The sequence below is a fragment of the Oncorhynchus gorbuscha genome, linkage group LG03 (genome assembly GCF_021184085.1).
Source record: "Oncorhynchus gorbuscha isolate QuinsamMale2020 ecotype Even-year linkage group LG03, OgorEven_v1.0, whole genome shotgun sequence".
Taxonomy (NCBI): domain Eukaryota; kingdom Metazoa; phylum Chordata; class Actinopteri; order Salmoniformes; family Salmonidae; genus Oncorhynchus; species Oncorhynchus gorbuscha.
Window position 1 is genome coordinate 84,513,749 of NC_060175.1, and position 144,179 is coordinate 84,657,927.

At 42.3% G+C, this 144,179-nt stretch overlaps 6 protein-coding genes across 10 annotated transcripts; 3 read left to right on the forward strand and 3 right to left on the reverse strand.

The window, feature by feature from the left end:
- Window positions 1–41,749: 41,749 nt before the first annotated feature.
- Window positions 41,750–43,062, forward strand: smim1 (small integral membrane protein 1). The gene is made up of 3 exons (XM_046344156.1): window positions 41,750–41,801; window positions 42,144–42,290; window positions 42,609–43,062. The coding sequence occupies exons 2-3, from the start codon at window positions 42,193–42,195 to the stop codon at window positions 42,730–42,732; spliced, it is 222 nt and encodes a 73-aa protein (XP_046200112.1). The 5' UTR covers window positions 41,750–41,801; window positions 42,144–42,192; the 3' UTR covers window positions 42,733–43,062.
- Window positions 43,063–45,425: 2,363 nt separating this feature from the next.
- lrrc47 (leucine rich repeat containing 47) lies at window positions 45,426–58,070 on the reverse strand. The gene is made up of 7 exons (XM_046344154.1): window positions 57,367–58,070; window positions 56,607–57,083; window positions 55,652–55,768; window positions 54,573–54,688; window positions 48,184–48,286; window positions 47,364–47,453; window positions 45,426–46,157 (listed from the first exon to the last, which is right to left on the reverse strand). Exons 1-7 carry the CDS (start codon window positions 57,928–57,930, stop codon window positions 45,936–45,938), a joined length of 1,689 nt encoding a protein of 562 aa, XP_046200110.1. The 5' UTR covers window positions 57,931–58,070; the 3' UTR covers window positions 45,426–45,935.
- Window positions 58,057–98,654, forward strand: cep104 (centrosomal protein 104). Of its 3 annotated transcripts, none has more exons than XM_046344151.1 (22): window positions 58,057–58,316; window positions 58,914–59,033; window positions 59,487–59,660; window positions 60,071–60,209; window positions 60,337–60,399; window positions 61,778–61,854; window positions 64,100–64,268; window positions 65,545–65,700; window positions 67,510–67,746; window positions 68,655–68,867; window positions 69,003–69,170; window positions 73,011–73,184; window positions 75,058–75,234; window positions 78,600–78,800; window positions 79,250–79,351; window positions 79,655–79,733; window positions 79,955–80,030; window positions 80,298–80,406; window positions 80,592–80,730; window positions 83,422–83,489; window positions 94,502–94,589; window positions 96,868–98,654. In XM_046344151.1, exons 2-22 carry the CDS (start codon window positions 58,921–58,923, stop codon window positions 97,011–97,013), a joined length of 2,868 nt encoding a protein of 955 aa, XP_046200107.1. In that variant the 5' UTR covers window positions 58,057–58,316; window positions 58,914–58,920; the 3' UTR covers window positions 97,014–98,654. The 3 variants fall into 3 exon arrangements, 2 of the variants coding, with proteins under 2 accessions (XP_046200107.1, XP_046200108.1); XM_046344152.1 differs by having other exon boundaries at window positions 80,316–80,406; XR_006838203.1 differs by lacking the exon at window positions 83,422–83,489 and having other exon boundaries at window positions 96,868–97,005.
- Window positions 98,416–101,336, reverse strand: b3gnt7l (UDP-GlcNAc:betaGal beta-1,3-N-acetylglucosaminyltransferase 7, like). The gene has a single exon (XM_046344155.1). It carries the CDS (start codon window positions 100,587–100,589, stop codon window positions 99,345–99,347), a length of 1,245 nt encoding a protein of 414 aa, XP_046200111.1. The 5' UTR covers window positions 100,590–101,336; the 3' UTR covers window positions 98,416–99,344.
- Window positions 101,337–101,883: 547 nt separating this feature from the next.
- Window positions 101,884–104,511, forward strand: LOC124022409 (UPF0688 protein C1orf174 homolog). The gene is made up of 4 exons (XM_046337346.1): window positions 101,884–102,214; window positions 102,528–102,620; window positions 102,721–103,086; window positions 103,201–104,511. The coding sequence occupies exons 1-4, from the start codon at window positions 102,200–102,202 to the stop codon at window positions 103,333–103,335; spliced, it is 609 nt and encodes a 202-aa protein (XP_046193302.1). The 5' UTR covers window positions 101,884–102,199; the 3' UTR covers window positions 103,336–104,511.
- Window positions 104,512–106,205: 1,694 nt separating this feature from the next.
- On the reverse strand, window positions 106,206–113,530 carry LOC124022420 (DNA fragmentation factor subunit beta-like). 3 transcript variants are annotated; one of them, XM_046337362.1, is made up of 7 exons: window positions 113,364–113,530; window positions 113,112–113,220; window positions 111,948–112,133; window positions 111,713–111,792; window positions 107,865–108,053; window positions 107,559–107,659; window positions 106,206–107,403 (listed from the first exon to the last, which is right to left on the reverse strand). In XM_046337362.1, exons 1-7 carry the CDS (start codon window positions 113,523–113,525, stop codon window positions 107,193–107,195), a joined length of 1,038 nt encoding a protein of 345 aa, XP_046193318.1. In that variant the 5' UTR covers window positions 113,526–113,530; the 3' UTR covers window positions 106,206–107,192. The 3 variants fall into 3 exon arrangements, with proteins under 3 accessions (XP_046193318.1, XP_046193311.1, XP_046193314.1); XM_046337355.1 differs by having other exon boundaries at window positions 113,094–113,220; window positions 113,364–113,527; XM_046337358.1 differs by having other exon boundaries at window positions 107,865–108,038; window positions 113,094–113,220; window positions 113,364–113,525.
- Between the last annotated feature and the right edge of the window lie 30,649 nt (window positions 113,531–144,179).

Sequence of the window (144,179 nt, forward strand, 5' to 3'; positions counted from 1 at the left end):
TAAGTTCCACGGCATATACATCACGGACAAACTGAATTGGTCCACCCACACAGACAACGTTGTGAAGAAGGTGCAGCAGCGCCTCTTCAACCTCAGGAGGCTGAAGAAATTTTGCTTGTCACCAAAAGCACTCACAAACTTCTACAGATGCACAATCGAGAGCATCCTGTCGGGCTGTATCACCGCCTGGTACGGCAACTGCTCCGCCCAAAACCGTAAGGCTCTCCAGAGGGTAGTGAGGTCTGCACAACGCATCACCGGGGGCAAACTACCTGCCCTCCAGGACACCTACACCACCTACACCACCCGATATCACCTACACCACCCGATATCACAGGAAGGCCAAAAAGATCATCAAGGACAACAACCACCCGAGCCACTGCCTGTTCACCCCGCCATCATCCAGAAGGCGAGGTCAGTACAGGTGCATCACAGCAGGGACTAACATTGAGTGGCTGCTGCCAACATACTGACTCAACTCCAGCCACTTTAATAATGGAAATTGATGGAATTGATGTAAAAAATGTATCACTAGCCACTTTAAACAATGCCACTTAAATTAATGTTTACATACCCTACATTACTCATCTCATATGTATATATTGTACTCTATATCATCTACTGCATCTTTATTTAATTCATGTATCGCTAGCCACTAAACTATGCCACTTTGTTTACATACCCTACATTACTCATCTCATCTGTAAATACTGATACCATCTACTGCATCTTGCCTATGCCGTTCTGTACCATCACTCATTCATATATCTTTATGTACATATTCTTCAAGAGGGCCACCATTGTTCCTGTTCCCAAGAAAGCTAAGGTAACTGAGCTAAACGACTACCGCCCCGTAGCACTCACTTCCGTCATCATGAAGTGCTTTGAGAGACTAGTCAAGGACCATATCACCTCCACCCTACCTGACACCCTAGACCCACTCCAATTTGCTTACCGCCCAAATAGGTCCACAGACGATGCAATCTCAACCACACTGCACACTGCCCTAACCCACCTGGACAAGAGGAATACCTATGTGAGAATGCTGTTCATCGACTACAGCTCGGCATTCAACACCATAGTACCCTTCAAGCTCGTCATCAAGCTCAAGACCCTGGGTCTCGACCCCGCCCTGTGCAACTGGGTACTGGACTTCCTGACGGGCCGCCCCCAGGTGGTGAGGGTAGGCAACAACATCTCCTCCCCGCTGATCCTCAACACGGGGGCCCCACAAGGGTGCGTTCTGAGCCCTCTCCTGTACTCCCTGTTCACCCACGACTGCGTGGCCAAGCACGCCTCCAACTCAATCATCAAGTTTGCGGACGACACAACAGTGGTAGGCTTGATTACCAACAACGACGAGACGGCCTACAGGGAGGAGGTGAGGGCCCTCGGAGTGTGGTGTCAGGAAAATAACCTCACACTCAACGTCAACAAAACTAAGGAGATGATTGTGGACTTCAGGAAACAGCAGAGGGAACACCGCCCTATCCACATCGATGGAACAGTAGTGGAGAGGGTAGCTAGTTTTAAGTTCCTCGGCATACACATCACAGACAAACTGAATTGGTCCACTCACACTGACAGCGTCGTGAAGAAGGCGCAGCAGCGCCTATTCAACCTCAGGAGGCTGAAGAAATTCGGCTTGTCACCAAAAGCACTCACAAACTTCTACAGATGCACAATCGAGAGCATCCTGGCGGGCTGTATCACCGCCTGGTACGGCAACTGCTCCGCCCTCAACCGTAAGGCTCTCCAGAGGGTAGTGAGGACTGCACAACGCATCACCGGGGGCAAACTACCTGCCCTCCAGGACACCTACACCATCCGTTGTTACAGGAAGGCCATAAAGATCATCAAGGACATCAACCACCCGAACCACTGCCTGTTCACCCCGCTATCATCCAGAAGGCGAGGTCAGTACAGGTGCATCAAAGCTGGGACCGAGAGACTGAAAAACAGCTTCTATCTCAAGGCCATCAGACTGTTAAACAGCCACCACTAACACTGAGTGGCTGCTGCCAACACACTGTCATTGACACTGACCCAACTCCAGCCATTTTAATAATGGGAATTGATGGGAAATGATGTAAATATATCACTAGCCACTTTAAACAATGCTACCTTATATAATGTTACTTACCCTACATTATTCATCTCATATGCATATGTATATACTGTACTCTACATCATCGACTGCATCCTTATGTAACACATGTATCACTAGCCACTTTAACTATGCCACTTTGTTTACTTTGTCTACACACATCTCATATGTATATACTGTACTCGATACCATCTACTGTATGCTGCTCTGTACCATCACTCATTCATATATCCTTATGTACATGTTCCTTATCCCCTTACACTGTGTATAAGACAGTAGTTTTGGAATTGTTAGTTAGATTACTTGTTGGTTATCACTGCATTGTCGGAACTAGAAGCACAAGCATTTCGCTACACTCGCATTAACATCTGCTAACCATGTGTATGTACAAATAAAAATTTGATTTGATTTGATTTGATTTGATTTGATTTATCCCTTTACAGTCGTGTGTATAAGGTAGTAGTTTGGGAATTGTTAGGTTAGATTACTCGTTGGTTGTTACTGCATTGTCAGAACTAGAACCACAAGCATTTCGCTACACTCGCATTAACGTCTGCTAACCATGTGTATGTGCCAAATATTATTTTTTAAATTTGATTTGATTTGATTCTTTGCATTCTCTAAACCAGCTTCATGAGGTAGTCACTTGGAATCCATTTCAATGAACAGGTGTGCATTTTTTAAAGTTAATTTTTGGAATTTCGTTCCTTCTTGATGCGTTTGAGACAGTCAGTTGTGGTATGACAAGGTATGGGTGGTATACAGAAGATAGCTCTATTTGGTAAAAGACCAAGTCCATAGTATGGAAAGAACAGCTCAAAAAAGCAAAGAGAAACGACAGTCCATCATCACTTTAAGACATGAAAGTCAGTCAATCCGGAAAATTTCAAGAACTTTGAAAGTTTCTTCAAGTGCAGTCAAAAAAAACATCAAGCGCTATGATGAAACTGGCTCTCATGATAACCGCCAAATGAAAGGAAGAGCCATAGTTACATCTGCTGCAGAGGATACGTTCATTAGAGTTAACTGCACCTCAGATTGCTGCCCAAATAAATGCTTCACAGAGTTCAAGTAACAGACACATCTCAACATCAACTGTTAAGAGGAGACTGCATCAATCCGGCCTTCGTGGTCGAATTGCTGCAAAGAAACCACTACTAAAGGACACCAATAAGAATAAGAGACTTTCTTGGGCCAAGAAACACGAGCATTGTACATTAGACCGCTGGAAATCTGTCCTTTGTCTGATGAGTCCCAATTTTAGATTTTTGGTTGCAACTGCCGTGTCTTTGTGAGACTCAGAGTAGGTGAATGGATGATCTCCGCATGTGTGGTTCCCATCATGAAGCATGGAGGAGGAGGTGTGGAGAGCTTTGCTGGTGATACTGTCTGTGATTTATTTAGAATTCAAGGCACACTTAACCAGCATGGCTAACACAGCATTCTGCAGCGATGTGCCATCCCATCTGGTTTGCCCTTGGCAGGACTATCATTTGTTTTTCAACAGGACAATGGCCCAACACACCTCCAGGCTGTGTGGGGGCTATTTGACCAAGAAGGAGAGTGATGGAGTGTTGCATCAGATGACCTGTCCTCCACAATCCCAATTGAGATGGTGTGGGATGAGTTGGACTGCAGAGTGAAGGAAAAGCAGGCAACAAGTGCTCAGCATATTTAGGAAATCCTTCAAGACTGTTGGAAAAGCATTCCACATGAAGCTGGTTGAGAGAATGCCAAGAGTGTGCAGAGCTGTCATCAAAGCCAAGGGTGGCTACTTTGAAGAATCTCAGATATGAAATATATTTGGACTTGTTTAACACTTATTTGGTTACTACATTTCATACTACATTTCACATTTCACATTTCATGTGTTATTTCATAGTTTTGATGTCTTCACTACTATTCTACAATGTAGAAAATGGTAAAAATAAATAAAGGAAAACCCTTGAATGAGTAGGTGTGTCCAAACTTTTGACTGGTAGTGTATATACAGTAGATACTGTATATATACCCAACCATTCAACGTTTGGGGTCACTTAGAAATGTCCTTGTTTTCCATGTTTCCTGAAACACCTCCCACAAATTTGATTGGCTTGATAGGCACTTCTTACGTACCATACGGTCAAGCTGCTCCCACAATAGCTCCAGTGACTGAGCTGGCCACTACATTATAGACAGAATACCAGCTGACTGCTTCTTCCCTAAATAGTTCTTGCATAGTTTGGAGCTGTGCTTTGGGTCATTGTCGTAGGAGGGAATTGGCTCCAATTAAACGCCGTCCACAGGGTTTGCCATAGTGTTGCAAAATGAAGAGATAGCCTTCCTTCGTCATGATCAGCCGTTTCCAGCTACAATAGTAATTTACAATATTAACAATGTCTACACTGTATTTCTGATAAATGTGATATTATTTTAATGGACAATTGTTTTTGCTTGTCTTTCAAAAACAAGGACATTTCTAAGTGACCCCAAACTTTTGAACGGTATTGTATATGAGTATGAATATTACTAACAACAGATTAGACAAATCTGTGGAATAAGTTTAGAGGGTGTAACACTTTTTTGTTTTTCTTACAAAGCTACATATAGTAATCAATATTTTATAAATCCGGTAATTTGACAAATAATTGTTATTTTTCCTGTGTAAAGAAATGAAAAGTCATCTGATGTAGCCTATCACATAGGCCTACTCTACGCACTACACCCAGCCATGAAAGAAAGAAATGAAAAGTCATCTGATATAGCCTATCACATAGGCCTACTCTACGCACTACACCCAGCCATGCATTGAACTGTCTTTTTTGCAAACAGTGATTGAGTTTTATTGCTAGCCTAAATTATGACTATCCAATATACTCATCACATTAGGAATATTATTTTTTACCCCCCTTTATTCCCCAATTGTTAGTAGTTACTATCTTGTCTCATCGCTCCAACTCCTGTACGGGAAAGCCATGCGTCCTCTGAAACACAACCAAGCTGCACTGCTTCTTAACACAGCACGCATCCAACCCGGAAACCAACCTCACCAATGTGCACCTGGCAACCTGGTTAGCATGCACTGCACCTAACCCACCACAGGAGTTGCTAGTGACGGATGAGACAAGGATGTCCCTTCTGGCCAAACTCTCCCTAACCCAGACGGCTGTGCGTCGCCCCATGGACCTCCCGGTCACGGCCAGCTGCGACAGAGCCTGGGCTTTGACTACTGCACCACCCGGGAGGCCATATAGTAGGCTATCATACAAGTATGAAAATGCGAGGATGCTTCTACTTATGTCAGTGCATTCATGACAACCAAACCATTCTGAAACTTCTAGTCGATTAAAAAAGTAGCAAATTGGACAAAAAAAATTGGGAACCAAATCCAACTCTCCTTCATTGATTTTGAGAGAATCAAACAGTGTTTTTTGAAAGATTGAAATACCTTTGGTGTATGAATTATGGCAGAAATGGTAAATATTGAAGCTCTCTCGAGTGGACTAATAAAGTACAGTATATCTCTTTATCTCTCTGATAATATCTGGTAATTGCAGCAGATGCACAGCAAAACATACTGTATCATCAGAGCTAATGAGCTTAGTAGTGGTTTGTTTTTACTTTAGGGGAGGAAGTTGTCACGCCCTGATCTGTTTCACCTGTTCCTGTTTCACCTGTTCCTGTCTCCACCCCCTCCAGGTGTCGCTTATTTTCCCCAGTGCATTTATCCCTGTGTTTCCTGTCTCTCTGTGCCAGTTTGTCTTGTATGTTTTCCAAGTTAACCAGCGTGTTTTTCCCCGTACTCCTTTTGCTATTCTCCTTTTTCTAGTCCTCCTGGTTTTGACTCTTGCCTGTTTCTGGACTCTGTACCCGTCTGCCTGAACTCTGCCTGCCTTGACCACAAGCCTGTCTGCCACTCTGTACCTCCTGGACTCTGATCTGGTTTTGACCTTCTTGCCTCTCCACGACCATTCTCTTGCCTACTCCTTTTGGATTATTAAACATTGTAAGACTCCAACCATCTGCCTCCTGTGTCTGCATCCGAGTCTCGCCTTGTGCCTTGATCGAAGTGATACATTATCCTTGGAGACGTAGGAGACTGCTTATTACACTACACTAACACATTATCATCACATCTATATTCAAACAAGGAGCAGAGTGGAACACTTAGAATGTAAATATAAAATATCCAAAGGTATGAACAAGAGGAAAATCACAGGAAGCCTAATAATGGTTAGAAAAGATCAATACATGTAACACACACTAGAATGGCATTTAGTCAATGCCTAACAATATGAGGTGGATTATGTTAAATGCCATAGGAACACGTCGGTGATTGAATTCTCTGTATATTCCTCATGTTTCTTTGATAGCTAATTAGAGGATTGTACTTGTTAGGGGTCGGTAGCTGAATACATTTTGAAAAACCAAGGTGTATTTAAAATGTTAAAGCTATTGTTAGGCTACAAATAGGTAAATAAGACTCCTTGGTTTTTACATCTAGAGAAACATCTAGACTGTTTAAACACTAAAATGTCCCTGGTTAAATCCAGGCAGGTTTTTATTTTAGACATAGCCGATTTCATAATTCCTCAGAAGTGTGAGAATGTAAGTGAATTTCAGAAGGGTAACATCGAGGCAGTGAAGCCTTATAGAATCATTGAAACAATGGGTGGCACTTAAAGACAATGCATCATAATACGCTTTTTAATGCCTTCAATTTAGTTGTAGCAAAGTGGAAGCCAGAAAACACATGATAGATCTGTACTCACATTTTAAACACAACCTTATGGTATTAAGATTTGGGACTAGATTGGGACTGTTTTTTGGTATATAACCTTCTTGCATAGAGATTCACCTCCATTCTTGTGTGAGATAACATACAGAAAAGACTGGCCAGTTGTGAGACATATAGTATAGGGGGCTCTATTTTTTTATTTTTTATTATTTATTTTACCCTATTGTACCAGGTAAGTTGACTGAGAACACATTCTCATGTACAGCAACGACCTGGGGAATAGTTACAAGGGAGAGGAGGAGGGATGAATGAGCCAATTGTAAATTGGGGATGATGCCTTTCTAGAAGTGGGATATATTCATTCCCAAGTGATGTCCCTGATGTTTCTATTCTCATTCAAATGTGTTCCACAGAACGATGGTCTGGAAAAGGGTGTGTTAGCGTTTGTATTTGTCAAACTAACAAACACATGTTTTTCATGTCATCTTTTCAGAGAGAAAGAGGGGAAGACAAAATATGTCAGAGAGAAAGGATGCCTGAGAAGAGAAAGAATAAAGACTAGAGTGAGGATCCCAGGAGTATGATAATGCAGGAGAATCCGTTTCCCTCTTGGTGGTGGAGGACGAGTCGTATGTCCAATGGAGCGTCACAATGCATGTTGAGGCTCCCACTGTTTGTAGATGACTGGCTCACTCCAGTGCCTTCTGCAAACTCAGATCAGACCCCCACAGTGAACAGTGTTTTAAGGCTGTGGGTCCTGGTGTGATGCAGTTATTAACCCACACCCTCCGAAACACAAAATCCTCCTGTCACACTGTGCTATAGCCACAATCATTCCCTCCCACCAAAACAATCACACCTCTCCACGTATCACTCAGCTACTGTTGTTTGCATACAGCCTAAAGAATAGCTGTATCATTCTGTTCAATCTGCATTATTCCCCGTTCCACAGAATGCCATTGACAGCATCAGTGGCACAGTGCTAACAAAATGAAGAGAACAAAACAGAAACAGCATAGGCCTAGAGCCCTTAGCCCAGTACCTCAGGGTCTTGCATTAGACCACAACGTCCTCCAGAACCTCTTCAGATTCAGACATAACCCTACATGAGCACATCCACCTGCATTCCCATAGCAGAGATGTAGTGTTTTCCCATATGGTGCAAGTGTGTGGGGGATACATCCACATAGTGGTACAGGCAACCTGTCATTGAAAATGTCCTTTCTTTTGATGAGCCGTCATTTACAATGCATCAGAGACAAGACGATGATGGCAATTTCATTCAGCTTCACCATTCATGCAAGGAGAAACCCCATTCTAATTAACATCCCCACTGACCCGATAATAAACATGTATTTATTTATACCCATCTTCTGCACACGGCAAGGTTTTTTGACATTGTCCTTTCATAGCTTCTGATTTACATTTCTCCTTTTGCAACATTCCACACTCAGTAATGTATTCATCAAATTCATGCATAATTGATTTTGAATTTGCCACTATCTAAGTATTAAAGTATCAAAACAAATGCTCTCGTAAATGACAAGTGTACGTCTCCCTTATTAGAGATGAATGGCTTTTTTTTAACCTTTTCTTTTTTGGTGCGGGATGGAAAGTACAATACAACATTGGCACGCTGACAATTGTTCATTTCCAGTGACAAGACTCTGTGAACTATACGCTTGATTATTTAACATTTAGGAAGGCGCTAGTTCAGCCGAGTGTCAGACAACAAACTGTCTCAACACTCAGCGGCAATCCAATTTAAAAAGGCCAATTCCGTAGCTGTATTGTGCTCTCTTCCATTCTAAAGTGAGCACATGATTATGTAAATAAATTATGATTTATAATAGAAGACAAAGTGTCCCTTTAAAGGAAAAATAACTGACAAGAAAGAAAATAGGTGTTACCAGGATGTTGCTGCAAACACATTTGTAAAAAATCCATTGCTCTATTTTACTTAACAATTTGAGTCAGAAAAATCTCAAGAGGATATCTAGGATCTCTGGACTTCCACAGGTGTTTACTATAGAGCTAGTGGCTGTCATGTTCTCTGTTTTGATTAGTAAGCAATTGCGGTCACAATCTCCAATGATCTAAACCCATATGTTAAATGTGGACTTATGCAAATCGTCCCAGGAAAGCTGTTAGGGTATGGAAATCCTTAAAGGACTATTTTCAGAGTTTTCCTTACAGGAGAGTAATCCAAAAGTTTTAGAGAATAATGGTAATCTCAGTGATACAGAGAAGAGAGTGAGACCAGCATCTTAATGAGACCGAATGCTCTAGAAAACAAACTGGGAGTGGTAATCAGATGGTAATTTCTGTTCTAAAATAATGTACTGTATACAATACTCCATATCACAGACAAAGGAGATGATTGTGGACTACAGGAAAAGGAGGAACGAGCACGCCCCAATTCTCATCGACGGGAATGTAGTGAAGCAGGTTGAGAGCTTCAAGTTCCTTGGTATCCACATCACCAACAAACTAACATGGTCCAAGCACACCAAGACAGTCGTGAAGAGGGCACAACAAAACCTATTCCCCATCAGGAGACTGAAAAGATTTGTCATGGGTCCTCAGATCCCCAAAAGATTCTACAGCTGCACCATCGAGGGCATCCTGACTGGTTGCATCACTGCCTGGTATGGCAACTGCTCGGCCTCTGACCACAAGGCACTACAGAGGGTAGTGCATACGGCCCAGTACATCACTGGGGCCAACCTTCCTGTCATCCAGGACCTCTATACCAGGCGGTGTCAGAGGAAGGCCCTAAAAATTGTCAAAGACTCTAGCCACCTTAGTCCTTGACTGTTCTCTCGGATACCGCATGGCAAGAGGATTCTAAACAGCTTCCACCCCCATAAGATTACTGAATATATAATAAATGGCTACCCAGACTATTTGTGTTGCCCCCCACCCCCGTCTTTTACGCTGCTGCTACTCTCTGTTTATTATCTATGCATAGTCACTTTAATAACTCTACCTACCTGTGCATATTACCTAAATTACCTTGACTAACCGGTGCCCCCGCACTCTGTACTGGTACCCCCTGTATATAGCCTCGCTATTGTTATTTTATTGCTGCTCTTTAATTATTTGTTACTTTTATTATTTTTATTATTTTTTGTATTTTTATTAAAACTGCATTGTTGGTTAAGGGTTTTGTAAGTAAGCATTTCACTGAAAGGTCTACACCTGTTGTATTCGGCGCATGTAACAAATACAATTTGATTTGCATGAGTATGTTCTGTTGTCTTTGATGACATCCTACCACCATATCCACTATAAGTGACCATACCATACCAATATTAAATGTGACCTTGAAAAATTAACTGTAAAAACAATTAGACTTATTTTTAAAAACATTTTACCATAGTGATAGCACCAACAAAATAACACACCAGTTGAGTCTTTTCAGTTTTAGACTGGTTGGGGGATGGAAGTGAAGGTGAAAGTCAAACTGGCTAGTATTCTGCGCAGGGATGGAATTATCCCGACGAAAACTCCGAGTCAAATTAAAGCAGCCATGTGTCATAACCCGGCAATTAATAACCCTTCTTCCTGTGAGGATCTAATGGAGCAGAAGATTTATTAAGCATTATGAGCTTAACATTTCCTTGCTGGGGCACAGCTATTTGTCAATCACCAAAGCACTCTTTTGCTCTTGCCAACTTTTGCCACTTGTTTTTTTCCCATGAATGTCACATTAACTTCATTAGGGTTTTGGGTGTACTTGTGTGATCAAGCCGTCCATTCTGGCCTGTGTCCGCTGCTGTGTGACCACTCTGTTTGTCTTCTTGTTTGAAAAGTTGTGCCAGGGGAGAGGATCTGAAGCGAAAATGGTGTTTGAATAGGATATTGGACAGGTTGTAGTCATGATTATATTGTAAATCTATTTTACCTTGAGTTGGAATTACTTGGAAATTAGTGCTCATTGTGGAGTTTTTACCTAGTGTAAAGCTGAAGTGAGCTAGAGTATATTATGTGTTGGATGGGGAGAGGTTACAATTCCATTCAAGGTTAAACAGAACCTGAATAGAATGATAGAAAGAATATGGCCGCAGATTCTCAACAATATATACGAAGAAGTGCTGAATAGAGAAAGAAATTGCATTAAAAAACAATATATATATATATAAGATTTACCTCAGCAGATACATTTTCATGGAACTTTATCTTTCTAATGAGTTGGAATGAACTTGGCAGATATGTGTGGTAATGTATATTTACAGATTGTGAAGAGAGACAGAAACAGATAGGGGGAAAACATCATTTTTCTTCTTTACCGTTACATTGCCTTCTATTTTCCATTAATATGGACGTCTCTGGTGTCAGCAAACAATGTGGAGCAGGGAAATTCATGCAAATATCCCAACAAAGCAGTGCCATGCTTTTCCCTGCATCAGCGTGATGCATTTAATCTTGCGCACAAACTGCCTTCGTGGACCACAGGACCCATTTTCATTTCCCACACAAAAGCAGCAGGTGCTCTGCAGTTGTTTGGCAAGATTACATGGTGCAAGGATCTCGTTTAAACGTTTTATTTATTGTTTTGAGCTGGATGGATGATGAAGAAAGAGGGACAGCAAAAAAGAGATAGGAAATCAGGATAAAAAACATTTGTTTGAGAACAAGTGTCTTAAAATTCAATGTTCAAGACTACATATGTTCCTTTGAAATAAGATGACTGGGGTCTCATAAGTCTTCAATAAGTGTGTCGTACTGGTAGTCTAATTATTTCTTATGAAAATAAATGGCTTGAAAAAATATTTTATATAATTTTAATATAATTTTTTATATATTTTTTATATATATATATATATATAAGACATGTACACAACTAATGTCAGGAGTCATGACAACTGATGCGAGGTTAATTTGGCAGTGAGGGTCATGCTAGTCGTTATAACAGATGACATAACGATGTCACTTGCTAAAATGTAAAGTGACCCCTTTTATCCTTCACAATGCCCTAGTGAATTCTTAATTACTTCAAGCTAAGCAACTAGCAAGCTAGTTAATTTTAGTATGCAGACTCTGAAAGTCAATTGAAAGTCAAATGTGAAAATAATATTTAGACAACCAGACCATGTCATGGTCAAGTTGCCTATAAGAAATAACATCAATAATTAATAACATCAATAATGATTTTTCCATTAGGGGAGATTGGGGTAAATTGAGCCAGAGGAGTAATTTGAACCCTTGTTTCTAGAAAACCATACACCAAATGAATCAGTTGGCCAAATATTTAGGAATGGGTCGTCATTTCTATGGAGTCTGTAAAGGAAGAAACCACATGGAAAAAGTGGAAACAAGTTAGGGCCAAAAAACGGATTTTCACCAAGTCAAATTCATTTAATGTGTTAGAGGTTTCATGATACTTGTATTTGAACCAAAGTAGATCATTTTAAGAATATTATACATCAGTCGGGGTCTCTATTAGCTGCAATATGAGGTCCTAAACCTCGCATGAAAGTACATATTTGTAGCTGTTTGGGCTAATATAGTCAAAATATTTGCCTTGGGGTAACTTGAGCCATGGCCATGGGGTAGGTTGAGCCAATGTTTGAGCCAATGAGCAAATTGAAGTGTTTTCTTCCCAGGCGTAATGCAAGGTATTATTGCTGGGATATGAGGTAACAGCAGGGGCTGGCCTATGTTAAAAGTGTTTTACAAAGTACAAAGTGTTTGTTAAGTGTTATAAGCCTGTGTTAAAATATATAAAAAATTATTGAAAGACAAAACAACGATTGTGATTGTGTTGAATTGTGTTTGAGAAATAAAGATAGACATGGTTTTAAAAAGGTAGTGATAATATTTAAATCAGTACAGACATTTGTAGGTGGCTTAACTGTCCCGTGGCTGTCCCGTGGCTCAACTTACCCCATACCCTGGGTAAGTTGTGCCAAGAGACCACTTATTTTGGACAAGCTACATTTGCAAGACTGTAATGTTTACATGAATTCAGATTATTTCCCGGGATACACAACATCCTGAAATATAAGAATACTGTATTTCCTTTGACGGAATTATGCTGAATGTAAAAAATGGCTCATCCTACCCCACTCTCCCCTACTAATTCTTGTCACAAAATTTACTTTTGAGGAAGAGTATGCTGAAACGGATCATAATTAGAGAAAAGCTCAAAATGTCAGTTTGGCTAGCTGAAAGTTATCTCCCCACCATGTTACGCAACCTTAGTTGTTAATTCCTGCTGACACAAATGACAATTTTATGCTATGCTATCACTACTTCCAATTAATTGCTTATGTTAGTAATGAGGATAAAATAACTGAGCAATTAAGCAATTGTGTTTCAAATGTAATTTTCCAAAATAGTGGCTTTTTTACCCACTGAACCATGTCAAAAAAACATATTTTGCCCTTTTCCCTCATCTTAACCTCTCAGACAACATCACATTTGGGACAGTAGGCTACCTGTCCCTTCCTTACCAAAACAAAAGGCTTCTCACCATTCAACTGTTTTTGCCCTCCACACACCCACTCCCTCTCCCTTTCCACTAATCTCTCTGTCTTGCCTATAGATGCTCCCTTGGACTTGCCTTCCCCTTCTCCTCTGATAGAAATATATGCCTGAGCAGAGCTCAGTGCCATGTCCGCGTCTTCTTCCATTAACCATCTCCCTTGACACACGAGGATTAGTGGACCTGTCGCTCCGCCCCCTGCACTGCTATGATATCGATCGGCTTCCTGCCGTGTCATCGCTTCTCTTCCAATTAATTATCATTACATTGAGCCACTTTACTTGACTGTTCTTCTTTCATTTTCTAGCCCCGGCAATGTTAATGATCAATCAAAAAACATATATTGACCAACTCAACAGAATTTGGTAATCAAGACGCTTATTGATCCAATGCATTATTTCATACTTTTTGTGACTGCTGTATGGAATTCAAGATTGCTTACTGGAGTATACAATCAAAGACAAGATCTACAATGCAGTTTTGCAAAAGAGAGAAAAAACTATATACTGTACAACCCTTGTCTTTTATTATCTGTTGACAATGAAAGCTATTTAAAACATTTTATAAACATATGTCAAGTAAAGTCTGTTCTATGAGTGAGTTTTTCACTATGTGAATGTGAATCTGATAAAATCTGGAATTGGTACTTGTTTTCTATTACTCATACCTCTACCTGCAGGGGATGGAGAGAGATGAATATCCTGCTGTTATTCCTCCTTCACAAGGACCCGGGGCCCGCTCAACTAAACAAATACAACAAAGCTCAACTCATTAGAGACTGTATCAAAAAGCTAATGGACCATTTACTTTGTTTATATTCACATTAGGGATTTTCTTTTTGCTTGATTTTCCTTGCTGGGTTTGTGGCTGTATGTTCGTGTGTGTGTGTGGGGGGGCACACACGTCTTTGTGCGTGTGTTTGTGTGTGTGTGTGTGTGGGGGGAAGGGGGGGGCACACACGTCTTTGTGCGTGTGTTTGTGTGTGTGTGGCACAGTTTGTTCTAAATTGGGCTATCCCACCATCCCTTGTCACTGTAAAGCTATGAATGTACTCTTCTCAATCTCCTTCTTCCTACTGTACAGCTTATTGTGGGTCCACACTGAGAGATGGGTCTCTCCATGTTGAGGGCTCCTTTGAGGAGGCTAATCCGGTTAGCTTGGCGAAGCCTTTTGTTCCCAAACCCCGATGAGTGCACTCTTCACTCCACCGATCAGATTAGCTGATTTAGGAATGTAATTGACGTTGGTGAGCCAAACTGTGTCAGATATGTACTTTGTGTCCAGGAAAAGGCGTTATTGTCATTTAACATGTTATTATTCTCGCCTTCGCCTTGGACCCCCAGTTGACATGTGAGATGTTTCCTGCTCCATCTAACTCACTGCTTTGCTGAATACAGAAGAAAGTTAAAGAGATAGTTCACCCAAATTACATAATGGGGTATTGGTTTCCTTACCCTGGAAGCAGTCTATGGACAAGGTTAGACATGACAGCAATCCATGCATTGGTTTAGTTTCCCAGGCACTGTTTCCAAATGATAAAGTTTTTGCATTTGTGGAACAAATCCCATCCAAGTCCTAGTACCAATATTAGCATTTTTCACACATCGTGTACAAATCCTCCAAAAGTATCTCAAATTGATTGTGAAGATCAACAAAGTCACTTATAGAGGATTTGAACATAATGCGCAAAAAAATGCTAGTATCGTTACCGGATCGTTCATGAATTGCGGTAGGATTGCTGTCATACATTGTCCATAGACTGCTTACAAGCGTTTTGCTACACCCGCAATAACATCTGCTATGTGACCAATACAATTCGATTTGGATAAGGAAACCAATGTATCATTTTATAATTTTGGTGAACTATCCCTTTAAGCTTTTAGATTGAAGGGAAGGGAAATGATGAAAAGGTGCCATAATATACAGTACATCAAATAGGTTTTGTTTCATCAGCTCTCCTCAAATGTAAAAGTACTGATACTGAGTGAAAGGCACCTCTTAGATCCTACACATAATCAACACTTTATAGAGCAACAGTAGTCTCAAGGTCTAATGATTAAAAAATGAGGAGCGTAAAGTGAACGTCTTTTCTAATCTGAAATAATGACTTTTTAATGTAGTAGGATTCTACTGTGTGTGTGTGTGTGTGTGTGTGTGTGTGTGTGTGTGTGTGTGTGTGTGTGTGTGTGTGTGTGTGTGTGTGTGTGTGTGTGTGTGTGTGTGTGTGTGTGTGTGTGTGTGTGTGTGTGTGTGTGTGTGTGTGTGTGTGTGTGTGTGTGTGTGTCCTAGGTTGCATCAAATCCCTGTCAAAGGCACAGAGCTTTACCTGTGACTTCAAGAGAAGATGAAAGGAATTTGATAGACTAGCGGTCGGTGTCTTTCATCACACAACTTTCCTAATCTCTTTATGTTAATTTCTAAACCTGCTGGAATGAGAGTACATAAAGCATCAGCGCCAGTGCTTCTAGGTTTGTTTTATAGGTAAATTAAAGTGTAAATAAATAATATTAATGAGCGAGCATCACCGGTTTAAGCCTGAAAGCTCTTCAGATTGTGACACAACCATAGGCCTCTCTGTTCTCACTTGTCAACCCACAGGCGTAATCCAGCCCCTCCACCTAAGAGCTTAGTTTTAGGTGTGATTCTGCCTCAGAATGATTTCGTCTAGGTTTGACTTAGCATACATCAGCCTCATTTAACACTACTCTTTTCGCTCTCTTTTTCACCCTTTCATCTTTTTCTGTAGACCCTGTTTTTGACACATTTTCCTTTACACGTCGTTATTTAAGCGTGGTACAGTAGGATGTAGTTTGGTTTGACATATGCTTGGCTTTTTGAACTGTTTGACTTGAGGCATAAAAGATTTTGTAATGGATCCCTATAACGCAATGTCCTTTGCCACTCACGTAAAGCAATTGTTCCGGTTAAGAGCTATCTAAGCTCATGGCTCTGGGTTTGAAATCCACCCAGGTGGTGTAACTCTCAGCTCAAGTTAGTGAATCAATTACATGTAAGGTTATCACCATGCAAACACTCAAAGGCCATTTCATATTGTCTTCAAATACCATAACAACCATTTTTTTTGCTCATCCTCTGAAAGAGATGATGGAGGCAGAGGATCTTGCCAAATGCTTTTATTGTCTTCCTCAGAGTGCTAGGAGCGAACGAGTGTTGGGGACACAGTATTGATTTATAAACTCAATGTTCCTTCAGACATAGAAAAGCTCAGAGTTTAAAAGCCCAAAAGTTTGTACATTTGGGTGTTTTATTATTATGGTATGTCACTACTGTATTGAGCATTTTGGGACAAATAAGGTAATGGACTATATTGGAATAATCTGTCAACACAACATCCCAAATGTTATAGTGTAGACAATTTAGCATTACTGATTGGAATTTAATTACATTTCTATGATTAGCCTACACTAGAGGAATTCATGGGACCAGGGGGAACCAATATACCCGGGACCCGACCCAGGTCCGAGCTGACTACACTCTAGCCTACACCAACCTTTTTACCAACCTTTTTACCAACCTATCTTCTTCTTATTTAAAAATAATAATAAACAAATCATATAACGCACATTTATGAGACTTAGTTGGAATGACTTCAATACATTAACATGATTGCCCCTAGTCATTTCAGTGTTCAGGGGAAGTTATTCAGAAAAGGTCTGAATCAAAGCAAGGAACACCACTGAGAAAATATGTTTCATGGAACAATGTCACAGCCATGTGGACATGAATAGTATTGACGAAAACCACATCTCCTTCAGAATAGGCCCATGGGAGCTTCTCCAGGCGAAAAATGAATTAATGAGGAAAAAGACAGGCATAGACATCCTCCCAACTTTATGACAAATGCAGCCTAATTACTTGAGCGTCAAAAAGAGCGCACTTGACTGTAGCGGCCCATCTCACCTAAAGTAAGGAAAAAAAGAAACATCCCTTTTTCAGGACCCTGTCTTTCAAAGATAATTCGTAAAAATCCAAATAACTTCACAGATATTCACTGTAAAGGATTTAAACACTGTTCCCGTGCTTGTTCAATGAACCATAAACAATTCATGAACATGCACCTGTGCAACGGTCGTTAAGACACTAACAGCTTACAGACGGTTTGGTTATTAAGGTCACAGTTCTGAAAACATAGGACACTAAAGAGGCCTTTCTACTGACTCTGAAAAACACCAAAAGAAAGATGCCCAGGATCCCTGCTCATCTGCGTGAACGTACCTTAGGCATGTTGCAAGGAGGCATGAGGACTGCAGATGTGGCCAGGGCAATAAATTGCAATGTCTGTACTGTGAGACGCCTAAGACAGAGCTACAGGGAGACAGGGCAGAGGGCTGATCGTCCTCGCAGTGGCATACCATGTGTAACAACACCTGCACAGGATCGGTACATCCGAACATCACACAGGCGGGACAGGTACAGGATGGCAACAACAACTGCCTGAGTTACACCAGGAATACACAATCCCTCCATCAGTGCTCAGACTGTCCGCAATAGGCTGAGAGAGGCTGGACTGAGGGCTTGTAGGCCTGTTGCAAGCCAGGTCCTCACCAGACATCACTGGCAACAACATCGCCTATGGGCACAAACCCACCGTCGCTAGATCAGACAGGACTGTCAAAAAGTGCTCTTCACTGACAAGTTCTGATTTTGTCTCACCAGGGGTGATGGTCGGATTCGCTTTTATCGTTGAAGGAATGAGCATTACACCGAGGCCTGTACTCTAGAGCGGGATCGATTTGGAGGTGGAGGGTCAGTCATGGTCTGGGGCGGTGTGTCACAACATCATCGGAATGAGCTTGTTGTCATTGCAGGCAATCTCAAACCTGTGTGTTACAGGGAAGACATCCTCCTCCCTCATGTGGTACCCTTCCTGCAGGCTCATCCTGACATGACCCTCCAGCATGACAATGCCACCAGCCATACTGCTTGTTCTCTGCATGATTTCCTGCAAGACAGGAATGTCAGTGCTCTGCCATGCCAGCGAAGAGCCCGTATCTCAATCCCATTGAGCACGTCTGGGATCTATTGGATCGGAGGGTGAGGGCTAGGGCCATTCCCCCCAGAAATGTCCGGAAACCTTGGTGCCTTGGTGGAAGAGTGGTGAAACATCTCACAGCAAGAACGGGCAAATCTGGTGCAGTCCATGAGGAGCAGATGCACTGCAGTACTTAATGCAGCTGGTGGCCACACCAGATACTGACTGTTACTTTTGATTTTGACCCCCCATTTGTTCAGGGACACATTATTCCAATTCTGTTACTCACATGTCTGTGAAACTTGTTCATTTTATGTCTCAGCTGTTGAATCTTGTTATGTTCATACAAATATATTTGCTGAAAATAAACGCAGTTGACAGTGAGAGGACATTTATTTTTTTGCTGAGATTAGATTTAAACTCTCTCAATGCTAAAAACACTCGGCCATTCACTACTAAAATGTAGACTTTTACAACCCACACTGAGAACATGTTGTTGAGTGTTTTTCAGTGTTTGTTGGCGGCTTGGCGTTACCCACTGGGTACAAACTGGTTCAATCAATACGGTTTCAATGTAATTTGAAACTGTACAGTGAGTGACATGGAATATACTTCGAAAATACATTGGATTTGAAAAAAGTACATTTGGTAAAATTTCAACCACAGGATTACAGTGGCTTGTGAAAGTATTCACACCCTTGACATTTTTCCTATTATGTTGCCTTACCATCTGGAATTAAAATACATTTTGGGGGGGTTTGTATAATTTCATTTACAGAACATGCCTACCACTTTGAAGAAGGAAAATATTTTTTATTGTGAAATAAACTAGAAATAACACAAAAAAATTGAAAACTTGAGCGTGCATAACTATTCATCCCCTTAAAGTCAAGACTTTGTAGAGACACCTTTTGCAGCAATTACAGCTGCAAGTCTCTTGGGGTATCTCTCTATAAGCTTGGCACATCTAGCTACTGGTATTTTTGCCCATTCTTCAAGGCAAAACTGCTCCAGCTCCTTCAAGTTGGATGGGTTCTGCTGAGTGTTGCTTTAGAAGTATAATTAGGGTCACTGTCCTGTCTCAAATCTCTGGAAGACTGAAACAGGTTTCCCTCAAGAATTTCCCTGAATTTAGCATCATCCATCATTCCTTGAATTCTGACCAGTTTCCCAGTCCCTGCCGATGAAAAACATCCTCACAAAATGATGCTGCCACCACCATGCTTCACTTTGGGGATGGTGTTCTCAGGGTGGTGAGAGGTGTTTTGTTTGCGCCAGACATATCGTTTTCCTTGATGGCCAAAAAGCTTCATTTTAGTCTCATCTGACCAGAGTACCTTCTTCCATATGTTTGGGGAGTCTCCCAATTGCCTTTTGGTGAACACCAAATGTGTTTGCTTATTTTTTTCTTTAAGCAATGGCATTTTTGTCTGGACACTCTTGTGTAAAGCCTAGCTCTGTGGAGTGTACGGCTTAAAGTGGTCCTATGGACAGATACTCCAATCTCCGCTGTGGAGCTTTGCAGCTCCTTCAGGGCTATCTTTGGTCTCTTTGTTGCCTCTCTGATTAATGCCCTCCTTGCCTGATCCATGATTTTTGGTGGACGCCCTCTCTTGGCAGGTTTGTTGTGGTGCCGTATTCTTTCCATTCTTTCCATTTTTTAATTATTGATTTAATGGTGCTATATATGTGTGCACCTCTTTTCCGTTTTTAATTGTTTAGAATTTTATTAAACATGTTATTTTTTTCATTTCACTGCACCAATTTGGACTATTTTGTGTTTTAAATTACAGGTTGTAATGCAACAAAATAGGAAAAACACCACGGGGGGTGAATACTTTTGCAAGGCACTGTATGTCATCGTGGTAACCAAATTTGAACATAAAAAAACTGTGTATAAAATATAATGAATTTGTACCTTTAAAACAATGTCAGTCTTCAATGTTATTTCAACTATCATAAAAAAAACAATAGACTGGGTAGCACCTCGTACTGGAGAATCCACAGCTATACTTTGGTCTCCCATGCTGGGTTTTAACCAAGTCTAGCCATGTTTAGCTATGATATTTGTCGCAGACTATTAAAACAATACAACCTTATTCTAAAATGGATTAAATTAAACAAATTCCTCATCAATCTACGCACTATACCCCACAATGACAAAGAGAAACCCGTTTTTTAGAAATGTTTGCAAATTAGTAGTAAAACTAAAACAGAAATACCTTATTTATATAACTATTCAGACCGTTGCTATGAGACTCAAAATTCAGCTCAGATGCATCCTATTTCCATTGTTCATCCTTGAGATGTTTCTACAACTTCATTGGAGTCCACCAGTGGAAAATGTAATTGATTGGACATGATTTGGAAAGGCACACGCTTGTATATATAAGGTTCCACAGTTGAGAGTGCATGTCGGAGCAAAAACCAAGCCATGAGGTCGAAGGAAATGTCTGCAGCATTGAAGGTCCCCAAGAACACAGGGCCTCCATTTTTCTCAAATGGAAGAAGTTTGGAACCACCAAGGCACTTCCTGGATGTAACAAAGACGCAGGGAGTCAAGCAGCAGGTGCAGATGGTGAGTTTAATAATAACGGACATGGAGAGTTACAAAACAAGTGTTGCATCTGGACATAAAAACAGAACCAATACTGAGTGATGCTAGGGAGTGCTAGATAAAGGGGGAGAAATTAGGGTAGTAGTCCAGGTGTGCCTCATGATGGTGTGTAGGTGTGCATAATGAGAGTTCCCAGGTGTGTGCAATGATTGGGTTCCAGGACTGGTGGTTAGTAAACCGGCAAAGTTCTCTGGTCTGATGAAACTAAGAGTCTCTTTGGCCAAGCTTCATGTCTGGAGGAAATCTGGCACCATCCCTAAGACGAAGCCTGGTGGTGGCAGCTAATATGAAGCCTGGTGGTGGCAGCATCATGCTGTGGGGCTGTTTTCAGCGGCAGGGACTGGGAGACTAGTCAGGATTGAGGGAAAGATTAACGGAGCAAAGTACAGAGAGATCCTTGATGAAAACCTACTCCAGAGAGCTTTTAACAGGACAACAACCCTAAGCACACAGCCAAAATAACGCAGGAGTGGCTTAGGGACAAGTCTCTGAATGTCCTTGAGTGGCGCAGCCAGAGCCCAGGCTTGATTCCGATCAAACATTTCTGGAGAGACCTGAAAATAGCTGTGCAGCGACTCTCCTCATCCAACCTGACAGAGCTTGAGAGGATCTCCCGAGAATTGGAGAAACTCCCTAAATACAGGTGTACCAAGCTTGTAGCGTCATACCCAAGACGACTCGAGGCTGTAATCACTGCCAAAGGTGCTTCAACAAAGTACTGAGTAAAGGGTGTGAATATTTATGTAAATGTAATCTCATTTTTTACATTTGCAAAAATGTCTAAAAACCTGATTTTGCTTTGTCATTATGGGGTATTGTCTGTAGATTGATGAGAGAAAAAAATATTTAATCCATTTCAGAAAGGCTGTAATGTAACAAAATGTGTAAAAAGTCAAGGGGTCTGAATACTTCCTAATGGACTGTACATTGGGGTGGCAGGTAGCCTCGTGTGGTTAGAGCGTTGTGCCAGTATCGAAAGTTTGCTAGATCAAATCCCCGAGCTGACAAGGTAAAAATCTGTCATTCTGTCCCTGAACAAGGCAGTGTTTCTAGGCTGTTATTGTAAATAAAAATTTGTTCTTAACTGACTTGCCTAGTTAAATAAAGGTTTTAAAAAATCATTGAAGTATTATTTGCAATTGTCACTATGACATTATACAATGGGTGGGTATAATCCTGAATGCTGATTGGTTAAAGCCGGTGTCTATTCCACGTTACCACTGGCTAAATCTATGACCTTAAACTGCCTATTTACTCTGTTCCATCTGACTGAGCAATCCACTGTCTCATCAGCCCAGCCAGGCAATTTGTTCACCATTATCTCACATTTCTTTTAGACTACCATTTAGTTTTAAACAACAGAGATTTGTATCAACCTTGCTGTTTCTCTATCTGACATTTGCAACATTGTTTCAATATTCAAATTCAATCTCCAGCTGTCCCATAGTAATTAACGTGTCGGGATGAGGCAGACAGACAGGCAGTCAAAATCATGAATCAGCATAATTTCTATGGATATATACAAAGAATAGAAATAGAAAACGAAGAGCAGCTAGTTTTCTGTCTTTGCAGATTCAGTTTGAAGTGATTATGTAGGTTGTGTTGTTGCCTAGCTCTTCTGAACAACAGTGTCCTGACGAGGGAACATATTTTCAATGCCATTAGCTCATTGTTATGTATGTATCCAAATAAATGTCACTAGGAAAGTTTAAACAAATGCAGCTATTTTGCTGTTATTCTGCCTGCACTGTTTGACGTGATTGTAAATTAGCCGTAGTTGGCTAGCTAGCAAGCAAGGGTTAAGAACGTTGCCAGCTAGCATGGAAATTGAACATTTAGAACAACATAGAACAGAAAGACTAGGACTGGGTCGTGTCTCTGGCAACTGAAAGGATAGAACGAACGACCAGCCAGCTTGGGTAACGACCCTAGATTTGTGTTGGGACTATATCTTGTGGAAGGATAAAAATAGTATGAATAAATTAATCAAAATAACATTGTTAATGAAAATATGTCAACCATTATTTGAAAATATTGGCCACCCGTTGTTTAAATTGATAATGGTTGGTAACACCGGCGCGTGCAATAAGGAAGTAAAGTGGAATTCGAACCCATCACCTCCATTGTTTGGCTGTGGCCATAGCAACGTTCTAAAATGAGGTGAACAGATAGTGGAGGGAAACTCTACTCAACTCCTCTAGGCCTACTTTGACACACATGCAAAACAGACTAGACTAAATTAGGTTTGTACTAGGGATACAAAATGGTTTGAACCAAACAATTCCAGTCCCGTTAAGTATTTCTGTAGCCTAATAAGTGAGGAGCAGTTAATTTGAACATCCTGACATGTGCATCATTGAACCAACAGCTGGAGGCAAATGATGGAACACCTGTTGCTAAGCAACCACCAGTCCGTTCTTCAGAGAGGGCCACATATTTGGCCACATATCTTGTTGAGAAACTAGACCCCAGCTTTGAAGCCAACTCACCCCTCGCTCACATTAATCTTTTTGAATGTAAGGTGTATAAATAACATAAATATTTTGTTTAACCAGTCCAGCGAGTTTAGCTAGTAACCTAGATCCATAGATAGCTATATCCAGCTTTGTTATGGATGTCGGAGATGTATACAGTCCTGGAATTGATTGGGCCTCATTCCAGTCTCAAGACTGCGCTCCTCTCCTCGCCCCTACCTGGGCTCGAACCAGCCACTCTCGAAGCATCGTTACCCATCGCACCACAAAAGCCACAGCCCTTGCAGAGCAAGGGAAACAACTGCTTCAAGGTCTCAGAGCGAGTGACGTCACTGATTGAAACGCTATTAGCGCGCACCCCGCTAACGATTTCACACTGGTTACACTAACTCCCCTTTTGAACTCCTCCTTTTCCACAGCAACCAGTGATCCGGGTCACAGCACCAATGTAACAGTATAGCTTCGGTCCCTCTCCTAATCCCAACCTGGGCTCGAACCAGGGACCCGCTGCACACATCAACAACTGACACCAACGAAGCATCATTACCCATCGCTCCACAAAAGCCACAGCCCTTGCAGAGCAAGGGAAACAACTACTTCAAGGTCTCAGAGCGACTGACGTCACCGATTGAAACGCTATTAGCACGCACCCCGCTAACTAGCTAGCCATTTCACACCAGTTACACCAACAAGTTTCAATCAGCCTAAGCACCGGACAGAGATCAGAGGAGGTGAGTTAGTTGCCTACGACCTTGCGAGAGCATGCACCACAAACAGATCACTAGTGATAGGTCTGCTTTTTTGAACAGATCTTTTTGGTGAACGTCCGGAACCGAATCGCATCGGTGAAAGAGCCGTTCATTTTTCTCCCTGATTTGCATAGCCTACTGCAACTACATTTTTGTTGTTACTAAAAGATACGCTTTTCTACAGATAAGTTACAACATAATCATTTTAAGAGGGTCCTCACTGTAGAATCAATAAATAGTCCTAGAGGGGAAAGCACGTCAGTCTGGTCCATGCTGATATTTTCAGTGCAGGCCATCTAATAATTTGGCCAGGTAAAAAAAGATTTGATTTCACATTTCACGATCTGTTGTAATGGTAGGCTACATTTAGGGCTTTATGTTGTAGATTAGAATTTATTTTATGGTTCTAGGTCGATTTTAAGGCATTTTGAACGAACAACTATTTGAGAGCCAAGTAAGACGGCTCTTTTAAGTGAATGAAGCAAAATGAGCCGGCTCACCGGAAAGAATCGGAGTGCCCATCACTACAGACATCTGAAATTCAAACTTGTGTTGCTGGAGCTTGCTTTTTGCATAATGTGCATTGAGCAATGTGTTGGTTTTCATTGTGATTGTCCAGTTTCACATTCCTAACGTATCTGATATGATTGATTAAGTACAGTGACTTACAATGGCAGAAGCCAAAGGGTTATCATCCTGGACTCACTTGGATGCTCTAGCTGGCCTGTGTCTTGCAGTTGTCATTCGTGTAAGTGGCTTATGCAATGTCATCATAATCACCATCATTTAGAAATGTGCCAGAGGTGACCAGTATCTACCCTTTACTGTTATTCTCCACTGTATAACATGTTCTTACTAACTTTTTCAGCGAAGAGAGAGTTAGCCTTCCCCAAGTACCACTTCAACATTCTCATCATACTCCTCTACTGTAAGAAAATGAATGTCTATTTTGGACTGGGAAAGGATTATGCACTCAGGGTAGGTTTTACATCTTCAGCTAGGGTAGGAATATGGTATTGAAACTACCTGACAGTAGTGAAACTACCTGACAGAGATTTACTACAGTGCATTTTCCTCATCCATGGTAAATGACAGGTGTACAACAAGGACTTTGAGGAGACAGAGACCATGGAGAGCTGCAGTCTGGTCACTCACCTGCTCTTCAACCCGGTCAAGAATGAGCTCATCACATGTGGTGACTGTGTCAGGGTAAACCCATCAGCTCTCTCTGTGTTCAGATAGGGTTGAGTACAGAGACTCGGCCAGAATCACTGAATTATTGCACCAGGGGCTGCATTCATAACCACAGATAACGGGAATACCATTTTTACCACCTGTATTTTTCACTCTAGTTTTGGAGTTACCAGCAAATGGAGACAAATATGTTCAATCAACATGTATCAATGGCAAATTATGGCCTCGTTCTCAGGTGAAAGGAAATATGTTGAGTTGTATTATTATCTCATGTAAATGGAATGCCATATTCTAAACCTCTTACTGTATTACCTCTATAAGATGAATTAAAGGATTTGGTTATGAGGACCAATGTTAGTGTAACCTAAGGAGTCCCCTCCCATCCCTTTTTTACATTTCTGTAAAAACTTTTTTACACCTTTTCCGTGACATCCAATTGGTAGTTACAGTCTGTCGCTGCAACTCCCAAATGGACTCGGGAGAGGCGAAGGTCGAGAGGCATGCGTCCTCCGAAACATGACCCTGCCAAGCCGCACTGCTTCTTGACACACTGCTCGCTTAACCCGGATGCCAGCCGCACCAATGTGTCAGAGGAAACTCAGTACAACTGGCGACAGTGTCAGCATGCATGCGCCTGGCCCGCCAAGGAGTCACTAGAGGGCAATAGGAGAAGGACATCCCAGCCGGCCAAACCCTCCCTGACCTGGACGACGCAATTGTGCGTCACCTCATGGGTCTTCTGGTCGCGGCCGGCTGCGACACAGCCCGCGATCAAACCCGGATCTGCAGTGACGCCTCAAGCACTGCGAAACAGTGCCTTAGACCGCTGCGCCATTCATGAAGCGCTTCCATCCCTTTCTGACCTCTGATTCCTGCAGGCAGGAGTTTCTGCTGGCCCAGGGGTGCTGGGGTACCCGTATGGATCTGGACGTGGCCCACCAGCACCTCTACTGCTTCTCAGACCTTGGTCTGCTGTGCTAAGACATGGAGGGCATGACAATTAACATAGGAGTTGGGAAGACAGCACAAACACATCTGGTACCAGGCTATAGCATCAGCCCACCAACCAGGTCTGCTGTTCTCAAATGAGAGTGGAGTAAAGTTACAACATCAAATCAGATTTTATTGGTCACATACACATATTTAGCAGATGTTATTGCGGGTGTAGTGAAATGATTACACCGTAGTCAGTGATCTGTGGTTTGTAATCCATCACTCTCCCATCCTGTTCTCTCTGTAGTCAAAGCGTGGAGCATGGCGGCCCATCTCCTCCATGTGTTTGAGGGCCATAACCAACCTGTCACCAACCTGGTCCTGCACCCTGACACCCCTCCATCTTCATCTCTGGCTCTCTGGACGGTACAATCCGCCTCTGGTGCCTGGACACCCTGACCCAGCTCTGCAGGTGACCCCCTGCTCTCTCTACCCTGATCCTCTCACTCATATAGACTCTGAATTGTAGTTAATTGAAAGGTTGGCATGCAGTATATTTTGTGAACACTTGAGGGCGGGCATTCATAAATGGACACAGTCTGATTAGTGAAGTCCCTTCAGCCTTCACTTTCTCTTCTCTTTCCGTCCACTCTCCCCCACATTTTTTTCAGATTACTTTCTATTTTCCATATTCCTCATCTTACTTTCTTTACTTCATGTTATCACCCCTCCATCTGCAGTGTAACATGTGTGAAGGGGGTTCTGGGACTAGGGCTAACAGAGGAGGGGCTGCTGAATGCCTGGTCTCTGAGGAACATGCAGCTCTACCAACCTAACTACTTCCTGGACTTCTGGAGCCACCTGCACTGCCTAGCCCTCTCCTTCACACTGTGCAAGGCCCTGGACAAGACCACATGCCTTCTCACCCTGGGGGAGGGCAACAGGTCCACTATCTTCACCAGGTTTTATCATCATCTTCAATCTTCTTCATACAGAGTGTATTGAAATGACATCTGTTTCCTTGTAAAGTGTTCCATTCCTGTATTTCATGTTTAGATGTCAGGCTTTCTGTTCAAATGGCAATTATGGTCTTTTGATTGGCAAAGAAATTGCCTCGAAGTCACAATTGCAGCATTTTATAGAACATAAAAGTGTGATATATTTTATTGAAGCCTTCCATAGATCTGCCTCTGTCTACTATACAGCCTCCACATCTTCTCCTGTACAGATGGTAAGAAGTTGTGCATGATGCCCCCACACCCCTTCCACTCACTGCTGAAAGTCCTGCCTAACTTTGCCTATGGCCGGGCCAGTCGGGCCATCGCCCTCCTGCTCAGCTCCTGGGAGGTCTGGGTCTACACAGCCAGGTAAGTGGGTCAGAACAGGTGCTGCTGGGAGTGGCTTGAGTCATTGTAGTTGTTTATATGACACTATGAAATCATATGATCAGATGTGATCAAAGGGTTTGATCAAAGTATTTTTCCCTGTAATCTCTGCAGGACTGACCCAGTGTTCCGTGTGGCTAGGTTGGAAATCAGGGAGATGCAGCAGCTCATTGCTTACATCATGCCAAAGGACAGGGCATGTGTAAAGAGGTGAGGGATTGACGAGGGGCTCCGGCTGAAGCATGGTCAGGTTTTCAGTGGAAAGTGTAGTAAATGCATGCATGTTGTTTATATGTTTATACACAAAAAGGGAAAAGGCATTTGCATTGGCACCGGAGGTGCACCTTGTGACTACGGCATCGAGTTTGGTGTTATTGTCCAGTGGTCAAGGGGTCTGTGCACCTTCATTAGACGTCTCCTGTGAGAAGAGACAAATCTGGGAGTGTTGTAGCCTGGGATTTCTCATCTCTCCTGTCTGCTACTGGACTGATGAAGGAATGGTCTGTGCAGATGCCATCAACTTCATACTGTGTGGCATGTAGGTATCTACACCCCAATTTCCATTTGTCTGCCTGCCTTTTTTTATGTCTACTGTATCAGTGTGTCATTTCTCGCCGTCATTCGTGTATCCATATCTTTTGATAATTGTCTTTTCAAGACGAAAGAATACTATTGATGGATGTCATCATTCGAAATCTGAAATTCTGTGAGATTAAAATCCACAAAGATCTTGTAAGCATTCCACTACAAACTTCCCTTCAGTTACATATACCTTACCATGGGGTTGACAGTTCACTCTTCAGCCACTAAAGGGCCTATATTCTTCTGAGGAGGATGGGCAGGAGGTGGGGGAACTCGCTCTCTCTCAATTCAATTTCAATTTAAGGGGCTTTATTGGCATGGGAACCATGTTTACATTGTCAAAGCAATTGAAATAGATAATAAACAAAAGTGAAATAAACAATAAAAAAATAAAAAGTAAACATTACACTCATGAAAGTTCAAAAATAAAGATATTTCAAATGTCATTTTATGTCTATTTACAGTGTTGTAATGATGTGCAAATACATTTCTCTCTCTCTCAAAGCTATCTGTGTGTGTACACATTTATTTTAGTTTTTCTCTCTAGGATTCAAAGTCCAGTGTGGATGAGATGATACCAGCTCCCTCCCTAACCTACCAGTCCCTGCCCAGTCCCATCACCTCTCTGTCTGTCCTTCAGAACCCTGCTCCTTACACATGGACAGTCCACCACGGACCTCATACAGACCCTGGGTGAGACATAAGCCAAGGAGATCGTTCAATCATACTTTATTTCTTTTTATTGACCATCTACATTTTAGTCATTTAGCGGACGCTCTTATCCAGAGCGACTTACAGTTATTGCATTTATATTAAGATAACTAGGTGGGACAACAACATGTCGCAGTCGTAGTAAGTACACTTCTCAATAAAGTCAAAGTTGGTAAGAAAAAAAGAAGAAGTGTGTGTTAGTTCACAAAAGGGTGGGTTCGAAGAGGTAGGGTTTCCGATGTTTTTGGAAGATGGGCAGGGACTCTGCTGTCCTAGCTTCAGGGGGAAGCTGGTTCCACCATAGGGGTACCAGGACAGAGAACAGCTTGGACCTGGCTGAGCGGGAGCTGCCCTCCTGTAGGGGTGAGAGGGCCAAGAGACCAGAGGTGACAGAACGGAGTGCTCGGGTTGGGGTGTAGGGTTTGAGCATTGCCTGAAGGTAGGGAGGGGCAGTTCCTCTTGCTGTTCCGTAGGCAAGTACCATGGTCTTGTAGTGGATTCGACCTTCAACTGGAAGCCAGTGGAGTGTGCGGAGGAGCGGGGTGACATAGTGTTTTACATGTGTATCTTGTATTACAATTAGCTTCAATTCTCTTTCAGTAATTTATTTAAAGGTATGTTTTAAAGCCTTGTTTCATCTTCAGACACTATGGTCCAAAACATGAGCGCCAGTCCAATGTTGTCATTACAGTAAACCTCAGGAAGGCTTCCCAGACCTCCAGCATGTGGAACTACTCACTGACAGCACAACCCTCTCTCCATCTGCAAAACACCAATTAGATAGTGTCAAAGATGGGTGTTTGAGCAGGCTCAGCTGTGTACAGTATGCACGACTGTGGAGCTACAAACTTTTGAGTTGACATAAAAAGGATCTCTAAGGTCAGGGCGTGACACTACTACAGTCATTCAGTGTATACCTTATCACTGACATTGTGTTTAAGGTTTAAGCCAGGTATTAAGATTTTGAAATTGGTTTTGAAATCGCTATCATCTGGTCAGGTTCCTCAGAAAGCTTGGCAGCCTGTAGTCTCCTGCCCACGTTCCTCACCAGGGACTGGCAGTGGGAGGCAGGCTGCTGTTGTCTCTAAGAGCAGGCCGGAGAGAGCACATCTGACCTGAGACAGCCATCTCAGGGGCCTCAGAGGAGAGCAAGCTCTTATAGGCCACCTGCAGTCAAAAGGTCAAGGTAGATAATATAGCACAACCTGTAATAATGCTTACATTACATTAGTTAATTGTTGTGATGACGTACAAGTAATAGTTACGCTTACAGGGTGTACCTTATTAACTGTAAATATCCATTTATTTTCCAGGATAAGCCACAGCATCATTCTTCTTGTGCTGAAAAAAATGCTTGTTAGATGTGCTGTATGTGCCTGTTACCTTGATGTACTTTTTGTTTTGTGAGCAGCAGAAGGAGAGTGGGGATAGGACTCCCAAAAAGACAACCTCTGCATCTAGAAGGGAGTCCAGCCACACCCCCAGCTCTGTACCTGACAGAAGACCCAGCACGGTGACTAATAGATTACCCAGCCCTGTGACTGACCCACCCCCAAGCCACGCCCTTACCTCAGGTAAAGCACCCATCAAAGCTCACACTCGGTAAAGCACCCATCAAAGCTCACACGCAGACTCTGTCGAGACCGAGTCTGCGTCTCTCCCGTGGATAGGCAGACCATTCCATAAAAATGGAGCTCTCTAGGAGAAAGCCCTGCCTCCAGCTATTTGCTTAGAAATTTTAGAGACAGTAAGGAGCCCTGCGTCTTGTGACCGTAGCCTACGTGCAGGTATGTACGGCAGGACTAAATCGTAAAGAAAGGTAGGCGCAAGCCCTTGTAATGCTTTCTAGGTTAGTGATAAAACCTCGAAATCAACCCTAGCCTTAATAGGAAGCCAGTGTAGAGAGGCTAGCACTGGAGTAATATGATCAAATTCTTTGGTTCTAGTCACTTCAAAGCATTTCGACACACTCGCTAGCATTTCGCTACACCCGCAATAACATCTGCTAGATATTTGTGTGACCAATAAAATGTGATTTGATTTGATTTAAATCCACACACAGAATGTAGCCAAGAGGTGGAGGAGCAGAAGAAGAACAAAGAACGACATCTAATTTTCTTCACGCGACACTTGACAGGAAGAGTTTGAGGCATGGCGGACAAGAGTCCAGCAGAGGAATTGTGATTGTCTTGACAGCCTCATTCAAGCAAGAAGAACCGAGGGACAGAAGGACACTTGGAAAAGCTGAGGATGGAGGGAGTGGAGAGGAAGAGGTAGAGAGAGTGGAAGAAGAATGTGATGGGAGGAATGAGGATGGGGTTAGGGTAGAGGACATGAATGGGAGGGACAATGAAGAGGACAAGGTATATGGAAAACCTGAAGAAGCATTGGAGAACGATGAAGTACAAGACGAAGAATGGAAAGGAGAGGATATGTTTTACAATGGTGATGAGGGAGAGTGGAACAAAGCTGAAGAGTGGGATGGTAGACCTAAGGGAGAGGGCAAGATAGAAGAAAGGCCCACAGATGGAGTGAAGAGAGAGGACAGATCAGATGTTGAAGCAAAAGGCATTGTCAACAGAGGGGGAAGAAGCTTGGAGCACAGATGCTTAGCCTGATGTAAGTTCACAAACTTAGTGTAAGATGTAAGTTCAGAAACAACCATTAGATAGATCTGCTTTAGAAAGTAGATACAGTCAAACAGATTCAGTCAAAACACTCATATTGACTATTCAAAACCAAAACATGATTAGTCACACTTCAGTGAAACACGTCAGTGGAGAATTCCTGGAGATATTAAGCATGTCTTGGGAATTGTATGCATGATACAGTATGTTTCAGTGCACAGTTTAGTTGGCATCATTAGATGCTTAACAGCAGAAAGGGAGAATGATTCATTCTTGGTGCTGTTAATGGGTCAATAAAACAATTTTCACACTCCAGCAATCTATTGGTGGTTTACACGATAAAATTACTAATCATGACTAATCACGCTAAACAAGTGCTTCAGCTGCAACATTGAAACAAATGACAAAACTTTGTGTAAATATTTGAAAAGGCTATCATAGAAATGAACTATTTATCATGATCTTTATTATGCTGGATTATATATGAGATGCGTTTTCTGTTTTCCTCCAGCGTGCTGAAGTTTCCTCAGTCCAAGAATCAGAGGATGTCAAAGCTCAGGACAGCTACAGTAAGCTTCATAACATGATCCATAAACATACTACCTCTGTCCATCATTTACTTAAAGAGATACTTCAGAATTTGGGCGATGAGGCCCTTTATCTACTTCACCAGAGTCAGATGAACCTGTGGATACCATTTGTATGTCTCTGTGTCCAGTATGAAGGAAGTTAGAGGTAGTTTCCTATTGACCAGAAGTCATTGCGCCAGTTGGCATTGGCTCGCGAAACTACCTCAAACTTTCATACTGCACAGACATATAAATGGTATCCACAAGTTCATCTGACTTTGGGGAAGCAGATAAAGGACCTAATGTAAGGATCTATGTATTTGGTATCAGGCAGGAGTATCCGGATCCCAAGTCCCTCTGAAGGCCCAGATAAGACCATAGCGGATGAGTCTTTACTCCCATCAATCACACAACATCAGTGTCTCCTGACCCCTCCTGTCTCAGCCTCCAGTATTTATGCTGCAGTAGTTTATGTGTCAGGGGGCTAGGGTCAGTTTATTATATCTGGAGTACTTCTCCTGTCCTATTCGGTGTCCTGTGTGAATCTAAGTGTGCGTTCTCTAATTCTCTCCTTCTCTCTTTCTTTCTCTCTCTTGGAGGACCTGAGTCCTAGGACCATGCCCTAGGACTACCTCACATGATGACTCCTTGCTGTCCCCAGTCCACCTGGCCGTGCTGCTGCTCCAGTTTCAACTGTTCTGCCTTATTATTATTCTACCATGCTGGTCATTTATGAACATTTGAACATCTTGGCCATGTTCTGTTATAATCTCCACCCGGCACAGCCAGAAGAGGACTGGCCACCCCACATAGCCTGGTTCCTCTCTAGGTTTCTTCCTAGGTTTTGGCCTTTCTAGGGAGTTTTTCCTAGCCACTTTGGGGTTTTAGGCTGGGTTTCTGTACAGCACTTTGAGATATCAGCTGATGTACGAAGGGCTATATAAATACATTTGATTTGATTTGACACAGAGGAACTCTGCTCTATTTCAGTTGGACAGTGTTGAGAGCCAGGTAGAAAAGGATCTCCTGAGGTGAGGAGGCTGATGCATGTATTACAGTATTGTGTTTGTACAGTACATATCTCACAACAATTTAATCAGATACATGTAATAATCATTTACAAATATATACTATATTTCCCTCTAACTTGTTTCCCTGCTTGGCCAATCCTAGACATGAGTACCTGCAGAAGGTGCGGAGAGAGAGAACCCGGCGGGCCCATGAGAGGAGAGGGGACCTGGAGCCCCAGGGCCTCCAGCAGTGGGTCAACCAGCCCCACCACACCCGCTGGTGGAGTGCCCACCCTGGGTGCACATAGTGTCCCAACACTGCCCTTTATGATTATCATGCAATATAGCTATTCTAACACTATTATAAACACTCTCACATTGATTCTTATAACATATGTATCGTTTGGGTGACCTGTCCTCTACCATTTTTTGTCAGAGAGGCATATATTTGATGCTCTAGAATCTAGGCAATGTGAGCAGGGTAGGTACATGCCCCGCCATCCAGCTCCATAATGGGGGTACCCCCCACAGTCACCTGCCTCCCCCCAGTCACGCTGCATCTCCACCCCTGGTCTCACTCTGCCACCCCACAGCCAAAACCCTGTATCAGGCCTGGGACTCAGAGGAAGATCAGCCTTACAGGTAAAAGCTTCCATATGGGCATGTGTTTAGCTCAGTAGGTAATGCAATGTGTATCACAGGCCTTGTGGCCAATGTCTCTTTTTCTTACTGTTATTTTATGAAGTAATATACAGTATGTGAGTACAGTAATGTCACATCAGTGTTGGTGTGTGCGGTATGTGTGTGCTTAAATCTGCTGTGGTCCACCTTAGGCTCTCGATGTCTGTGGAGCTTTGCAGCTCCTTCAGGGTTATCTTTGGTCTCTTAGTTGCCTCTCTGATTAATGCCCTCCTTGCCTGGTCTGTGAGTTTTGGTGGACGGTTCCCTCTTGGCAGGTTTGTTGTGGTGCCATATTCTTTCCATTTTTTTATAATGGATTTAATGGTGCTCCGTGGGATGTTCAAAGTTTCAGATATTTTTTATAAGCCAACTCTGATCTGTACTTCTCGACAACTTTCTCCCCGACCTGTTTGGAGAGCTCCTTGGTCTTCATGGTTCTGCTTGCTTGGTGGTGGTCCTTGCTTAGTGGTGTTGCAGACTCTGGGGCCTTTCAGAACAGGTGTTTATATACTGAGATCATGTGACAGATCATGTGACACTTAAATAAAGTCCACAAGTGTGCAATCTAACTAATTATATGACTTCTGAAGGTAATTGGTTGCACCAGATCTTATTTAGGGGCTTCATAGCTTCCGTATATTATTTTCATTTCACTTCAGCAATTTAGATTATTTTGTGTATGTCCGTTACATGCAATCCAAATCAAAAATCTATTTAAATTACAGGTTGTAATGCAACAAAATAGGAAAAACGCCATGTCATGCAGTTAATATACTTTTTGGGAGGAAATTGATCGAAAGGTCAAATCTGACCTTTAATCTTCTAGCCATGACCGTACCGCTCAGTGGCTTGTGTTCGCATCAGCGAACTGTAAAGGTCATATCCAAGTGACGACAAAAAACAGTTGGATGTAAACAAATATACAGACAGGGGAGGTATAATTAGCATGTTACTGTGTATTATGATTAAATCCAGAACAGATTTAGAAACAACAGGGTTTCGTTTTTCACATTTTCACATTTTGGAAGTATTGCATGTCCGCAATTCTTTCTAATTGTCTTATCAACTTGTTTTTTTACGTTTGGAACTAAGGAAGTGGTCTAAGGAAGTGGTCGGCTTAGATCAGTGGTTCCCAACTCCGGTCCTTGAGTACCTCCAACAGTACACCATTGTATTGTAGCCCCGGACAAGCCAACCTGATTCAACTAGTCAACTAATCATCAGGCCCTCAATGAGTTGAATCAGGTATGTTTGTGCGGAGCTGCAACAAAAATGTGTGCTGTTGGAGGTACTTTGTCAGAAGGTGAGTATAGCTGGTGCATGGAGAGCAAAATGAGTGAGCAACGTACTTTACTCAAAAATTAAAGGCACAAGGTAAACAAATACTCTTGACCAAAAAACCAATGGAAAATATTACTCACGGGTGAACACAGCACCCGTCGAAAAACCAGCCATCGTGAACCGAACTGAACATAGAAATAATTACGCACAACAAACATGGGGGAAACAGAGGGTTAAATACATGATACATTGGATAATGAAAACCAGGTGTGTAGAAAATAAAGACAAAACCAATGGAAAATGAAAGATGGATCAGCGATGGCTAGAAGACCGGTGAACGCCGCCCGTACAAGGAGAGGGGCCGACCTCGGCGGAAGTTGTGACAGTAACCCCCCCTTGACGCGCAACTCCAGCAGCGCGCCGACAACGGCCTCGGGGGCAACCCGGAGGGCGAGGCGCAGGGCGATCCGGATGGAGACGGTGGAACTCCCGCAGCATCAATGGGTCCACACGTCCTCCACCGGCATCCAGCATATCTTCTCCGGACCATACCCCTCCCACTCCACAAGGTACTGAAGGCCCTCGCCCGACGTCTCAAATCCAGTATGGATCGAACTGCATACGCCGGGGCCCCCTCGATCCAGAGGGGGCGGAAGAACCTCCAGCACCTCACACTCCTGGAATGGACAGTCCACCACCGGCCTGACGAGAGACACATGGAACTAGGGGTTAATTCGATAATCGGGGGGAAGCTGTAACCTGTAACATACCTCGTTCAGTCACCTCAGGACTTTGAATGGCCCCACAAACCGCGGGCCCAGCTTCCGGCAGAGCAGGCGGATGGACAGGTCGAGAGCCAGACCCGGTCCCCTGGTGCGAACACTGGGGCCTCACTGCTGTGGCTATCTGCGCAGGTTTTCTGGCGCCTCAAGGCCCGCTGAAGATGCACATGAGCGGCATCCCAGGTCTCCTCAGCACGCCTAAACCAGTCATCCACCGCAGGAGCCTCAATCTGGCTCTGATGCCAAGGCGCCCAGACCGGCTGGTACCCCAGTACGCACTGGATGAGGGAAAGGTTAGTGGAGGAGTGGTGGAACGAGTTCTGGGCCATCTCTGCCCAGGGCAAGAATGTCGCCCACTCCCCCGACCGGTCCTGGCAATAGGGCCGCAGAAACCTACCTACATCCTGGTTCACTCTCTCCACCTGCCCGTTACTCTCGGGGTGAAAACCCGAGGTAAGGCTAACCGAGACCCCCAGACGTTCCATGAACGCCCTCCAGACTGTTGACGTGAACTGGGGACCTCGATCAGATACTATGTCCTCAGGCACCTCTTAGTGCCGGAAGACGTGAGTAAACAGAGCCTCTGCAGGCTGTAGGGCTGTAGGGAGACCGGGCAAAGGGAGGAGACGACAGGACTTAGAAAACCGATCCACAACGACCAGGATCGTGGTGTTGCCCTGTGATGGAGGAAGATCCTTTTGGAAATCCACCGACTGGTGCGACCACGGCCATTGTGGAACGGGTAAGGGTTGTAACTTCCCTCTGGGCAAGTGCCTAGGGGCCTTGCACTGGGCGCACACCGAGCAGGAGGAGACATAAACCCTCACGTCCTTAGCTAAAGTGGACCACCAGTACTTCCCACAAAGACAGCGCACTGTCCGACCGATGCCCGGATGACCAGAGGAGGGTGACGTATGGGCCCAATAGATCAAGCGGTCGCGGACAGAAGTCGGAACGTACAGGCGCCCAGCTGGACATTGAGGGGGAGTGGGCTCTGTACGTAACGCTCGCTCGATGTCCAGCCTCACACTACCGGTGCCACCAGGCACGAGGCCGGGAGTACGGGAGTGGGATCCATGGGCTGCTTCTCTGTGTCATACATCCGGTACAGTGCGTCTGCCTTCACGTTCTAGTAACCTGGTCTGTAGGATAGGGTGAAAACAAAACAGGTAAAAAACATGGCCCACCTTGCATGGCGAGGATTCAGTCTCCTCGCCGCCCGGATTTACTCCAGATTGCGATGGTCAGTCCAGATGAGAAAAGGGTGTTTAGCCCCCTCAAGCTCAAGGCAGGTGAAGTGGAGGGCCAAATGTACCCCTGCCCCACGGATTCGGAGACATATGTTTCCATAGCCGCCGTCTCGTCTTATGACAGGGGATACCCGTGACCTAATTATGACCCTAATTATACTTCTAAAGCAACACTCGAGTGGTTTAAGGGGAAAAATGTAAATTTCTTGGAATGGCCTAGTCAAAGCCCAGACCTCAATCCAATTGAGAATCTGTGGTATGACTTAAAGATTGCTGTACACCAGTGGAACCCATCCAATTTGAAGGAGCTGGAGCAGTTTTGCCTTGAAGAATGGGCAAAAATCCCAGTGGCTAGATGTGCCAAGCTTATAGAGACATACCCCAAGAGACTTGAGGCTGTAACTGCTGCAAACGGTAGCTCTACAAAGTATTGACTTAGGGGGGTTGAATAGTTATGCATGCTCAAGTTCTGTTTTCTTCTCTTATTTCTTGTTTGTTTCACAATAAAAAATATTTAGCATCTTCAAAGTGGTAGGCATGTTGTGTAAATCAAATGATACAAACCCCCCCAAAATCTATTTTAATTCCGGGTTGTAAGGCAGCAAAGTAGGAAAAATGCCAAGGGGGGTGAATACTTTCACAAGCCACTGTGATCGTCTAGAATGTCTTCGAATGCTGCAGGGTAAGATGTCACCTTTGGATGGTGGATAATTCTTGATACCCTTGGGAAAATGTTGAGGTTGAAAAGAACGATGCGCCTGGCACCTACTACCAGACCCTGTTCAAAGGCACTTATATATAGTGTCTTGCCTATTCATCCTCTGAATCGCACACATACAAAATCCATGTCTCAATTGTCAAGACTTTAAAATCCTTCTTTAATCTGTCTACTCCCCTTCATCTGTAGGTTTCATCAAGTGACATCCTTAATAAGGGTTCTTAGTTTTCACCTGGATTCACCTAGTCAATGTCATGGAAAGTACAGGTGTCCTTAATGTTTAGTATACACATATACAGTACCAGTCAAAAGTTTAGACACACCTACTCATTCAAGGGTTTTACTATTTTCTACATTGTAGAATAATAGTGAAGACATCAAACTATGAAATAACACATATGGAATTATGTAGTAACCACAAGTGTTAAACAAATCAAAATATATCTTATATTTGAGATTCTTCAAAGAAGCCATTTCCCTTGATGACAAATTTGCACACAAAGAGAAACGACAGTCCATCATTACTAAGACATGAAGGTCAGTCAATCGGAAACATTTCAAGAACTTTGAAAGTTTCTTCAAACGCAGTTGCAAAAACCATCAAGCGCTATGATTAACTGGCTCTAATGAGGACCGCCACAGAAAAGGAAGACCCAGAGTTACCTCTGCTGCAGAGGATAAGTTCATTACAGTTACCAGCCTCAGAAAGTACAGCCCAAATAAATGCTTCACGGAGTTCAAGTAACAGACACATCTCAACATCAACTGTTAAGAGGAGACTGAGTGAATCAGGCCTTCATGGCTGAATTGCCTCAAAGAAACCACTACTAAAGGACACCAATAAGAAGAAGAGACTTGATTGGGCCAAGAAGCATAAGGAATGGACATTAGACCTGTGGAAATATGTCCTTTGGTCTGATGAGTCCAAATTTGAGATTTTTGGTTCCAACCACCGTGTCTTTGTGAGATGTAGAGTAGGTGAGCAGATGATCTCTGCATGTGTGGTTCCCACCATGAAGCATGGAGGAAGAGGTGTGATGAGCTGACAGGGTAGCCTACTGGTTAGAGCGTTGGGCTAGTAACTGAAAGGTTGCGAGATTGAGTCCCCTAGCTGACAAGGTAAAAATCTGTTGTTCTGCCCCTGAACAAGGCAGTTAACCTACTGTTCCTAGGCCGTCATCGGAAATAAGAATTTGTTCGTAACTGACTTGCCTAGTTAAATAAAGGTAAAATAAAAATGGTGCTTTGGTGGTGACACTGTCAGTATTTTTATTTATTTATAATTCAAGGCACACTAAACCAGCATGGCTACCACAGCATTCTACAGGGATATACCATCCCATCTGGTTTGCGCTTAGTGGGACTATCATTTGTTTTCAACAGGACAATGACCCAGCACACCTCCAGGCTCTAAGGGCCTTTTTGACCAAACACAAGAAGGAGAGTGATGGAGTGCTGCATCAGATGACCTGGCCTCCACAATCACCCGACCTCAACCCAATTCAGATGGTTTGGGATGAGTTGGACCGCAGAGTGAAGGAAAAGCAGCCAACAAGTGCTCAGCATATGTGGGAACTCCTTCAAGACTGTTGGAAAAGCATTCCTCATGAAGCTGGTTGAGAGTCGGAGTGTGCAAAAGTGTGCAAAGCTGTCAAGGCAAAGGGTGGCTACTTTGAAAAATCTAAAATATATTTATATATTTGTTGAACACTATTTTTGCTTACTTCATGATTCCAAATGTGTTATTCCATAGTGTTGATGTCTTCTCTATTATTCTACAATGTATAAAATATTACAAATAAAGAAAAACCCTTGAATGAGTAGGTGTTCAAACTTTTGACTGGTCCTGTATATATATCTACAGACAATTCCTTCAACCTCATGGCTTGGTTTTTGCTCTGTGGGACCTTACAGTATATAGACAGGTGTGTGCTTTTCCAAATGATGACCAATCAATTGAATTTACCACAGGTGGACTCCAATCAAGTTGTAAAAACATCTCAAGGGTGATCAATGGAAATAGGATGAACCTGAGCTCAATTTCGAGTCTCATAGCAAAGGGTCTGAATACTTAAGTGAATAAGGTATTTCTGTTTTAAAATGTTTATATATATATATATATATAGGGGTCTCATCTTAATATTGAGGTAGAATAGTAGTTGTGCAGCAGTTTTTCTCTTGTTACGTCAGTAAAAAATTTTAAACTTCGGTAATATAGTCTAGCCATTGATTTTGTTAGTCAGTCTCACTCATATCATATTTAAAACTGCAAACATTTCTCTCCACCCTATGGCAGAAGTAGTAGAATTGCAGAACATTAGCTGTTGCACTGCAAATGTTTCTCTCTGCCCCATGGCAGAATTTGTAGAATTGCATGAAATTATTTAACAAATGGCAAAATCTTCTCTCCGCCCCATGGCATTTTTTTCTCTCTCTCTCTCCTCTGTCACGAGGGTGGTCATTAAAATGATTTTCTCGCAACAAATTTTAACTTATGGCCCCCAAAAAACTAGGGCCGGCTCTGACTGCATGTGTCAATATGGATTTGGGTATTCACAGCTGCGAGCCACTGCAGCCTCATGATGAGTTCAGATTTTTTGTGGTCCTCACCCCAATCAAAGTTGTCCATCCCTGGGTTAAGGTTAGCTAAAATGCAAAAATGTTCAAATTTGGACATTCATTTGACAAAAGCTAGAACCCTTCTGTGTAAATTAATCTAACCTGCTTCTAAAAAGTGACTTCCGGTCATAGCTGTCAAAATAAGACCAAGTCAAAACATGACACTTCGATACAGCTACAACCAGAAGTAACTTTCCGTAGCAGGTTAGGAGAGCATTTTTGCTAACCCGAACCCGTTTCCTCACCTCATTCCCCTAACCTGCTGCAGAAGTTCTAACCTGTAACATAAAAGTCACTTCCGGTCGTAGCTGTATTGAAGTGGCGTGTTTTTAGGGAATATGGTCGCAGGTTTTAACTAGTGGTATATACGTACAGCAGCTACGACCGGAAGTTACTTTTTCGCAGCAGGTTAGATTAATTTAAGCAGCAGTTTAAGATAATTAGGAAAAGGGTTAGTGTTAGCTAAAGTGCTCTCCTAACCTGCTACGAGATGTCACTTCCATCTGTAGCTGTACTCAATCTAGTTACAACTATGGTCGCAGGCTGGTTAGTGCTATCCAGATTCCTTGGAATGTCCCTACCCATAACACTAACCTTACCTAACCCTTACCGTAAAAACCATTTAAAAATTCAACTTCAATGGGGTAATGTCAGAGTTGGGATGTCCCAAGGATCCCGTCGCAGGCCTGGTCACAGGTCAAGTAATCAATCCGTCGATGACATCGATAGGTGTCCAATGCAGGCATACAAAATGGAATCTGTCAAAAATGATAAATGCATCCTCTCTTCGACTGTAGCCTGCTACATAAGAGTTGAATTGTAAAACAGTAAAAGTCTACAACAAAAGTTTTAAAAAGCACAGAATATTCAGCAAACATTGCATGGAATGGTGTTGATTAATGTATGACACATAGCCTTTGTCTGGCAATTGCAGTTAGCACTGTAGGCTATTTCAAAACAACCAACGAAATGTATGTAAACTTAATTGAGGTTTTAACATAGTTTCTTTTTTTTCTTCATTTCACCACATGGCTATGAGTAAACATGTAATTGCCTGTTGAATTATTGACCTTTGCGATGTGAATATTCTGTATGCAGTTATCAAGAAAGATCTGCAGTTACTGGATCTGTAACCGGAGGCAAACACAGAGCACATACTTTTAATTGTGCTTTTATCATTGGAAAGAGCCATAAAACTACTATGGCTTTCTCAATTTATGACCAGGTGATAAATGCTGACTGTGATGAACTCATATATAAAGAGGCATGCCTTCTTCAACACAATATGCCTTCAGTCCTCGAAAGAGCAGTGGTGAGTAGACTGCCAGTTATTTTCTGGTTAGGTTGGGTGATTAGCAATAGGAATTGTTTATAGTATGAGCCAGTGGGTTTGGACAAGCTGATCAATGTCCTACAGCTCTAGCCACCTGTTGTTTTAATGTGTCATACAAAGACTCATTGAATGATACAATGAGATATAATGAAATAAAACAAATTCAATCATTTATTGAAATTTAAGTAAGCCTAACTGGGGGACTGAATAGGTCTAAATTGATTGTGGTAAGAAAGACCAAATGTCTTTTTACGATCTGACCCATTCGATATCCACATTGTGCAACTCCATATTGTGCACCTCTATATCTCATCTTTACAGGTTGTTGAAGGAGTAAGTGGTATCTGCAGTAAATACAATTCAGGGAAGAATGGCTTCTGACACAGACTCCAATACTGCTGGTGTGCAATACAATCGCTGGAATGAAGACAACATCAATCTGAATGTGGCTGGGACAGGTGTAACGGGGTAAGCTCTGAGCAAGACCCATGACTGGGCGACAGAAGATACAATCAGTGTTCTTACTATTATAGGGTACCCGTTTATTAATCACAAGGGATAGGCAATATCAATTATAGTGAATGACAATGTTTTAGGCAGTTCAAGAAACACTTACTTTCAATTAAGGTATATGAAGTTGAAAATTGTATTCAGTGCAGTGTTTCCTACCTTTCATCCTAGTTTATTAACTTTCCCAAATGATGACCCCTTGAGTATACTGATCGTGTATAGACTGGCCTCAACTGTAATCAGTGGTCATATTATGACATGTTCTGTTCCCCAAAGGCTGTACAACAGATTCTGCACTGGCACCTTGGGCATAGCTATCAAGGTGGCCGGAGCTTTGGCTGCACTGGTGGCTGTCTACGTCATTGGATACGTCACTGGATATTACGTCCACAAATGCTGACCGGCCACTGACCGAAGGACCCTCAACAGATGGAATTATGTTGGGATTGCAGTTTGCTTGTTGTAAAGTGATTTTACAGCTTCCCACAGCTTTGTCTTATATGTGAAAAGTCATTGTCTAAAAACATGAACATAATGTTTGACTTACAGTGCTTGGTATTCAATATGTTCTTGTCACTAAGTGATATCTATTTCAATTGTTTTTTCAAGATTGTACTACAGGGCTTGTTATGTTAGCCTATTCAACTGTATATCAAGGCCATGTGGATTCAATATTTTAATGAAAGGACACAGGCAATACTAATAGTTAATAAAAAAGCTGTTGAAAATATGTTAATTACCTGTGTTATTCAACAAACATGTTGTGGTAAATATGCTGTCAAACAAGAGGTTTGCCTCTCTTGACAAAGACTGGATTTTTTTAAATTTAGGTGTCATCTGCAAATATATCAAACCTAATCATCATTACAAAAATGCACTTTAATATTTATTTTCTCACCTCAAATCCTCAAGTCTGTAACGAGAAATAGCTTTATAATCAAACTGTTATAGGGATTTTTAAAAGTCTGTAAATTTGAGCCCTGGTCTGGGGTGTAATTTATAGCGGGAAAGGGTGGGACATGGCCACCGCTCACAATATTAGAGGCAAATGTTGTCCTCTGCAATGTTCCCCTCCCCAATGTTGAAGTCAAACCTATGCCCACTGCCCATAGAGGCTGTAATGTCCACAATGTATACTGAACAAAAATATCAACAGAACATAAGCGTGCCACAGATGCACAATGCCACAGATGTCTCAAGTTGAGGGAGCATGCAATTGGCATGCTGACTGCAGGAATGTTCACCAGAGCTGTTGCCAGAGAATTGAATGTTAATTTCTCTATCATAAGCCACCTCACAACCGCAGAGCACGTGTACCCACGCCAGCCCAGGACCTCCACATCCGGCTTCTTCACCTGCAGGATCGTCTGAGACCAGCCACCCGATGAAACTGAAGAGTATCTCCATCTGTAATAAAGCCCTTTTGTGAGGGAAAATAATCATTCCGATTGGCTGGTCCTGGCTCACTGTGCCCTCCCAGGCCCACCCATGGCTATACCCCTTCCCAGTCATGTGAAATCCATAAATTAGGGCATAATGAATTTCAATTGACTGATTTCCATATATGAACTATAACTATAATGCTTGAAATTGTTGCATGTTGCATTTATATTTTTGTTCAGTATAAATGACAGTGAAAAAGAAAATCTCACCTAGTTGCTCGACCTCATCAAATCAGCTTTTATTACTCTCCCTCATAGATTATTTTTATGGTGGAAATATCTTGCTCCTCAACAGAATTTAGGCTATGCATTTCATCATCTAATGAGGAAAATAGGGTGGAGTTGACTTTCAAGACCCATTCTGCAATTCTCTGATCCGTATAATATTCTGCATCATTGGGACATAGACCATCTATGCCAGTCTTGATGGTATCTTTGTCTTCAGAGTACCGGGATTCTGTTTTAATAGCCGAGTCATCAGAGGAGAAATCTCTCTGCTGTTTTGTTTCACATAGACTGGCATCAAGTTTAAGCCTCTCCGTCATCACCCCGCTGTAGTTGGCACTAGGGTTACTCACATCATTTCTCCGTTGCCTTACTAACGGGTCTGTTGGTGAGAAACTTGATGCCACAGCTGGCTGGGCCCCAAAGGTCCCCTTGGTGCAATCTAGTCTGGAGCGAGTGTCTGGGTTCTGGATGGAATCTTTTGTAGACCTAGTCAACATGGTTAGACTACTACTAACTAACCCATCTTTGTTAGACATTTGACAATTCTGCGCATGTTGAGCAACCAGTACGTGAAACACTGCATTTACACTCCTTACACCAGACGTTGACAAGTGTGTGTCTCCGTTGTCTTGTAGTGACACGGCTGGTCTTGCAGAAAGAAACGGCACATTTGAGCCCTCCGCTTTACCAGCAATGATTCTTGATCCAGTGATGGGGGGCAGAAGGATACCCTGGGTGATAGCGGATGTGCTTGCACGGCCCAGTTTATTTTGAATCATTAAATGCCTAGGACAAGTAAGATATTCAATTGGGTTTGTTATCTTTGGAGCTGGTCTCAGGTTAGCATTCGCTTGAGCAGGGTCTCCTCGTGGAGCATTCGGCCTGTCAATCCGTTGCACATTAAGCTCCAAGTACCGCATGTCCTTTTCACTAATGCTCCTCCACCGTGACTTTTTCTCCCTGTTTGTATCGGACCAGGCTTGCTTCTTCTGTACTCTGTAAGTACTTTTCATAGTTCCAATGAATGGGTTGCCTTAAGTGGAAGCTTGCATCTTGTGTCGAGAAGTCCAACCCGGTCCTTAACGTATAGGACACCTAACTGCAACTCTCTGGCTATTCTTTTATACTGTGTGTGTGTGTGTCTGAAACATCCCCCTACACACTCCCACCAGCCGTTAATAGACACTTGATATGTAACAGTACCCCACACCTTTTAGTTAACCCGTTAATACCCAACCAGTTTTACAATTCAGTCAAAGGGCCGTTCACCATGCATACACATTAATTGACCAATCTCTTTGGAGTTTCCTGTGTCATTGAGGCCAAGCATTCCTGAAATGATCAAGAAAATAGGAGAAATGTTTCTACCCAGAACAAAGCATTGGCTTTCAACACGTGCAATAAAGACATGCATAACCACTGCTGCCGTCAAGGTTACATTTATTTGAGAGATCTTTTAAAATATTAGACATTATACACATTCCCTGCTCTTAATTGGGTAATGGAAAAAGGTTTTATACTTGTTTCAGTTCACAATTGCTAAAATGTTGTCATTAACTAGGTCTACACTCTACAGAGCACACAGGCTTGCTACAGACTTTACAGTTATTGTGAGTTGCCTTTAGTGTGTAGCAATATAAAAAATGAGTATACAAAAACGGCAATATTTTAGGTTGGGTAGGTAGGTGGCTGAATTATTCTATACCTTAATACAGCAGCAGCTGTTTGTACGTGCCAAAGAGTAATCAAGAACTTTAAGGAAGGGCATAATTGCACTATTTCCATGTTTGAGAAATTAGTGGATATAATCGGCTTTGCTTACCAAGGGAACCCGGCAAACCAAATACATTGAACAGTGGCAACTCATATACATTATTGTGATTAACTGTGTGAGACCGTAAGTGTATAAATCAAAAGGCTGGTTGTTGCACAACTACCAAACGACGTTCAGGTCGCCGACGTCGGTGCAGAGGTCCGTTTTGGACGGGTAGACAACCTTGAGGTTCCCGTCGGGGTCCACGGTGCGAACCTGCTGGATGACCAGCTCTCCTGAGGTGATATCATCCGAGGCAGGGACTGGGGGTGAATCAGACTCTCCCTCTGACCCAGCCTCCTCTCTGTGCTCAAATGTGAACTTGTTTAGCTCCGCCATTTTCTGAGAAGGAAACAGAGAGATGTGTTAATTGCTGACCATTGGGACCATATGGATGAAGTCTATTTGAGAAAGTAAACGAGAGCCGGGGTCACCGCAAATGAGTCATTTTTTAAATGTTTTTTTTGGAGGGATTTTAGTGTTTGGTCAAAAAAAAAGAGACTAAAATCACCAGGAATTCTGCAAAAATAAAATCTAAATAGGAAATCTGTTCACCAAGTATCCGCCCCACAAAAAAATATTGTCTCAATGTAATCAAGGTATGAAATTGTTATTATAGTCTCAGTCTTTACATTCTCCTAATTTTATTTCTTAAGCAATGGCGGCAAATTTTGTTGAAGGTATTGTAAACTTTTCACCAACTTGCCCCACGTTTGTTGACGCAGTAAAATATATAGGGGGACGTATACAATCCGTCAGTGAGATTGCTTGTCCTATATTTCCACACTTCCAGAACAGGAAGTCTCATCAACAGTGCAAACTATACTGTGTACAAAACATTAGGAGTGCTATTTCCATGACAGACTGACCAGGTGAAATATATGATCCCTTATTGATATCACCTGTTAAATCCATTTCAAATCAGTGTACGTGAAGGGGAGACAGGTTAAAGAAGGATTTTTATGCCTTGAGACAATTGAGACATAGATTGTTGAGGGGTGTCAAATCGAGCAGGAATTAAATCAACCCCAAACTCTCATGACCTGACCTCAAATCCCTCCTTCAGTCACCACACCCAATCAAAACCGTACCCTCTCTCAATAATGTCTATTTTGGGGCAGGAATCAGTGTGGATTAAACCCTTATCGGCTGCTGTGTTTCGACAAGGCTGTTATTGAAACGTGTCTGCGCTGTGTGTACTGGTGGGTGTATGCAGCTCTAGGGTTGCAGTCGTATTGTGAGCTGTATGTTTAGGCGGTGACACCGTACACCGCCAGGCCACTCACCCCGGGCAGATGAGCTCACTTATTCCACTGAGGGCCAGGATCCAGACATCAAACCAGCACAACACCCTTAGACTGAGCATGACACCCGGTGTCATGACACTTTTCTGCTCTCGCCAGCCACCGTGTGTGTCTGACTGATGCATGCATGTGTAAATGTTTAATTCATGCAATCAACGGCTGTATGCGTTATGCATGTGCATTGCAATGTAGGATTCAGTCCTACTGCATGTCTCTTTGTATACAGGGAGAGAGCTGAGCTTACCACTATGAGAGCATCCATCACATCTTTACAGATCTGCAGGCTGGTAGAACTGGTCACTTCTAAGAAAAGCTCCTTAGTCGTCTTCCTGATCTATAATACGGGACAAAGACACAGTACATCACTTGTATGTAATATTGTCCCCAGCTAAAGCAGACTACTATTTTTTTATTATCAAATGAATTCAATCTGTAAAGTGGGATGACAGGATAGAGTTGACAGAACGATATCATATCCATCCGGCATTAGAAAAGAAATACATTGAATGCAGTGCATTGCCTGTAAGCCTATTCCACGTCATATTCCCTTGCATTTATAAGCTACTATCTCGAAATTCAGAATAAGGGATCAGAACTACATTTTAGAATCAGGAAATGTCAGGTAAGACAACACCTGGTTACGTCATCAACTAATAGTCTTAAAAAGTCAGCGTTTGATTTCAAGGCTAAGTACTATACTCAAGATGAATTTATTGCAACCCGGGTACAAGCATGTCCGCAATTAAGCAAGCAATAAAGATACAGATTTGTTTCTTTATCTGGTGTGGCTGCAATTTAAAGCTTCCAAAGTCAAAGTGCTGGAGGTGTGCAAAGTCTAAGGGAAAGTACAACTCAGCAAGGTTTTAGACTGCATTCTACACTGCTGGGCATTCTATAGGTTGGCTACATGTAGATACTGAGAACAAATATTTATTATAAATCATAACATTTCTATTGGTAGCTGTATTGTGAATTCACTGCTGGATCAGCAAGTGATAAGCGGATGGGTGTGACCTGTAAGAAAGGCACCTGTCTTTGGTCTGATAAAGATTACACACACACACCTTGGTTTTCTCACTGTTGGTGATTGGTGGAAATGAGATCACATGATCCTCTGCATCCACCAGACATGGGTAGAGTTCTTTTCCATCAAGAAGCTGCAGGTATCTGAGTCAAATAAAAAAGTCAAATAACTTTAGCTGAGAAACAATGGCTAGTGTAATATGTGTAATATTGCCCTTATGCCAATGATGGCTACAATAGCCAACAGAACCCTTTCATAAGAGCCCATTGAAAGGTCTACACCCATACTCATGGTGCATATTGAAGTGGCATTTGAGCTCTTTGAAAACTCCCCAAAATACTGTGTCATGGTATTTAGGTCAACCTTAAAGTAAATTAAAATTAGGTAAGTTATCTAACCGAATCTTGTAAATAACAATGTAATCATTATCACTTGCCTATATCTTTACAGACAGGTCCTAAAAACAACAGTCCACATATTCTCATAGACATAAATAAAGGAATACGTGTATTTACTTCAACATGGTTTCTGTATCAAACAGCCTTATGGCGCCCTCATGTGTTGAATGAGCAACCTAATCATTTTGCCTTTGTTTTGAGCTCCTGGAACTACTGAAGTGCTCAATAAAAACAATGCATTAGGACACCACACCAACATACTGTAAATGGAAAATGAAATAGGAATTAATTTATTACTACACCATAACATTTAAAGGGGCAATCAGCAGTTGGAGACAGTTTTGACCGATATGTACCCATTGATAGATAAAGAATATAACTTAGAAATGCCTCATTTTATTTCACCTTTATTTAACCAGGTAGGCCAGTTGAGAACAAGTTCTCATTTACAACTGTGACCTGGCCAAGATAAAGCAAAGCAGTACGACAAACACAGAGTTACACATGGAATAAACAAACGTACAGCCAGTAACACAATAAAAACATATATATACAGTGTGTGCAAATGTAGTAAGATTAGGGAGGTAAGGCAATAAATAGGCCATAGTGGAAAAATAATTATAGTTTAGCATTAACACTGGAGTGATAGATGTGCAGATGATGATGTGCAAGTAGAGATACTGGGGTGCAAAGGAGCAAAAAAATGAATAATATGGGGATGAGATAGTTGGGTGGGCTATTTACAGATGGGCTGTGTACAGGTGCAATGATCGGTAATCTGCTCTGACAGCTGATGCTTGAAAGATATAAGTCTCCAACTTCAGTGATTTTTGCAATTCATTCCAGTCATTGGCAGCAAAGAACTGGAAGGAAAGGCGGCCAAAGTAGTAGTTGGCTTTGGGGATGACCAGTGAAATATACCTGCTGGAGTGTGTACTACGGGTGGGTTTTGCTATGGTGACCAGTGAGCTAAGAGAAGGCCCTTCGTTTGCTTGTCGTACCCCATTAGAATCCAAAATATAAACTTGTTTTAGTCCAATGTTCGTAAACAAACACTGTATAGCATCAAAACATGGTTAACTACACTGAACAAAAATATAAATGCAACAATTTCAAAGATTTTACTGAGTTACAGTTCATAACGAAATCAGTCAATTTAAATAAATTCTTTAGGCTCTAATCTATGGATTTCACATGAGAATACAGATATGCATCTGTTGCTCACAGATACCTTAAAAAAAAAGGAAGGGACGTGGATCAGAAAACCAGTCAGTATCTGGTGTGACCACCATTTGCCTCATGCAGCGCAACACATTTCCTTTGCATAGAGTTGATTGTGGCATGTGGAATGTTGCCCCACTCTTGAATTGCTGTGCAAAGTTGCAGGATGTTGCCAGGAATGTGCTGATGTACACATCGATCCAGAGCATCCCACACATGCTCAACGGGTGACGTTTCTGCTGCGTATGCAGGCCATGGAAGAACTGGGACATTTTCAGCTTCCAGGAATTGTACACAGATCCTTGTGACATGGGGCCATCTATTAAAGTGCTGAAACATGAGGTTACAGCAGTGGATTTATGGCAGAACAATGGGCTTCAAGATCTCTTCACGGTATCGGTGCATTCAAACTGACATCAATAAAATGCTATTGTGTTCGTTGTCCGTAGCTTATACCTGCCCATACCATAACCCCACCGTTCACAATGTTGACACCATACACGCTGTCTGCCTTCTGCCCGGTACAGTTAAAAACCAGGACTTATCCATGCCAGTGGCCATCGAAGGTGAGCATTTGCCCACTGAAGTCAGATTGCAGTCAGGTCAAGACCCTGGTGAAGATGACGAGCAAGCAGCTTCCCTGAGACGGTTTCTGCTAATTTATGCAGAAATCTCTGGTTGTGCAAACCAAAGGTTTCACCAGCTATCCAGGTGGCTGGTTTCAGACGATTCCGCAGGTGAAGAAGCCAGATGTGGAGGTCCTGTGCTGGCATGGTTACAGGTGATCTGTGGTTGAGGCCAGTTGGACGTACTGCCAAATTCTCTGAAATGACCTTGGAGGCAGCTTATGGTAGAGAAATTAACATAAAATTCCCTGGCAACAGCTCTGGTGGACATTCCTGCAGTCAGCATGCCAATTGCACGCTCCCTCAAAACTTGAGACATCCATGGCATTGTGTTGTGCTACAAGACTACAAGACATTTTAGAGTGGCCTTTTATTGTCTCCACCACAAGGTATGCGTTTCTTTTTCTTCTAGATAGCATGTGTGTAATGATCATGCTGTTTAATCAGCTTCTTGATATGCCACACCTGATGGATTAACATTATGAGAGAAATAATATTTTTGTGCTGAGAGGGATTACATGAACTGAGAGGGATTACAATCTACAATTGCCATCCCTTAGTTTTTTTACGCAAAAATCACTTTGTTATTGTTTCAACTGCTGATTGGCACTTTAAAAATGACATTTCACGAGCATCCCCGCATTTATTGCGATGAACATGATGCAAGACTTCGCTCTCACACAGTCATACAACGTGGCAGCCACTTGGGGTGTAACGGTTTGACAAACCCACGGTTCAGTAGTATTGCGGTTTGGGGTCACCGTTCGGGAAAATTAAATGCCATTCACAATGTTCCTAGAATTGTCCGTTGTGACCGGATTGTTATGCTGGGCCTCAAGTTTTCACTCGGATGCTGCGTTTGTAACCATGTGGGAAGTGGGAATTTACCAGCTATGAAGTCATAAATACCAGTTGGATACATTCATGTGATTTGAACTGATTGATTAACGCAGATTGGCTAATGGCCAACAAGATGCATCCACCATAAACTAAAAGTACATCTATCATGCTTGTAAACAAATGACAGTTCAGAAACCACATTAATGGACCGCTTTTTATAAATAATGTGTTGCTGCATTCAATTGCCGAAAGTGCTGTTATAGAGAACATTTCCTTAGTAGGTGATGTCAGATGTCGCCATGTGGGAGAGGTGGGTGCTCTCGATGATAGACGACTTTCCCACTAGTAATTACCAGTTGGATGGCCATTCAAGTGCATTTGTCATAGTCGTATGTGATAAATTCCCACTTCCATCTTGGTTACAAACACATGACACTGTTTCCTTCAGTGCCATATGAGTACTTGTGACTCTCATAAAGGGGGCGTGTCTGCAGCACGATACACACCTAGCTTACCTCATGCTTACCTAGCTACATTATTCTATTAGCTCTGTAAAACGATGCTAGTTGCGTCAGAAAACTATTAGCATGTGTTGTTTTTTGAAGCTACCCTGGCCTTATGACTTCCAAGTGGCGCAGCGGTCTATGGCACTACAGACACCCTGGTTCAAATCCAGGCTGTGTCACAACTGGCTGTGATTGGGAGTCCCATAGTGCAGCGCACAATTGGCCCAGCGTTGTCCGAGTTTGGCCTGTGTAGGCCATCATTGTAAATAATAATTTGTTCCTAAATGACTTGCCTAGTTAAATAAATAAAAAATATGACCATGTTTTGTTTATTTGGTCTATTCAGCATAGCTCTGTTCTGCCCTGCCTTGCCCCCTTGTGGAGCTCAAAAGTTAGTTTCTTACTGTTATAACTCAAATCTGTGATTTTGTCAATGCAATAAACTTTTTTTATAGCAGTGTTTATTATGTTAATTCTTTGTAGTATTGTTTTATTGCTATATCCTTATATTGTATTCTAATGAATAATTCCTCTTTATTCTGTACTTTCAGAAACATTATTTGCCAATATCATAACTGGAGCTGGACATCTTTGGAGTTGAAGAATGAGGACAGCTTTTGTATGCTAACGTACACTCCTTAACAGTTGTACTGGATGAAAACGCAGCAGGAAAACACATATGCCAATATGTAATATTAATCTATTTTATTGCAGTACTGGTAGTTGGTTCAACAACTTGTTTTACTAGAGGACAAAAAACTGAATATGCATAACCCATATTTAATATCCATGCAGTGACTGAACAACAACTGCATTTCCACCCCCATCTCTAAGGCATAGTATCATGGCTGCAACAACACTGAATGGCGCAGAGTGGGAGGTTACGTGGTTGACTGCCGGCACGCGCTACTTGTATCAATAAATCACTATCAGAAAATGTTTTGTGTGGTAATTATTTGTGTATTTACGATTTTATTCACATGTTTTCAATTCTAGGTGACAAATCATGCATTCCGATTCTTGCACAGATTGTAATGGGCACATATTATGTGTGTAAAATACCTTTTTGAAGGTTGTACTGATTATGATGAGCTAAGCTAATTCCAGCTGTGTAGCCATGTTTGTTGACATACAATGCATTCTGGGATTCACGTCTGTTTGACCAAAGATGTTATAACAAAATGAGGTGAGTAAGAGTTCACTAATTTTTTGAGGATTTCCGGAAATTAATGGTGGGATGTGAACGACGGTAGATGACACACCCCTTCAACATGCATACTACAAACAGACCAAACTCATCTCGTCTTCTCTTATTATCTTCGGTTTCTGTGAGGAAAAAAATGCATGGCTTCTGGACATAACTTTGTAAGGACTGTGTTTGTGTAAATAGTTTCTGAAAAAAAGTGTGGCCAGCTCAAACGCTGATTGTTGCGTCATTCGAAACTGCCGTTCTAAACGAGCATTCTAAAAGAGTGTTCTAAACACACGGGTGTGATCGTACGCGTCAGGGACCACTGTAGAACGATCACACCTGTGTGATGGTACGTGTGAAAGGGTTAAGTAAGTGCAAAACAGGGTGCATTCGCATTCATTGAAAACGTTGGCTAGGCTTATTTAGAGCGGGTATCGCTATGCTGAAAGAGGAAAGTTCGTAATGTGGTTTGAGCAGTTTCACGAGGTGCTCCCCGAAACCCCCCCCCCCATTTTTAACCACAGAATGGGCACATATCTACAGCTATAAACCAAAAACTGTAAGAGCCTACTTATCACTCTTGTAATTTATTTGGTCCAGTCAGAATCAGCTGCCAAGGGCCACTTGAATGCAGAGGGGAGACGTGTTGTGTTATGTTGTTGTTTCTTTGCGTTTCCGTCTTGCTCCGGTATACTGGGGTGATGTCGGCTTAAATGTGTCGACATATGAGGTGTTGGCAGCTGCATAGGTTATTATCGTTGAGTGTGGAGACATACTGTCAACGTTTTATCCACAACTCTCTGTCCGTCGCCATTGTCATCTACTGGGAAGCCAAAATGTTCCCAAATTGGCAATTTAAACGATGATGGAGGATCCTCCAATTCCAATTTATTGACCCCACCACTCACCATCGTACAGAACTAGTTCCTGTCTGCGTCTCATAAAGGACCGTTTGAAATGAGCCAAATAAGATTATAATTTTATTACAATGTTTATTACAGCATAGGCTCTAGTTGTCTTAAGGCAATAGCATGAAATGATTTTTTTGTTGCTCAGATTTACTCAAGAGGCATAGGTCTACAATGCAGCGTAGGCTTAGCCTATAGGCCTTGCTTTAATTGTGTTTTTTGTTTTGTTTTCATTCGGATTCACAGTGTGGACCGAACAGAGAACCCGTACAAAACGGTTTGGTACGAATACGTGTACCGTTAAACTCCCAGTAACCACGAGACCAAAACAGGAGAGGTTAGCTTCGCGCTCTTAGTTGTTGCGGAAATTGACTCACTATGCTGTTTATTTGTGCATCTACATATCACTGACTCTACCTTTAAGAATGCTGCCGTCAACCCAGAAGCCACTGTGATTTTTTTTTGGCCCCCCCCCTTCTAATAACAAAACAAAAAAGAATGGGCATCAAGCCGACTGCAGCTTTGGGCTGCGTTTCCGATTCTACATCCTCCAGAAGTGTGCACTTTTATACTTCCTGTCATAGATTTATTGAATTGGTGGAATCATTTGCTGTATAGAGTTTCCATCATTGTTAAATCCATGAAGGGAAGTTTGCAAATATACTTTGGAAGAAGAGTGCAGAATCTGGACTCCCCTATACTTTCAGCTCTGCATTAAAGACAGGTGTTTATACTCACTTGTGGAGGCCAGACACATTCTGCCGCTTCCTCTGTTTCCTCTGGTCCTCTGCCTCTAGCTGCAACTGCCTCATCAGCTCCACCGCAGTCATCTCCTTACGGCCCAGAGGGACTATCTAATAAACAACATTTTATGAGAGGGAGTTGATGAGAAATGTATGCTCCTTTCAAAAGATAATTTGCTGGTTTAAATAAACTTGAATGGGACCGAAATGCATTGACACAAACCTGAATGCAATTTATGAATATAATGATTTGTTCATATGCCAAGAGCGACAGGAAACAACCAGCAATAATTATTTTGTGTTCAAACTGTTGAGGTAAAGCCGCATGAAGGTCTTTCAATAACAGACTGATGTCACTATAACAGGCTTGTTGCCTGGCGTTGGCGTAAAATATGTTTAAAAGGATCATGAATTATTAAGAACGGAATAATGTTATGGCTCATAACTACTGATTAAAACTGTCCTTCAAAATACTGGATTCTACTCAAGAAAACAGAGGTATTATGTTCAATAGAAAGAGAGCCTTGTTATGTTCTCCAGAAACATTTGAGACTGCCTGTATAAACTACTTGAACAAAGGGATGGAACAAGGTCCTGATAAATGTCATCATAAACCAATCAAATGAGAAGAGTTTAAAATACCTTGGAAAACACATAGAAGCTAGGAATGGGGGCGGGGGTAGCTGGGTAGTTAACGTTAACTAGCGCTAGAGTAGGCTGTACCTGCGGAAAAACTCAGGCATTTCTCATCCTATTGTTTGTTCTCCATCTTCTTTTTTAAATGGTGAGCCAACATGTTTTGGGGCACTTTTATCTCAAAATTATCATGGCTCTCTTCAGCAGACATACTGTAGTGAGCAATACATTTTAAATATATATCGAATCGCAATACATATTGTCGGCACCTAAGTATCGTGAGGTCCCTGACAATTCCCAGCCCTAATATAAGAAGTTAGTCATAGTAAATGTGTCAGATGTAAAAGTGTTTTTTAATTCCATCTCAGAGAGACTTACATTTGAGAATTTGTGGCCGGCTAACATTGTATGAGCAAAATGTCATGCAATGTGTCATACCTTTAACATAGGAGGTGTTCTGGCATCATACATGAGAGGTCCCTTGAGTAGCTGCATGTCGTGTGTTGCGATGGTCGCAGTTGTCCTTTTTCCACATAGGTCATCGTGAAGTTTGGTCTAAAATACAATAGGTAAGAGAAAGAGTGGTGAAAAAGGAATAATGCAAAAGAGACTTAAGGATCATATATTATGTTACATAGCCTATCGAGGATGGTGTCAATTTATGAGCTTGCACAGTGGTGTAAAGTACTTAAGTAAAAATACTTTAAAGTACTAATTAAGTAGTTTTGGGGTGCATACTTTACTTTTGCTTCACTACATTCCTAAAGAAAATGTAGTTTTTACTCCATACATTTTCCTTGACACCGAAAAGTACTCGTTAAATTTTGACAGGAAAAAGGACCAATTCATGCACTTATCAAGAGAACATCCCTGGTCATCCCTACTGCCTCTGATCTGGCAGACTCACTAAACAGAGATCACCTCTGGTCATCCCTACTGCCTCTGATCTGGCAGACTCACTAAACACAAATGTTTAGTTTGTAAATTGTTGGAGTGTGCCTCTGGCAATATGTAAATAAAACATTTACACATTGTGCCATCTGGTTTGCTTAATATAAGGAATTTGAAATGATTTAATTTTATTTTTACTCTTGATACTTAAGTCAATTTAAAACCAAATACCCAGTAAAAGTTTAAAAGTAACTTTCACTCGAGTCATTTTCTATTAAGGCAGCTTTACTTTTACTCAATTATGACAATTGAGTACTTTTTCCACCACTGAGCTTGAGTTTATTTTGTAGTGTGTTCTTAGTCTGTTTCTGCATTCACAAACTACAAGCCTACATAGTTTCCTTGCCAAATATGACTGTCAAATACCGCAACATAGAAGTTGACTAACGCAGAAACAGTCTGGTACCAAGGCTAACGTGCTCTCATCTCTGAACAGCATTACCTGCGCAACCAGGAACCTCTTGAGCGCATTCCCGGACTGGAAGTTCATGCCTCTGACCACACAGCACACCAAGTACGGCCTCACGTCCTTCAGTTCATTGGCCACCTTTACAGTGAATGACCCTGGGTTGTCAGACACATGAAGCACTTTCACCACCAGCCGGTTCATCTCATCCACCTCATCCTCCTCCTCCTCGGTCTTCTTCTTTTTCTGCTTGCGCTGCTTTTTGGTCTGGGTCTTCTCTGCGTTCCGGCCCCCGTCGGCCTTATCCCCATCGGCCTGCTTGCTGCCTTTGCCTTTCCCTCGGCCACCGGCCCGAAGGTAGTCCAGGATGGACTTGGTCTGGCAACCGTTGACCATCTTCTCCAGTCGCTTGTCTTTGAGTTTGTTTCCTTTGAAGTTGATCTCCTTCAGTTTGGAGCAGTCACTCAGCTCGTAGGGGATGTCACTGAGCTTGTTGTTGGATAGGTCCAAAACCTGAGGAAAATTGTATATTTATTACATTAAGACTATGATAACAACATGAATTAAGATTAATAACCAAATGGGGCTTATCCTGGTCTCAGGTGTCTCACCATCGTTGAGGCCTTGTGCCAGGAAAATGTTAAGACAGTGTCAGGTTTAATACAATGTTGATAAGATTAACTGAGAACTACCCTGTCAATCATGACCATAATTCAGTAGGAATAGACTAGAAGTATTTATGAAGTCATGCACATTTTTGGTAGCAGTGAGATTATGGATTATTTCAAATACAAACTTTTAGAGCAGAGAGTTTATGAACATCTCCACTCAGCTCTTCTATGGAATTCTCAGAGGCGATGACAGTGCTGAGGAGATCCAGGCGATAAAGGTCATCAGGGAACCGAGTGATGTCATTTTTGGAGATGTTGATGGTAGAGAGTTTCGTGCAACGACACAGTCCATCTGGTAGTGACTCGATGTTGTTGCAGCTCACGTTGAGTGTATTGAGATCGCTTAGCTGGGTTATCTCTTCAGGCAAAGCTTTCAGGTTGTTAACTGAAATGTCGAGGACTTTCAGGGACTTCAGATTTCCAATGGTTTTTGGAATAGAGGAGAGCTTATTCCTACAAAGAATCAAGCTCGTAAGGGTGGTCAGATTTTGTATGTCTCCATGAATCTCTGTCAAACTCGGACATTGGATGATTTCTAGGTAATTTAGGAGCTTGAGAGAATAGATTGCGGAACACAGACCTCCATTCGATGATATCTTTTCATCGATAACTGCACCTTGAAGGACCAGTTCGCGTCTTTTCTCTTTTGAGGCTTTCTCAATTTCTGGCCAACTCTCTTGACCATCCATGCTGCTACACCAGACCCGGAAAAGGAAAACTCATGCCACCCGGTAACACTTGAGCACAGACGCTTTAAGCCACCCGGTAACACTTGAGCACAAACGCTTAAACGACCCGGTAACACTTGAGCACATACACTTTAAAATGTCTATCTGCCGAATGGAAGACGCAGTGAAATATGCATCGAGCAGTGGCGATGATATGCGCAGCGCACGTGCAGACTGGATACTCAAATATTTTTTTTGAATTGATAAAAAACTTCATGGACCACAGTCCTTCGCGGTGAGACGATGGTCCGGCACATGCGCACCTTAGCTTAGTAGTTGTTGTCAGTGGTGGTTATGGAGATGAAATGGGACTTGGGCAAGCTGTCAACATCTTTGTAATGTTCATGGTAAGATATCTTTGATATATTTGTAGTAACACTATACTTCAATAGGAAATACGTTGTATTCAAACGGTGGTTTTATTGTGCATCCGGTGTCACTATATTTATGTGAATTCAAGGTGTTTTACGTTACCATTCTAAGTAGGAACGAGTTAGCTAACGTCAGCTAGATACAACAAGCTAGATAGCCTGTCTTTTACTCGCGCTGTCATGCTCCAAGTTCATTCCTTCCCACCCCAGGGACGTCAGAAGCAAGCAAGCAAGCAATGCAATTCCATATAGCTAACACGGAGTATTGAAATGTATGCTATTGAACTCATTTGTTTAGGGGCATAAATTTGATATTAAATGCCAGAATGATATTAAAATTAAATGGCAGAATGATATCCCAAGTTCACCTACACATCTAATATTGTGTCCATTGTAGAGTAGTGTAGCTGTCAAGGTTTCTCAATCTCAGGGTGAATATTGCTGTCAGTCTTCCATGGTTTATGAGTATAGGTAGCTAGCTAATTACTGTGCCAATCTATTTGATAGTGAAAGGTGCTTCAGATGATATTCAGTTGTAGATTGTTATGTTTCTCCATATTTGAAATTGTGCAGCAGCAGGATGCCCCGGAAGATAGGATTCACCCTGGTCAGTTCCTCTGGTCACGAAGATAACTTCAGTGCCAAGGAGCTGATGGTCCATGCACCAACGGTCAATGGCTGGAGATCTGCCAGGTAGACACTCTCTCTCACACACACCCTCTCTCATGTGCGCCTCTGCCATATGCAAGTGTCCCAAAGCCTCCGAAGGCCACTTCGACCAAGGCTGCAGGCTCCAGAGCAAAGTGTTATCCTAACACACACTGCAATATGTTTGGAGTTTGTGCAATTTCATAGGTGGAATTTCATGCTTGTTTTATTATTTATATGTAGGACATGTATTGCGTCATTCAAGTCAGGAGTGTGTCCTGAAGTTCATGGGTTTATTGATCCCCTCACCACTCTTTTGAAGTTATCTTCTAAGTTTCGTCACCAACACGTGACAACTGAGGGTCCTCCAAACGAGTTTGTTGGGGCGAGGGGCTGGTTTGAGATTCACACATGCACACACTGCTTTTGGATCTGTTTTTCAGTAATGTACTGTAAGGGCAGTACTAGAAGTACCAACCTCACTGTTTCTTTCCACAGGTTCTGTCCATACCCTCAGCAGGTCACTTTGCAGTTGCCAGAGCGGAGTCGGGTCCGTAAGCTGCAGCTGCTTGCCCACCAGTACCTGATCTCAGGCAAAATAGAGTTCCACATCGGGGACCGATTACTAGAAGCTGACTCACCTGGTCTCTCTGGGCACCTCCGCAGGCTAGGGTGAGTCAGTAGAACCAGCCAAAAGAGATGTCTGACCGACACAGACAAGGCACCAAAAGCAAGAAACTGAGCTGAAACAGGGAGGGAGTATCTGAAGTCTGCTGATAGAAAATGTGTTTTTTTCTGTTGCAAAACATTTTGCTATGGTGTACCCTAATGTATATGAGTCTGGCTTAGTTGGTTGTCATGTTTCTATGGAGCATGGTGCTGTGAACAGACAGGTTGTTAGTTCAATTTCTACCTGACACACACATTGTAATGAATATAGATGCCGAACTTCATCATCTGTTATTTCTAAGTAACTATATTACTATTATGATATATAGGCCTACATTTTCATCATATTTACTGCTTTGTTGTTAAAAGAAAGGTGCACAGTAATAGAAATTGATATGCAACCTTTGCCATAGGTATGTTTCTTTATCAGACAATGAGAAAACAGGCTTCAAAGCCCGGGAGCTGAAGTCTGTTCACGTGGATGCCATTGGAACATACCTCCGTATAACCTTTCACAGAAACCATGTCAACCGCTACAACCTTTACAACCAGGTACTCCACTATGAAGTCATAAAGTCATTCCCCTTAACCTGTTTATTTGACTTACATACTACCACATTCATATCATTTTATAGTTTATTTGATTTATTTTTTCATCGACTTTTGTTTATCATTTCAGGTTGCATTGGTTGCCATTAATATTTTGGGAGATTCTGTGGATGGCACTGCTGTTGACACAATTGTAAGTGGTCGCTCTTTAATGTGTGTGAGTGTTCTGTCATGTTTAATGTTACTGTATATTTAAGGTGCAGTACTACTGTGAAACACCAGAATGCGCTGCTGTGCTAGTATTTGTGTGAGCCTGCCAACCTGAAGTAAATTTCTTGATAGGCTGCGCTAATAAAAACATCTATTTGATTTCATTACTTGTCCATAAGCATTTAACCCACAACGGTGAGTATGGCTACTAGAACCATATACACATTATATACCTACATTGTTCTGCAGATAATCATGGTCGATATTTCTGAATATTGTGGACTTGCCTAGTTAAATAAAGCTAAAATAATGGATAAAGCGTCTGCTAAATGGTATATATTTTATTGGTGTTATGTGTTTCCATAATATGTATTTATGTATAGAGAAAATAGAAAAAACCCTTTTCCACTGTTTATATATTCAAACTGTGTGTCGGTGTATGTTTACAAAATGCACACAGACTACAGTTTGCACACAAACACAGTGTTTGCATGGTGGTCACTGTGTGTGCCTGTATTGGCATCTGTATTGGTGTGTGCGCTGCTTGCCCTGACAGGCGTGGGGCAGGAATGTGGTAATCCGACTCCGAGGGCAGAGAGGAGGAGGCCTTAGCCACTGTAATCAGATAGACCTGCGGACGGACAGCCCCTGGAAGAGAGTGGCCCAGCTCCTGGGGGGGGGGGGGGGGTTTCCCTAGCTGCAGATATAAGATCAGCTTCCCCTCCCCAGTCCTAACCTTAACCATTCATGTGGAAAATGCAAAGCTGACCAAAGATCAGCGTCTAGGGGCAACTTTCCCCTATACCAAGTGGCCCAGCCGTACCTCTCCAACACACAGATAGGCAGATTCCACGGTACAAGCTTCACATTGTCACTCTCTAATCCCACTCTTAGGCACCTCCACCCGGCCACAGTGTTAGCTTGCCTGGTTATCTCTCAGGGAGTTTAGTTTTCTTACTGCTGCATGTATGTTGTGATTGTACAGGGAAAGCCTATAGAGTGACTTTGAAGTATGTGGAGTGAGAACTGGTCGTATCATTGACATACTACTTGTGGTAGATCACCTAACTCTGTGGTGTTGTGGCACTGATGACTTGCCTCATCAAGTATTATACAGAGTTGAGTAGTCCTCTTATCAAGTCCATGTTACTGTTCACTCTTGTTTACCACTAGACTATGCTCCATTCCTGTATCCATAATAATGACTCCGTTAAGTGGTTGTGTGTTTTTGCTGAGCAGATGACCTGTCTGGGCCTTTTGGCTGTGTGTTTTGCTGAGCAGATGCCCTGTCTGGGCCTTATGGCTGTGTGTTTTGCAGCCTGTCATTGAGGGAAGTTAATTGTACCTCTGTTTGTCCTCAGCCTAGCAGAGAGCAACTGATTGAGCACTACCTCAACATTAGTCAACACGAGACCGCCTTGGATGGAACATACATGGGGTAAGGGTTGAAGGCTCAAGGCGCATTGTACTGTGAAGTGCTCTGTGACAATGCTGTTTAAACAAAACATTAGCCTTGAAGTTGACGTATGATTACCACTCAATTTGCCATTTCCATTTTACAGTTTTTCTCTTTAGCTTGGACTATAGTCTGTTAACAGTAGATCTGGCAAATGTAGAACCCAGGAACTGATGCATCAATTGGAATAGTTGTCAATTTGTCACTCTGAGACTCCAAGATGTCATTCACATTTTTAGAAAAACAAATCAATATCCCATAGATCAGGGGTAAGCATCTAGATTCAGCCTCGGGACGATTTTGTTCTTGGAGCCGATGGTCGGGGGGCCGGAACATAATTATAATATTTTGTTCACTTTAAATTGACCACAACTACTGTAAGCCCAAAAAGAGAGAATTTCATACCTTGAATACATTGAGATAATCTTTTTATTTTATTTGTGGGAATACTTCCTAAATTAAACACATTTTTTGCTGAATTCCTCTAGTGATTTTAGGTTTTGAACAAAAACCCTAAATATACTTACTGACTTTATTGTCCCCATGGGGATCTTTTTTTGCAGTGTCATATGTACACGTTTAAATACAAAACAAAATTGACAATACAACTTTCATAACAGTTATATACCAATAAAACATTTTTTTTTTAAGACTAGCCTGCTGGCCTTACTGCGTCGGTCGATATGAACATTAGCCCGAGCTATTTAGGAGGGATATCACACCTGGCACAAATGATTGTCTAGTTCTGTTTTTCCTGCTGAGGGGTGCCCTATACCTGCGCCCAGAGGGAAGTAGTTCAAAGTCCGGGTACAGGGGGTGGCTTGGGTCTAAAATGATTTTGTGAGGCTTGCTGTGGGCTCTGACCTTAAAGATCTCATCCAGGCCTGTCTGTTTGACTCCAACTACCTTGCTAGCTGTGGTGATAATCCTTCTCAGCATATTTCTCTGGCTGACAGTGGCATTGCCAAACCAACAATCAATACAAAAAGTTAAACTACTCTCAATGAAAGATTTGTAAAACAGAGTCCGTATAGTACAGTCTACATTAAAAGAACCCAGCTTTTTGAGCAAGTAGAGTCTGTTGGCTCGTTGTAGATCAGGTCTGTACATTTACTCAGCTGAAGCTTATTGTCCAAGAGGACACCCAGGTATTTGTATTCCTCTACAATCTCTATATTCTGACCTCTGATAGATGCTTTGCACACTCTTGGCATTCTCTCAACAAGCTTCATGAGGAATGCTTTTCCAACAGTCTTGAAGGTGTTCTCGCATATTCTGAGCACTTGTTGGCTGCTTTTCCTTCACTCTGCGGTCCAACTCATCCCCCAAACCATCTCAATTGGGTTGAGGTTGGGTGATTGTGGATGCCAGGTCATCTGATGCAGCACTCCATCACTATCCTTCTTGGTCAAATAGACCTTAGCCTGGAGGTGTGTTGGGTCATTGTCCTGTTGAAAAACAAATGATAGTCCCACTAAGCGAAAACCAGATGGGTTGGCGTATCGCTGCAGAATGGTGTGGTAGCCATGCTGGTTAAGTGTGCCTTAAATTCTAAATAAATCAGACAGTGTCACCAGCAAAGCACCATCACACCTCCTCCTCTATGCTTCACAGTGAGAACCACACATGCCGAGATCATCTGTTCACCTACTCTGCGTCTCACAAATACACAGTGGTTTCAACCAAAAATGGCAAATTTGGACTCATCAGACCAATGGACAGATTTCCACCGGTCTAATGTAAATATCTCATGTTTCTTGGCCCAAGCAAGTCTATTCTTCTTACTGGTGTCCTTTTAGTAGTGGGCTTGAGTTTATTTTGGGATGCAAAGAAACCAATACTAAAGGACACCAATAAGAAGAAGAGACTTGCTTGGGTCATGAAACCCGAGCGAGCAATGGACATTTAGACCGGTGGAAATTTGGTTCCAACCGCAGTTTCTTTGTGAGATGCGTAGTGTAGGTGAAGGTGTGTAGGTGAAGGAAAAAACAGCCAACGAGTGCTCAGTATATGTGGGAACTCATTCAGAGAATGCCAAGTGTGTGTAAAGCAAAAGAAAAACGGCTCCCTGCCATAGATGTTAAAAATCTATATTTTTTTAACAATACCGATAATACTTGGGAGTCGTGTTGTGACTCAATTAGGTGTTCAAAATGTTATCTGAAAGTGTGAAATTAAGCTCTGGTCTCTGCATTAAAAGTGGCTCTCTCCCATTGTTTTTGTTCAGTAAGTGTGAGTCCATCTCTCCTCTGGATGACCTGGCTTTTGACATGTACCAGGACCCCGAGGTAGCCCACATCATCCGCCTGCTGGATGACAAGAAGCAGGAGATGGTCCGTCAGGAGAGATACGAGTTCGCCAAAACACTCAAGCAGGCTATCGCTGACCTGCAGAAGGTACTTCTAGGGTCTTCTGTGTGAAAATTGAACAAAATACTCAATAGATCTGAAAAGATGTATTGCATAGTTAGATTCAAGTAATATGACAGAAATTCCACCTAGCCTATCAGAGGATAAGGTGGAGTGCCATATTGCCTATACAGTACCTACCTATCCATCTACATGAAGTGCTTAGGGGTAGGGGAGAAAAGTGTTGTTAGAATCACAAGCAAGAAGTTTGACATTGAAACAGTACACATATATGCTATCTTTGCAATACAAATGGACACAAACTCCATATCACATCTTGTGAGTGAATTCAGACGCCACCCCGTAGGCAAAGAACTTCCCAATTCCAATCCACTTGTACACCTGGCCAATTAGCATTGCATGCGCTGCTGTTGCCAAGGTGGTCAAACCGAAACTCTTCCACCATAGCCTCTTGAGGGCATAACTCACACCATTGTAGGATTTATAGAAAAGGCAATTACTTCATATTGTGCTTCCGTGTGGCGCAGCGGTCTAAGGCACTGGATGTCAATGCAAGAGGCGTCACTACAGTCCCTGGTTCGAATCCAGGCTGAATCACATCTGGCTGTGATTGGGTGTCCCATAGGGCGGCACACAATTGGCCCAGCGTTGTCCGGGTTTGGCCGGGGTAGGACGTCATTGTAAATAAGAATTTGTTCTTAACTGGCTTGCCTAGTTAAATAAAGGTTGAATATTGTCACATACTTCAAATATATCTACTAGTAATTGTCTTTCACATCAGTAGCTGTGTTACCCATAGACTTATATATGTGTGTTACCTGGCACCGGACTAGCAAGCTTGCTCAGTTCTATGAAATATCCCTGTAAAATGATGTATTGGACTGGAACCTCTGGTCTCTGTCCTAAGTGGCACCCTATTCCCTATGTACTGCACTACTTCCCTATGGGCCCTGGTCATAAGTAGTGTACTATAAAGTTATTAGGGTACCATTTTGGATATTGACAACGGTAAAATATCCAGTTCGTAAATGTTCCATCCATGGAATACCATGATGCCCTGTGGGCATGGCAATGCCCCGTTGCATACTAACCACAATTTAAGGAGAATTTGCTCAACATTTATTTTATGCAGTCATGTTGAACAACAATAGATAGTTTGCCACTTCCTTCCAACATCTAGCTAGGCCTTTAGTTGTCCATTCATGGACATTAAAATATTTCATCACAAAAAAAGAATAAAACATACTCTTTCTCTTTCTCCGTCCTCTCTCCTCTTTCTTCCTCCTGTGTGACTGTGGGCTAGGTAGGAGAACGTCTGGGCCGATATGATGTGGAGAAATGCTGTGCCATAGAAAAGGAGGACTATGACACAGCCAAGAAGAAGAAGGAGCAAATGGAGGAGTACAGGATGACGGTGTACCATCAACTAGAAGTCCACAACCTACTTGACATGGGCATGGTGAGTGGCTCAATGTGGCTTCTTCAGTCATTTGAATTGTTGTGACTGGAAATGTACACTATATATACAAAAGTATGTGGACACCCCATACCCATTGCTGACAGGTGTATAAAATTGAGCACACGGACATGCAATCTCCATAGACAAACATTGGCAGTAGAATGGCCTTACTGCTGAAGAGCTCAGTGATTTACAACGTGGCACCGTCATAGGATGCCACCTTTCCAACAAGTCAGTTTGTTATAAATAGTCTGTCCTCGGTTGCAACACGCACTGCCGAGTTCCAAACTGCCTCTTTCAAGCACAAGCTTAAGATCACCATGCGCAATGCCAAGCATCGGCTGGAGTGGTGTAATGCTCGCTGTCATTGGACTCTGGAGCAGTGGAAACGCGTTCTCTGGAGTGATGAATCACGCTTCATCATCTGGCAGTCCGACGGATGAATCTGGTTTTGACGGATGCCAGGAGAACACTACCTGTCTGAATTCCTGGTGCCAACTGTAAAGTTTCCTGGAGGAGGAATAAGGGTCTAGGGCTGTTTTTCATGGTTTGGGCTAGGCCCCTTAGTTCCAGTAAAGGGAAATCTTAATGCTACAGCATACAATGACATTCTAGACGATTCTGTGCTTCCAACTCTTGTGGAAATAGTTTGGGGAAGACCCTTTCCTGTTTCAGCATATCAATGCCCCTGTGCAAGTGAGGTCCATACAGAAATGGTTTGTTGAGATCGGTGTGGAATAACTTGACTGGCCTGCTTAGAGCCCTGACCTCAACCCCATCGGACACTTTTGGGATAAATTGAAACACCGACTGCGAGCCAGGCCTAATTACCCAACATCAATGTCCAACCTCACTAAAGCTCTTGTGGAAGCAGGTCCCCAGCAATGTTCCAACATCTAGTGGGAAGCCTCCAGTAGAGTGGAGTCTGTTATAGCAGTAAAGGTGAGACCATCTCCATATTCCCATGATTTCGGATTGAGATGTTTGACGAGCAGGTGTTCAAATACTTTTGGTCATGTAGTGTATCTTAATGCCCTCATTTAACAATATTAATTGGGTTTTTGGATAAAACAGCATAAAAACAGTGCTGTGACAAAATCAACTGAAAACAAACATGACCTTATAATGGAAAAATACATTACAAGTTCGTTCACTATGGCAGCGGTTCCCAAACTTTTCCTTTCCGGGGACCACCAAGTCACAGTCAAAGGCTATTGAGGTCCACCATTCGCAGAATCGCATATTTTTTTACATAAAATATCTATCTTAGCGGACAATTATTTTCTATTTTATCAGTGAATGTAACAGCTTAAAGGCCTATTATGTTTGTTATTCAATTTGCATTGTGAAAAGTAATGTAAAATTGCTTACAACTTCATTATAGGCCCAACTGTTATTATTTTTCACAAAAAAATGAAACCAGTTGAAAACCACTGCACTATGGTAATTAATGGTCTTTTTATTATTTTGTAAACAAATTTAACTAGCATTTCTACAAATATTCATATTCTTTGTCACTTTAGCAGACACTTTTATCCAGAGCGTCTTACAAGAGCAATTACGGTTAACTGCCTTGCTGAAGGGCACATCGACAGATTTTTCACCTAGTCTACTCGGGGATTTGAACCAGTGACCTTTCGATTACTGGCCCATTGTGCTTAAACGCTAGGCTACCTGGCTCCCCATATATCTTCCATCTTGCATTAAATGACATTTGGTCATCTTTCAACCTCGACACCCACCAACATTGCAAAACCAAGCAGTTTGATGAGGAAAGCCCTCCCTCTTCTCTCCTCATGTTGACTTTAGATAAAGGAGATGACGGAGTCACCATCTGAGGACTCTCCCGATGTGCCTTCCCCACGCCGCCACCAAGTAGGACACAAGATAAGGGTGGTCACGGAAACGAGGAGGAGGAGAAACCAGGAACCTGTGATCACAGAGACTGTGGAACCTTTCCCCCCCAAACCTGTCAGTCCCCCCCAAACCCTGCTGCGCTCCCTCCCTCCGACACCACGCTCCTACCCTGCAGTGCCCAGGATAGATGTGAGTCCCACACTGAATCACACTATGTAGCACTATTGTTTCACTTGTGAAACGAAGCATGATTCTGTTTGGCTTTCAAGTCTAGCAAAGACTAACCTGCCAAGTTAAAAATCTCTGATTGATGCCCAGTTATAGTTGAAGTTTTCTTATGCTATTCACAACTTTTTCCCATGTTATACTAAACACCAAAAGTTATTGAAAAAGAGCTATTGTCACGACAAGAAACACACTGAGCCCCTCCTTATAATCTGCAGGGGTGTTTGAAACACTCAAATGTGAGATTATGACCAAGATGTTATATGGTTTACTCACCAGTGTGACTGCAGACAGGTTCAGTTTCACAATTTAATGAAAAGTGCGAAACAGTTGAGTGACTTTAGCACAAGCCAACCTGGCTGGAAGGCCCTGCTTTTGGCCTTTTACAGGACAGGAGTATTGTGCCAGTTGGCTGGCAGTTAAACTTGGATTAGATATTATACCTGGGTTCTAAAACTCATTATACATACAACGACAGCATCGTCAATGAAAGCAACATTTGTTTTAGTAGATAATCTGATCAGTCAATCTTTTCACCAGTTTGTCTAGCTCGGTCTGTTTGGTTGGTTACATAGTCTTTTTCTCTTGAATACTGAATATTTCAGTATATCTCAACACTTGCGATATCTGGGTGTAAGAAATGTAAACCTGCTTAAATCTTCACTCATCAAGTCCAAACTCTTAACAAACCCAACAGGTAACTTTAGTTTATTTCAATCCTCAAGTAGTGTTGCTGCAAGCAAAGTAATATTAGCGTCATGTGAGGTTATCTTAAAGAAGTGAATTGATCTATATAGAAACATGATCTACCACAATAATTAAACAATAGTTTGATGCCCCATTGATCTCCCATTGAATGACTGTATGCACAGGTCACTGCCCTGCCTTATGATGAGAGACCCCTACCTGCCCTGCAGAGAAAGGGGGAGATGCCCCAGAGCCACCCTGAGGAGTCCGGTCTCCCCCCCTCTCCCCTGGCCACCATCATCCCCTGTAGCCCTGGTGTGACTGGGGAGCCTGAGCCCCTGACAGAGAGTGCCCAGAGAGAGGCCAGTTTCCCTATCGAGGTGTACGGAGACAGATTGGTGAGATAAATACACACAAGCATGTATGCACACACACATACACAGGAAAAACCCAGACTTCACATGATGTATCTCTCATAGTCAGTCCGTCATCCTCTGGACAGTTTGACTTTCAAATACTCTCATCCGCCCTAGGTGGCTGGAGCTTATTCAAAAACGTGGTCCTACCGGGAAGATGCCCTGCTGGCTGTATACAAGAAGCTGACGGAAGTATCGGCCGGGACGCCCAAGGAGAAACTGAGAAACATGATGAGGGCAGCAGTGTTTCTGGTCAAGAAGGCCCTCAAGGATAAAGTATCATCTGTGAGTTTTAAATGACATCGCAATGTGTGTCCCAAATGGTATCGTATTCCCTATATGGTGCACTACTTTTGACCAGATCCCAATGGGACCTAGTCAAATGTATATAGGGAATAGAGTGGCATTTTGGACACAGGCACTCTCTATTTAGCCTAGGAATGATAATTTACCGGTAGCTGTGATGCCAGGGGATCTTTTGGTGGTTGTGCTCTTTATTACTCAGAACAGTAGGTTAACATGTTTACCTTTTCGTGCCTTTAACCACACTTGGCCCAGATTGAAGTTACAAACAACATGTAGAACATAAAAAGAGCTAGCTACATGCCTTAGGCCACAATGACTAACTACCCTTGTTGCCTGGGGCTGATTTATGGAGGCCAACATTCAATCTAACCCACGCTTGGGAAACCTGCACTGGGGGAAGTGATATGGTACCGTTTCACAGTAGTGTGTTGTAATGAACAGAGAAGTCTATGTGCACTGAGAAGTTTGTGAACAGAGTAAATATTGATCATGCAGTTTTAGAGGGTGGTTTGCACACAAAAATAGACAACTTCAGAAATAAATATTTACATTTTGGGGCTTAGCCGACATAGCAGGCAGCGGGGACATTTTTGTTAAATGTTTGTCTATTTTTGTGGTCGGACCATGCTCTTATTTGTGGACTTCCTTGTTTAGGCATTATTTAACATGGGATGATGATATTTGTGACACTTTTCTCCCTGTGTTTGATGAACAAGATAACAGGGTTTTTCCCTTAAGTCTATTCGATCAGCGTAATATAGAATGATTAAGTGAAAGGCATTGTCCATGTTTTGAAGGCAATAGCGGTGTGTGGGTAAAATCACTGGGTAAGCTAAGACAGACAAAAAAGGTATACTACAACCTATGAGTTGTAATAATTGTGTTGTTTGCTCTAACCTGTTAGTTCATATGTGTTGACACTGATATTTTTGGAGGCTCCCGAGTGGCGCAGCAGTCTAAGGCACTGCATCTCAGTGCAGACTACAAACTCTGGTTCGATCCTGGGCTGTAATCACAACCTGCCGTGATCGGGAGTCCCATAGGGAGGTGCACACTTGGCCCAGCGTCTTCCATGTTAGGGAAGGGTTTGGCCTAGGTAGGACATCATTGTAAAATAAGAATTGGTTTTAACTGACTTATATATATATATACACACACACATAGTTGAAGTCGGAAGTTTACATACACTTAGGTTGGAGTCATTAAAACTAGTTTTTCAACCACTCCACAATTTTCTTGTTAACAAACTATAGTTTTGCCAAGTCTGTGAGGACATCTACTTTGTGCATGACAGAAGTAATTTTTCCAACAATTGTTAACAGACCGATTATTTCACTTATAATTCACTGTATCACAATTCCAGTGGGTCAGAAGTTTACATACACTAAGTTGACTGTGCCTTTAAACAGCTTGGAAAATTCCAGAAAACTATGTCATGGCTTTAGAAGCTTCTGATAGGCTAATTGACATAATTTGAGTCAATTTGAGGTGTACCTGTGGATGTATTTCAAGGCCTACCATCAAACTCAGTGCCTCTTTGCTTGACATCATGGGGAAATCAAAAGAAATCAGCCATGACCTCAGAAATGAAATTGTAGACCTCCACAAGTCTGGTTCATCCTTGGCAGCAATTTCCAAATGCCTGAAGGTACCCCGTTCATCCGTACAAACAATAATACGCAAGTATAAACACCATGGGACCACGCCACCGTCATACTGCTCAGTAAGGAGACTATTTCTGTCTCCTAGGGATGAACGTACTTTGGTGCGAAAAGTGCAAATCAATCCCAGAACCACAGCAAAAAACTTGCTGGATGCTGGAGGAAACCAGTAGAAAAGTATCTATATCCACAGTAAAACGAGTCCTATATCAACATAACCTGAAAGGCTTCTCAGCAAGGAAGAAGCCACTGCTCCAAACCACCATGAAAAAGCCAGACTATGGTTTGCAACTGCACATGGGGACAAAAATCGTACTTTTTGGAGAAATGCCCTCTGGTCTGATGAAACAAAAATAGAACTGTTTGGCAATAATGACCATCGTTATGTTTGGCAATAATGACCATCGTTATGTTTGGAGGAAAAGGGGGAGGCTTGCAAGCCGAAGAACACCATTCCAACCGGGAAGCACGGGGGTGGCAGCATCATGTTGTGGGGGTGCTTAGCTACAGGAGGGACTGGTGCGCTTCACAAAATAGATGGTATCATGAGGTAATAAAATGATGTGGATATATTGAAGCAATATCTCAAGACATCAGTCAGGAAGTTAAAGCTTGGTCGCAAATGGGTCTTCCAAATGGACAATGACCCCGAGCATACTTGTAGTAAAATGGCTTATGGACAACAAAGTCAAGGTATTGGAGTGTCCATCACAAAGCCCTGACCTCAACCCTATAGAAAATGTGTGGGCAGAATTTTAAAAAGCGTGTGCGAACAAGGAGGCCTACAAACCTGACTCAGTTACACCAGCTTAGTCCGGAGGAATGGGCCAAAATTCACCCAACGTTTTGTGGGATGCTTGTGGAAGGCTACCAGACACGCTTGACCCAAGTTAAACAATTTAAAGACACTCAATTAGTATTTGGTAGCATTGCATGTAAGCTTCTGACCCACTGGGAATGTGACGAAGAAATAAAAGCTGAAAGAAATCATTCTCTCTACTATTATTCTGACATTTCACATTCTTAAAATGAAATGGTGATCCTTACTGACCTAAGACAGGGAATTTTACTAGGATTAAATGTCAGACATTGTGAAAAACTGAGTTTAAATATATTTGGCTAAGGTTTATGTAAACTTCCGACTTCAAGTGTGTGTGTGTGTATATATATATATATATATATATATATATATGGGCCTAAAGGCAGAGACAATAAGAAGACAGTGGCAGAATAAATTCAACCACACCTTTTGTTTCATCACAAAACCGGAGAGCAACATCTGTCTGGTGAGGTCCTCAAAACGTATTACATGTAACAAACCATTACATGACCTACTACAGCATGGTCAAGCAAGTTAATGATTTCATCATTTTTTAAATTTAGGAAAGTGCCAATGCTCGCTGGCTTCTCTTGTATTCAATGCTACGGGCGGCAACAATATCATATTATTTTTGACCAGACCGCATCAGATAGATGAGCTTCACATACAGAGACAGAGTGGTGCTGTTTCGCACGCTCTGAATACTTTCTCTGTGAATTGAAGGGAAATTATGAAGCACAGAGACAAAAGATGCATTATTTAATGTCTTTCTTTTTTTGGGTGGGAAACCTGGCTTATCTTGGCACCCATGAAGACACCACTGGAATGTGTAAGGTTTTGTTATCAATTGGAAAGCTTTAGGCTGTGTAAATTGAATTGAAAAGGGATCATTTGTTAGCAGTGACCCACACAGACACACATGAAGGCCAGATATGTTTATTCCTGTCACAGGCTCTCTGAGTGCTATACACACACATTCTACCCCCTCAACAATGCTATCCCAGTCCCACTCACATTTCCAATGCTCGCTGCTAGAGGTCTCTCCTTAAACAAATATTGGAGAGGATTGGTGATAATGCTGGCCTTGTTAAGTTGCAACCACTTTCCCTGACTTGTCCTGCAATGAGAAAGATGGTCCTGAGGCATTGGGTCCACTGGATTTCCAACCCCCAAAACTTCCAATATCAGGGAGGACACTCAGCTGCTGAGTTGACTAATGTTATACAAACAAAAATAAAACTAGAGTAAGTAACTGTTTAATAGGACATTACAGAATGTTGTAATGAGATTACTTTTTCGTTACTTCTAATGTGTGTTGTTGATGGTCCTGTCCTGTAGGTGTTCCAGGCATCTCTGAAGCTGCTGCGGCTGCTGCTGACCCAGCTGATCCCAGGCCAGGCCCTGGGCAGAGCCGAGGTGGTCCACTGCGTGGAGCAGACCTGGCCCAACCTACTCTCCAGGACCGGGGACTCGGCCACCAGACTTCGGGCCATGGCCACAGCTTTCATCCAGGTGGGTAGAGTTAGATCAGGGATGGGCAACTTTGATGGGGGTGGGGGCCACAGAAAAATCTGAACTCCTCATGAGGAGCGAGCCACAGTTGCTCGCGGGTCTGTGTACCCACATACATTGTTTAGCAAAACATTTTAGCGGCCCCCCTCTTGACAACGAAGATACATTTAAGTTTTACAGTAAATTGCATGCAATACTACACAGGAATACTTGCAGTTTTTTAAATTATATCTGAGTGAGACTAACTAAATCAATGTGGGCCCCCCGGCCAGTAATTCGACCATGATAACAAGTTTAGATAGTTTAGTGGCCAGCTAACTTAGCAATCTAAAAAATGTTAGCTGACATGGGGTAAATGACTGACTAACACACAAATAGAAACACTGCTGACGCACAACAACATTTTACTTTACTAACTCGCAACAGTAAGTAGAGACCCCGGAGGGGGTGATTGATCCGAGGGCATTCAAAAGGGGAGCTGCGGGCTACATCATTGAAGACTTCAGCCAGGTGGGTTGATGCTCTATGGATGCACTTATCGTGCTCTGGCCAAATTCCCAACCTGGTCCCCTTCATTTGCAGACCTGATTTCTTGCTAGGCCTATATTGCTGTTCTAGTACGTTCCTAACCTACACTGTGATAGCAGGCCATTGTGTGGCAGGCGTTTGGCCACAAAATGTCTGCCACCGATCACCCAGGTGGGAACTACATGTTGTGGATGAGATTCATTAGAGAATATTGCTTTACAATACATCACCATTCCATTACAAACGTCTCATTGACTGCATGCCATCGAGGCCCGCGCCCGATCTAGAACGTTTAGACATTTAGTTAACATTTACTGTAGATCTGTTTGGATGAAGAGCTGGAGGTGTTGCAGCTGATTTCAAACTCTCCAACAAGCCCTGTGTTGTACTAGAAATGTTGGGGCCCTACAGAGAATCAGAGGGACTGTGTGTGTGTGCGCGCAAAACATTATTGGCCTCTGTCTATATAAACAACAATGGACACACAAATGAAACTTTACATTTTTAGTAGTACCATAAAAATACACACAGCATGAAAGGGTCTTCTGGTCCATTCTAGGAGCAATAATACGTCCTTATCCATTATGCATTCATCTCACTTTCCCAGAACATTATTGTGAGCAAAACATTGGTAGGGTACTGTAGGTTAGCATGCAATGACCTTTAAAGGCCCTTTACACATTATAGAACTTTAGCACAATGTTGCTTTAAAGGCTCTTGACTATGCACCTTTTAAAGATATTAGTGAATAGAGAACAAGCTTGTATTGTAGCTTTTCATGAATGTGCTTTGCCAACGTAAAAATCATGCTTATGATTTAAGCACAAAAGCACATTAAAACACAAAAGGGGAAACCTAGTTAACCTCACATTCAGTGAGTTGAAAGTTATATGTTTAGCACCTGACTACACAGACCCTGTGTGCAGTTTGGATGAAATGATTGAATAACATGCATACTTTCATTTTGCAATGCTCGTGCACGGAACTTGGCAGGTATAGTCAGCATGCTACACTCCGTAGAACAGGACACGTTCCAGTACTTTTCTTTGGTGCAATTGTTGTGCCTAAGGTCTGCATTCTAGAAAATGTTAAATGTATCAATATCATGTTTGTGTAGAGAATTTTTTTTTTGTTGATTTTTTTTCAGTATGAAACATGATTTGAAGGGTCATCCTGAACCTTTTTATATTCACTTATGTCATCTCCAAGGACTGAGCACACATTCTGGGGTTTATTAAATCTTTAAATTCCTGGTCGTAGCTCCCTCTCTGGCATTACTGCTTCTCCACTACTACCTCCTGGTTTCAAAATGGCTGCCTTGCCTCTTCCTCTCGCTCCTGTGCAGGATATGGCCCTGTTTAAAGAGGTGCAGGCCCTGCAGTTGGTCCCTGGGGAGCTGGTGAAGCCCATTAAATCCAACATCCCCACACGGCAGGCCCTGAGCAGGGCTGAACTACTGGAGAAGCTGCTGGGAGAACTGGGTACAGACAACTCAGGCTTCACTCTGGACAACGTCATGAAGGTAAACACTTAAGGCAAGCATGATTTTTGTTACTGTCACTCCTGGAGGGTTGCAGTGTGTGCAACCCTTTTTTAAGAACAGTGGATGTCCACTCCCCATTCATATTTGTTTATTTATTGTATCATTCAGAATTACATGGAGAGACAGAATAGAACGTTTCAGGGCGGGTCCACCACCGTGTGTGGTCTAGAGTCAGCAACCCTACCACTGCACCAGACTCTGGCACGTTTTTGCAGGCTTTTGAGCATTGTCACCCTAGTGCCACTTGCTGTCACACGTTTCTGGGCTCAGGCATAGATGGGAAGAAGAATCTGTAGTTCCACTATCCGGGCTCTTGAGAAGCAGTGAATGAAGATGCCCCAGAAGTCAATCAACACACTAGAGTAAAAATAGACCTTAGGCCTCCACTTATCTTTACTGTTGTCCATTTCAATGCAGTTCTATACCATAAGTTGATCAGGGGAATTGATGGCCAAATAGATGATGTCCGTGTTTTGAATCAGTCATCCTAATTCACTCAACTCAAATAGACGTTAGTCAACTCTGGTCAGCTGGGGGCATGCTGTCATTGGTGAATGCCACAGCACACCCCAACTCTCTCTCAGGACAGAATATAATATTTTAGCTATGATGTACAATATAGCATTCACATAAGGCTCAGAAGCATACACACATAAATGTGTTCCACAAATTAAACCACCAAATAAATAAACAAATAAATAACAAGCATATTGTGGCATACATTGCTTGAAATGCAAGAAGCAGTACCCAATGAACATAGGGAATAGTTTGTTTTTTCCATATAGACCAGGGCTCTCCAATCCTGTTTTTGGAGAGTTACTGTCCTGTAGATTTTCACTCCCAACCCTAATATTGTGGACCTGGTTCTAATAGTTAGCTCATTGATAAGCTAAATCAGGTTAGTTGGAACTGGGGTTGGAGCGAAAACCTACAGGAGGGTAGTTCTCCAGGAAAATGGTTGAAGAGCCATGATATAGACAAATGTTAATGAGAACATGTTCATCATCTTCTTTCTTGCATGCATCAAAGGTTAATGTATCACATTTTATTTTCCCTCTCTCTTTTTTCATATTTAGAGAAGTATAGCTATGTTTGGTAGGAATCCAGGAGCCAGGTTTTCTGAGTGAGTAGGCCTCATTCCCTTTGTTCCACCTCAGTGCAGGGATGTACAGTACTTGATGCATTGCTTAGAGCGCAATAACAGGCCTGCGAAGAAGACAGACCTGGCTGCTAGGATGGTCAACATTGTCCCACGCAATTGTCTGTGTGGCAAAGTTCAGCATGTAATCTGGTCTTTGAGATTTCTCTCCACTATCGAGATTGTGCAGTTGGGTCAGCGGCATGTCACCTCCTTTCCTGGGGAAAGCGATTTAGCAAAGTCCCGGGGGTGCCCACTTTGATGTATTCATTCTCTCTCTCTCTCTCTCTCTCTCTTTCTTCTCTCTTCTCTCTCTCAACAGTGACCTAGTATCTATGTGTCAACTATCCAAGTGTTGACAAAGTGGGCAGTGTGATTGTCTGTCCTCTAGTTGACGTCAGACTTCTTTTGGCCGGTCTCTGCTTCACCGCTGGCTTTATGGTAGGCGGGAGCAAATTGTTAAATTCTGCACCGGAGTCCCTCAAGTTGAAGAGCCCCTGACGGTACTCTCCTCGGTGGCGTTTGTTTGTGTGCTTGCAGACAGATAGCACATGCACCAACTCCTTTATGACAGCTCCTTTCAATGTTTGCTGAAAACTTTTGGGGTAAGCGTTGCATTCGGAGGCATTAGTGGGAGGGCATATAATGCTTGCTCGCTACTTAAGACTGGAATTTGTTTCAGTTGAAAACTGTTGGTGTTCATTGACAGCCCCTTCAGGAGTCTTGGTGCACCACTTGGCCTAAAAACACATAATATGTCAACCCTGTGGGTTCAGTCAGTGAGGTGTTGTATGAAAATTGGTGTCTCGGTCATAAACATGAATTCCCAGACTCAGTTTTGTCAACACACCTGTTTGCTATTGTGAGATGATGGCTTCATGTCCACCCTCAGGCCTGTGTCGTCTCACTGAACAAAGGGGGGTTATGCAACTGAGCCGTACTGCTTGAGTTTCACACCTTCCTCCTCGGGCTCCCTCTTACAGCGGACAGACTGATGGGCACAGCAGGGCAGCTTGGGACTACTGTAGGGTCTATAACACGTAGGAACAATACTGAAGAGGTCTGGATTGTGCACCTGTTGTTGTGTCTTGCTCAAATATATTTGTTTTAAGATAGTAGCCTATAGCATAACTTCCTAGTGTAATGCTTGCAACATTGACCAGATTGGTACGAACCCTGAATTTGATGGTAATTGAGCCTACCATTTCCCCATTCTCTTTAGTGATTATAATGAGCCTGCACCTAGGCAGGGTTCTCCAAAGAATGTAAGAGATTAGTATCAAATAAGGCAATTCTTTGCTCTAGATTGCATGAAATGGCAGTTACAGGTGTTAAAAAAACACAATCTCTGAGGCCTCCCTCTTGGTAGTAGTCAGTAGCACCACCTTGTTATAAAATCCTTGGGAGAACCCTGCTAGGTTGCTCTTTGCTCAGTGCAGGGTCAGCCGGGTTATTTCCCCCTGGTCCAAGGACTGATACATTTATCCCTTTCCCCTCCGGTTACCAGGGAGATAGGCCCGGAGCAAAGAGGTGATTGAATTTCCTGTAATTAAAATGAGAAGTAGAGAGACAACAGAATAATGGCTGCCTGTCCCCAGCCCATTGACAGAGTATAGGTGCCCTTTGTACACAGTTTACTTTTTGATGTAAATGCTCTCTCTGAATGTTCTCTAGCCGATATGCTATGACAGCTATTGAGCTATCATTCTCACCAGACTATCGTAATATAACGACTGTTGGTTTAAAAAAGCATTGATTAGTATCATGTTTCAATGAAATGTAGAATTTCTGCATATCAATCACATATGCAGGCTTTTTCATTCAGTCAAAAATAACTAATTTGTACATCTGAGTGGTGCAAGCATGCTTGCTTCTTTTTGGACATGCAACCTCCTTTTGTAGTTCATCCTCTGTACAGGTACATCATGCTAAACTCAGTATGTTGTAGCTTTTTTAGCCTGCTACTGTATCCTCTTTGTTTTTGCTTAATTTCTGTTAAGGCTCTTATAGGCGGTTTCCCAGACTACAAATGAAGCCTTGTTCTGGACTAAAAAACACTTTCAATGGAGATTCTCCATTAAGCAGGAGTTTTTTTGTCCAGGATTAGACTTAATCTGTCTCTTTTAAACCAGTCTTTTTGTTTCCATTTCAGCTTTCTAAAAGCTCTTGTTCTCTCTTGTTCATCACTTCTGTGCCTCTGTGTCAGTTCTGTACAGGTGTGCTGCAGCACAGTGCGTCAGAGGTGAGAGAGACGGTCATGCTCATCATCCTGGCTATGTACCGCCTGCACAAGACCGCCATCCTCAGCTACCTCCCGGCCAACGATGCCGCCACTCGCAAGAACGTCCTCTATAAAAACATATTTGACGGCTTCGCCAGGATTGATGGGCGGCCGGTGGAGTCACAGGCAAGGCTCGGCCCATCTGTGTGTTTGAATGAGTCATGACTCAACATTGGACACGCTGTGATTCTGAACAAGTTCTCAGTTGTTTTGGATGGGTGACAAGCTGCTTCTTTTCTGTCACTTGTGTTCTCTCACCCCATTAGTCCCATTAAGTAATGACTGTGCTACTGTTAAGTAATGTTCCACTGCTAAAATTCTGGCCATGTCTCCTTGGGTAAGTTGAGGACACATCGTCATCACTGCAGTAGAGTCTGTCTGGAAGGCTTCCAGACATGACTGGGTTGTTAGAGAAGCATGGGCAAACTCAGAGAGAGGGAGAGGAAGAGCGATAGAGGAGAAGAAGAGCGATAGAGGAGAAGAAGAACGAGAGGGAGAGGAGAAAAGGAATGAGTTTGTGAGAGACTTATACAGTACCATGGCATTAAGTGTGTCACTATACTTCTTTAATTTAGTTTCAGACGTCAAAGAAGGGAGGAGTACAGCAGGAGGGGGAGAAGGAGAAAGAGGAGATCCGTAGTCTTCGGGAGCAGCTGGCTGCCTTGAATGAGATCAGTGTAGGTGGAGCTGTCATCACTGCACTATTACCTCACTTCCTTCAACAGGCAGGCGTGTCTGTGTCACTCCTCCTTGTTGTGCACTCATTCCACTGTACTGTTTGTCCACAGTATAGACCACTGAAGTAAATAGAACACACACGTAATAGTCTCTATGGTATTGGTTATTTCCAAAAGACACTTAATCATGTGTACCATTGTTATGGATATAAGCACAGGTATATTGTTTTACAACACTTTTAAGACTGTATGTACTGTATCTCTGCAAGATGTTGATTTGCTGTTTTGTTTTTTAAATTTTAGAAGGCCAATTCCAAAGTGGAAAACGAGAAGGGAAATACCAAAGAACAGAAGAAAGAGGCTGTTAAGGTTGTAAAAACAGGTCGGTATGAACCCTATCCTCAACCACTGTTCACACGTATACTGACTTTGTTAAACCCACCTGAAATACCACAAAAGGTTTTGGCCAAACCCATTGTGGTTCACGTTTTTGTTTTTACAGTGGAATGCCGGTTGCACCACTTTGAGGCATTATTTTAGGACCTACAATACACTGTCCCTCTAGTTTGTAGTGACAGGTGAAAAATACCTGTTGCTTTCCAGGTGTCAAAACTGCACCCCAAAGCAACCCGGAAGATGCAGGAAATAACCAGTCTTCAGTTGTCAACAACTTGGACAAGTGAGTGTTGATGCCCAGCAAAATCAGAAAGGAATCTCAGAAGCTGACTGAAATGCTGTAAAATTGTCTAACGCATAAAAGAGTGGAAAACACCTAATTGTCACCATGGAATGCCTTTGAATTGTATTTTCCAGCCTGTATTTATTCATAATGTGTTTCAGTCTGTGTATTCTTAATGTTATAGCGTATGTATATTCTGAATTGGTTTCAGCCTGTGTATATTCTCAATGTGTTTCGGTTGGTGTGTATATTCTCAATGTGTTTCAGCCTCTGTATATTCTGCAGTGAAAAAGATGAGTCCTTCACTGAGGATGGATTGGACCTGCACTATTGGAAGCACTGTCCTATGTTGCATTGCTGTGACCAATGTAGACAGGTACCCAAAGGCCAGTAGGGCCACTTCAAGTAACGCCTATCAAAATATTACAAAATGACCATAGGGTGGGGAACCAGCAGGAGCAAGGATATGACCGTGCAGTGCGTAGACACATTAAAGTGTAGTTTTGTGTGTCCTTGTGTTAGAGACCAGTGTGTTTTTGTGACTGACGTTGTCTCTCTCAGGTGGTTGAGATAGCCAGCCTCACAGAGCACCTGTTGGGGGAGTGTGAGAACAGGGCCAGGTTCAGTCAGTGCCCTCGCTGCTCAGAGGCCGTGTCCATTGACGAGCTCACCCACCACACCCAGAGCCCTGCCTGCAACCGTAAGACTCAACGTTCCTCTAGCACTAGCGAACTGCTAACTTCTTACCCTGCTAACTATTCATTTAATTTTTTTAAATTATTTTATTTTACCTTTATTTAACCAGGCAAGTCAGTTAAGAACATATTCTTATTTTCAATGACGGCCTGGGAACAGTGGGTTAACTGCCTGTTCAGGGGCAGAACGACCTTGTCAGCTCGGGGGTTTGAACTCACAACCTTCCGGTTACTAGTCCAACGCTCTAACCACTAGGCTACGCTGCCGCCCCAACTATGCTAACCTTGCCAAATGCTTGATCCCTTCTTTTAGTCTTTGTAAGCAAGTATATTCTTACAAGAATCCAACACAGCCAAGGATATTGAGTCTTTTGTGCTTGTTACTATAAACACTCCTCTACTCTTTCATTTATGTCTGTTGGGTTGTCGAGTAAGCTCATTAAAACAGTACTTGTGTAAATGACTGATAGAAAGGAAACATTATCACTGAGAGGTAACATCACTGCATGGAGTATATACATTGGTGCTCAACCAAAATGTGGCCAATTAGTTGAATCTATAGCTTGAATAGTGCTGAATAAAATGTATAGACAACATCCTTTCGGTTTGCGAGGGAATGGGAACAGTTGTTTTAAAACAATACCATGGCAGTGTTATTATTAGGGCTAGCAAGGTAAATGTATAACCGTGTAACCAATGATTATGGATAATGATCATGGATAAAATAATCGTCGGAACTGTTCTAATACTTTCATTGTATTGTATGTTTAAGCAGAGGTCCGTGTGGTGTAATGACTGAATGGTCAGACAGCTACCAACAATGACACAAAGCTGCCATGTGAGGAGTCATAGGTGGCTTGTTTTAGCTAAACCAACCTGTCTATACATTTTGTCCGCTTTGTAAAGATTCAAAAACTATACTAAAAGCCACCATCTCTGCTGAAATGAACTACCAAATGTAATTCTTGGTGAGTATGGAAATGTATAGACTGGTTGGTTGTTTAGCAACAAAACCGACGCGTATGTGCAACTATGGGGCAAAACAGACTGGGTTGGCTTAGATTGTTGACAACATGTAAACTATATTTAGTGTCTGTTTATTGAAAACATAAATACATTTGCACAATGAGCACTTGTTGTCTCTCAAATACATTGTTTTGATTTGATAAATTTGATTTGATTTTGTTACAGATGTTGGTTAGCAAGCACATTTGAGCCATATTAGCATAAACATGACATCAGTCAAAACACCTCAAAACAAGACATGGTATCAATAACAAGATACAATGAGCTGAAAAGAGCCATCTATGATTTCCCACATGGTAGCTTATTGTCATTGTTGCTAGCTATCTGGCCATCCAGAATCACAACACACAGACTTCTGCCTCATTGAAGCGTGTGCATTGTTTTCGTGACATTGGCAGCTAACCCATCTATAAGTGAATGTAAATCTGAGGCAAAGCAAACATTGCAAACTGCAAACAAAGATTTGTATAACTAACCCAAGACCACAGCCTGTCTTTTCCAATGGGAACAAATGAGTCATAGTGGGCAGAAGAAGCAAGGAGGTGGGCAGAGCCAAGCACAAGCTAGAGAGAATAATCCCAACAGGGTGGAACCTAACAGGGTGAACATTTGGAGCCTAAATTAACCATAGCTCTGTGGGTTAAGGGTAGAATAATGGTAAACACTTGAAGATTTTAACATTTAGAAATGTTATTTATTGTGGCAATGTAGGAGTGAGACAGACTAACATAATGAAACATGGAAAAATAGATAAAACCAAGTGTTTATATGTATTTAGCTTTGGACCATTGCTTTCCCACCAAACAAATGATGACACTTCATGAACATGATGTCAATGTGGGAAGGGGCTGTTTTCTTAAAGGACTATTACTGCAAACTAACGGGGTGGAAAGTGATATCAGGGACACACAATGTTAAATACAATAATAATAAATACAATCATGAAAAAAAGTTATAAAGTAATGAAGAAAGATATTAAATGTTATTATTTTATGGCTTCTATTTCTTGTAGGAGTTGATGAATAACACCCAAGGACATGGCAAAAATGCCACTGAAAAAAAGATTAAAATCATGTGACTTTTTATATTTAAAGCCTTTTGCAATCCACATTTTACCCTACAAAATTATAATTCCTGGGGACAGAAAAGACACCGCATTGTAGGAACGACACAGCTAAGTAATTCAGAACATCAACACATCACAAGCAGATGCAGAAAGGAAATCATTTTGGGCAATTTCGCTTTTGATGTGATTTGATTGGTGTTATGCCAAATCCAAACTGGCCTCGCTTGGGGGGTGTTTTGGTGCACCCACAGTTGCGCTCAGCTCAACACTGATTGGGTAATTATTTTATACTTTTTATGCTCACTGGGAACAATCAATCAAATGCTACGGCGGGAACATGTCATACTCTTTTTGTTCAGACAGCATTAGATACATGAGGGGCGCTGATTCCCTCGCTCTAAAGATTTCTCCGGTGAGATAGGTGCTGTCAATTGTGAATTGAAGGGAAATGATAAAAACACAGATTAAATAGTTGTATACTAAATTATTGGTCCATTTTTGGGGGGAAGCCTGGCTTCTCTTGGCATTCATGAATACATGCCACTGGTGGGCATTTTGGGGTTCTGTCCAGGGTTGTGCTACTCATGTTTCTCTTTGTTTTCAGTTGCTGGCTCAGTCAAAGGCTCCAACCACTGTCCTTTGTGTCACAACAACTTCATGTCTGGAGAAGAGGTGAGATTCTGTTGCACTCCCACAGATTATATAATAAAGGACCGCAAATACTGGCCTTGGTCCTTTTCACTGTAGCCAGTCACTGTCAGACTCGGGCCACCTATGCATTTTTTTGGGGATGACTAAGCTCAAACATTAAAAAATATATATATATATGTGTGTATATACACACACACAGTGGGGCAAAAAAGTATTTAGTCAGCCACCAATTGTGCAAGTTCTCCCACTTAAAAAAACGAGAGGCCTGTACTTTTCATCATAGGTACACTTCAACTATGACAGACAAAATGAGAAAAAACAATCCAGAAAATCACATTGTAGGATTTTTAATGAATTTATTTGCAAAAGGGCACAACTTAGTGTATGTAAACTTCTGACCCACTGGAATTGTGATACAGTGAATTCTAAGTGAAATACTCTGTCTGTAAACAATTGTTGGAAAAGTTACTTGTGTCATGCACAAAGTAGATGTCCTAACTGACTTGCCAAAACTATAGTTTTTGTGGAGTGGTTGAAAAACAAGTTTTAATGACTCCAACCTAAGTGTATGTAAACTTCTGACTTCAACTGTTTGTGTGTGTGTAATTATTTTTTTGGAAGGAAAAACAAATTCAGTGTAAACTTAAATTACTAAAACCAGATATAACTTATGTAGAAAAGATAAAGGATTTATTTTGTTTTATAGTATCTTTGAGAACTAATAATCACCAAAATAAAAGCTAGACTGTCAGGGAGAATAGAACATTTCCAAACTAATTCATTTAGCATTATTGATTTTGTTATAATTTGTTAGCAAAAGAACACCTCATTAGGCATGGCAAAATGCATAGAATTGCAGGAAATTCACTTTAAAACTGAAACATTTTCTCTCAACTACATTGCAAAATGTGTAGAATTTACAGGAAGCGTGCTTTAAAACTGAAAACAAATGTCTTGCTAAAATCAAGCAGTTCCGACACGCCAACCACTATGCCACGCCCACCACCTATGCCCCTTTTTGATCCAGAAAAAAACGGTGATTTCAACAGTACTTCTTGTCAAAACACAAAATATGCCTGCATCATTTCAAAAATGTAGTTTATCAAATGTAGCAGTTTCAACTAAGGCAGGTGCATGTTGTTTAGGCTGGGATTTATTCCGATCGTGCTTTGTCGGCTATGCACCTTTCAAAAGGAATGTTTCCGTCTTCGCTAAAACCACATTCACGGCTAACTGCATTATGTGGGCTCATTCGAAAATTAGCTTTAAATGGCGCGTAGTCGACAAAAATTTGATTGGATTCAAACCTCGCCTTGTGTCACCTTTTGAGATTAGGGGGAAAAACGTGACACGTGTTTAAAGTGGAACGGACAGCATTTTAACTTCTTTGCAGATATGAAACAAACATACAATCATATCAGTAAAACATATCAAATTCCCAGTTTATGCAACAACAACAAAAAATACTTAAAATATAGGTACTATTTGACCCAACATTCCATGATGGCAGAATAGATGGATTCGGTTCAATGCGTGATTAATATAACTCACCAATACATTTCTTCTTAGTCCAAAAAATATTACTATCAGGTTGTAATTCACAGCTGGCCTGGTACATTGTTTGCTGCCTCTATTCGGGATGCACTGTTTCAGTGTCAATGACTCATTATTTTGGACAAAAACTGACGAATGTAACTAAGGCGGGGCATGTCAATAGAACCAAACCAGTGAGGGCAATGATCACATCAGTCATAACGTGGCTAATATGCTAGTGTATCTATTTATGTAGCAAGCTACAAACACTAGCTAGCTAACTGCTAGGAGGACGTCATGTCATTGGAGTGGTTGAGTGCCTGACTTTTTCCCCTTGTATCGTTTTTTGGTGGCTACACAGCTACGGCAGAGATGCACGTGTCATTTAGTTTGAAATTGAATTGCTTTGCTAGCTATGTTACCATATCTCTTGCGTTCGTGAATTCACTGTGGCTAGCTACCTACTCCGATTTCAGAGCACTCTTGTGTGAGTGTGTCAGAGCGCAGAATAACTGAATTTGCGAACACGCAACACCTGCTGAATTTGTGCCACATTGTGCAACTTCTGTTGCGCGTTTATTGTGAACACTGAGGCTGTAACCGCTTTAATTACAATTATAAAAGTGGCCAAGTAGGCTGCTGTGGCTATTTGATTATAATGTAGGCCTATCAGTGGCCTAACATAAAAAACAATGGAGAAAATGTATCCCATAACATTTTAACATGAAAATAGCTGTCCACCAGCCTACAGTGGCAGCCAATGGGTGGTGTTTAATGTAGACCTACATTCCATGAGACTTTTGGAAAAATTATGCAGGGCTTGACATTAACCTGTTTTTCCACTTGACCTTCAGACAAGGAGGTGACTGATTGTGCTATTTGATGCAAGAAACCACTTTATAAAAGAAAGTTTATTATTATTCCCATACCATTATTACAGATAATCACACACATTATGCTACCCTCTGCCTATTGGCCACTTAGTTTATATTGAAGCATGTCTCAAAATACAACACTGCCCCTTTAAGACAGAAAAAATGTTCTTTACCTGACTCACTTTTCAAAGATGGCTAGAAATGCACATGTTTTGTGCTCTTGTAGGAAGCAACAACTCTCCCATTGCTGACTAGAAATTAGGTATAACTAGGCTAATAACTCACTTACTAGCAAAAATATTAACAAATGTGCACATGTGGCTATATCCAGCTCTCGCTTTGATCGCAAATCAAGCGCATCTACTCGCGACCACTCATGCTCTAAACACAGTCCAGTTCAAAGTGAATGGCACAGGTCCATATATGGCAATGGTCTATTTGCATATGTAACTCACCACTTGGATTTGGTCTTATGTAGCAAAATTGGAAATTGTGTTTTGACATTGGATAAAAGTAGAGACTCGGAGCTACAAAATGGTATATCATACTGCATTGTTGAGGAGCAATGGGAAAGTAATTCTGCTTTGAAAGTTGATAAACTTGTTCACTCACTTTTGAGAAAATGGCCTTTGAAATGTTTTGGTATCTAGTAAAGAGCTCCACTTTGTTTAAACCCATTCAGCATCGTTCACACCCTCTTAAGCTTTAGCCCACCCATCTTGTTTCGCCCTCTGAGCTTTCAAAGCGCACACTTGAAGCTCTGGCCGATGATTTGTTTCCCTAGGATAACATGAAAACAGCCTAACCAGCTCTGCTGGCAAAAATGTTGCTTCTTTCCTCTAACTAGCAAAGCAAACAACTCTGGGATAAAAATAACAACATCCGCTACAGAGCCAACAAGCTAACGTTAGCTAGATAGCTAACAGTACACTTTAGCTTGAAATGAAACCACTTTCTGTCAAAATTAGAAACGTGTAATATCTGAAAATGTAGCTAGCTATCTTAACTGTATACATCATCATGCATGATGGACATGCCTCCCTGTCATGAATGTCATGCCACAGTTGCTCTTGTTTGAAGATGTAATCCAGAGACAGGTGTTTTCTCCATCTCTTTAGCTATCATACTCTAATTCCACTGATTTCAAAACTTGATCCTTCAGACAGTGGAGAGTAACACTTAGCTATGCAACTCCACTACACAATGCATTTTAAAAAAGAGCCGTGTTTGACAGAATTACCAACACACACTGACCAGCTCAAATAGGCCTTCTATATGGCAGACCAATCCTCTCAGCATGTCCAGCCACTCATGGCTAGTGGGAAGTGACTTTTTTTTCTGTGGTTTTAACCAACAAGGCTCATAATTTAACAATTGTATTCATATTTACAGATGGCATACAAGTTTGTTATTAAGGTACATGAAAGTTCACATGTTCAAGAAGGCATTTCTGCCAAAAAAAGCTCATTTTGATATTTAAAAAATGACGTTCAAACAGCTCTCCTGTGAAGACATGAATTGCGACATACGCCTAATTTCCTGAATCGGGTCACATATAGGGATACTGCAGCTCTGATTGGTTATGCCGCACCGATCTGGTCTGTAGAGTATGGGCTGAGTTGTGCCTGTCAATGCAATAGAATTCTACTCCATTGTGTTCCGCCTACAAGAAAATCTCTTGCATATTTAGTTTTGTATGTTGCAATGGAAGTGGCTAATATTGGCAATTCCCACAGTAGAGGGAAACATTGATAGTGTTAACTAAAGGGGAAAACTACAAAGTTGAGTGAAGTTCAATCTCTTGCTTCTCTTTGCGGGCTAATATTTAGTCTGTGCGACAGTCCCAGGGGAGCTGCGTGTAGTTTAGAGGGAACTTTGCTCATGAACAATCTATATAACATGTAAACAGCCTAACCAGGTTAGTGAGGTGTTCTCTCATTTGTGTATGGAAGTAGCAAGCTAGCCAACATTAGCCAGTTAGCTTGGGTGCTTGGTTGGAACAACGCATGCAATGGCAGGCAAGCTGCAGAAGGACGAGCAGGCTATTCCCCATCGTTTATCAGTGCAATTTTAACTGCCAACCAGCTGAAAAAGTTTGAGAGGGTTTATCTAGTTTAGCTCATCTTTCTCTGGCTTGCATTAGTTGTTGATCTTGTTGTTGTTGAGATGCATATAGGGAAAAATAGCCAACCTTTTTATGATTGTATGATAAATAGAACTGTAACATTCCCAAAATGTAAGAGGACTCCCGTGGTATTTAGGTACATATTTGCAGAAATCCATTCATGTGTATTTAGAGGCTTTTGCCGAAATGCGTTCTAATGATCTAAAGTTGCGCTGTTGCAACTGCCTGTAAATACAGTCCAGTTCAAAGTGAATGATGGCAGGCCCTTGTTTGCATATAGGCCTACTGTACCTCTGATTGGCTATGGTGCACATGTCTGCGTAGACTCCGGTCCTGGACAAGACAAATATTTTTATTCAATTTTATTTACTGCAGTGTCTAATTGTACAAACAAACACACGGCTGCTTTCCCACTCTATATTGCTATAGAATTGTCATAAATGCTTTAGTATACGTAATTCCCAAACATTTTTAGAATTTAGGAAAACTTTAATGACCATATCTAAGTGCTCGTTTGTCAGATTTCTTTTATTTTTAAAGTGTAATTCTTCCTGGGGGTGTATATTAACAGATTTTAATAAGATTTCATGTTGCTAAAATGCTGTCAGTTCCACTTTAAGGTGAATGAGACAGAAGGCTAAAATACTAAGTAGATAGATATAAAGATGGTTTAAGACTTGTAAGGGCATTCACTAGCACAAACACAGTTGTACCGTGCCTCTCTCTTTTCCTCCCTCTGTCAATCTGCCACCACCCAGAGTGCTGTTAATGTTAGGCTTAAGGACCAAACAGCTGTGTGGAAAACATTGTCTGTCTTTAAAGTCACAGTGGACTCCAAAGCCCTCACTTCAAAATAGAAATGTGGTTAATTCAAAGGAAAATAAAATGTGACAACTTTTCTTGCGTTATGATTTTCTTTTGGGGCATGGCATTTTGGAAAAAAATCTAACTGTTAAAGATGTAATCGCCTTTCAGTTTCTTTTTCCCTAATCAATCATACAGCTTAGCTCACGGCAAAGCATCTTCTTCCTTTACTTAATTTCATCGTTTGATACTTGGGCTTTCCATGTTGCCTGGCCACTTAAGTCAGGGAGGGGCAACTCCAGTCCCCTGGGGCCTGACTGGTGTCGCTCCTTTCCCCCAGCCTTAAAGCTAACACACTTGATTAAACTGAATACCATGATTAGTTTATTATTGGAGTCCGGTGTGTTAACTGAGACTGGGGCAAAAGTGTGTCACCAATCCAGGCCCCCGAGGACTGGAGTTGCCCATCCCTGACTAAAGTAATGAAATGCTCTTGTGTCCACGGGGCAAAAGAAACACTGGCAGCACCTCAAACCTCTAACCACCTCAAACCTTTCATCCTTCTGATGAAATGGCTCAAAACAAGGCTGACATGTTACAATACAATACTATTAAACTTTGTCCATATGTTACAGCGTACAATGTAAATTAGTCTTCTGCGCTGTACTCAATGATAACTTTTCTGCTTTATGCTTTTGTTTCTCAATGTCTTACCCACCACTAGTGTGCGTGGCCAAAGAGGTCTATTTTCATGTCATCTGACCATATCACTGGTTCCAATCCAAGTGCCAATGCTGTTTAGGTCTGCAGGTAGCACTCCCACCATTTTCTGACACTCTAAATGTCAAGCTTCTGCCTCTAACCCTATGAAACTTTTTTTCCACATTCTCCCTCTCTGCGGATGACTTTGTCAACCACTTTGGAGAAAAAAAGGTTAACGACATCCGCTCCTCATTCACTCAGCTTATTCATTCCACTGGTCCCAGTCACACAGAACTACCCTCCGCCTGGACCTCTTTCTCCCCTCTCTCCAGATGAAAGCCAGTGACTAGTGGGGTCAGGCCACTCGACAACCTGCCTGCTCAACCCCATCCCCTTCTCCTGACCAGCTCTGAAGACCTCCCATTCTTCACTCCCCTCCTGCCTCACTCGACTCCTCTCACGTCAAAAATTACAGACACTTCAGCGTGCTGTTTCTGACCAACTCTCTTGCTATCTCTCTCAGAATGATCTTCTTAAACCTAACCTGTCAGGCTTCAAGACAGGTCACTTAACCGAGACTGTTCTTCTCTGTGTCACGGAGGCTCTCCACACTGCCAAAGGTGACTCTTTCTCCTCTGCTCGCATCCTACTAGATCAATCCGATGTCATCAACACCGTGAACCATCAGACCCTCCTCTCCACCCTCTTTGGGCTATGGGCGTCTCAGGGTCTGCACGCTCTAGGATTGCATCCTACCTAGCAGGCCGGTCCTACCAGGTGACGTGGAAAGGATCTGTGTCAGCACTACTTACTCTCACTACTGGTGTCCCCCAGGGCTCAGATCTACGCCCTCTTCTCTCTATACACCAAGTCGTTCTGCTCTGTCTGTCACATCCTCACATGGTCTATCCTATCATTGCTATGCAGATGACACTCAACTACTTTTCTCCTTTCCCCCCTTCTGACACCAGGTGGTGACACGCATCTCTGCTTGGATATCGGCCCACCAGCTCAAGCTCAACCTCGACAGGATGGAGCTGCTCTTCCTCCCGGGGAAGGTCGACCCGCTCCAAGACCTCTCCATCACGGTTGACAACTCCATAGTTTCTCCCTCCCAGTGACCCTTGGCGTGACTCTGGACACCCTATCGTTCTCTGCAAACATCAAAGCAGTGACTCTGTCCTGCAGGTTCATGCTACAACATCTGTAGAGTACAATCCTACCTCACACAGGAAGCGGTGCAGGTCCTATTCCAGGCACTTGTCATCTCCCGTCTGGACTACTGCAACTCTGGCTGGGCTTCAAGCTTGTGTCATCAAACACCTACATCTTATCCAGAACGTTGCAGCCCGCCTGGTGTTCAACCTTCCCAATTTCTCCCATGTCACCCTGCTCCCCGAACACTCCACTAGCTTCCAGTCGAAGCTCGCGGCCACTACAAGACCATGGTACTTGCCTACGGAGTAGCAAGAGGAACTGCCCTTCCCTACTTTCAAGCTATGCTCAAACCCTACACCCCAACCTGAGCACTCCGTTCTGCCACCTCTGGTCTCTTGGCTCTCCCACCCCTACGGGAAGGCTGCTCCCGCTCAGCCCAGTCCAAGCTTCTCCGTCCTAGTACCCCAATGGTGGACCTAGCTTCCACCTGGATAGCAGAGTTTCTGCCCATCTTCCGGAAACATTTGAAACCCTACCTCTTTCAAATTATCACCCAATTGCCTTTGGTGAACTAACATTCACACTTGACTTTTTTTTCACTCACTCTGTCACGAGAATGAGGTTCTCAATGTCCATAAACCAATTCATTTAAATTACTCAGTCTGTGGCCAGGTATTGTAAGATACTGTGTTATGTTAATGACTGTTATGTAGTTGTTCCACCTAGCTATATGAATGCACTAACTGTAAATCATTCTGGAGAAGAGTGTCTGCTAAATGACTAAAATGTACTCCAGGAGGTGGTATGGTCAGATGACATGCAAATAGAGATTATTTGGCCACCACACCAGTGGAGGGTTTGGTGTTGAAGAACTGAAGCATATGCAGAAATATAATACCTCATACCTATGGTAAAATATGGTGGTGGATCTTTGATGTTATGGGGCTATTTTGCTTCCACTGGACTTTACCAAGGAGCAGGACATTTTAGCCAAAAACCTGGTTGCCTCTGCCAGGAGGCTGACACTTGGACGCAAGTGGATCTTCCAGAAAGACACTAACCCTATGCACTAATCAAAAGCCACAAAGAAATTGTTAATTTACCACAAAACCAACAGTATAAAATAATGTAATTTCCAACTTTTGGAGCATACAATATAGCTCAGTATTTTTATTATTTATTTTGGTCGTTTTTGCTCATCTTTATCAAGGGTGCAAATAATTATGGGTCTAAGTATATATCATGATATTAAAAGGTCCAAAATGTATATAGCAATTGCAGATTACCCATTTTAAATAGTAAGAATACAGTCTTTATCAGGGCTGTTAAGTATCAGTCCTGGAGGGCCGAAACACTTCTGGTTTTCATCCTCTCCTTCTAATAAGGGACTAATTCAGAACTGGGATACCAGGTAAGTGCAATTAACTACCAGGTAGAAACAAAAACCTCCAGGACCGGAATTGAACAGCCCTGATCTTTTAAGGATGATGAGTATTCTACAGTGGCAAGAAAAGGTATGTGAACCCTTTGGAATTACCTGGATTTCTGCGTAAATTGGTCATCAAATTTGATCTGATCTGCATCTACGTCACAACAATAGACAAACATAGTGTGCTTAAACTTTTAAAACACAACTTATTGTATTTTTCTTGTCTATATTGAATACATCATTTAAACATTCAGTGTAGGTTGGGAAAAGTAGGTGAACGCCTAGGCTAATGACTTCTCCAAAAGCTATTTGGAGTCAGGAGTCAGCTAACCTGGAGTCCAATCAATAAGACGAGATTGGAGATGTCGGTTAGAGCTGCCTTGCCTTATAAAAAACACTCTCAAAATTTGAATTTGCTATTTACAAGAAGCATTGCCTGATGTGAACCATGCCTCGAACAAAATAGATCTCAGAAGACCTAAGATTAAGAATTGTTGACTTGCATAAAGCTGGAAAGGGTTACAAAAGTATCTCTAAAAGCCTTGATGTTCAGCAGTCCAGGCAGGGTAAGCCAAATTGTCTATAAATGGAGAAAGTTCAGCACTGTTGCTATTCTTCCTAGGAGTGGCCGTCCTGCAAAGATGACTGCAAGAGCACAGCGCAGTATGCTCTATGAGGTTAAGAAGAATCCTAGAGTGACAACTAAAGACTTACAGAAATCTCTAGAACATGCTAACATCTCTGGTGATGAGTCTACGATACATAAAACACTAAACGAGAATGGTGTTCATAGGACACCATGGAAGAAGCCACTGCAGTCCCCCCAAAAAAACATTGCTGCACGTCTGAAATTTGCGAAAGTGCACCTGGATGTTCCACAGCATTACTGGCAAAATATTTTGTGGACAGATGAAACTAAAGTTTAGTTGTTTGGAAGGAACACCACACTATGTGTGGAGAAAAGAAGGCACAACACACCAACATCAAAACTTAATCCCAACTGTAAAGTATGGTGGAGGGAGCATCATGGTTTGGGGCTGCTTTACTCAGGGCCTGGACAGCTTGCTATCATCGACCAAAATAAATAATTCCCAAGTTTATCAAGACATTTTGCAGGAGAATGTTAGGCTATCTGTCCGTCAATTTAAGCTCAACAGAAGTTGGGTGATGCAACAGGACAACGACCCAAAACACAGAAGTAAACCAACAACAGAATGGCTTCAACAGAAGTACTGACCTCAACCCGATTGAGATGCTGTGGCATGACCTCAAGAGAACAGTTCACACCAGACATCCCAAGAATATTGCTGAACTGAAACAGTTTTGTAAAGAGGAATGTTCCAAAATTCCTCCTGACTGTTGTGCAGGTCTGATCCGCAACTACAGAAAACATTTTGTTGAGGTTATTGCCAAAGGAGGGTCAACCAGTTATTAAATCCAAGGGTTCACATTTTTTCCACCCTGCACTGTGAATGTTTACACGGTGTGTTCAATAAAGACATAAAATTCTACGTTTTCTTGTGTTATTAGTTTAAGCAGACTTTGTCTATTGTTGTGACCTAGAGGAATCAAATTTCATGACCGAATTATGCAGAAATCCAGGGTTCACATACTTTTTCTTGCCACTGTAAATAGAAATATTAGAATAGAATGTAAATGCTCTATTTGAGCTGCATTGTCAATGCATGTCGACACTAAGCCTCCTTTTGGGGGAAATTTGACAGTGTAACTCTTCCGTATATAACATCCGAAACCTGTTTGTGTGTCAGTCAGGCAAAGAGTGAAAATGTCTTTCAGCGACTTCGGAGCTGTTGTCTGTGCCAAATAATGTTTGTATCATGCTTTGTGCTGCTGCCATGTTGTGTTGCTACCACGCTGTGTTGTCATGTGTTGCTGCCATGCTGTGTTGTCTTAGGTCTCTCTTTATGTAGTGTTGTGGGGTCTCTCTTCTTGTGATGTATGTTTTGTCCTACATTTTTATTTTTAATCCCCCATCCCCGCAGGAGGCCTTTTGGCTTTTGGTAGGCCGTCATTGTAAATAAAAATGTGTTCTTAACTGACTTGCCTTTTTAAATTCATAAAAACACACATGCAGTGTCCTTCTTAAGATGAACTGAGGAGGCACATTTTCAGGAAGCCCTCAAGCAGCGCTGCCGCATTCATTCTCCCTCGCACTTCTCCTTCTTACCTTCGACAAGGAAAACTCTCAGTAGCAGTTGAACCTCTGCGGCCCAAACCCTTGCCTGGTGTGCCAGAAAACACCCTGTGTTGGAGAGCCAAGTCGGCCATTAGCCAGGCTCTGACACCGGCCCACAGTGCTGCTGCAAAGCAAAGGCATGCATGGAGTAAGAGGGAGAGAGTCAATTTTATAGGCCAGCAGCAGACTGACTTGCTCTTTGTCCTCCAGGCCTGGAAGGCACACCTCATGGGCCGAGAGGGCTGTAAACAGAACTCCCGGAGGACTGCGTTATTGCAGAGAGCCCAGCTGGCACAAGGTAAGTCATTCACACACAACCACTTAACCCCCCCCCCCGCTCTTCCACCCAAGCCTGGGGGGGTGTGTTAGACCCATGGAAAGGACCCATGCTGCATATTGGTCAAATATAGAGCTGTGTTCCAGTCTCATGCCGAGAGATGCATTGAAATGTCAATTTGTTGTATAGTAAATCATGTGTTTTACATTCTTGTGAATTCATAACAACTGAAAAAGGCAGTAATGCTTTCAAAATGCAAAAACAATTAGTGCATGTGAATGATCAGTACAGTATGTGCTCAAGTGATAGTTCATTGGTTACGAATTTTCTCTGTTTATACCCGTTCATTGAAAGTTTATTTTTTTGTTTGTATTTGTCATTTCCCGACCTTTGCCATCACAGGAACTTTCATGTTTTTTCCTCTGTCCTTTGTGTGCACATACATGCATGCCAGTCAGTGGAGGCTGCTGAGGGGAGGACGGCTCATAATAATGACTGGAATGGAGTAAATGGAATGGCATCAAGCGTTTGCTTTATTTGATACTATTCCACTCCAGCCATTACCTTGAGCCCGTCCTCCCCAATTAAGGTGCCACCAATCTCCTCTGATGCACATTCTGCAAACGTGTACACACACAGCATTCAAACACTGTACAACCTTCTTGCCTTGCAGGTTACCTGTATACAGTACACACAAGGCAATTCCAGACTGAATTTTTTTTGCTATCAGATTGTTCTGGCAATTCTCACATAGAAACTTAATTGGGAGGAAAGATGTTTACATTTGTATTTTTATTTATTTTTTAAAATCATGATGAAAAGTGGCCATTTTAGGCCCTTTTTAGACCTACAGTGCATTCGAAAAGAATTCAGACCCCTTCACTTTTTCCACATTTTGTTACGTTATAGCCTTATTCTAAAATTGATTAATTTGTTTCCCTCAATCTACACACAATACCCCATAATGACAAAACAAAAACAGGTTTTCAGAAAGGTTTGCAAATGTATAAAACAATGTACATAAGTATTCAGACCTTTACTCAGTACTTTGTAGCACATTTTGGCAGCAATTACAACCTCAAGTCTTCTTGGGTAGGATGCTACAAGCTTGGCACACCTGTATTTGGGGAGTTTCTCCCATTCTCTGCAGATCCTCTCAAGCTCTGTCAGGTTGGATGGGGAGCGCCGCTGCACAGCTATTTTCAGGTCTCCAGAGATGTTTGATTGGGTTCTAGTCCGGGCTCTGGCTGGGACATGCAGAGACTTGTAGGTTTTCATCAAGGATCTCTGTACTTTGCTCCGTTCATCTTTTCCTCGATCATGACTAGTCTTCCTGCCGCTGAAAAACATCCCCACAGCATGATGCTGCCACCACCATGCTTCACCGTAAGGATGATGCCAGGTTTCCTCCAGATGAGACACTTTGCATTCAGGACAAAGAGTTCAATCTTGGTTTCATCAGACCAGAGAATCATGTTTCTCATAGTCAGAGTCCTTTAGGTGCCTTTTTTCAAACTCCAAGCGGGCTGTCATGTGCCTTTTACTGAGGAGTGGCTTCCGTCTGACCACTCTACCATAAATGCCTGATTGGTGGAGTGCTGCAGAGATGGGAGAACCTTCCAGAAGGACAACCATTTCCACAGAGGAACTCTGTCAGTGACCATCCCTTCTCACCCCGATTGCTCACTTTTGCCGGGCGGCCAGCTCGATGAAGAGTCTTGGTGGTTCCAAACTTCTTCCATTTAAGAATGATGTAGGCCACCGTATTCTTGGGGACCTTCAATGCTGCAGAAATTGTTTTTTTGGTACCCTTTCCCAGATCTGTTGCCTCGACACAATCCTGTCTCGGCGCTCTACGGATACTTCCTTCGAACTCATGGCTTGGTTTTTGCTCTGACATGCACTGTCAACTGTGGAACCTTATATGGACAGGTGTTTTCTTTCCAAATCACATCCAATCAATTTTATTTACCACAGGTGGACTCCAATCAAGTTGTACAAACATCTCAAGGATGATCAATGAAAACAGGATGCACCTGAGCTCAATTTCAAGTTTCATAGCAAGGGGTCTGAATACTACATTAAATAACATATTTCTGTTTTATTTGTATTAAATTTACAAACATTTCTACAAACCTGTTTTCAATTTGTCATTATGGGATATTTTGTGTGTGTGTGCATTTGTGCGTGTGTGCGTATGTGCCCGTGTGGTTGGGGGGGGTGGGTGGTATTTTATAATAACACTCAGTACTTCCTAATGGTGGAGGAAGTCATTCTCTTCTTCTTCTCCTGTGTTCAGGGAAGCCTGGCAGTGTGGCTAAGATTAAACCGGTGTGGTCAGTGGGAAGTAGGGGCAGGGCAATGGGCAAAGGGAGCAGGATTCCAGCCTTGGCACCCAGAGCCAGCCGAACCCACACCAGCCACCTCACCCCAGTCAAACGGTGAACCCACACCCAACCGTCCCTGCCCCAGTCTTCTCACACAAGAGCACCCTAGATTGTCCAAATGCTTGGAATGAGGAAGAACCATGGTACCGTCCCAACAGTATAAAATACATTCCTTTACAATCACTGATCTAAAATGACATGATAGGTTTCAATCATATGGCTTTATCCCAACCTATGTAGTCGCCTTACACCAATGGGAGAGGAAATGAGGGAAGAACATTTGTCAGTTTTGGGCTACAGTTTCATGTTGACACCCTGACTAGGGAGGACTGGATTAATCTCCCTTGCAACTGAGTCTGTCAGAACAGGGACCAAAATCTGGCTAAAATCAAAAGGGAGGGATACTGAACGATATTGCAATTTATTATATATTAGTATACTACATACTAAGGTATTATAATATAGTAATAATACTATTCTAAGCTGTTTATTGATTACTCCAAATCCAATAACAGCCTGAGTGTAGCTACAACCAGCTTTATGCAGGGCATCTGTTTACATTTCTCTTTACATCTCTTTATGTCTCTCTGTGTGGCTTGTAATCTAATCAAATATGTTTTACATTGATACAGTAGTTGTGTAAATGTCTTTGTTTCTTACTGTAATTAATTTCCCTACTTAGTTATTATATAGCACCTTTTGCTTGTCAATGGAATTTATCATGCTTTTTTACATTGTCACACTTTATTGTTTCAATCTGTTTTTTTATATATATATATTTTGAGTGTTTAGACAATCAGCACTAAGCACAGATATTTGGCCTAGCCAAAAAGCCAATTTAAGGTAAAATAGGAATTATTAATTGCTAATTGAAATAGAAAATAAATGAGAACAAACATTCTCTTTTTTTCTTTAGGACTAATGTACGTTAGTGGTAATTTTCCCAAACATCTAAGATTTGAGAATGGTCCCACTTGATGAAACCTCTTAGGCACTTAGTTCACTGTAATACTTTCTAGATATGGTAAGATGCACCCTTTTTATAGGGTTGCATTTTTCCCCATATGTTACTTAACATGCTGTTGCATTTCGTATAGGTAGCCTAAATCAGAGGGATTTTATACCAAATGTGTGAATCTTGACCTAAATCTACAAGTCATAATTATCTCCAAGGTACACCCTACATCAGTACAATGTGGACTGGAACTAATATAAAGGGTTCACTTAGCAGACGCAGACAATACTATTTTACTGCTTCATATGTTATATGGTGTGTTTCATTGGTAACTCAAGCAGATAACAATCTTGATCAAATTATAGGACAATTTGACATTTTCTTACATCCCAATCTTTTTGTCTCTTTCAGCTTTTTAATATTTAGGAAATGACAGGTGTATATTACAGGAGGCTGGTGGCACCTTAATTGGAAGGACAGGCTCGTGGTAATGGATGGAGCGGAATCAGTGGAATGGTATCAAATACATCAAACACATGGTTTACATGTATTTGATGCCATTCTATTTGCCCTGTTCCAGCCATTATTACAAGCCGTCCTCCTCTCAGCAGCCTCCACTGATGTATATATTTTCCTTGTGGATTTTCAGTACATATCAATTACTATTGACTGTACATATTTGATTTACAACCATTCTGTGCAGAGATAGATGTTTCAATGTTTGATTAAATGAAGTTAACAGCACTGTATAGATTCATTTGTCCTTACTCTGGTGAGTTTGAGATGCCAAATATGTATTTCAAAGACAACTGTTGCAATATTTTACACCAACAATTACAGTATCTGTTATCCACCCAGCAGCCCTCAACTCTTACCCAGCAGTCAGACACATTAAAACACTGGTATAACAATACATATTTAATGAATGTTACAAACATCAACACAAAAACTAGTTGTGACTCTTAAAATGTCATTAAATATTTGTTCTAGAATCTATGGCAAACATTTACCAAATTATATTTTCATGTAACCTTTTTAGTTACTAAAACATCCATAATCTCAAATCAAAGGCACTAAACTGGCATGAAAAAGGCTTTTCAGTGTTCAATACTGCCATATATTTACAGTTTGCTGAAAAAGTGGTTAATTTTGTATAGACATAAGTCATGTATACTTACTAATTTGGTTTTCCTACCTATTGACATTACAATAAACAGTGAAAGTGAAAAGTGAAATATTAAACAGGTCAGTGAGAATGGAAGAATGTCATTCTTTTCACATTGTCTTTGTTAGTTGGATATTTTAGTGTTGGATATTTTAGTGTTGTTGGATATTTTAGTTTTATCAGTGTGTCCTACTAGGCCTACATACACATATTACAATTTAACAATATTTCTTGCATAACCTTTGTCACGCTGAGCTTTAGCTTGACAATCATGGTGCAGTGTTTTTGGCACAAACCAGCTCCTTATTTTCCACTACACTCCACATCCTGAATAGCTCCTGAGGACTCAATTTATGGACTACGATGAGGTTTTTGAAAAAGCAAGGTTCTCTGTTCATTGGACTCACTCTGCGTTTCATGATGCCAAAGGTCCTGAAACCTATGTGCATCTCTGGAGTCAAGTGTAGCTTCTGGAGGCACATTCCCAAAAACACATCATCAATGGGATAGAGCTCCAAGTTCTCTGAAACCACAAACAGTCTATGAGCTAATTGTGAGGACATTAAAAACCCACCACCACCAACATAAGGTGGGTACGGTTTGTCAAACAGCTCTTTGGGGATGTAGTATTTACTTTGATGGTTTCTGATGGGGATTGCTTTGGATATGGTGTCCCCAACAAATAAGTTCAGCACTTTGTGGTCCTCAGTCTTGAAACCAATAAGTTCCAGTAAGTTCTTTGTATTCACGAAAACGTCGTCATCCCCTTTGAATATAAACTTGGCACTGGAGCAGTGAATATCAAACCATTTCAGAAAATTTACCTCTTTCAAGGTGAGGTTGAAAAATGTGTCCATAAAATCCCATTGAAGAATGTCTCCATATATAATGTCCTCATACTCAATCAACTTTTGAAGGTTTTTCGTGTCTTTACCATTTGTAGGGCTTCCTAGAAGAAACAGCGTTTTTATTCTCTTACCATCAATTTCCTGTTCCCTACCCCAGGTATTACGCACGATCTCTCGCCTATCATGCTGCTCTATAACGGATTTTACAACCATGAGCAAGTGTACGTCTCCATTCCTGCATTTATCCGGGTGATTTATTAACATTGGGAAATACCGACAATGTCTGTGTAGCACAAATTGGTGGAACCTCGGATCCAAACGTCGAAACCAATCATTTTTCCTCACGGCTGAATCTTCACTGCAGTTCATAACGTGTACATCCCAAGTAGCTAGAGTAGCGTTGGACACCTTCACCCGTGGCGCATCCAAATCATCACCAAGAACAGGCGAGTAGTTTCCCAAACGGCTTTTCAATAGGCCTTTTCCTTTGTAGAAATCACAGTCAGGTCCACACCAACCGGCTTCTTCCTGGCGTTTAACCTCCATATCATCCTTGATGCTGTTATCCACAAGCTTGAACTTTTGGATCATCAATAAAGACGCAAAAACTAGAGACAAGCTGAGGAGAGTTTTCAATGCCCTCTTTCTTCTGAAAAAAATATCCATATCTATGGCGCAAAACGTGTAATGAATAAGAAATCCTTAAATTGAATATGTACCCTTATTGTTAAAGCATCTCATCATTCATTTTGGCTACATCTTAGTGAGTCTATTCACTGTCCCGTGACCAGCTACCTTGAGAGTAGGTAGCTGGACGCCACCATGCTATTCCTTTAGCGTACAAAAAAGACTAATCTATATTTCTTGGAAAGTAATCTCTGTTATATCATACAACAAAAAAAACGTTATCGATGAGATTGTGGACTGGTCTTGAAAAGTGACTGTTGCCTACAAACTTATCCACTTACTCAGTTCCCACGAAGCATGGACCGACGTCTTTTGTACATATGTTGTGGGGGTCCTGTCCAGACCGGCCTTCTTTGTTTGGTATTTTTTTGGTGTGGTTTGGACCAGCCACCGACTGTTAATTTTTGATCCGGTCCGAACCAATCACAGATGTCTATATTTGGTTCAGATTTCGTCCAGTCCGGAAAATATGTATTTTGAACTTTCATTCATAACCTAAAATTAACCTAACTTCGACGTCAGAAAATATACGTATTTTCAACATTATTTTGTTTACTGGGTTTTTTATCCTCCCCATTACACATATCTGTGACAATATGCAGGTTTCTTATTTCTCATCACAGGTGGCTCACTAGACTGCGTCTCAGGTTGGCTCACTCATCTTTTAGTCTTTAAATTAGATATCTAATAGCATAAGTTACTTGAAAAACTAAGGCTCAGGCTATATTGTCCATTTGATTGCACCTGCTATTTATTTATCAGCCATCAAGCAATACAGTGTATTGTCTTATTATAATGATAGTAATACTGTATTATATAATAGGTTATTGTGCATTATAATATCACAGCCTACATACAATTGCCCATCAACGTATCTAAGGAACTAAATTTAAGTCCCATAGCTACCATCAACGTAGCTTCAGAAAACGTAATTATAAATTATAGGGTACATTTGTTTTGCAATAATCATCCATTAACACAAACATATATTTATCACACACATACACACAGAGAGATCCACAGGGACAAAATCAGTGTAACTCTAGACGCCCAAGCACAGATGAAAGGGGAAACCGGTATCTTTGGGCTGTGTGAGGAAATACATTACAAGCTTTTACCACCCTCGTGTGTCGGTTTTGGAAATTGTCAAATGTGTCGTGTTTTTCCACCTCAAACAACGACCTTATTTATGCCCTGTATAAACACGTATTAAGTGCAGTAAGACACGACACTCAAGTTTTAGTCGAAATAACAAAGGCAAACAGTAAGCTAGTAGGCACCATTGACTGGCACAAGGAATCAAATGTTTCTTGATCGTTCAGCATCAAAGAGACCTCGACCTCTGATTGAACTGCACGTGACTTCTAGACGTAGCTACATTTTTCGGAATTCGAGCGCTGTCTCGATTCACCACTCAGACCAGAAAACAACACGGTGTCTGAACGACGATTTTACCGTTTGCTGACGACCTGTATTTAGAACAAAATTACTATTGGTTGAATTAGCTAGCGACGTCTACAGAAATTTGTGCAAAAGCGACTGTTAACAAGCTTGCAATCCAGTGACTGACATGTAGCTAACTTCCGAAAATGAGGAAGAAACAGGTGAGTTTGTCCGAGTTAGTAGCTAGCCAACGTTAGCTAGTTAACCTCCCACAATATATACTATTATTTAACAGTATTTAGTTAGCGATTAAATTGTCCTATGCTACCTAGCAAGCGATTCAATTGTCCATTGTCTTTGGGAATCCTGATTAGTCCTTCTTTCATCGACTAACGGTAGTCTGTTAGCTAGCGGGGCAGTAGTTAGCTAGCTAACTATCTGTTGGTTACGGTAGCCAGCTAAGAAGTGTTCGTTATTTAGCTAGTTAATGTCTGTGCAACTGTTGATTTAACAAAATATCTGAACTCATTTCAGATGTCGAGTCGAGTTAGCAACTTGAAGCGGCGAAAGGAGAAGTGCGCTGTTCCCTCAAGCGACCGAAACCTCAAGGTGAAGAGTCCAGATAAGGTGAATGTTGTTTTTCGTTCTCGGTTTAGATACGTGTTAAATTATGGCTGGTCCATCAGTGAAGCCTTTTAATATTTTGAATAATCTGTTTTGCCTTCAGAGTTCAGTGAAGAGGATGGATGTTAAAAAAATGGAAGACTCAAAAACCGAAATTCCCCTGAATGACTGTATGGTTGGAGGTTGTATGGAGTCCAAAACTACTTCTGAGAGGCTCATCTGTGACGATTATAAATGGGATGAAAAGACGGGGTGTGGCGCACCACCAGACATGGATGAATTGTGGGAGGGTAAAGAGAATGGTCTGAGATTTGAGTTGAATTACCGCAGAACAAACGTGTTACCAGAGAATATGGAGGGTGATGAAACTGAAGCGGGTGTTGTGATTGATAAGAGCATCTTCCTTGATGATGACAGCAACCAGGTTCTTCCTGTGGAAAAGTTCTTCGGAAACATGGAAGTTGTACAGGTGAGAGGAGATTTTTACAAGAAGTGCTTGCTTGGTGTGATGGGTGAAATAATTGTCAGATGTTTGGAGTATGTGGCCTAATTTCAAATACTGTTATTTCCATTTGCCTTGTAGGATTGTCCACAGAGATCTGCAGCCTCCTCGACCTTCAGCAGGAGGGAGCACCGGAGACGACAGTACTACGCCAAAGAGGACAGTGATGAAGAGGGCTACACTGACATGCAGCAAGAGGACATAAATGGCACTTAGTTTATAGAACTAAATCCTATCAATGGGATGGATTAAAACCTCTGTCCTTTTACTAGCCTAATGGCAGATAAGCCTGGGAAAGTGGGTTTGTTCAATGGAACGATGGAACGAGGGTATCAAGTTAACTTTTTGCCAGCATGTACCCCAAAGTTTTTAAATTTGTATTGATATTTAAAAAGCTATTTGCACTAACAAAGTAACTTCTTGCTTTTCAATTATCAGGACCTATAGTGTGTATATATTGTTTAATTGGTACAGGGTAAGCGCTCGTTCTATTTTTATTGAATGTGTCTTTTACTTTGTTACTGGTTGCCTTGTCAGTATGTATGCACAGTAATATCTTTTTATTTGGTGTTTTTATATTGCTATATAATATCACGACTGAATGAATGCAACATATAAATCATGTAGTCTTTAGGCAGGTTTCCATTGACCCGGGTTTATTAGACAAAAGCAATGTAGCGACAAAAATGGTGATGTGTAACGGAAACTGCAGATATAGGAAACACTTTCTAAAGAGACAAATGACAACATATCAGTTTGATGGGTGGGATTTTCCTTTCTTCAAACTTTCTTTGTAATAAATGATTGCTGAATACTTTGGAAGGTTCATGGGGAGTGTCATCATGAGCTCCATGCTACATTTAATTCTAAATGCCTACTGCTTGCAAAATCAATTTCTTCAACTGGTTGGATGGCAACTCACCATTTAGTTATTTTTGATCTGCAGGAGTGTAAATTGCATAGTGGCACGGACAGTGGTGATACGTTGGCACAAAATGAGTCAATTATTGGATTATATCCATTCGGGCTTTCTCGGACTACCTGAGACATGAAACCGATAGGTGGAAGAGAATACAGTCTGTTGCCAGTTTAAGTGCAATTTGCCTAAATGGGTAATGGAAACTCATTCTGATTGGCTGGGCCTGGCTCCCCAGTGGGTAGGCATGGCTGCACACCTGCCCGGTCGTGACTAGACATGAATTTATTTCAATTGACTGATTTTCCTTATATGAACTGTTACTCAGCAAAAAAAAAAAAATGCATGTTTTATATTTTTGTTCAGTATATTTTCAATGCCAACTTTGTAAATGTTGACAAATCACAGTAGAAGTTAAACAGGTAATGTTACACTGCCAATACAAAGAGCAAGTAAACTTTTTTTTGAATTTTCAATGACCCGTGTCTGTATTCCACAAACACATTTACACTTGCCCAAATGAAAGCATAATTTTATCACATAATTATCTAATGACGCTTACAGGCCATGTAGCTGCAATCAGTTCTCAAGTCAAATTTTATTTGTCAAATGCACCAAATACAACAGGTGTATTTTCAAACCTTAGTGAAATGCTTACTTACAAGCCCTTAACCAACAATGCTTTGAGAAGTTTTAAGAAAAATAAGTGTTAAGTAAAACATAGAAAATAAAAGTTACAAATAATTAAACAGCAGCAGTAAAATAACAATGTGAGGCTATATACAGAGGGTACCAGTACAGAGTCAATGTGCGAGGGCAACGTTTAGTCGAGGTAAAAGAGGGGTCTGGTTGGCCCTTTGATTAGCTGTTCAGGAGTCTTATGGCTTGGGTGTAGAAGCTCTTAAGAAGCCTTTTGGACCTAGACTTGGCGCTCTGGTACAGCTTTCCGTGCGGTAGCAGAGAGAACAGTCTATGACTAGAGTGGCTGGAGTCTGACCATTTTTAGGGCCTTCCAATGACACCGCCTGGTATTGAGGTCCTGGATGGCAGGAAGCTTGGCCCCAGTGATGTACTGGGCTGTATCCACTACCCTCTGTAGTGCCTTGCGGTCGGAGGCCGAGCAGTTGCCATACCAGGCAGTGATGCAACCAGTCAAGACGCTCTCGATGGTGCAGCTGTAGAACCTTTTGAGGATCTGAAGACCCATGCCAAATCTTTTCAATCTCCTGATGGGAAATAGGTTTTGCTGTGCCCTCTTCATGACTGTCTTAGTGTGTTTGGACCATGATAGTTTGTTGGTGATGTGGATACCAACCTGCTCCATTACAGCCCCGTCGATGAGAATGGGGGTGTGCTCGGTCCTCCTTTTCCTGTAGTCTACCATCATCTCCTTTGTCTTGATCACGATGAGGGAGAGGTTGTTCCCCTGGCACCACACGGCCAGGTCTCTGACCTCCCTTAGGCTGTGTCATCGTTGTCTGTGATCAGGCCTACCACTATTGTGTCTGCAAACTTGATGATGGTGTTAAGAGTTGTGCCTAGCCATGCAGTCATGAGTGAACAGGGAGTACAGGAGGGGACTGAGCACGCACCCCTGAGGGGCCCCCCGTGTTGAGGATCAGCAAGGCGGATGTGTTGTTACCTACCCTTACCACCTGGGGGTGGCCCGTCAGGTAGTCCAGGATCCAGTTTCAGAGGGAGGTGTTTAGTCCCAGGGTCCTTAGCTTAGTGATGAGCTTTGAGGGCACTATGGTGTTGAATGCTGAGCTGCAGTAAATTAATAGCATTCTCAAATAGGTGCTCGGAAAACAGTCCTGTAGTTTAGCATCCGCTTCATCTGACCACTTTCTTATTGACCGAGTCACTGGTGCTTCCTGCTTTAGTTTTTGATTGTAAGCAGGAATCAGAGGGATATAATTATAGTCAGATTTGCCAAATGGAGGGCGAGGGAGAGCTTTGTATACATATCTGTGGGGAGTAAAGGTGGTCTCGTTAGAAATGATAGATAGGTAGAAATTATGTAAAATAAATGTAAGTTTCCCTGCATTAAAATCCCCGGCCTCTAGGAGCTCCACCTCTGGATGAGCGTTTTCCTGTTTTCTTATGGCCGTAAACAGCTCTGCTCTAATAAAATCTGCGTGACTCCAAAACAATATAGTCAAACCTGAGACAACTTTCTTTCAATACTTTATTGGTTCCCCCCCACACAATTATTGTGGAAACAGTAATGAAATTAGAATATATTTCCAAATATAATATGAGAGCACATTAAAAGTATAATGTATATATACACACATATGAAAATGGCCAAACAAATCATTGTCTTTGCATTGGAGTGGCAGGGTAGCCTTGTGGTTAGTGTTAGACTAGTAACCGAAAGGTTGCAAGATCCCTGAGCTGACAAGGTACAAATCTGTAATTCTGCCCATGAACAAGGCAGTTAACCCACTGTTCTTAGGCAGTCATTGAAAATAATAATTTGTTCTTAACTGACTTGTCTAGTTAAATAAAGGTAAAATAAAAAATGGATTAGACAGGTGTAATCAATCTGGTAATAGCTCCACCTTGACATCTGATAAGAAAGGGGGAGGGGGGGGGGGTCTTCAGTACAACAAAAGTGTTTTGCATTTAAAATTCAACTGAAAAAGGTAGTGAACGACCAGTTGAAGAACAGTGTGATTATGGCGTCCCAGAAGATTGTACGGTATGTGCTTCACGTGTTTCAAATTTTAAATAGTTACATCCATATTGATCAGGCCACAACCACCAAACGGGCACAAATTTACCTCAAAGGCTGTTGAAGCATGGTACGCACCATTTTGGGGACACGTGTCTTTCAGTACAAACCGTCACACAATGTAGCAAGCATTGAATCACACTGAATGCACCCTGTGCATAGGGATTAGGGGACGATTTGGGATTGGCCCATTGACTACTACCCAATCAGTGGCTCATAATAGAGTGCTTTTTAATATCACTAGCACAAAATGATCAACAAATCAGCTGTTCTGAGAGCAGCAGAAAACAATGTTCCCTGCCCAGAATTACATTTAGTTCAATTTACCAGTAGTTATAAGTATTGTACTTTATCTGCTAAAGAATAACCAACAAACACTACAAAAGGCATCTGCCCTGAAATGTAAAAAGCATTTTCCCTTTATAATCCTTTTCGTTTGCCCCATTTGTACATGTTTCTTTTATCACACAGCAAGTCATGGGCACTTTTCTTGTGGCATACAATATGCACCAGCTTTAGATTCTCCCGAGTGAACAGCAGTTTATAAAAATAGTCCAGGTTTATGTTGCTGCTCTTGTGGTTCTGCAGTGCTTCCACCAGGGCAGGAATGACCGTCCTCTTCTTCTCAATCCTGGGACAGAGATTTCTACAGATTTGATCCATAACTGACAGGACATGCATAACATTCCAATTGATAATTAAGAAAGCTTTTTTTGTAATACTGTTTCAAACACGATTGTGAGCCTGACATTCTGAATATTAATAACCGTTATTCACTAAACCCACCTGTGGTCCAAGTTCCAGGTGCTGAAGAGAATCCTGCTCTCTCGGTTGCCATAGGGGTTGATGGAGTGGAGGGAAATGCATTCATCCTGGTCAAATGCACCCTGAGGAAAGGAGAGGGATGAGGGAAGGACACAGGCTATAAGACAGGACGCTATGGAGCCAAACATGATCTGGAACTGTTGGTAACCATTCACAGCTCCATCATGACTGTGACTATTGTACATCACATAATTAATTATGTTGTGTTTATGCTTTATTATAGTCAAATCCTGCATTACTAGCCACTTTCAGGTTCATAAATGTTACCTGACAGGAGAACCATCCATCCTTGGTGCATAGTCGATTGAGTTCCTTCTCTGTCCTGTTGAAGTAGCAGCCATTGTACTTGTCAGACTTCAGCTGCATCACCAAGGACTCTGCAGTCTTCTTGTATTCAGCCTTGAGTTTAGGCTTTTGGATTGTTTGAGCATAACTATCCACCTGTGAATAAGCGAACTATAAAATCAGTCATGAGTAAGTATATTGTTTCCCCTCAGAAAATAGAAGGGCAGATAACAATTTGGAGTAGATTTGTTATGAGGTATTCCTTGAGAATCACTTCTTGACAGTCCAAATCAAATCAAATTGTATTTGTCACATACACATGGTTAGCAGATGTTAAATGCGAGTGTAGCGAAATGCTTGTGCTTCTAGTTCCGACAATGCAGTGATAACCAACAAGTAATCTAACTAACAATTCCAAAACTACTGTCTTATACACAGTGTAAGGGGATAAGGAATATGTACATAAGGATATATGAATGAGTGATGGTACAGAGCAGCATACAGTAGATGGTATCGAGTACAGTATATACATATGAGATGAGTGTGTAGACAAAGTAAACAAAGTGGCATAGTTAAAGTGGCTAGTGATACATGTGTTACATAAGGATGCAGTCGATGATGTAGAGTACAGTATATTCATATGCATATGAGATGAATAATGTAGGGTAAGTAACATTATATAAGGTAGTATTGTTTAAAGTGGCTAGTGATATATTTACATCATTTCCCATCAATTCCCATTATTAAAATGGCTGGAGTTGGGTCAGTGTCAATGACAGTGTGTTGGCAGCAGCCACTCAATGTTAGTGGTGGCTGTTTAACAGTCTGATGGCCTTGAGATAGAAGCTGTTTTTCAGTCTCTCGGTCCCAGCTTTGATGCACCTGTACTGACCTCGCCTTCTGGATGATAGCGGGGTGAACAGGCAGTGGTTCGGGTGGTTGATGTCCTTGATGATCTTTATGGCCTTCCTGTAACAACGGGTGGTGTAGGTGTCCTGGAGGGCAGGTAGTTTGCCCCGGTGATGCGTTGTGCAGTCCTCACTACCCTCTGGAGAGCCTTACGGTTGAGGGCGGAGCAGTTGCCGTATCAGGCGGTGATACAGCCCGCCAGGATGCTCTCGATTGTGCATCTGTAGAAGTTTGTGAGTGCTTTTGGTGACAAGCCGAATTTCTTCAGCCTCCTGAGGTTGAATAGGCGCTGCTGCGCCTTCTTCACGACGCTGTCAGTGTGAGTGGACCAATTCAGTTTGTCTGTGATGTGTATGCCGAGGAACTTAAAACTAGCTACCCTCTCCACTACTGTTCCATCGATGTGGATAGGGGGGTGATCCCTCTGCTGTTTCCTGAAGTCCACAATCATCTCCTTAGTTTTGTTGACGTTGAGTGTGAGGTTATTTTCCTGACACCACACTCCGAGGGCCCTCACCTCCTCCCTGTAGGCCGTCTCGTCGTTGTTGGTAATCAAGCCTACCACTGTTGTGTCGTCCGCAAACTTGATGATTGAGTTGGAGGCATGCGTGGCCACGCAGTCGTGGGTGAACAGGGAGTACAGGAGAGGGCTCAGAACGCACCCTTGTGGGGCCCCCGTGTTGAGGATCAGCGGGGAGGAGATGTTGTTGCCTACCCTCACCACCTGGGGGCGGCCCGTCAGGAAGTCCAGTACCCAGTTGCACAGGGCGGGGTCGAGACCCAGGGTCTCGAGCTTGATGACGAGCTTGGAGGGTACTATGGTGTTGAATGCCGAGCTGTAGTCGATGAACAGCATTCTCACATAGGTATTCCTCTTGTCCAGGTGGGTTAGGGCAGTGTGCAGTGTGGTTGAGATTGCATCGTCTGTGGACCTATTTGGGCGGTAAGCAAATTGGAGTGGGTCTAGGGTGTCAGGTAGGGTGGAGGTGATATGGTCCTTGACTAGTCTCTCAAAGCACTTCATGATGACGGAAGTGAGTGCTACGGGGCGGTAGTCGTTTAGCTCAGTTACCTTAGCTTTCTTGGGAACAGGAACAATGGTGGCCCTCTTGAAGCATGTGGGAACAGCAGACTGGTATAGGGATTGATTGAATATGTCCGTAAACACACCGGCCAGCTGGTCTGCGCATGCTCTGAGGGCGCGGCTGGGGATGCCGTCTGGGCCTGCAGCCTTGCGAGGGTTAACACGTTTAAATGTCTTACTCACCTCGGCTGCAGTGAAGGAGAGACCGCATGTTTCCGTTGCAGGCCGTGTCAGTGGCACTGTATTGTCCTCAAAGCGGGCAAAAAAGTTATTTAGTCTGCCTGGGAGCAAGACATCCTGGTCCGTGACTGGGCTGGATTTCATCTTGTAGTCCGTGATTGACTGTAGACCCTGCCACATGCCTCTTGTGTCTGAGCCATTGAATTGAGATTCCACTTTGTCTCTGTACTGACGCTTAGCTTGTTTAATAGCCTTGCGGAGGGAATAGCTGCACTGTTTGTATTCAGTCATGTTGCCAGACACCTTGCCCTGATTAAAAGCAGTTGTTCGCGCTTTCAGTTTCACGCAATGCTGCCATCAATCCACGGTTTCTGGTTAGGGAATGTTTTTATCATTGCTATGGGAACGACATCTTCGACGCCCGTTCTAATGAACTCGCACACCGAATCAGCGTATTCGTCAATATTCCCATCTGACGCAATACGAAACATGTCCCAGTCCACGTGATGGAAGCAGTCTTGGAGTGTAGAGTCAGCTTGGTCTGACCAGCGTTGGACAGACCTCAGCGTGGGAGCCTCTTGTTTTAATTTCTGCCTGTAGGCAGGGATCAGCAAAATGGAGTCGTGGTCAGCTTTTCCGAAAGGGGGGCGGGGCAGGGCCTTATATGCGTCGCGGAAGTTAGAGTAACAATGATCCAAGGTTTTACCACCCCTGGTTGCGCAATCGATATGCTGATAAAATTTAGGGAGTCTTGTTTTCAGATTGGCTTTGTTAAAATCCCCAGCTACAATGAATGCAGCCTCCGGATAAATGTTTTCCAGTTTGCAAAGAGTTAAATAAAGTTCGTTCAGAGCCATCGATGTGTCTGCTTGAGGGGGGGGATATATACGGCTGTGATTATAATCGAAGGGAATTCTCTTGGAAGATAATGCGGTCTACATTTGATTGTGAGGAATTCTAAAATCAGGTGAACAGAAGGATTTGAGTTCCTGTATGTTTCCTTCATCACACCATGTCCCGTTAGTCATGAGGCATACGCCCCCGCCACTCTTCTTACCAGAGAGATGTTTGTTTCTGTCCGCGCGATGCGTGGAGAAACCAGTTGGCTGCACCGCCCTGGATAGCGTCTTCCCAGTAAGCCATGTTTCCGTAAAGCAGAGAACGTTGCAGTCTCTGATGTCCCTCTGGAATGCCACCCTTGCTCGGATTTCATCAACCTTGTTGTCGAGAGACTGGACATTGGCAAGAAGAATACTGGGAAGTGGTGCGCGATGTGCCCTTTTTCGGAGTCTGACCAGAACACCGCCGCGTTTCCCTCTTTTTCGGAGTCGTTTCCTTGGGTCGCTGCATGCGATCCATTCCGTTGTCCTGTTTGTAAGGCAGAACACAGGATCCGCGTCGCGGAAAACATATTCTTGGTCGTACTGATGGTGAGTTGACGCTGATCTTATATTCAGTAGTTCTTCTCGACTGTATGTAATGAAACCTAAGATGACCTGGGGTACTAATGTAAGAAATAACACGTAAAAAAAACAAAAAACTGCATAATTTCCTAGGAACGCGAAGCGAGGCGGCCATCTCAGTCGGCGCCGGAAGTACACCCCGGCGTCCCAACCACTTTCAGTGTCAAACCAAAGCATCAGTAATACAGTTTTACCTCCTTCATGTATCCACGAATCCTGCTCTCACAGTTGTACTTCATGTAGGCTGATTTGGTCTTAAATCTGACATCAATTCCTGAAAGCACAGAAATGGAAGAGTGCAACTTTAAAAAGGCACAGTTTGGTTCAGCTAAATATAAAAAGTGTCTTATACTTTGCTCCATCTTGCTTTTGGCTATCACATTGTTTCCTGCATGATTTCTTTCCATCCCAAGATAAAGGACTTTTTACCTTGGAACCAGTCTTCATCATCTTCTCTGTTTTCAGTCTCAGAGCTGTCCTTCAAATGCAGCAGCAGTTCCCCCAGGAGTTTGCGTCTCTTTGGAGACTTCTCGTCAGAGAGAAGCCCCTTAGCCGCATCAATCAGAAGATCTGAGTTCCTGTCAGTGTCCAGCAACCGGCTTATGTCACAGACAACTGGAATAATAACAAATCATGCCTGTTATTTAAATTGATTCACAGAACAACTTTTGTTAGCTACACATCTAAGCCATGGCACCAATGTGACCAACTGGGTTTGCAGCCCAGACAGCCTAACTGGCCAACCTGGACTCCGAGGTAGACGTAACATAGTAAATGTAAATCTGGAACACTCCAATTAGTATGATATGTTGCGTTTCTTATGGTATGTATTAATTTGTGGATGTCCATCATCCATTTCGTATGATACGTTACAAATTAAAATTCATATTAATACTGTATGTAACAAATTGCAATTCGTACAATATGTTTCTAATTCCAATTTGTTGTGGCTAATGTTGGCTAGGTGGCTAACGTTAGCTAGGTTAGGGGTTAGAATCAAAATGAGTAGTTAGGTTAAAGGGTTAAGGTTAGTGCAGTGTTTCCCAGGACCAAGTTTGGGAAATACTGGGTTTGGGGAAGGGTTAGCTAACATGCTAAGTAATTGTAAAGTAGAAGGTAGTCAAAGTTACTAAAGCTGTCCGTGATGAGATTCAAACACACAACCTTTAGGTTGCTAGATGTTTGCGTTATCCACCCTACTTTTTGCTTAAGTAACCTTCTGTCTTATGCAACCATGCCAAACATATCATACTAATTTGGGTGTGCCGGATTTACATGTACTCTGTTATGTCTAGTCTATGAGACCAGGCTGCACTGGCAAGTAAAGTTAAGCTACACATTAGTGAGTGTGGTTAACTGCTCTTCCTACAAGTGAAAGCATGGCTCATCCATCGTTTCAAATCAATTAACGCAATTATTTGCCTACGTAAAGTATTTGAAGTGCATATTTAAATTAGTATTGTTATCATACATTTACCATGCACAACTACATAGAGTAGGTCTCATCATTATATTAATGTGCATGCAGGTGGTTAGTTGGCTAGTTGTTTGTCACAGTTAAAATATTTAACTCACATCCGCTCCATCTCTCACCCATGGCAAGAAGGACAAGTTCAGCATTGTCTGGAAGACTTCGGAAATAGTCCTCTGACAATTCTGTTCCATCTTCATACAAGCAAATATGCGAACCCACGAGTGGAACCTATAAGAAAAGGATTCACATAATTTAAACAAAAGAACAATGTAACTGTAACTATCGCCATTTCCTTATTGCAGGTGTTGCTGTTTCGGTCTGGTAGCAGTAGAATGTGCTGAATATTGCTAAACTACTGGGCGAAATCGTACCTGTAGAAGTTTACTCCCCTTTTTGAGAAGCTCTTTCAGACTTGTTGCAGCCACCCCATGTTTTGTAGTTTCATTCAGACTTCTTATTTTGACAGGTTTGTTTTTTCTGAAAAGTCCAAACATCGCGCCTTTTCTTCTATGAAGACCATTGTGCAAAAACATGCAAAGAAAGGACTCATACTGCCAACTACTGGACAGGCTGTAAAATGATCCAATATTCTTCTTCTTCTATGGTATATTGGCGATCACACAATGTAATGTGATTTCCGGATGGAAACAGGATTCCCCCCAAAAAACTCTGGTCCCTACACAGGGGAGCCTGGGAGGGTGGGTCTTCCGGCACCAGTACCTGTTGCAAGTCTTCTGATGAAAAATCCTTAAGTCCTGAAAACTTTTCTGCTACAGCCACAATTATGTCCAGTTTCTTAGACTTATTTGAGACTTGTGGTGTATAGTTTATAACTGTGGCAATGAACACAACAAAATCCACTCTTTTAACACAGGGTATCTCTTGTCTGGCAGAAAACATTTACTACAGGCTGGGGTGTATCCACTACTATTTCTTCACTAGCATCACATGTTTTCTCAATTATTTTAATCGCCTCTGCATAGGATATTCGATTGACAGGTCTAACGTTTGCCATCTCAATCTCGTTCACCCTTAAAGGGCACTTCAGGAACTCAGGATCATGATCCCCACCACAATTGCAACACGGTCGTCCTTCTACACACCGTTCTTCAGTATACTCTGTTCGTCTGCATACACTTGAAAGATGGCCAAATCCTTTCAAGTTTTACACTACAGTGGTTTGGGGACAAAAGTTATTACGGCTTATCTTACATAACCAAGATTCACATGCGTAGGTATTTCATCTTTATCAAAAAACAACAGGACCAACAGACTTACTTATTTTTCCCCATTCACCCAGCGGTCAGACGGCGGGCACCAATCACACCAGGAATTCTCTTCTTGTATTCAACCTGAACATCCGTTGTCACCCCTGAGATGACTCTGTGCTCCACTCCGAAGTTCAAAACATAAAACTTCTGTTGTGAAAGTGGAAACGCATTCTCTGGAATGATGAATCAAGCTTTACCATCTGGCAAACAGACAAATCTGTTTGGCGGATGCCAGGAGAACGCTACCTGCCCAAAGGAATAGTGCCAAGTTTGGTGGAGGAGGAATAATGGTTTGGGGCTATTTTTCATGGTTTGGGCTAGACCTCTTAGTTCCAGTGAAGGCAGATCAAATCAAATTGTATTGGTCACATACACGTGTTTAGCAGATGTTATTTCGGGTGTAGCAAAATGCTTGTGTATTGTGTATTTTCTTCTATGAAGACCATTGTGCAGAAACATGCAAAGAAAGGACACGCTACAGCATAGGGTACAATAACATTCTAGACGATTCTGTGCTTCCAACTTTGTGACAACAGTTTGTTGAAGGCCCTTTCTTGTTTCAGAATGACAATGCTCCTGTGCACAAAGCGAAGTCCATATAGAAATGGTTTGTCGAGATCGGTGTGGAAGAACTTGACTGGCCTGCACAGAGCCCTGACCTCAACCCCATCGAACACCTTTGGGATGAATTGGAATGCCGACTGCAAGCCAGGCCAAATCACCCAACATCAGTGCCCGACCTCACAATTGCTCGTGGCTGAATGGAAGCAAGTCCTCACAGCAATCCCAACATCTTGTGGAAAGCCTTCCCAAAAAAGTGGAGGCTGTTATAGCGGCAAAGGGGGGGACAAACTCAATTTTAATGCCCATGAATTTGGAATTAAATGTTCTACAAGGTGTCCACTTACTTTTGTTCATGTAGTGCATGTTTACATTGCCAAAGTAAGTTAAATAAATAATAAACAAATGTGAAATAAACAAACAATCAAAAATGATCAGTCAACATTACATTCACAAGTTTCAAAGGAATAGAGACATTTGAAATGTCATATTATTGCTATGTACAGTGCTATAACAATGTACAAATAGTTAAAGTACAAAAGGGAAAATAAATAAACATTAAATATGGTTGTAGAAAAAGGAAGGAAGGGAAGCGCTGCTAAGGTATACAGTCGTGGACAAAAGTTTTGAGAATGACACAAATATTAATTTTCACAAAGTCTGATGCCTCAGTTTGTATGATGGCAATTTGCATAAACTGTTATGTTATAACAGTATAACAGTATATGATGTTATGTTATGAACAGTGCTCAGATGAATTGCAATTAATTGCAAAGTCCCTCTTTGCCATGCAAATGAACTGAATCCCCTAAAAACATTTCCACTGCATTTCAGCCCTGCCACACGGCTCTGAAGGAAGGTGTTCTTCCTAGCAGCTTTCCAGACAGCATCCCTGTAGAATCTGGCAGTGAAGATGATGATATCGCTTGGTCTTGAATCGTTTTGCTGTTGCTTCTTGCTGAGGCGATGCGCAACATTAATGGTATCACCAACTTTGTTAGTCTCTGCAGGCATAACTTCTTGGCAGATGCGGATAGCCTCTCGTCGCACATCCCCATTCTCCGTCTCTGGCACGCCATAGAGTCTCAGGCTCTTCTTGTGTATTGTTCTAGATCAGTGAGACGTCTATGGTAGACATTGTTATTCTTTTCCACAACTTATTTTTTCAACTTCTGTCACTCCTTTTCACGTCCTTGATTTCACCATATGCAAACTCCAGTCTTTTTCAAGCCTTCGATAACCATGGTGTTCGCGCCTACTATTTTCTCAATGGCGTCAGACCTGGAGTTGATGAGTAAAGAGAAGGTAGCCACAATGTCAGAGTTCATGTTGGGTTTTTTGGAGGGTGGAAGTTTGCGCAGAGTAACCGGTAAATCTCACCATCTAGGTTTGGCCGGTGTAGGCGTCACTGTAAATTAGAATGTCGTCTTAACTGACTTGCCTAGTTAAATAAAGGTTCAATAAAAAATACAACTACTTTCAGTGAGCATTAATCCCATGTCCCTGTGCTAGAGTAGTGACTCGAACTAGCTTTGGCTGCCATCTATTGGAAAGGAATGGTAACCACTGGGCAGCTAGTTGGCAGAGTCAAAGTAGACTTTAATAATATATGCCATTTAGCCGACGCCTTTATCCTCCAGCCCCATCCCTCAGCTTTTTACTGAAAGAGGAGCAGGGAGACACTTTATTGTTTCTACTGCTGATTGCCACTTTAAAAGTTAAGATGGAGATTAAATACACACAAATATGTTAAGACACTAAAAATGGACCATCACTCAGAGAGTTAGTGAATACACAACATCCAGCACAGCAAACAATCAATCAAATGTATTTTTTACACAAGCCCTTTTTACATCAAAATAATAACCATTGTGGTTATAGAGGGTGCAACAGTTCAACACCTCAGGAGCAAATGTCAGTTGTCTTTTTGTAGCTGAGCATTCATAGGTTGAGAGAGAGAGAAAATGGAAACAGCAGAACTGGGACAAGGTAGCACATCCATTGAAACGGGTAAAAATAAAACTGCGTTAAAACAACTCCACTCCGATTCCCTTTATGGATGGGTGTATCTTTGAAGTCGCTGTTGAATGGCCTGCTCTTTCTCCATTTTCGGAACAACATCCCGCTCCCCCAAAGTGATTGATAGTATATCTTGGCTCGGACTGCGATGATTGTGATTCTGAGCTCTCAGGTTCATACAGCGAGTTATGGTCTTCACAGATCTCACTCTCATTCAGCTCCATCTGTGGCGTATAGGGGCAGGACCCGGTTGTATACTGATGGTTGTGAGAGCAATCTAGCTGGGCCCTGAGCTCTTTAGTGATGGTCCCGGTGGACCTCTTCTCCACCACAGCACGGGAACACTGGCACCCAGGAGTCAGTTTGGCATGCTGTACTAACTGTTCTTTCCTGTTGGTAGAAAACAATGAATCTATTATGCTGTAGTAATATTCAAGAATCACTGCATATACTTGAAATAAACAATAGCCTTAGAAATAGCATGGATTTGCATGTACCACCTCTGCCTTCCGCACAATCTCCTCCAGGATGAAAACATTTTCAGGGATGAAGATGTCATCCTGAAAAAAATAAAATGTTTTGTTAAGACAACTCAACCCAAATATATCAGTTGGCATCAACAAGCTACTCGTCTTGTACGCTTTGTCCCCACACACACAGCAAGGACATTTGTTTTTCAGCAAACATTAGCTATGTCAACTTCAGTCTAGCTAAACGAGGTGGAGCTAACAAAACATTACAAAAACAAATCTGTCAACAAAATGTGTTACAGTACTTGACTATCTGAGGTGGAAGCTAGCTACAAACTAGTAACGTTGCCTCATAACGGGCACACAAAACTGTGTTGCAATTTTAGTTGCAGTTGAGTTGCTTGCTGATGTTATTTTCTGGGGGGTGTTACACAAAACACTTCAGACACAATTAGCTAGTTACCTTCAGCTAGAGTTGCAATAAAGTTGTCCAGTGTCTAACACTAGCCTAGTCAACAACAGTCATGACCGGTTAATGTTACTTCCGGCTCCATTGCATTGACTCACGTCGCCTCCTCCATTCAGTTGCTTTTGCTTGACTCCAAAAATCATTGATGTTCATGATGGTCGGTTGGTAACCCCTACACCATAACCCTCAATTTCAAATGGAGGCGCAAGCAGAGGGCTTCAACGTAGGCCTATGACTCCTTTCCATTCTGGAACTCCCAGTTTCCTCATCGAAAGTGCCCTTCATTGCGAAGTCTGCCTCCGCAAAGTGCTGTCTGCAGATCCTGCTAGGTCAAGCTGGCATGTCCTTCCTTATCAGGACATGGAGCCACTTCTTCTAAAGTTGTAGGTCCATGGGAAGCCGATGGTAGTTTACAGAGGGATTTTTTGGGGCCAATTCAAACAGCCTGGCGCTATGCAGTTCATGTTTGAATTACAACTTGCTGTTGCCATTTTCGTTGTCCGCCCCTAACCTCACTCTCTTCATTCACTCTCAGCACAAAAACTCAATACTACAGAAAATTTGCTGATGCCTGCCAGTGAGCACTAGCATCAGTCGTTACTATGGCAATTTAAAATGGCGCTGACCGTAGCTCAAATAAACCTTGTCGGCGATCAAAATACTAAATATAGATATGTTTTTATGTTAAATGCTCATGTTTTTAGTATAAGTGGATTAAATACATCTCTTTGCTTAGATTTACTTCCTAAAGTGTGTCCATTCCCCTTTAACAGGTTAAAATTCCCAACGAATGTGCATTGACACCTTAACGCCAGCCGAAAATAGAGATCTACAGGGGCACGGGCTAGGCTAATAGTTTTTGGACTGGGCTAGAATGTCCAAGGAAATGGAAGTCAATTCTTAAGAAGGCTTCCATTGGTCAGCAGTCTTTAGACTAGTTATAAGGAATTTGTTCAAGGGAGAGGTGAACCTAAATTAGCTGTTAAATGGGCTCAGTCGCTAAGTAGCTATTGGCCAAAATTGTTTTAATGCAAAATTAGCCAGCAGCATACCACTGCTGGCTTGCATCTGAAGCTAAGCAGGGTTGGTCCTGGTCAGTCCCTGGATGGGAGACCAGATGCTTCTGGAAGTGGTGTTGGAGAGCCAATAGGAGGCACTCTTCTCTGGTCTAAAAATATCCCAATGATTGGGGACACTGCCCTGTGTAGGGTGCTATTTTTCGGATGGGACGTTAAACGGGCGTCCTGACTATCTGCGGTCATTAAAGATCCCATGGCACTTATTGTAAGAGTAGGGGTGTTAACCCCGGTGTCCTGGCTAAATTGCCAATCTGGCCATCAAACCATCATGGTCACCTAATAATCCCCAGTTTACAATTGGCTCATTTATACCCCTCCTCTCCCCTGAATGTGTTCTCAGTCAACTTACCTGGTAAAATAACAGATAAATAAAATAATATGCCACTGTGCATTTCACATTAGACCCCTCCGAGGACAAGCTATTAAGAATGTTGCAATGTTTGAGCACTAAGAATTTGTCAGCTGCTTAATAAAAATAAACGTGAGTAAATAGATTTCTTCACAAAGGTTGGGGTCAATTCCAGTAATGCAGTCAATATAGGATTTGTGCTCAAATTAAATGGCCATTTTCAGTTAATTAAGGTATTTTTCAAATGATCCTGAATTGACTGAATACAATTTAATTAACCCCATGCCTGTTCTATTTTAGTCACTTAGCAGATGCTCTTATCCAGAGCAACTTGGGTTAAGTGCCTTGCTCAAGGGCACATCGACCTATTTCTCACCTAGTCAGCTCAGCGATTCAAACCAGCGACCTTATGCTTACTGTTCCAACCCCCTTAACCGCTAAGCTACCTGCCACGGCTGTTGTGCACAAACACCATTGAGCAGCAGAAATACTGCATTCACAGATGCATACTGTAGGCCTTCATTAATTCCACATTTCAGATCCCATCAGCCCCAGGCGGTCGTAACACGTCATAAATCTTATCAGGATTATTAAGTGACTACGGTCTGGTTTCTGTCAGGCTGCAAGAGGCATATCCATTTTTGATTTGATTTGGGCCGATGCATTGCATTCATGTTGATGTTTATGAGTGGCAAGTTGCTGTTTGATCTCCAAATAAAGTCTCAGGGACTCTAGCCGAACAGCGGGGGAGCTCAGTGAAATTGCATAGGTCCCGATGGATTGGTTTTAATATCAGGCAAAGAGAATGACTCACAAACAATCAAAGCTATTAAGGCAGAAAGAAAAGGCTCCTATTAAGTCTTCTCTCTCTCTCTCTCACTCACTCACACTCTCACTGTCTCTCTCTCTCTCTCTCTTTCTCTCTCTGTAGAATTGAGGCATTGACATCATGACAATGAGGATGTTCATGTTTATGGACACATAATTGAGTCCTTCACAGGTGGAACTTTTAATGACAGAAGAACCCAACTTTTAAACTGCTTTTATTGCCGTATTTACTTTTATTGGGGGTTCACAGCAAAGCTTTTTTGTATTTTATTAGGATCCCCATTCACTGTTGAACAAGCAGCAGCAGCTACTCTTTAGCTACTCTTCCTGGGGCTCACAGAGAGAACCCCAAGGCTTTCCCACTGCACCAAAACATAAAATCCATGTGCCTGTCTTTTCAGTCCTCTCTCTCTCTCTTTTTAATATTTCTTAGAGATGTATGGTATACCGCATATCATGTTGCAAAATGATTGGTTGCGGTTTCTTGGATGCGTGACGTCACTCTGAACCCTTACCAAAACACCAAACATGGCAGACAGTTTCTCTCACAATCTGAAACCAGTAGTAACCACTAACTTTAATGGCAGTTAAGTTCAAATTAGAAGACTAATCTAACTTTCCGTGCCCCAATAACATTGTCACAAAGGAGGGCATGCTAGATATTGACAGTGTTTGAGTCATCTCACCCCATTTCTTGTAAAACAGAATTAGCATTTTGCTAGATCTCTGATTACTACGTTGTTTCCTTTTCGGTCTCCCTCTCCTCCAAACCTACCCACTCAGCCCCTACCCAGATGGTCATATACCGTCGCAATCTTTGCTCTCTCTCTCCCACTACTCTCTCCTCTTCTATCCTATCATCTCTTCCTTCTGCTAAATCCTTCTCCCTCCTGTCTCCTGATTCTGCCTCTTTGACCATACTCTCCTCTCTTCTACATCCTATGACTCGCAATGTCCCCTTTCCTACCGGCTGGCTCGGCCCTCCCCTCCTGCTCCATGGCTGAGTGATGCATTGCGAATTTACAGAACAGGGCCTCAGGCAGCTGGAGGAAAACGATGGTGGAAAACGAAACTTCTGAGGGCCTATCATCCTTCCTCTCTACATTCTCTTCTTCTGTATCTGCTGCTAAAGCCACTTTCTATCACTTTAAATGTAAAGCTTTCGCCTATACGCCTAGGAAACTCTATCCCTCTGAGCAGTATCACTTCTGTATTTTCTTTCCAAAACACTTGTGTGCTGTCTCTGACCAACTCTCTTGCTATCTCTCCCAGAAAGATCTTCTTGACCCTAACCAGTCAGGCTCAAACGAGACTGCTGTCCTCTGTTAAGGAGGCTCTCCGCACTGCCAAATCTGACTCTCTCTCTGTTCTCATTCTCCTAAATCTATCCGCTGTGAACCATCAGACCCTCCTCTCCATCCAACAGGGCTGGGAATCGCAGGCTCTTCACAACCTTGGATTGCATCCTACCTGGCAGGTTGCTCCTACCAGGTGACATGGAGAGGATCTGTGTCTGCACCACATACTCTCAATACGGGTGTCCCGCAAGGCTCGGTTCTAGGCCCTCAACTTTTCTCTCTATAAATCGAGTCACTCAGCTCCATCATATCTTCACTTGGTCTCTCCTATCATTGCTATGTGGATGACACTCAACTACTTTTCTCCTTTTCCCCTTCTGACACGCAGGTAGCAACATGCATCTCTGCATGCCTGGCAGATATCTCAGCTTGGATGTAGACCCATCACCTCAAGCTCAACCTCGACAAGACGGAGCTGCTCTTCCTTCCTGGGAAGGTTGGCCAGCTCCGAGACCTCTTCATCACGTTTGACAACTCCATGTTGTCCCCCTGCCCAGAGTGCATAGATCCTTGGCGTGACCCTGGACAACACCCAACATAACATGGTTGGTCACTCATTCCAGAGGGCAGAGTGTTTGTAGGTTTCTGTTTTTTCCTTTCAATTAAGTACTATACAACCAGGTGAGCAGAGTTCCTTACTAATTAGGGACCATAATTCATAAATTATGTACAAGGGAGGAGTGAAAACCCCACAGACACTCTGTGGAATGAGTTTGACACGTGCTCTACAACATCCATTTACATTTACATTTAAGTCATTTAGCAGACGCTCTTATCCAGAGCGACTTACAAATTGGTGCATTCACCTTATGACATCCAGTGGAACAGTCACTTTACAATAGTGCATCTAAATCTTAAGGGGGGGGGGGTGAGAGGGATTACTTATCCTATCCTAGGTATTCCTTAAAGAGGTGGGGTTTCAGGTGTCTCCGGAAGGTGGTGATTGACTCCGCTGTCCTGGCGTCGTTAGGGAGTATGAACCAGTGACTCAGCATCATCCACACTAGTGAACACTGGTCTATAGGAGGCCAGGACAGGTGAAAGGAATAGATTAATGGTAGTTCAGGTGAGTTGCTTTCATCCGTCCAGGCATTTGTGGATCAGTGGGTCACAGAGAATGATTAGGAAATGAGAGCCGTACAGTATCAGTATGACCCTACTTCACACAGGAAGCGGTGCAGGTCCTAATCTCCCATCTGAACTACTGCAACTCGCTATGCCTACTATATTTATTTCTCAAATTTCCTGACATTTAAGGCTAGGGGGCAGTATTCGGAAGTTTGGATGACTGAGGTGCCCAAAGTAAACTGCCTGTTACTCATGCCCAGAAGCTAGGATATGCATATGCATGGTAGTATTGGATAGAACCAAGTTTCTAAAACTGCTAAAATAATGTCTGTGTATAATAGAACTGATTTGGCAGGCGAAACCCAGAGGACAATCCATCCATGAATTTTTGTTGTTGTTGAGATCATTGGACTTTTCAATGCTTTTCTATTGGAAAGCCTACTTATTAGTACCCAGACTGCAAATCCCATGGCTTCCACGAGATGTCAACAGTCTTTAGAAATTTTATAATGTTTTTTTTTAATTAAGAAGTATTCGTATTCTTTCAAAGTGTCACTCAGAAGGACTCTAGTCTTTTGGTGCGCGTGAATGAGTGTGCGCTCCTCGTTGTTTTTCTCCAGTATTGAAAACAGTTTATTCTGTCTTAAATTTGATTATTTACATATTAAGGTACCTGAGGTTGGATTAGAAACATTGTTTGAAATGTTTGGACCAAGTTTACAGGTAACTTTTTAGTCTCCTTTGTAGGCATGTTGGGCGAGTTGGAACAGGTGTATTTCTGAATCAAACGTGCCAAATAAACAGACAATTTTGGGATATAAAGAAGGACTTTATCGAACAAAACGACCATTCATTGTGTAACTGGGAGTCTTGGGATTGCAAAAAGATGAAGATCTTCAAAGGTAAGTGATATATTTTTGCACTATTTCTGACTTTCGTGATGCATCTGCTTGGCTGGAAAATGTTTGACGCGCTCCGGTGAGTGCGCGCACTTCATTATTTATCTCCGGTATTGAATATACTATTTTCCGTCTTAAATTTGATCGTTTATTACATATTAGGGTACCTGAGGATTGATTGGGAACGTTGTTTGACATGTTTGGACCAAGTTTATTGGTAACGTTTGGGATTCATTTTGTATGCATTTTGAACTAGGGGAAACGTGGATTATTGAATGAAGCGTGCCAAATAAACATACTTTTTTGGGATATAAGGACTTTATCAAACAAAAGGACTATTTGTTATGTAACTGGGTCCCTTGTGATTGCAACCAGAGGAAGATCTTCAAAGGTAAGGGATTTATTTTAGCACTATTTCTGACTTTTGCGATGCATCTGCTTGCTTGGAAAATGTTTTCAATGCTTTTGTATGCGGGGCGCTGTCCTCAGATAATCGCATGGAGTGCTTTTGTTGTAAAAGCCTTTTTGAAATCTGACAACGTGGCTGGATTAACAAAACATTTATCTTTTAAATGATGTATGACCCTTGTATTTTCATGAATGTTTACTATTACGATTTCTGTAATTTGGATTCGGTGCTCTGCAATTTCACCGGATGTTGTCGAGGTGGGTTGCTTGAGGCACGTCTAGCCCAAAGAGCACATTGTTACAACAGGAGTATAGCCTACCAGGCTGGCATGAAAATTAACCATGGGAAAAGTGTCCTCCATTCACAATTTCAGTACATTGATAACATGTATTGTTTCCGCTGCCCGTTTTGATACAGGTGTATGATAATGGTCCATTCTAAATCAAAACAATTTTCACACATATAATATTTAGTATATGTAAAGACAAGATTAAATCAAGAATCGAGTCATGGGTGACAATATTAGCTTGTGAATTCTATATTATCACTTGTGAATGATGCCTAGTTTGAGTCAAGAAAGGCGCATGCTTTTTTTGTGATTTTATTTTTTATTTTACACTTTATGAAGCCTAGCCCATAGGCCTATATATTGTGTATCACAACTAAAGTGTCCAAATAACTTCTTAAAGGGAAGCACATGAATTCACTTTACAATGGGAGTAGAGTCTAAGAGGTATACATACGCAGCGAGTTCCAAGTTTGTGAGAAAAAAAATTCACCATAAAAAATGCACCTTTATAATAAAAGCATTGCATACATAATCACATTTGTGGGCACGTTTGAGAATGGTGTTTTCCTGCTAATGGAACATTGGCGCTTATAGCCTACTGCCGTGTGCACATTGCTGCGCTTATAATGTGAAGATATAGCCTAATAGTTTATTAACATTTTAAGCTAAACATTCTCATCTGCTGCGTCAGGCTAATTGCTTACAACACGTTTTTTTTATGCTAGTGGTTGTATTCATTTGGGATCTATCGCATCCCACCACTGTCTCAGACTATGTTTGGAATATTTATTTCTGGTACAAAATAGAATAGGCCAACTTTTGTACTATGGTAGATTACTACGATAGTAGATTGACATAGGCTAGTGCTTTTGCTGTTCGTTAGGCCTACCCATCTTGTTGGCTGATGAAAAGTAAATGTGAACAGTTCTTCCAATATCTTCAATATGCGCCTCGGAATTGGATAAGGACGCACACAGTTGCGTCCCCAATGTGTCTGTCTTCATCTGTAGCCTGTGAGAAAGACCTGACATTGTGACGGAGAGCCGTGTAAGTGAGGGGTGCTTCGCCACGCAGCCGGGAGAAGGGAATTATAATGATTATATTCAGCCGCAAAAGGCATGTTGTTTTAGGGGGCATTACGGCCACACAAAGGGGATGCAGCTGGGAAATTCAAGGCATTATCAAGTGCTTGTCAAATTGTGAATGAGAGACTGATGAAGTGTGTACAGCCTGCGCAAAAAAAACAAGCAGAGCTCATGCCTTTCATGCAACTTTTTAAAAATCATCATTAGTCGTATCATGCAGCCTTAGAATGTATAAAACAATCTAAACATATAGCCCAAACTTTGTATCACTACCAAAGTTACATAAATAACTCCAGATTAAGCATATAGGAGTACTTGTTTCTTTGGTAGTCGCTCAACACAGAATAGCCGCATGTGCACACTCCGTCAAATCGTTTGGAGAAAATATCCTTTATATTTTATCCTGCTATGTTCAATTATATTCTTCATCCTAAATAATGCCACGGAAGTCTAAGCAAATCTTAGATGACCAGGTGGCGAATCGCATCTCTGCATGTCTGGCAGACATATCAGTGTGGATGACGGATCACCACCTCAAGCTGAACCTCGGCAAGACGGAGCTGCTCTTCCTCCCGGGGAAGGACTGCCCGTTCCATGATCTCGCCATCACGGTTGACAACTCCATTGTGTCCTCCTCCCAGAGCGCTAAGAACCTTGGCGTGATCCTGGACAACACCCTGTCGTTCTCAACCAACATCAAGGCGGTGGCCCGTTCCTGTAGGTTCATGCTCTACAACATCCGCAGAGTACGACCCTGCCTCACACAGGAAGCGGCGCAGGTCCTAATCCAGGCACTTGTCATCTCCCGTCTGGATTACTGCAACTCGCTGTTGGCTGGGCTCCCTGCCTGTGCCATTAAACCCCTACAACTCATCCAGAACGCCGCAGCCCGTCTGGTGTTCAACCTTCCCAAGTTCTCTCACGTCACCCCGCTCCTCCTTTCTCTCCACTGGCTTCCAGTTGAAGCTCGCATCCGCTACAAGACCATGGTGCTTGCCTACGGAGCTGTGAGGGGCACGGCACCTCAGTACCTCCAGGCTCTGATCAGGCCCTACACCCAAACAAGGGCACTGCGTTCATCCACCTCTGGCCTGCTCGCCTCCCTACCACTGAGGAAGTACACCTCCCGCTCAGCCCAGTCAAAACTGTTCGCTGCTCTGGCCCCCCAATGGTGGAACAAACTCCCTCACGACGCCAGGACAGCGGAGTCAATCACCACCTTCCGGAGACACCTGAAACCCCACCTCTTTAAGGAATACCTAGGATAGGATAAGTATTCCCTCTCACCCCCCCCCTTTAAGATTTAGATGCACTATTGTAAAGTGACTGTTCCACTGGATGTCATAAGGTGAATGCACCAATTTGTAAGTCGCTCTGGATAAGAGCGTCTGCTAAATGACTTAAATGTAATGTAAATGTAAATGAACTAGTGTAGTGTTATGAGAATTATGTTATCAATGTTCATAAACTGAACTTCAATTAAACTACTCAGTCTGCAACCCAGAATTTGTAACAATCTGGTTGAATGAAACAGACAGAGTCCCAGCTTAGAATAGTCAAAAAGTTTATTCACAAGATCTCTAAAAAATCATACAATGCACATAGCCTTTTATACCTCACATTTGGTAATATACAGCGCCTTGCAAAAGTATTCGGCCCCCTTGAACTTTGCGACCTTTTGCCACATTTCAGGCTTCAAACATAAAGATATAAAACTGTATTTTTTGTGAAGAATCAACAACAAGTGGGACACAATCATGAAGTGGAACGACATTTATTGGATATTTCTAACTTTTTTAACAAATCAAAAACTGAAAAATTGGGCGTGCAAAATTATTCAGCCCCTTTACTTTCAGTGCAGCAAACTCTCTCCAGAAGTTCAGTGAGGATCTCTGAATGATCCAATGTTGACCTAAATGACTAATGATGATAAATACAATCCACCTGTGTGTAATCAAGTCTCCGTATAAATGCACCTGCACTGTGATAGTCTCAGAGGTCCGTTGAAAGCGCAGAGAACATCATGAAGAACAAGGAACACAGCAGGCAGATCCGTGATACTGTTGTGAAGAAGTTTAAAACCGGATTTGGATACAAAAAGATTTCCCAAGCTTTAAACATCCCAAGGAGCACTGTGCAAGCGATAATATTGAAATGGAAGGAGTATCAGACCACTGCAAATCTACCAAGACCTGGCCGTCCCTATAAACTTTCAGCTCATACAAGGAGAAGACTGATCAGAGATGCAGCCAAGAGGCCCATGATCACTCTGGATGAACTGCAGAGATCTACAGCTGAGGTGGGAGACTCTGTCCATAGGACAACAATCAGTCGTATATTGCACAAATCTGGCTTTAATGGAAGAGTGGCAAGAAGAAAGCCATTTCTTAAAGATATCCATAAAAAGTGTCGTTTAAAGTTTGCCACAAGCCACCTGGGAGACACACCAAACATGTGGAAGAAGGTGCTCTGGTCAGATGAAACCAAAATTGAACTTTTTGGCAACAATGCAAAACGTTATGTTTGGCGTAAAAGCAACACAGCTCATCACCCTGAACACACCATCCCCACTGTCAAACATGGTGGTGGCAGCATCATGGTTTGGGCCTGCTTTTCTTCAGCAGGGACAGGGAAGATGGTTAAAATTGATGGGAAGATGGATGGAGCCAAATACAGGACCATTCTGGAAGAAAACCTGATGGAGTCTGCAAAACACCTGAGACTGAGATTTTGTCTTCCAACAAGACAATGATCCAAAACATAAAGCAAAATCTACAATGGAATGGTTCAAAAATAAACATATCCAGGTGTTAGAATGGCAAAGTCAAAGTCCAGACCTGAATCCAATCGAGAATCTGTGGAAAGAACTGAAAACTGCTGTTCACAATTCTCTCCATCCAACCTCACTGAGCTCGAGCTGTTTTGCAAGGAGGAATGGGAAAAAATTTCAGTCTCTCGATGTGCAAAATTGATAGAGACATACCCCAAGCGACTTACAGCTGTAATCGCAGCAAAAGGTGGCGCTACAAAGTATTAACTTAAGGGGGCTGAATAATTTTGCACGCCCAATTTTTCAGTTTTTTATTTGTTAAAAAAGTTTGAAATATCCAATAAATGTCGTTCCACTTCATGATTGTGTCCCACTTGTTGTTGATTCTTCACAAAAATATACAGTTTTATATCTTTATGTTTGAAGCCTGAAATGTGGCAAAAGGCTGCAAAGTTCAAGGGGGCCGAATACTTTCGCAAGGCACTGTAAATGCCCCTCCTCTTCTCCTAACACTGTCAATACGGTTTACAAGTCTTCTCCTACAGATACATTGCTTATCATATCCTGCCACATGTTACACAATCTACTGCAAATCTATTGGTTTCGGGTGGGGAGACCTCTTTCCCTGTCATCAGTTTCACAGTGGTCACAAGTTGTCTGCCACAGTTTCTTGTCTGTTAACAGTTCCTCTTTTCCTATGCACATACATTCAAGAATTCTAGTCTTATGATTCAAATACATTTCACTCCATTAATACGAACTGATGTCGCTCTTGCTGCTGGTGAGTCTCTGATCCACCTCTACGCAGACTCTAGACTCATTCTCTATACTTCTGGCCCTTCTTTGGACACTGTGTTAACAACCCTCCAGTCAAGCTTCAATGCCATACGCCTCTCCTTCCGTGGCCTCCAATTGCTCTTAAATACAAGTAAAACTAAATGCATGCTCTTCAACCGATCGCTGCCTGCACCTGCCCGCCTGTCCAACATCACTACTCTGGACGGCACTGACTTAGAATACGTGGACAACTACAAATACCTAGGTGTCTGGTTAGACTGTAAACTCTCCTTCCAGACCCACATCAAACATCTCCAATCCAAAGTTAAATCTAGAATTGGCTTCCTATTTCGCAACAAAGCATCCTTCACTCATGCTGTCAAACATACCCTTGTAAAACTGACCATCCTACCAATCCTCGACTTCGGCGATGTCATTTACAAAATAGCCTCCAATACCCTACTCAACAAATTGTATGTAGTCTATCACTGTGCAATCCGTTTTGTCACCAAAGCCCCATATACTACCCACCATTGCGACCTGTACGCTCTCATTGGCTGGCCAATAATACAGTGACAGGGTTGAATAATGTTATTGTCTTAACATTACTTCAAATGTATAAATAATTTAATCATTATCATACTATTACCTTAAACATATAAATCATATGAATTTCTATAACATGTAGCCCACAGCCATATGGCAAAGCCAGATCAGGGCCTAACATAAGGACAACTCGGTGTATGTTATTCTGTTCTTCTGAAATGGACTACATTTTCATCATATCATGTTTCTCTAGACCAGGGGTGTCAAAGTCAAATGGACGGAGGGCCAAATAAAAAATTTAGCTACAAGCCGAGGGCCGGACTGTTCGAATGTTCATTGAAATTTTTTTTAAATGACGCATATAGTCTAGTGAACCTAATTGAACCTACTGAAAACCTAACAAATATATTCCAATATGATCAGATAAATAAAGCAATATTTTCTTATGGCTCTGTCAGTAATCTTTAATTTTCAACAGACACAAAAGACAAATTTCCTTTATATAAAAATCCCCATAACATGAACATTAAATGAAAGAAACCGGTATTCAAGGCACCATCAGTAGCCTATATTTTCTATTTTAGCAAAAGTGGGCTAAATTTACTTCAAAGAAAAAAACAATAATAGCAATTTTCTATCATCCACTCAACTTGGTTTTAAATGCCTTCACTGTACTGTACATATCAGAGATGACACGATCCCGACCCTGCAGCTGCAAGTTCATTGCATTCAGATGACTCGTAATGTCACACAGAAAAGCCATTTCACACAGAAACATTTCGTCTCGGAGTTGTGTTGTGTCTTTCCCTTTGCTGTCCAAGAACAGACAAATCTCCTCACGAAGCTCGAAACATCTTTGAAGCACCTTTCCCTGGCTTAGCCATCGCACCTCTGTGTGATAAGGCAAATCACCATGCTCTGTTTCTAACTCCGTCAGAAATGCCTTGAACTGGCGGTGATTCAAACCTTTGGCTCTGATAAAGTTAACTGTGCGCGTGATGATGCTCATTACATGCTCCATTTTCAAGGCTTTACCGCACAACGCTTCCTGGTGTATGATACAATGATAAGCTGTCAGCTCACCTGTCGCGTTTTCCTCTTGCATCTTTTCCCGTATCTTCCCCACCAGTCCGCTCCTGTGTCCACACATCGCAGGTGCTCCGTCGGTTGTCAAACCCACGAGTTTTTCCCAAGGCAGCTCCATCTCATTTACACATCTTGACACCTCTTCATACAAATCATGCCCCGTAGTTGTGCCATGCATAGGACGTAAAGCCAAAAACTCCTCTGTCACGCTTAGGCTGGAGTCCACTCCGCGGATGAAAATTGACAACTGGGCAATGTCAGAAATGTCGGTGCTCTCATCCACAGCCAAGGAATATGCAATGAAATCTTTTCCCTTTTTCACAAGCTGCTCTTTTAGATTGATGGACAACTGGTCTACTCTCTCGGCAATGGTGTTTCTGCTCAGACTCACATTTAAAAAGAGTTGCCTTTTTTCTGGGCAAACTTCGTCACAAACTTTAATCATGCAGTTTTTGATGAAATCCCCCTCCGTAAATGGCCGGGCTGATTTAGCGATCTCTTCTGCCAAAATAAAACTGGCCTTGACAGCAGCCTGGCCTTGTGATTTGGCTTTTTTGAACAGAGCCTGTCGAGATTTGAGGCCTCGTTTTAATTCCTCTGCCTTTTGTAGCCTTTGTTCCATGTCCATATTCTTGTTTTTGTCCGCGTGTTTAGTTTCATAATGTCGTCTCAGATTATACTCTTTCAGTACCGCCACACTTTCTCCACACAGAAGACACACAGGTTTTCCAGCTACCTCCGTGAACAAATACTCCGACTCCCACCTTGTTTGAAACCCCCGGTTCTCAGTGTCCACCTTCCGTTTTGCCATTTTTGATGGGTATCTGAAAGTTAATTTTACTGTGATGCTGACAACTGCTGTGCCAATAAATATTGAAATGAAGCAGCCTACTGCTCGGTGCGTCACCGTTGCATTGTGGGAAATGTAGTATTGGTGCGTGTAAAAGATCTGCGGGCTGCCGGCTTGCTGCGGTCTGCGGGCCGGTTCTAATAACAAATCAAGATCATCCCAGGGGCCGTAAAAAACCTTCTCGCGGGCCGGATGTGGCCCGCGGGCCTTGACTCTGACATATGTGCTCTAGACCGATAAAATAATGGATTTATTGTGATGGTGTAGGCTGTGTTACATGAATTTATTAGACTTTTTAAAATGTAGATGTTCAAAAGGTCTTCATCAGTGGCTTGTAGGCTATGCATCAAAGTAAGGAGATACTAAATGTGTTTGTTAATTAACGGTCAATTACCATGAGACCGGCAGTTATTTGCTTGACAATCACAGGCTGACAAAATTGAATGCCTGCCACAGCCCTAAGTGTACCAACTGATATTTAAATCAACATGGTAGTCCTTTCACTGATTGCACATAAAGGAACGTAGTTCCTATATGATAGAGTGCGTGCTTTGTTATCCAACAAAAGCTGTCCTTTCTGTCAACCTGTGAGCCCTTTTCATTGCTCCACACAGCTATATTTTGTTTAGATTTGAAATGTAGGCCATTGTTGCTGAATTGCCCATTAATGAGCAGAGAAAACAGAAATAATGTTGAGTTGAATGCTATCATGAAATACTACATTGTTCGGCAGGCCTGCAATTGAATTTGCAACAGCCTAAATTCATTGGGGCATGGACTCTACAAGGTGTCGAATGCGTTCCAAGGGATGCTGGCCCTTGTTGACTCCAATGCTTCTCATAGTTGTGTCAAGTTGGCTGGTGGACCATTCTTGATACAAATGGAAAACTGTTCTGCATGAAAAACCCAGCAGCATTGCAGTTCTTGACACAAACAAGTGCACCTGGCTCTTACTACCATACCTCGTTCAAAGACAATTCAATATTTTGTCTTGCCCATTCACCCTCTGCATGGCACACATACACAATCCATGTCTCACTTATCTCAAGGCTTAAAAATCATTCTTAACCTGTGTCCTTCCTTTCATCTACACTGTTTTGAAGTGGATTTAACCAGTGACATCAATAAAGGATCACAGGATGACCAGGTGAATCCAGGTGAAAGCTATGTCATGGAAAGAGCAGGCGTTCTTAATGTTTTGTATTCTTGGTGTATATTTTTTTCAATAAGCTATATTTCAAATTCAAACCTTGCTGTGTTCTTTAGGCATAGTATGTCCACATCCAGTGAAATTTTCCAGTTGCTGACAAATACCTATTGTGGTTCGAAACATTGTCCTTATTGAAAACAAATCAAATAGAAAACTACAACAGATTGCAGGTTAATGTTTTAACCATGAGGCTTTGGTTCTGTGTATTCTGTTAGTCAGAATGATAAAAATGATAAATATAGCACCTCTTTTAGTCTCTTAAAAAAATTGTGTTTAGCACAATTCACACACAATTAATGAACTGGAAATGAATAGTTTTGGAATGAAGCTGGAAGTTGTCCCCTTCACTACTTCGACTTTCAAAGCAGTACGGGATGTCATCTGGTTCCTCAGGTATTCCAATTATGTCAACCAGCTCCATTCATTCTCTGTCAGTAGGCCTAATTAATAGTACCTGTTGAGCTTATTGGTCAAACTTGACATTTTAAGTTGTGTTGGTGATAGTAATAGTTCTCTCATTCTCCACCCTCGCTGTGAGTTTGAGGCAATGCCTGTTTTGGTCAGTAGATGGCTCTGTTGTGCCATAGGTGGCCTGAAGAGAGAGCTAGCTAGCCTCATGGAGGTGGAAGTATGTAGCTCTGCTCTGGAGTTCATGCTCTCATTCTGATCACTCCATTTTGTTACATTGTTAATAAGAACCTATGGTGCCATCTCTTTCCAAAAGCATGCCCAGGTTTGTTGATGCACTTGGTACTTTATGTGTGAGTGATACAGGTAAGGTATTTTTGTTCTGAACACGCACGCCATTACGTACTTATTGAAAGGCAGTAAGTCACTACTGGGAAAACATTTGAACATCCGTGAGTAGAGCAATTTTGCTTTTGCATATGCGCTCTAAAGAGCACAGTGGTTTCAAAAGTAGAAATCCTCCCTGCGCTTAGCCTACAATAGCAAATGTGTGGCAATGTTAGACATCACACATTTGTCCATTTTAAAACTCCTGTTTTCAACAGTGACTAAACTTTTCCCCAGGACCAAAATACACTGAACAAAAATATAAATGTAACATGCAACAATTTCAAAGATTTTACTGAGTTACAGTTTATATAAGGAAATCAGTCAATTTAAATAAATTCATTAGGCCATAATCTATGGATTTCTCATAACTGGGAATACAAATATGCATCAGTTGGTCACAGATACACACCCCTACTTAAAAAAAGGAGAACCAGTCAGTATCTGGTATGACCACCATTTGCCTCATGCAGCATGATACATCTCCTTAGAATAGAGTTGATCGAGCTTTTGATTGTGGCCTGTGGAATGTTGTCCCACTCCTCTTCAATGGCTGTGCGAAGTTGCTGGATATTGGCGGGAACTGGAACACGCTATCGTACACGTCGATCCAGGGCATCCCAAATGCTCAATAGGTGACGAGTATGCAGGCCATGGAAGAACATTTTGAGCTTACAGGAATGGTGTACAGATCCTTGCGACATGGGGCCGTGCATTGTCATGGTGAAACATGAGGTGATGGCGGCAGATGAATGCCACGACAATGGGCCTCAGGATCTTGTGACGGTATCGCTGTGCATTCAAATTGCCATCGATAAAATGCAATTGTGTTCGTTGTCCGTAGTTTATGCCTGCCCAACGGGACACTATTCACAAAGTTAACATCAGCAAACTGCTCGGCTGCACATTGCCATACTTGAGGTCGACCGATTACTTCCGGACTTCTCCTCAACTTCAATTGTATACACAATTATACATAGAAAAAGGGAACTGGTGGGGCTTTGGGTTTTGCCGGGTAACTCCCTTTTTGCCAGCTATGCTTGGAAATCCCACTTCAATTATACATGGAGCTGGCTCAGTCCTGTGCTTTGTCTGGCTGGGAGCGATCAATATTTCAGCTCCTGTGGGAGTAAACATCTTGTGGAGCAGCTGCTCCTTAAAGGCTTTACACACTCCAGCTGTGTTCTCGGTAATCTACCGCTGTGTGACCATTGAGAGCATTTCAGACTCTCCCACCACCACCAGACCAGAGCAGCTAGGACAGAGATGAGGTGTCTCTTTCACTCTCCCCCACTCTCACTGACACATACATGAACGTGCGTGCGCACACACACACGCTCCTATGTGCTTGACCCATAATTCTGCTATTAGCTCTCCCAGGGGCCTGCTCTGTGTGGGGATAAAAAAAAGACTGAAAATTGAGGGCGCCGTTTTGCAACGGCGCAGGGCGCTGTGGTATCACTGCGTTCTGGACAGTCCCTATTGAAATGAATGGCATCCGGCACAACGCAATGGACTGCTCGGATATAACGTGAATAAGGCATGAGATCTTGTTTCATTGTGATGGAGCTGCAGGCGTTTAAAGACCTGGTTCTTGTCAGGGAATGACGGATAGAGACGATATCAGAGGCACAGGTGAAGAGAACCTTGCTGTTTTGGGAGTACTTTACTAGGTTACTTCAGTTGGTATAACAACATATAGGCCTGTCCATTTAAAATAACATCTAGTTGATCAAATACAGTGTAGACATTGTTAATTATGTAAATGACTACTCTAGCTGAAACAGATTTTTTTTTAACGGAATATCTACATAGGCGTACAGAGGCCCATTATCAGCAACCATCACTCCTGTGTTCCAAAGGCACGTTGTGTTAGCTAATCCAAGTTTATCATTTTAAAAGGCTAGTTGAACATTAGAAAACCCTTTTGCGGTTGTTAGCACAACTGAAAACTGTTGTGCTGATGAACCTTTTCACACATACCAACACAAGGGTGTGATCATTCTACAGTGGTCCCTTTAGTGTATGATCAAACTGGTGTGATTAGAATGTATATTTAGAATGTCCAGTTTCGAATAATGATGCAACACAGTTTTTTCAGAAACATTTTGCACAAACAAAGTCCTTACAAAGTTATGTCCAGAATCTGAGCAGTTTATTATTAGAATAGCTACAGCTACAGCATAATACAATCATACAAACCGGAAAGATGTAGGCTACATTTGTCCTAGACTAACTGAGGAAAGAATATAACCATGCCTTCATATTTTTATAACTCTCGGCTGATAGAAACTACAATATGAATTAGCTAACAGCAATTACTATTTATAATTGATCAAAATAATTGAGTAAAACAATCAAAAGTAATCCGTTTGTGCACGCCCCCATGCTTGTTTTTTTCTGCATCAACCAAAGATAATAAGAGACGACAAGATAAGTTTGATCTGTTTATAGTATGCATGTTGAAGGGGGTGTGTCGTCTACGATCATTCACTTCCCGGAAGTTTACCCGGAAGTTTACACCTCATTATAACATCTTTTGTCTGGCAGATTAAGTGACACCCAGAATGCATTCTATAATGTCAACAAACATGGCGCCACACATAGCTGTCAGATATCTTAGCTAATTATAATTTGTGCAACTTTCCAAAAAGTATTTTACACACATCATAGGTGTCATTACAATATATGCAATAATCAGAATGCATTATTTGTCAACAGTAACTGAAAACATGAATAAAACTGTAAATACATTATGCTCCATACATGTATACTGTACACGCCTACAGTAGAAACACAATATATAGAAAATAAGGAACTTTGATAGGAATGTGCACATGTCCAAAGTTAAGTCTAAGGAAAACAACAAGGAAGGCATAGCGAGCACCAGCAAGAAAATGTTACGATTCTTGCAAGATTGCGCAAATATATGCATACTTGACTTGCGCAAACATGAGTGAAGTGCGATGGTTTCTCCTGGAAGGGAGAATTGCAACGCTGAAATGGACTACTTCTATGTGAATTAATGAGGCGAAACACACCTCAATTCAAAGTGTTGTTAGAAAATACAACTTGTTAGAAAATAATTTCAAATTGACAAGTTGAAACAGCCTATAGATGATTAGCAGGCAGAGCGTGTTAACTGTCCTGTTGCGTAATAATCACATTTTGGAAAAGTGAGTGCATTTTGATATCACATGCATGCATCAAACAACTCACGCTGGGGTGACCTTCAGAGATATTTGGAACTCACATAGCAATAAAACTGGCCTTTAGACTAGTTGAGTATCTGGAGCATTTGTGGTTTCGATTACAGGCTCAAAATGGCCAGAAACAAAGAACTTTCTTCTGAAACTTGTCAGTCTATTCTTGTTCTGAGAAATGAATGCGAAATATTGCCAAGATCTTTTGCCAAGAAACTGAAGATCTCGTACAACGCTGTGTACTACTCCCTTCACAGAACAGTGCAAACTGGCTCTAACCAGAATAGAAAGAGGAGGCTCGGGTGCACAACTGAGCAAGAGGATTTGAGAACAGACGCCTCACAAGTCCTCAACTGGCAGCTTCATTAAATAGTACCCGCAAAACACCAGTCTCAACGTCAACAGTGAAGAGGTGACTCCGGGATGCTGGCCTTGTAGACAGAGTTGCAAAGAAAAAGCCATATCTCAGACTGGCCAATAAAAACAAAAGATTAAGATGGGCAAAAGAACACAGACACTGGACAGAGGAAGATTGGAAAAAAGTGTTATGGACAGACGGATCTAAGTCCGAGGTGTTTGGATCACAAACAAGAACATTCGTGAGATACAGAAAAAAATGACAAAATGCTGGAGGAGTGCTTGACGACATCTGTCAAACAAGGTGGAGGCAATGTGATGGTCTGGGGGTGCTTTGGTGGTGAAGTGGGAGATTTGTACAGGGTAAAAGGCATCTTGAAGAAGGAAGGCTATCACACCATTTTGCAACACCATGCCATACCACCCTGTGGACAGCGCTTAATTGGAGCCAATTTCCTCCTACAACAGGACAATGACCCAAAGCACAGCTCCAAGCTATGCAATAACTATTTAGTAAAGAAGCAGTCAGCTGGTATTTTGTCTATAATGGAGTGGCCAGCACTGTCACTGGATCTCAAAACTAGTGAGCTGTTGTGGGAGCAAATCCAATTTGTGGGAGGTGCTTCGGGAAGCACGGGGTGAAATCTCTTCAGATTACCTCAACAAATTGACAACTAGAATGCCAAAGGTCTAGCCCCGTTTGGAAAAAGACCAAGTCCATATTATGGAAAGAACAGCTTGAATAAGGAAAGAGAAACGGCAGTCCACCATTACTTTAAAACATGAAGGTCAGTCAATCCGGAACATTTCAAGAACTTTGTAAGTTTCAGTTGCAAAAACAATCAAGAGCTATGATGAAACTGGTTCTCATGAGGACCGCCACAGGAAAGGAAGACCCAGAGTTACTTGCTGCAAAGAAGCCACTACTAAAGTACACCAATGAGAAGAAGGGACTTCAGCCAAGAAACACAAGCAACGGACACTAAACACAAGCAATGGAAATCTGTCCTTTGGTCTGATGAGTCCAAATTTGAGATTTCTGGTTCCAACCGCTGTGTCTTTGTGAGAAGCAGAGTAGGTGAACGGATTATCTCTGCACGTGTGGTTCCCACTGTGATGCATGGAAGAGGAGGTGTGATGTTGTGGGGGTGCTTTGCTGGTGATACTGTCAGTGATTTATTTAGAATTCAAGGCACACTTAACCAGCATGGCTACCACAGCATTCTGCAGCGATACGCCATCCCATCTAGCACTTAGTGGGACTATGATTTGTTTTTCGACAGGACAATGACCCAAAACACACCTCCAGGCTGTGTAAAAGCTATTTGACCAAGGAGAGTGATGGAGTGCTGCATCAGATGACCTAGCCTCCATAATCACCCGACCTCAACCCAATTGAGACGGTTTGGGAAGAGTTGGACCGCAAACTGAAAGAAAAGCAGTCAACAAGTGCTCAGCATATGTGGGAACTCCTTCAAGACTGTTGGAAAAGCATTCCAGGTGAAGCTGGTTGAGATAATGCCAAGAGTGTGCATCATCAAGGCAGAGGGTGGCTACTTTGAAGAACTATAAAATATATAATATTTTTTAAATGATTCCATATGAGTTATTTCGTAGTTTTGATATCTTTACTATTATTCTACAATGTAGAAAATAGTGAAACTAAAGGTGTGTCCAAACTTTTGACTGGTACTGTACATACATACTGTATATTGTTACTCATTGTATTTATCCAATTCCTACTTTGGTCGTCTTTCCTTCCATTTCTCTGCTGCCAATGACTAGAACGAACTGCAAATATCTCTGAAGCTGGGGGAAAAAAATCGCTAGCTTTAAGCACCAGCTGTTCAAGCAGCTCACAGATCACTGCCTCTGTACATAGCCCATTTGTAAACAGCCCATCTATCTACCTACCTCATCCCCATACAGTATTTATTCATTTATCTTGCTCCTTTGCACCCCAGTACCTGTACATTCATCTTCTGCACATCTACCATTCCAGTGTTTAAATTGCAATATTGTAATTATTTCTCCACCATGGCCTATTTATTGCCTTAACTCCCTCATCTTACCTCATTTGCACACACTGTATATAGAGTTTTTGTTTCCCTTTGTTCTGCTGTATTATTGACTATGTTTTGTTTATTCCATGTGTAACTCTGTGTTGATGTATGTGTCAAATTGCTATGCGTTTATCTTGGCCAGGTCGCAGTTTCAAATGAGAACTTGTTCTCAACTAGCCTACCTGGTTAAATAAAGGTGAAGTATTATACATTTTATTATTATGTGTTTTACTTTAATATTATTTCTCTATTTTATTTCACTCTGCATTGTTGGGAAGGACCCGTAAGTAAGCATTTCACTGTTAGTCTACACCTGTTGTTTACAAAGCATGTGACAAATACAATTTGATTTGAATTGTATTGTGTGATAAAGACAGTCTGAGAATTTCACATGAAGAGGATCTGGCGCTCTGACATACCCACTGGTTATATGCCTGTCAAATGATTTATCTCCCCCCAAACGCATCCTCTGTGCTGCCAAAACACAGTATTAAAACAGTACAACTGAGCATCTGCCTGAAAGCATGCGCTTAGCTTCACAAAATGTCATGCACCAAGTGACGAGTTTGTTGTTTTAAGTTATTCCCTTTAACAAGAAGTCATTGGCTCAGTCACGTGGCAGGAGGTTGACTTAAGGAGCTAGTGAATATTATAGAGCAGTATGCCGTTTCAGTTGTATTCATTAGGGTGCATTGTAGCAAAACTTTTTGAAACAGAAAAAAACCAAGCATTTCTTATTAGACAGATTCAGGTAGTCCCTCCATGTTTCAGTCCATTTGCTTCCGTTTGTTGCCTAATGAATACGACCCAGCTCTCGCATATTCAACCATTCTCTCGTAGCTCACTTGCTCATTCAGGTTACATAGAAGTGTTTTAGTGCTGTGTGTTCAAAGGGCAGCATGTGTACATGTTAGGTCCAGATGAACAGATGATTCCTGCCCTGCTCATTGAGCAGGTAGCTGACTCGTGTTGCCAGTGCCTGTCTCTCCGTGTCCTGCATATGTAAATGCCCTCTGCTCGCCTTTCTCTCTCTCGTTCTCTTTCTCTCTCTTTTTTGTTGAAAAAATGGTGCCGAAGAGGATGGCTGACGTTTTACATTCCTGTAATCAATTGTGCTATTTTGTTCTTATTTTTTTACTTATTTTGTACATAATTTTGCTGCTACCGTCTCTTATGATAAAATAACTTCTGGACATCAGAACTGGTATTACACACCACGGACTGGAAGAAGCTTTTTCCTTTAACGAGTCCGATGAGTAAGATATACAGCTCTCCTGGGAACAAGCACAGATCCACGCCATTTGTGTGAAGAAAAGAGGACGCAGATCAGGCTGAGAATCCGTAGGCGAGAGAGTAAGCTCCATTGCCATCAATTCTACTTGCTAAAATGCAATCACTGGAAAATAAAATGGGATGACTTACGATTATCCTACCATTAAGAACTGTAATATCTTATGTTTCACTGAGTCGTGGCTGAATGACGACACAAACAGTATAGAGCTGGGGGGATTTTCAATGCACCGGCAGAACAGAGAAGCTACGTGTGTTAAGACGATGGGTAGGGGTGTGTGTCTTTTTGTCAATAACAGCTGGTGTGCGATGTCTAATATTAAAAACATCTCGAGGTATTGCTTGCCTGAGGTAGAGTACCTTATGATAAACTGTAGACCATACTATCTACCAAGAGAGTTCTCATTTATATTATTCATAGCAATCTATTTACCACCACAGACAGATGCTGGCACTAAGAGTGCACTCAAATAACTTTATAAGGCCATAAACAAACAAGAAAATCCTCATCCAGAAGCGGCGCTCCAAGTGGCTGGGGACTTTAATGCAGGCAAATTTAAATCAGTTAACATAATTTCTACCAGCACGTCACAAGTGCAACCAGAACAAAAAGTCTAGACATCATTTACTCCACACACAGAGATGCATTTAAAGCTCTCTCCCGTCCTCCATTTGGCAAATCTGACCATAATTATATCCTCCTGATATCCTCCTGATTTAAAGCAGGAAGTCCCAGTGACTCACTCAATACCGAAGTAGTCAGATGGATGCTACGCTACATGACTGTTTTGCTAGCACAGACTGGAATATGTTCCGGGATTCATCCAATGACATTGAGGAGTATACCACCTCAGTCATCTGCTTCATCATTAAGTGCATCGACGACGTCATCCCCACAGTGACTGAATGTACATTTTCATTTACATTACATTTACATTTAAGTCATTTAGCAGACGCTCTTATCCAGAGCGACTTACAAATTGGTGCATTCACCTTATGACATCCAGTGGAACAGCCACTTTACAATAGTGCATCTAAATCTTTTAAGGGGGGGGGTGAGAAGGATTACTTGATCCTATCCTAGGTATTCCTTAAAGAGGTGGGGTTTCAGGTGTCTCCGGAAGGTGGTGATTGACTCCGCTGTCCTGGCGTCGTGAGGGAGTTTGTTCCACCATTGGGGGGTCAGAGCAGTGAACAGTTTTGACTGGGCTGAGCGGGAACTGTACTTCCTCAGTGGTAGGGAGGCGAGCAGGCCAGAGGTGGATGAACACAGTGCCCTTGTTTGGGTGTAGGGCCTGATCAGAGCCTGGAGGTACTGAGGTGCCGTTCCCCTCACAGCTCCGTAGGCAACCACCATGGTCTTGTAGCGGATGCGAGCTTCAACTGGAAGCCAGTGGAGAGAGCGGAGGAGCGGGGTGACGTGAGAGAACTTGGGAAGGATGAATACCAGACGGGCTGCGGCGTTCTGGATGAGTTGTAGGGGTTTAATGGCACAGGCAGGGAGCCCAGCCAACAGCGAGTTGCAGTAATCCAGACGGGAGATGACAAGTGCCTGGATTAGGACCTGCGCCGCTTCCTGTGTGAGGCAGGGTCGTACTCTGCGGATGTTGTAGAGCATGAACCTACAGGAACGGGCCACCGCCTTGATGTTAGTTGAGAATGACAGGGTGTTGTCCAGGATCACGCCAAGGTTCTTAGCGCTCTGGGAGGAGGACACAATGGAGTTGTCAACCGTGATGGCGAGATCATGGAACGGGCAGTCCTTCCCCGGGAGGAAGAGCAGCTCCGTCTTGCCGAGGTTCAGCTTGAGGTGGTGATCCGTCATCCACACTGATATGTCTGCCAGACATGCAGAGATGCGATTCGCCACCTGGTCATCAGAAGGGGGAAAGGAGAAGATTAATTGTGTGTCGTCTGCATAGCAATGATAGGAGAGACCATGTGAGGTTATGACAGAGCCAAGTGACTTGGTGTATAGCGAGAATAGGAGAGGGCCTAGAACAGAGCCCTGGGGGACACCAGTGGTGAGAGCGCGTGGTGAGGAGACAGATTCTCGCCACGCCACCTGGTAGGAGCGACCTGTCAGGTAGGACGCAATCCAAGCGTGGGCCGCGCCGGAGATGCCCAACTCGGAGAGGGTGGAGAGGAGGATCTGATGGTTCACAGTGTCGAAGTCAGCCGATAGGTCTAGAAGGATGAGAGCAGAGGAGAGAGAGTTAGCTTTAGCAGTGCGGAGCGCCTCCGTGATACAGAGAAGAGCAGTCTCAGTTGAATGACTAGTCTTGAAACCTGACTGATTTGGATCAAGAAGGTCGTTCTGAGAGAGATAGCGGGAGAGCTGGCCAAGGACGGCACGTTCAAGAGTTTTGGAGAGAAAAGAAAGAAGGGATACTGGTCTGTAGTTGTTGACATCGGAGGGATCGAGTGTAGGTTTTTTCAGAAGGGGTGCAACTCTCGCTCTCTTGAAGACGGAAGGGACGTAGCCAGCGGTCAGGGATGAGTTGATGAGCGAGGTGAGGTAAGGGAGAAGGTCTCCGGAAATGGTCTGGAGAAGAGAGGAGGGGATAGGGTCAAGCGGGCAGGTTGTTGGGCGGCCGGCCGTCACAAGACGCAATATTTCATCTGGAGAGAGAGGGGAGAAAGAGGTCAGAGCACAGGGTAGGGCAGTGTGAGCAGAACCAGCGGTGTCGTTTGACTTAGCAAACGAGGATCGGATGTCGTCGACCTTCTTTTCAAAATGGTTGATGAAGACATCTGCAGAGAGGGAGGAGGGGGGGAGGGGGAGGAGGATTCAGGAGGGAGGAGAAGGTGGCAAAGAGCTTCCTAGGGTTAGAGGCAGATGCTTGGAATTTAGAGTGGTAGAAAGTGGCTTTAGCAGCAGAGACAGAGGAGGAAAATGTAGAGAGGAGGGAGTGAAAGGATGCCAGGTCCGCAGGGAGGCGAGTTTTCCTCCATTTCCGCTCGGCTGCCCAGAAGCCATGGATTACAGGTAACATCCACATCGAACTAAAGTCTAGAGCTGCCACTTTCAAGGAGCGGGACACTAATCCAGAGGCCTATAAGAAATCCTGCTATGCCCTCAGACGAACCATCAAACAAGCAATACATCAATACAGGACTAAGATTGAATCCTACCACACTGGCTCTGTCGCTCGTCGGATGTGACAGGGCTTGAAAACTATTACAGGCTACAAAGAAAAACCCAAACGCGACCTGGCCAGTGACGCGAGCCTACCAGACGAGCTAAAAGCCTTTTTATGCTCACTTCAAGACAAGCAACACTGAAGCATGCACGAGAGCACCAGCTGTTCTGGAGTACTGTGTGATAACGATCTCGGTAGCCGATGTGAGCAAGACCTTTAAACAGGTCAACATTCACAAAGCCGCTGGGCCAGACGGATTACCAGGACGTTTACTCAAAGCATGCGCGGACCAACTGGCAAGTGTCTTCACTGTAATTTTCAACCTCTCCCTGACTGAGTCTGTAATACCTATATGTTTCAAGCAGACCACCATAGTCCCTGTCACATCAACAGCATCCTCCAGGATACTCTAGACCCACTCCAATTCGCATACCACCCCAACAGATGCACAGATGACGCAATCTCAATCGCACTCCACACTTCCCTTTCCCACCTGGACAAAAGGAACATCTATGTGAGAATGTTGTTCATTGACTACAGCTCAGCATTCAACACCATAGTGCCCACGAATCTCATCACTAAGCTAAGGACCCTGGGACGAAACACCTCCCTCTGCAACTGGATCCTGGACTTCCTGACATGCTGCCCCCAGGTGGTAAGAGTAGGGAACAACACATCCGCCATGCTGATCCTCAACACGGGGGCCCCTCAGGGGTGCGTGCTCAGTCCCCTCCTGTACCCGCTGTTCACTCATGACTGCATGGCCAGGCATGACTCCAACACCATCATTAAGTTTGCTGAGACACAACAGTGGTAGGCTTGATCACCGACAACGATGAGACAGCCTATAGGGACCATCCTCGTCTGCAGGACAGTTTGAAGTGGTGTGATCAGATTCACTCAGGATGGGGGAAATTATTTTTCCTGCTGCGCTCTCTCTTTG

Coding starts and splice junctions, on each gene's coding strand:
- b3gnt7l (XM_046344155.1), bottom strand. CDS start 100,589: ATGGATATTTTTTTCAGAAGAAAGAGGGCATTGAAAACTCTCCTCAGC.
- cep104 (XM_046344151.1), top strand. CDS start 58,921: ATGCCCCGGAAGATAGGATTCACCCTGGTCAGTTCCTCTGGTCACGAA. Junction 59,034..59,486: donor AATGGCTGGAGATCTGCCAG/GTAGACACTCTC, acceptor TTCTTTCCACAG/GTTCTGTCCATACCCTCAGC. Junction 60,210..60,336: donor GCTACAACCTTTACAACCAG/GTACTCCACTAT, acceptor TTATCATTTCAG/GTTGCATTGGTTGCCATTAA.
- LOC124022409 (XM_046337346.1), top strand. Junction 102,621..102,720: donor AGGTGAAGAGTCCAGATAAG/GTGAATGTTGTT, acceptor TTTTGCCTTCAG/AGTTCAGTGAAGAGGATGGA. Junction 103,087..103,200: donor GAAACATGGAAGTTGTACAG/GTGAGAGGAGAT, acceptor TTTGCCTTGTAG/GATTGTCCACAGAGATCTGC.
- lrrc47 (XM_046344154.1), bottom strand. CDS start 57,930: ATGGATGGTCAAGAGAGTTGGCCAGAAATTGAGAAAGCCTCAAAAGAG. Junction 55,769..56,606: donor AGAGGTTCCTGGTTGCGCAG/GTAATGCTGTTC, acceptor ATTGTATTTTAG/ACCAAACTTCACGATGACCT. Junction 48,287..54,572: donor AATGTGTCTGGCCTCCACAA/GTGAGTATAAAC, acceptor TATTTGACTCAG/ATACCTGCAGCTTCTTGATG.
- smim1 (XM_046344156.1), top strand. CDS start 42,193: ATGGCTTCTGACACAGACTCCAATACTGCTGGTGTGCAATACAATCGC. Junction 42,291..42,608: donor GCTGGGACAGGTGTAACGGG/GTAAGCTCTGAG, acceptor TGTTCCCCAAAG/GCTGTACAACAGATTCTGCA.
- LOC124022420 (XM_046337355.1), bottom strand. CDS start 113,525: ATGTTTTTGCACAATGGTCTTCATAGAAGAAAAGGCGCGATGTTTGGA. Junction 113,221..113,363: donor AGGGGAGTAAACTTCTACAG/GTACGATTTCGC, acceptor CTTTTCTTATAG/GTTCCACTCGTGGGTTCGCA. Junction 107,660..107,864: donor ATGGATGGTTCTCCTGTCAG/GTAACATTTATG, acceptor TCCTTTCCTCAG/GGTGCATTTGACCAGGATGA.